Source organism: Panicum virgatum, chromosome 3K (assembly GCF_016808335.1).
Source record: "Panicum virgatum strain AP13 chromosome 3K, P.virgatum_v5, whole genome shotgun sequence".
Classification (NCBI taxonomy): Eukaryota; Viridiplantae; Streptophyta; class Magnoliopsida; order Poales; family Poaceae; genus Panicum; species Panicum virgatum.
In genome coordinates, this window is record NC_053138.1 from 16,185,882 (window position 1) to 16,325,741 (window position 139,860).

The 139,860-nt window shown below is 46.5% G+C and overlaps 11 protein-coding genes, 2 non-coding genes and 1 pseudogene across 22 annotated transcripts; 7 read left to right on the plus strand and 7 right to left on the minus strand.

Moving 5' to 3' along the window:
- Positions 1 to 9,190: 9,190 nt before the first annotated feature.
- Positions 9,191 to 15,803, plus strand: LOC120697887 (dynamin-related protein 5A). Its single transcript, XM_039981262.1, has 16 exons — positions 9,191 to 9,557; positions 10,013 to 10,076; positions 10,172 to 10,276; positions 10,606 to 10,707; positions 10,983 to 11,033; positions 11,127 to 11,188; positions 11,427 to 11,517; positions 12,042 to 12,106; positions 12,190 to 12,384; positions 12,466 to 12,585; positions 12,994 to 13,064; positions 13,663 to 13,888; positions 14,598 to 14,648; positions 14,799 to 15,027; positions 15,115 to 15,254; positions 15,417 to 15,803. The coding sequence occupies exons 1-16, from the start codon at positions 9,429 to 9,431 to the stop codon at positions 15,543 to 15,545; spliced, it is 1,830 nt and encodes a 609-aa protein (XP_039837196.1). The 5' UTR covers positions 9,191 to 9,428; the 3' UTR covers positions 15,546 to 15,803.
- A 286-nt stretch (positions 15,804 to 16,089) lies between these two features.
- Positions 16,090 to 31,108, minus strand: LOC120697888. The gene is made up of 16 exons (XM_039981263.1): positions 30,767 to 31,108; positions 30,611 to 30,649; positions 26,009 to 26,047; positions 25,831 to 25,880; positions 25,655 to 25,708; positions 25,154 to 25,206; positions 24,875 to 24,947; positions 24,733 to 24,794; positions 24,479 to 24,547; positions 23,817 to 23,925; positions 23,383 to 23,453; positions 17,299 to 17,399; positions 16,965 to 17,060; positions 16,756 to 16,823; positions 16,510 to 16,555; positions 16,090 to 16,424 (listed from the first exon to the last, which is right to left on the minus strand). The coding sequence occupies exons 1-16, from the start codon at positions 30,962 to 30,964 to the stop codon at positions 16,344 to 16,346; spliced, it is 1,209 nt and encodes a 402-aa protein (XP_039837197.1). The 5' UTR covers positions 30,965 to 31,108; the 3' UTR covers positions 16,090 to 16,343.
- LOC120697891 lies at positions 26,695 to 30,307 on the plus strand. 3 transcript variants are annotated; one of them, XM_039981272.1, is made up of 3 exons: positions 26,695 to 27,616; positions 29,782 to 29,974; positions 30,055 to 30,307. In XM_039981272.1, the coding sequence occupies exons 1-3, from the start codon at positions 26,935 to 26,937 to the stop codon at positions 30,155 to 30,157; spliced, it is 978 nt and encodes a 325-aa protein (XP_039837206.1). In that variant the 5' UTR covers positions 26,695 to 26,934; the 3' UTR covers positions 30,158 to 30,307. The 3 variants fall into 3 exon arrangements, with proteins under 3 accessions (XP_039837206.1, XP_039837208.1, XP_039837207.1); XM_039981274.1 differs by having other exon boundaries at positions 29,782 to 29,970; XM_039981273.1 differs by having other exon boundaries at positions 29,794 to 29,974.
- Positions 31,109 to 31,188: 80 nt separating the features above from the next.
- Positions 31,189 to 43,209, minus strand: LOC120697889. 8 transcript variants are annotated; one of them, XM_039981266.1, is made up of 15 exons: positions 42,999 to 43,208; positions 42,796 to 42,873; positions 42,636 to 42,685; positions 42,494 to 42,547; positions 41,535 to 41,587; positions 41,058 to 41,130; positions 35,747 to 35,808; positions 35,020 to 35,088; positions 34,321 to 34,429; positions 34,021 to 34,088; positions 33,641 to 33,741; positions 33,121 to 33,216; positions 32,244 to 32,340; positions 31,562 to 31,607; positions 31,189 to 31,458 (listed from the first exon to the last, which is right to left on the minus strand). In XM_039981266.1, the coding sequence occupies exons 1-15, from the start codon at positions 43,053 to 43,055 to the stop codon at positions 31,401 to 31,403; spliced, it is 1,071 nt and encodes a 356-aa protein (XP_039837200.1). In that variant the 5' UTR covers positions 43,056 to 43,208; the 3' UTR covers positions 31,189 to 31,400. The 8 variants fall into 8 exon arrangements, with proteins under 8 accessions (XP_039837200.1, XP_039837198.1, XP_039837202.1 ...); XM_039981264.1 differs by having other exon boundaries at positions 34,321 to 34,447; XM_039981267.1 differs by having other exon boundaries at positions 31,194 to 31,458; positions 32,244 to 32,311; positions 42,999 to 43,207.
- A 182-nt stretch (positions 43,210 to 43,391) lies between these two features.
- On the minus strand, positions 43,392 to 50,998 carry LOC120697893 (60S ribosomal protein L35a-1-like). The gene is made up of 4 exons (XM_039981276.1): positions 50,866 to 50,998; positions 50,513 to 50,777; positions 50,370 to 50,416; positions 43,392 to 43,581 (listed from the first exon to the last, which is right to left on the minus strand). The coding sequence occupies exons 1-3, from the start codon at positions 50,895 to 50,897 to the stop codon at positions 50,375 to 50,377; spliced, it is 339 nt and encodes a 112-aa protein (XP_039837210.1). The 5' UTR covers positions 50,898 to 50,998; the 3' UTR covers positions 43,392 to 43,581; positions 50,370 to 50,374.
- On the plus strand, positions 45,338 to 48,494 carry LOC120697892. Its single transcript, XM_039981275.1, has 3 exons — positions 45,338 to 46,358; positions 46,441 to 48,003; positions 48,077 to 48,494. The coding sequence occupies exons 2-3, from the start codon at positions 47,414 to 47,416 to the stop codon at positions 48,288 to 48,290; spliced, it is 804 nt and encodes a 267-aa protein (XP_039837209.1). The 5' UTR covers positions 45,338 to 46,358; positions 46,441 to 47,413; the 3' UTR covers positions 48,291 to 48,494.
- LOC120700646 lies at positions 45,721 to 47,301 on the plus strand. The gene is made up of 3 exons (XM_039984895.1): positions 45,721 to 46,113; positions 46,179 to 46,358; positions 46,441 to 47,301. The coding sequence occupies exons 1-3, from the start codon at positions 45,721 to 45,723 to the stop codon at positions 47,299 to 47,301; spliced, it is 1,434 nt and encodes a 477-aa protein (XP_039840829.1).
- Positions 50,999 to 52,917: 1,919 nt separating the features above from the next.
- Positions 52,918 to 53,869, minus strand: LOC120701255. Its single transcript, XM_039985379.1, has one exon. The coding sequence runs from the start codon at positions 53,811 to 53,813 to the stop codon at positions 53,298 to 53,300; it is 516 nt and encodes a 171-aa protein (XP_039841313.1). The 5' UTR covers positions 53,814 to 53,869; the 3' UTR covers positions 52,918 to 53,297.
- Positions 53,870 to 55,218: 1,349 nt separating this feature from the next.
- LOC120697894 (glutamate synthase 2 [NADH], chloroplastic-like) lies at positions 55,219 to 68,796 on the minus strand. Its single transcript, XM_039981277.1, has 23 exons — positions 68,620 to 68,796; positions 67,798 to 68,263; positions 67,567 to 67,686; positions 67,372 to 67,485; positions 67,130 to 67,282; positions 66,940 to 67,040; positions 66,531 to 66,627; positions 65,860 to 65,969; positions 65,634 to 65,737; positions 65,265 to 65,444; positions 64,827 to 65,167; positions 64,659 to 64,723; positions 64,123 to 64,592; positions 62,714 to 63,583; positions 61,297 to 61,451; positions 60,993 to 61,154; positions 59,157 to 60,725; positions 58,806 to 59,024; positions 57,973 to 58,247; positions 57,572 to 57,877; positions 57,118 to 57,385; positions 55,891 to 56,145; positions 55,219 to 55,794 (listed from the first exon to the last, which is right to left on the minus strand). The coding sequence occupies exons 2-23, from the start codon at positions 68,185 to 68,187 to the stop codon at positions 55,531 to 55,533; spliced, it is 6,588 nt and encodes a 2,195-aa protein (XP_039837211.1). The 5' UTR covers positions 68,188 to 68,263; positions 68,620 to 68,796; the 3' UTR covers positions 55,219 to 55,530.
- A 13,724-nt stretch (positions 68,797 to 82,520) lies between these two features.
- Positions 82,521 to 84,315, plus strand: LOC120697896 (photosynthetic NDH subunit of subcomplex B 3, chloroplastic-like). The gene is made up of 6 exons (XM_039981278.1): positions 82,521 to 82,819; positions 82,945 to 83,058; positions 83,167 to 83,220; positions 83,417 to 83,479; positions 83,681 to 83,743; positions 83,955 to 84,315. The coding sequence occupies exons 1-6, from the start codon at positions 82,604 to 82,606 to the stop codon at positions 83,988 to 83,990; spliced, it is 546 nt and encodes a 181-aa protein (XP_039837212.1). The 5' UTR covers positions 82,521 to 82,603; the 3' UTR covers positions 83,991 to 84,315.
- Positions 84,316 to 114,805: 30,490 nt separating this feature from the next.
- TRNAE-CUC lies at positions 114,806 to 114,879 on the plus strand. Its single transcript has one exon. It is a non-coding gene; the product is annotated as a tRNA-Glu (tRNA).
- Positions 114,880 to 115,000: 121 nt separating this feature from the next.
- On the minus strand, positions 115,001 to 118,019 carry LOC120697897 (serine/threonine protein phosphatase 2A 57 kDa regulatory subunit B' kappa isoform-like). The gene is made up of 2 exons (XM_039981279.1): positions 116,228 to 118,019; positions 115,001 to 115,646 (listed from the first exon to the last, which is right to left on the minus strand). Exons 1-2 carry the CDS (start codon positions 117,362 to 117,364, stop codon positions 115,278 to 115,280), a joined length of 1,506 nt encoding a protein of 501 aa, XP_039837213.1. The 5' UTR covers positions 117,365 to 118,019; the 3' UTR covers positions 115,001 to 115,277.
- Positions 118,020 to 120,955: 2,936 nt separating this feature from the next.
- TRNAD-GUC lies at positions 120,956 to 121,027 on the minus strand. The gene has a single exon. It is a non-coding gene; the product is annotated as a tRNA-Asp (tRNA).
- A 15,586-nt stretch (positions 121,028 to 136,613) lies between these two features.
- LOC120697898 lies at positions 136,614 to 138,540 on the plus strand (annotated as a pseudogene).
- The last annotated feature ends 1,320 nt before the right edge of the window (positions 138,541 to 139,860 follow it).

A 139,860-nucleotide genomic window follows, 5' to 3' on the forward strand; every position in this document is an offset into this window, starting at 1 on the left:
TCCCTCTCTTTTCTTTTTTCTAGAATTTTAGTGATGCAAATGAGGGGGGCAGCCAACTCTTAAATAGTGGAGGGGCAGCCGCCCGGGCGGCCTGGGGGCCGGCCGCCCCGCTACCGGGCGACCGGTCCTCCAGGGGCCTCAACGCAAATTCTCCGCGGAAATTTTTGCAGAAAAGGCCCTGCCGCCCCATAGCGGGGCGACCAGGTCCCGGCCGCCCGGCAGCGGGGCGACCGGGGTATATTTCTGTAAATTTCAAAAATGAAAATATATTTTTGTAAAAAATGAGAATGAAAAATATAAAAATAAAAAAATCGCGCTCGCGGTTCGCTTGCTTCTGGGCCGACCAACACATCCAACAGTGAAGTGAGACCCGACATTCCTGGCCGAGCCAGATGCAACTCTTTTGGGGTGTGTTTAGTTCCCACCAAATTTCCAAATTTTCCATCACATCCATCAAATCTCCTATCACATCGATACATTAAATATAGCAAATAACCCATGCATGGAGTACTAAATGTAGTTAAATAAAAAAACTAATTGCATAGTTTTAATGTACGTTGCGAGACGAATCTTTTAAGCCTAGTTAGGTCATGGTAGGACAATATTTACCACAAACAAACGAAAAGTGCTACAGTGTGCTACAGTGACTGATGCGATTTTTTCTCCCCCTTTTCACCTCATCTAAACACGGCCTGGGTGTCTTTCTCAAAAAAAAATAACGAACCAACACCGCTGCGGCGACACAGCACGCGCACACGAAAGTCAGGCCCCGTGCTACGGGCTTCCTGACTTGGCATGTGCTGGAACCAGCCAGAGAAGTAACTACTGTACGCTCCAAGGGGCATCATGGATCGATCCCATCAAACGGCTAGAAAGAAGCAAGCCGGTTTCAAATTTCAAACGCGGGGCAGCTGTGGTGGGTTGGGAGCGACCCCACGTCGAGTGGTCGACGGTGACCACCCACACATAGGGATGAAAACGGTCGGGAACAGTCGGGAAAACCCCTCAACTGTTCCCGCAACTGTATTTTTTGGTCGGGAACGGAAACGGGAACGGGAAAATTGGACGGGAAAACGAAATCGGTATTACGGGATATCGGAATGGAATCAATCGGTCGGGAGCATGCCGATTACGATCGGGAATCGATAACTCAAACGGAAAAATACATACAACCACTTCAAACATTTAACTCGATAAAATAATTATAACTATGCATAAATAACATGGAAACAAGATACGTATAACTAAGAAACACAGGTAAAGTGAATCACGAATTCACAATTCACGTTGGAACACATGCCAACAACAATTCACGTTTCCAACACAGGTAACACAGCCGACTACGACAAATACGGGAATTCCGCGGGAATTTTCCGGCTGAAAACGGGAACCGTGAAAACGGTCGGAAAAACACCCCAACCGTTCCCGTTCCCGTTCCCGCCCGTTTTTCCGTTTTGTTTTCCCATTTTTTTGCGGAAACGGTTTACGGTCGGTTTAAACGGTAAACGGAGCCGGTCGGGACGGGATTTTCCCGTCCCATTTTCAACCCTACCCACACACCCCCACCCGCGTCCCAACACCACACGCACCAGCAAACGGGCCGAGCACACGGTCCAGATCGATCTGCTGGGTCAGTCGGGACGCGGGGACGTGCGCTCCTTCACGTCCTGCTATTTCGGTTCCGGTGTTTCTTTTCCACCGCCGCCGTGACAGGCTGCGTTGGTCATCTCTGCCTTCGAAGTTCGAACAAGCGAATAGTGACTATGTGTTTGACTCGTAGCAGTTTATGGTAGAACAGGGTACTCATGACATTCACCCCGTTCGGCAGGTTGGAGCTGGAGGCTGGAGCTGGAGTTGTGTGAGAGAAAAACACTGTTGCCTAGCTGGTGGCTGGAGCTGGAGTTGTGTGAGAGGAAAATACTGTAGAGGCTGGAGGCTGTCCACCAGCTGAACAGGGTGATTTTTGAATCCTGAAGGTCTCGAGCAAGACGAGTTGGGCCAATCGCCAATATTAAGTTATGATAGATGTTTCCTACTATTTAGGCTGTGTTTAGTTCGCGAAAAAGTTTAAATTTTGGTGTTGTAGCACATTTCATTATTATTTGACAATTAATATCCAATCATGAACTAATTAGGCTTAAAAGATTCATCTCGTATGAAACAATTATACTGTGTAATTAATTATTTTTTCAACTATATTTAATGCTTCATGCATGTGTCTAAAGATTCAATGTGACGGATACTCCAGAATTTTTTTAGAACTAAACATGGCCTTAGCACTAAAGTAAACTTTTTCATACTATTTTTCCAATGGCAATTATTAAATATGGGTGGATAAACATAAAGTTCCAAAGCCTATGACTGAGTTTATTGACTTAGTATGAAAAATGTTTTCTGCTATTTCTAGTGCTAAGTAAACTTTTTTATACCAATGGAAAGTATATGACACCATCAACTATTTTTCAAACTTTGACGAATAAAATTTTCTAGTGATTTAGTTAAATATAGTAAAATGGGTACCACTGTGTGAATCATCAAAAGGTACTTAAGATTTAGCTAGTACTTTTATCTATCTGCATAAATATTTATAGAAAAAAGATGGATAGTCAAATGAATAAAAAGTCAATAAAATCATATATTATAAATATAGGCAGTACTAAAAAAAAGGGTGTCGGTACCCCAGAACTGGGGTACCCCCTCTTGCTGTGTCTAGGCAAGAGCCTTAGTAGTCATCCTTGACTACAACCAGACAGCCGGACCCCTGCGGTCCGAAGTCCTGTCCTCCCGACAATGGTCCGGACCCGTTCCACGGCCGGGGAAGGTCCGGGGAGAGACAGGCGCTCAAGCGCAAGCAGCCAGGGCTCCGGACCCCCCGAGGAGTCCGGACCCCCGCGGGTCCCGGACCCCTCATAGGGTCCCGGACCCCCAGCATAGCAATCGGACCCCCCTCCAAGGGAAGGTTTCGACGTCCCGCCTCAGGATGGTCCGGGGCCGACACGTGTATGAGGCCCTTGGTCTCCATATTGAGGTCCACCTACCTTCGCATTCATTGCGGTAGGTGGACGTCCGCATTGATATAGCAGAAGCCGAGGCGTTTGACTAGCCAGGGGACACTTGATCGCGTATTACCAAGGTAGTGGGGGCACTGGCGCCGCCCACGCCGCGTCTGCCAGGCTGCCGTAACAGATGGATACGACGGCTCGGCTTCGCCCTTTATGACGCTGCATAATAGCCTCAGCAGGCCACGCCGCAAGCTACGCTACTCCAACGGGCACCTAGCTGACGGGACAAGAGAAGACCTCCCCTGTGTCAGAGGAGCAGCAGTACGCATATCAGAGGAAAGATTCGCTACCACTGTAGCCACAGTCACGTTGGGCCCACCTGTCGGGGCATCAACGTTCTATGTATCCGCTCCCCTTGATCTATAAAAGGAGGGGGCGCCGCTAGAAAACCTCAGGCTGCGCAAGAGCCAAGGCCAGCAGAGGATAGGTTGATACACACCACCAAGAACAATACATCTCCCAGTGGACGTAGGGTATTACGCTCCGGCGGCCCGAACCACTCTAAATCGCGTGTTCTTGAGTCCTTGTCCCAGCATAGATCCAGCCCCATCGCCAAGTACTTCCCCGAGTACTCCCTCACTGGGAATAGGCGGGTGCGTTCCGCCACCCGGCTGTGGGTACCCCTAGAACCCCCACAACATTTTGGCGCCGTCCGGGGGGACGACAGGCGTTGGCTGGATCTTCGGGCTTCTGGGCCGTGTTCATCCTCTGCAACGACGAGCGAGAAGATGAAGGAAGGCAGGGCCACACTCACTCCACCTGTCTTGGCACCGGCGCGGCAACGCCCTCGGTGCGGCGGCGCACGACAGCGACGCCTGCTGTGTGTCGCCACTGCGACACCTCGGAGCCGGCATAGCGGCGCACAGCGGAGGCGCCGCTGGGCGCTGCTGCCCCTACGTCGACTCAAGGTTTTCTCTCAAGCAACGGCCACACCTCCTCTGCGGTGGCATGGTGTCGGCTCAAGGCTTCCTCTCAACATGGAGCCTGGAGCCGACGGCCATCCCGGAGGAAGTGGACCGTGTCGTCCTGCCGTCTCCAGCTCCGGAGATCCACCTCAGCGTTGCTCGGTGCTGCTGCAGACAGGACCCCGCCGCCTCGCGCGGGGGCCCCTGGCGCTAGCACCAAGGACAAGCCGGCGAACGACCGCACTTCTCCACGCGTCGCACCGGTCCATCTGCTGCGCAAGGGCTCTGGTTTCCATCGGCAACGGCGACGGCAGGGGGAGGGGGCCTCTTCCATTCAAAGCCAAAGAATTTGTCTCATGCCATGTAAGCATGTGACAGCTCTTTGGCAAGGAGGGGTCCCCCGAGCTCCCGAGGTGATGCTGGATGATGCGGTTCAGGCACGTCCAGGACGGCTTCACCTCCGAAGAAGAACACGCTGTATAGCATGCAGCCGTAGGTTACTCCTAAGAAAGGAATGAGAGATTTTCTCCTTTGTAATAGCGTGGCGTCTACGGTGTGTCCAGAGCGGTCAAGGTCCGACCTTGTAAACCCGACCTCTGGCCCTATCACACAAACAGGCAAAAGCGGTCCGGAGCGGTGGAGGTCCGACCTCGTAATCCCGACCTCCGATGTATACCGTGACAACCACAATAATAAAGGAGATTTTCTTTCTCAGTTTTACCTAGGCTCCACCCTGATTACATTTATTCGCTTTGGTTTAACTATTCTTTCCTCTTGACCGGAGTTTTTATTGCTAACAATCCAAGTTAAGTTGCTGACTTGTGGTCAGGCGAAGACACCCCTTCTAGCTGGAAGGCAGTCCGGACCCCTAAGGACCTACTCTGGAGAAGTGGTATTTGTATCCTGGGGTAGAGAAGCTCCGCGTGGCTTAGCCTGGTAATGTACCCTAAGTTTACGTACTTCACTACCCTGATACAAGTACTCTAGTATCCAGGACTGCTGTCTTTAGAGGTCCCGGGCTCTCTTCTAGTATAAGGCTTGGTTTCTTTGCACCTTACTATGAGGTCCGGTAACATGCTTCATCGGATTGTCAGCAACGGTCGCTCCAAGTCCACTCCGGTGGCCCGCTCCGGCGGAGACCGCTCGCCACGGTCGCTCCAAGTCCACTCCGGTGGCCCGCTCCGGCGGAGACCGCTCGCCACGGTCGCTCCAAGTCCACTCCGGTGGCCCGCTCCGGCGGAGACCGCTCGCCACGGTCGCTCCAAGTCCACTCCGGTGGCCCGCTCCGGCGGAGCCCGCTCGCCACGGTCGCTCCAAGTCCACTCCGGTGGCCCGCTCCGGCGGAGACCGCTCGCCACGGTCGACAAAAGCCGGGTCCGGGAAGTGGTGCTTGCTCCCTGAGCGATCCGAAGTCTGTGTAGCCGCTTAGCTTGGTTCCGTACCCTAAGCCTACACCTTCGTCGCCCCATGGAGAGCGCTCTAGTACCTAAACCTGGCAACAGGCATACCGGCCTCAGGGGTCCGGGATGCCCGCACTCTCCAAGAGCACACCAACGCAATCAAGTTGCGTAGGAACACATCACGGTGGTGGCCCCACCCGCGGGTTCGTACCTCTCCCGAGGTGGGCCCGGGGGCCACTGTCGGTACCCCAGAACTGGGGTACCCCCTCTTGCTGTGTCTAGGCAAGAGCCTTAGTAGTCATCCTTGACTACAACCAGACAGCCGGACCCCTGCGGTCCGAAGTCCTGTCCTCCCGACAATGGTCCGGACCCGTTCCACGGCCGGGGAAGGTCCGGGGAGAGACAGGCGCTCAAGCGCAAGCAGCCAGGGCTCCGGACCCCCCGAGGAGTCCGGACCCCCGCGGGGTCCCGGACCCCTCATAGGGTCCCGGACCCCCAGCATAGCAATCGGACCCCCCTCCAAGGGAAGGTTTCGACGTCCCGCCTCAGGATGGTCCGGGGCCGACACGTGTATGAGGCCCTTGGTCTCCATATTGAGGTCCACCTACCTTCGCATTCATTGCGGTAGGTGGACGTCCGCATTGATATAACTGAAGCCGAGGCGTTTGACTAGCCAGGGGACACTATTGATCGCGTATTACCAAGGTAGTGGGGGCACTGGCGCCGCCCACGCCGCGTCTGCCAGGCTGCCGTAACAGATGGATACGACGGCTCGGCTTCGCCCTTTATGACGCTGCATAATAGCCTCAGCAGGCCACGCCGCAAGCTACGCTACTCCAACGGGCACCTAGCTGACGGGACAAGAGAAGACCCCCCTGTGTCAGAGGAGCAGCAGTACGCATATCAGAGGAAAGATTCGCTACCACTGTAGCCACAGTCACGTTGGGCCCACCTGTCGGGGCATCAACGTTCTATGTATCCGCCCCCTTGATCTATAAAAGGAGGGGGCGCCGCTAGAAAACCTCAGGCTGCGCAAGAGCCAAGGCCAGCAGAGGATAGGTTGATACACACCACCAAGAACAATACATCTCCCAGTGGACGTAGGGTATTACGCTCCGGCGGCCCGAACCACTCTAAATCGCGTGTTCTTGAGTCCTTGTCCCAGCATAGATCCAGCCCCATCGCCTAGTACTTCCCCGAGTACTCCCTCACTGGGAATAGGCGGGTGCGTTCCGCCACCCGGCTGTGGGTACCCCTAGAACCCCCACAACAAAGGGCAAACTAAAATGAAATTAATGATGGTTTTCCATAGTAATGCCTTGAATCTATAAAACCTATATAGTTGATCCCCACTAAACATCATTAACTCTGATTTTCCGGCAACCACATGAAGCTACATCATCACTTAAATCTAAACCGTCAGATTTTTATCCTACGTGTTTTCCTATACATCCGATTGAGCCAACAGCCAAACTTTTCATTTATTAGTTGGACATCCACCATCTCACCCACTCACACAAGGCCCTGCATCTTCTTATCCCACCCCACCGCAAAAACTACCAGCAGGACCAAGGAGTTTGCTCATGCAAAATCAAGATTCATTTATATGGGTAGTTTATATTCTGCTTTCTTAATCCCTCAATTTTTTTGTCGCCAACCCCCTTCCGCCTGTCTTCCCCAACCATTACTCTATTTCTCTTCCCCAAATCGTCTGCATCCTTCCACTTCCTATGTTTTTTTCCAATCGAATGCCCCCTACACCAACGATTCTGATTTGGCACCTGCAGTCTACCAATTTCTCCTCCATCTACTGTGCCGAGGTAAGAGCTTATGATTCTTCCTGTGATTATTTATAATTGTGTTTTCATTCACTTGATTCTTCCCTTTGGAACTGCCCAGTACATAATTGAGGCCCTTATGAGGTGATTCTTCTCTTCTTCCTCCGTTCAGTCGCTCTTCGCATCTTCGCCGCTATGGCTGGGCGTTCGGGTTATCCGAACATTTCGGGTCGGGTTTTTCGGGCGTTTAAAATTTCGGGTTTTGAAAACTGGAACCCGAAATTTGCTGACAAAAACCAGAACCCGACATTTCGGGTACCCGAATTTTGGGTTCGGGTTCGGGTAAACCCGAACCCACCCGAATTGCCGACCCGCTCGCCCCGCGCCGCTTGGAGCAGGGGAGGCTTGCCCCACCCCACGCCCGCCGGCGCAGCTCCTCGGCCCGGCGCAGGTGAGGAGGGCCGCAGCGCTCCTCGCCCGCCGGCCTGGCGCAGATTCACCTGAGAGAGGGGCCGAGGAGAGAGGGGAGTTGGAGATGGCGTTGGCGGGCGGCCATTGGGAGACGAGGAGCTGGGCCGAGCCGAGGGGATAATATGGAGGGGGACGAAGGGCGCAGAGGGAGCCGGGTGACGGTGAGGGCGGCCGCCCCGGCGGCCACTGCGGTGAGGGCGAGATCCGGAGCTGCGCCGGCTCGCCTGCTCGCCGGGGAGGGAGAGGAAGGAGCGGGAGGCGCCGGATGCCTCCATGGATCCGGTCGGAGAAGAGGAGAGGGGGGCCGGCACTGGATCCGGCCGCTGGGGGTCGCCGCGAGCAAGGGGGTCGCCTCGAGCAGCACCGTCGGAGGAAGTAGGCCGTGGTCGCGTGCGGTGGCGCGGGGACGGCGGCCGGTGGGCGAAGGGCGGTGGCGCGGCGGCGGTCGGCGGGCGAGGGGCGCTGGTGGCCTTGGCGACTCGCGAATCACGACTCGGGTGTAGTGGCGGCGTGACTGACTGGGCCACTGGGGTGTGGGGTGGGCTGTGCGCCTGTGCGGCTGGGCTGGGCTTGCGTCTAGGTTAGGGTTAAGGGTTTCGTGGGCTGGGCTGCAAGTGCCATGAGTAAATATACATGGGCTGGATTGTATTTCGGGTATTTCGGGTAGTTCGGGTACCGTGGTCCAATACCCGAACTACCCGTAATATTTTCGGGTACCGTAGGTTAGAACCCGAAATAGGGTTCGGGTTTTTCGGGTTCGGTCTCGGGTTTTTCGGGCTCGGGTTTCGGGTATTTTGCCCACCCATGTTCGCCGCCGCCACCCCACAGAAGACGACGCCGTCACCGGATGTCGCAGTTGACCGCTTCCACAGTCCGCTAGCCGCCACCCCATGGGCGTCGGTGCATTTTTTTATTCTCTAACTAAAGAATAACTCAAAAATCTATTATTTTTCATCTAGGAGATTTCTCATATGGCCTTTTTTTATTAAAATCTATTATTTTTTGTTTTTTAGCAAACTCCATCTAAGTGTTTATTTGTCTTCCTACATGCTCACCATAGCATTTTATTCAAAGTATTATTCTTTTTTTTATCATAATGTATCGAAAAACTCTCTCAAATCCCGCAGCAACGCGCGGGGAATCACCTAGTTTCAGCAAAAAGAAGGACCTGTGTTTTCGTTTTGCTGTCCAAGATGTTCCATTTTGACATGTCACAACTTAGATGGCAAATAATTGCTTATTTAGTACACGTTCTACGCCAAACTTTGCCTAAACCTAGAATTAATTTGGTTCCCTCCACTATTCCAGGCCAATTTTTTGTACTAGTTTGCATACAAATATGGACCATACGGATTACGTGCACATACACCAAACAGTACTGGTTTGCATACAAATCTAGACCATATTTATGAACAGACCAACGACGAAGATATGATATCACATTCTCTCCGAGCCCGTGACAGTAAAATTGAATTAAAGCAGTAATTTCTGATGAACCCATGTAAAGAGGCCGAGCTGGATTTCCAAAAAAAAAAAGATCAGCTGGCGAACCCATTTCGCCGGCACGCCGGGCTCGTTTCTTCTCCACGAAGCCTTTTCAAAATCCAAATCAACTCCCCGCAGACGCCCCCAAACAACACCAAAGACCGCCGCTGCCTGCGCACCACCCAGGCCTCAGCTCGAGCCCAACGACCGGCGCCTAGACGCGGCTGGGCGGTCGGCCTCACCTCCCCTCCCCCGCGCCTCCCTCCTCCGCGTCTCGATCTCGCCTCCCGCCACCCGCCCAGATCTCGCCATCCCGGCGCTGCGGCCATGGAGAACCTGATCTCCCTCGTCAACAAGCTGCAGCGGGCCTGCACGGCCCTCGGCGACCACGGCGAGGAGAGCGCCCTCCCAACGCTCTGGGACTCGCTGCCGGCCATCGCCGTCGTTGGAGGCCAGGTGCTCGTCTTCCCTTCCCTTGCACGCGTTCTGGGTTGGTTCCTATCGGATCTGGTGCTGCCGCCACAGTTGCGCGGGGCGGATCTCGCGGGTTGCTGGTGGAACCGTGAGGATGAGCTGTGGGGTTGGTGCTCGGTGGATCTGCGATTGCTCCGAGATCAGGAAGCAGATTTCGGTCGCTTGCAAGTTTGAGTCTGGAGTAGTTTTGATGCGCACAGCCGCCCACCTGATTGCTTAGTTTTTTAGTTTCTGACTTCCCATTTATTAGGAAGCTAGTTAATAGTCAGATCAAGTAGGGTATACGACTATGCTATGCTCACATGCTGTGTCCATGTACTTAAATGATTTCCTATGAACTGGATTCGTGCCTTCACGAACATTTAAGCTCAGTTCACCATGCATAATTCAATTAATGTCACAATTTGACGTTTGAATGTTGCTGGTATGATTGACAGAGTTCTGGCAAATCTTCGGTGTTGGAGAGTGTGGTCGGGAAGGATTTCCTACCGAGGGGTTCAGGTATGGTTGTTACACTAAGACATATTGCTGTTGAATTCAGTGCTACCTTCTATTTTTTGATGTTTGGGAAGGTTAATGTTTTGGTTTGAATGCAGGCATTGTCACCCGGCGTCCGCTGGTGCTGCAGCTCCACAGAATTGATGGAGACAGGGAATATGCTGAGTTTATGCACCAACCCAGGAAGAGATATACAGATTTTGGTAATTCACCTGTTCTTTTCACTTTGGAGCTGCACAGTTTTGTGCATGACTTCTAAGATCTATTATATCGAACACGCGAAGTATACTGTCAGTTATGGTGTGGACTACTTGAAGTTCACAACGCGCATTTGACATCTGAAATGATACTGTATTTTTTATTCTCTTACCCTAATTTTTAACATGTTGAGCTTCCTAAACATGTACTAGAGCCCATTCTTTTGCTGGGAAAATGATATTTTGTGCTAAATTTGACTTATCTGTACTCTTATCTAGAATCGTAGTTTACCTGAATTGGTACTTGGTACATGATTACAACTGTACTTTTGCAGCTGCTGTGAGGAAGGAGATAGCTGATGAAACTGACAGAGAAACTGGTCGCTCAAAGCAAATATCACCTGTCCCTATCCATTTAAGCATCTATTCTCCAAATGGTAAGATACTGACTCTGGGGGAGTAGCAGTATAGTTGGGAACACTTGGTTCCGTTGCATCATAACGTTGGCATTGTTCTATTTCTAGAGTTATTTTTGAGGAAATAATTTCTAGAGATTGTTGTTTTGTTGGGATGGGGTTGTTGGTTTCCTGAAACTTTTATGAACTAAGTTCGGCAGCCGTACTGTATTTGAACCCTACTAAGTGATTTATCTGATTCCATTTCCATGCACCTTATGTTTCTTGCTTTGGCTAACAATTTTGTATTATTGCAGTTGTGAATCTGACTCTTGTTGATCTTCCTGGGCTTACTAAAGTAGCTGTTGGTAAGTGATTGTCAATTATGAGCAATTGTTCTTTGATTCTTCTTTAAGAGTTTTTATTTTTCCTAATTTTCTACTGGCTTTTACACTTTGCAGAGGGTCAACCAGACAGTATTGTTCAGGACATCGAAAACATGGTTCGATCATACATTGAAAAGGTATTGTTAACTACGACCTAGCTGCATTTTGCATGTCAACATTTACTGACTATGCTTGCTTCAACTGGATAAGATGGTCGTCTGTGCTCATGCTCAAAGATGCAATCACTTCTCCAGTTCCTATTTAGTTTTACATGCCTTTGTTTCTGGCCATGTTGTTGCACCTTTGAGCTATTGGTTTATGTTTTATGTGATGCTGCAAAATCTGATAGCAATAGCCTTTTCTGGTGCTTTTCAGCCAAATTGTATCATTTTGGCCGTTTCCCCAGCTAATCAGGATCTTGCAACTTCTGATGCAATCAAGATTTCACGAGAAGTTGATCCCAAAGGTATGCCTTTATTGCATCCAATTCAAATAAGTACATGATTACAATGGGGTTAATGGCATATACTTTCTTATATTAGCCTTATTGCCTTCCTTATTAAGCTGTGAAGATCAGTTATAAATCAGGGTGCAGGCATATAAATATGTAATGGAGTAATGCTGCTAGTATAGTCTGAAGGTTATAGGATGGAAATCAAATGCATTTCAGCTATTTGATTTCTTTCATGGATTGTTTTGATCCTCCTGAGCTGCCAAATTGCACACATGTATTTTAAAACTTACTTTTTTGATGTGCACTTTTTGGCATGTTAGGAAGCTACATCATGGATGGTCCTGTGATTTTCATACACTAATTTCTTTCTGTCCATCTTTATTGAAAATTAATTATACTACTCAGATACTTTTCTATTCTTTTTTGAATTAACTTTGTTGATAAAAGGAATTCAATAAGCTCACTTGAGTATTTTTTGGGTATATTTTTGAAGTATTTGCAAGTTTCATGAAAGTTAATTGCTATACCCTTGTCAGGTGAAAGAACCTTTGGTGTGCTTACGAAAATTGATCTGATGGACAAGGGTACTGATGCTGTTGATGTAAGTTTGTATTTTTTGTTGCTAAATACCTCATAGTCCCGCATAAGGCTAATGATTGCTTGAAATTGAATTCTCTTTTGCAGATACTAGAAGGAAGATCTTACCGCCTCCAACATCCATGGGTTGGTGTTGTTAATCGATCCCAGCAAGATATCAACAAAAATGTAGACATGATTGCTGCTAGGCGTAGAGAGCGTGAGTATTTTTCCAGTACACCTGAATATAAGCACCTTGCCCCTAGGATGGGTTCTGAATATTTGGCAAAGATGCTCTCAAAGGTATACCTTTCCGCTTCAGTGTAGATGCATGTATTGATAGTTGAATTTTTTTGACTTCATAGGGTTTTGGTTTCTATGCAGCATTTGGAACAAGTGATTAAATCAAGGATTCCGGGCATCCAATCTCTTATAACAAAGACAATTGCAGAGCTGGAGACTGAACTCAATCGACTTGGAAAGCCCATTGCTAATGATGCTGGGGTAAGATAACCTGTAGCCTGTACTCCCTCCTAATAGGTCAAAGACGAGTGCATATTCTTTTTTATATTTTGGATTATCCTCATTGGTGTTCCTTTGTAATGTTATTTATTATCTACTATTAAATATGTTTACCTTCAATTCTCGTGCATTCTGTTGACCAATCTATTCATACATGATGTGTGATGTTGCCCCTCCAACAGTGGTTGACATTTTTTTCTTTGTTGGTACTGTATGTCTTGTACTCTTGTTTACCTACTATCAATTCATACTAACATGCTTTGATGCTGGCGCATTCTGTCCTAGAATGAGGGTTCTCACACATCATTTTGCTCTCAATAAATCTTTTCACAGTGTAATCATACTGTTTACCCAAAAGTTAATTGACTGTATTTTTTTGGTAACTTGCAGGGCAAGTTGTACACAATTATGGAAATATGCCGTATGTTTGACAGTATTTACAAAGAGCATCTGGATGGAGTGTATGTTTCATCCCCCCCCCACCCCCCGCGTTGCTCCCTTCTCTTTAGAATGGAACATTTTGCTTGCTATGTCTGTCGTGCCTTTGTGGATCATCAATGATAGACTGTTTAACTTTTAACTTCCTAATCTATAAAGGCCTATAAACGTGCAGTAGCATTTAAGCTTTCCTCTAGCCAGGTTTGTCTGCAACTTGTGACGAATAAGGCTGATTAGGTTAGAGTGTAGATTTGCACTCTCATCTAGCTTCCTTTGACGAAACAAACCATCTATTAATTAAGCTTGTGGCATATGGAATGGACACTATGCTTGGCCTGGTACATTCAAGTTTGCCGCCATTGTAATCATCCTGTTCACCACATGATTCTGTGTACTAATATCTTGTGCACAAGAAGCTTAGATATGGAATTTCACTTCGGTTAGACTTGTATGGAATTTCACTTCGCTTAGACTTGTATATATGCACAGTGAAAAATTAACATGCATAATCCCCCAGTGCCAACACCTTCGATGCAGCATCCCTGGTTGTTTCTATTGAGAAACTCTCGTCAAGCAGTTTTATTTATGTTTCTGAATCCAATATTCTATTATGTTATCCAGGCGCCCTGGGGGTGAGAAAGTTTACCATGTCTTCGACAATCAATTTCCTGTAGCAATTAAACGGTTGCAGTTCGATAAACAACTCTCAATGGAAAATGTGAGAAAGCTTATTACAGAAGCTGATGGATACCAGCCTCACTTGATAGCTCCAGAGCAAGGATATCGACGCCTAATAGAATCTTGCCTTGTTAGTATCAGAGGTCCCGCTGAGGCAGCTGTTGACACGGTATGCGAATTTACTTATGCCTGCTCCAATTTCTAATTCAATATGATGGCCTCAGGACCTCAAATAATTTACTTGGAACTTTCTCATTGATGCGCTGCTGAATCCATTGTAGCCTTGATAGTTTTGGCTGTTCAGGTTTTCCCATCATTGCAAAGATTTCATTTAAATTTGCTTGTTCTAATTTGAACTGTGTATTCGTTGTTGGATGTTGGAATGCAGGCAATAGCATTTTTTTCTAACTTGGAACAGGGTGTCAACACATTTGGAAATGAGAAATGATGATTTTGCTTCATATCTTTCACTTTGGTTGTGTTGGTTGATTAGGCAGAAATATTTCATTACCCTGGCATGGCTGCCATATATCAAAACTATTCAACTTGGCATAAGTTAGTTAGGCGCTATTTTAATGGCTAAAATTGACCGATCACATGCGGCGTGTTACGCCAAGTAGACATTTTGTGGAGGCCAGTCTTTGCACCATTATTTTTCAGTAATTTTGTGTTTGAACCTCAAACTTAGCTACTCCATCACAAGTTTTCTTCATGGATGAAAATATCAAATATTGTACTGAAATGCTGTAACATGTGCCACCCTTGGCAAGTTGTAGTCATGGACTGAAGTGTGTCTTCCCTCGTTGGACTTCGTTATCTTATTTGGTAATACTACCTTTGTATATTTATAATACAGGCTAATTTTGTCACATTGGCAGGTCCATTCTATCCTGAAGGACCTTGTCCGCAAGGCTATGAGCGAAACACATGTAAGTATTTCTTGCTATTAGTATCATAATAAAACTATCTAGACCAATACCTTATATCAGGCATGCCTGCACTCTGCAGAATTTGTAAGCATGTTTGGAGTTTTTTGTTACTAAATATGCAAGCAGGTTACTAAACTGGTCTCTCTGCAGGAGCTGAAGCAGTTCCCCACTCTTCGCGTGGAAGTAGGCAATGCAGCTTTTGAGTCATTGGATAGAATGAGAGATGAAAGCAAGAAGAATACATTAAAGCTGGTTGATATGGAATGCAGCTACTTGACTGTGGATTTCTTCAGGAAGCTTCCTCAGGATGTTGAGAAGGGTGGAAATCCAAGCCACTCTATTTTTGACAGATATAATGACACTTATCTTAGACGAATTGGTAAGGCCTATTTGCATTTTTGCTTCATTGATTGTTTGGTTTTTGCTATTTACTGTCCAACATCTCACTTTACTAAACAATTATCAGGACAAACTGTTCTATCGTATGTCAATATGGTGTGCGCAACGTTGAGAAACTCCATACCAAAATCTATTGTTTATTGTCAAGTCCGTGAGGCAAAGCGCTCACTTCTCGACCACTTTTTCACTGAACTAGGAGCAAGAGAGGTGAGATACTTTCTTCATTTGGAAGGTGTATGGTCATGTTACTGTAGCCATAGCTGGTGCTTCCACTACTGTATAACATAGCGGGTTGTCTCTGTAGTTCTTACCACTCCTGAATGCCTCATGTTTGCCCTATCAAAATTTTCTAACATTTGTTATATGCAGATGAAGCAACTTTCCAAGCTTCTTGATGAAGACCCTGCAGTCATGGGACGAAGAACTAACCTCGCTAAAAGGCTGGAACTGTACCGGAGCGCCCAATCAGAAATCGATGCAGTTGCATGGTCCAAATAGTCTTGCTGGCCAACTTACCCTGTTCTTGCATGATCTCTACTCCTTGTTTGGTGATTCTCCCCAAGTCGGGGGTCATATATAGCTGTTTTTTTTCCTGTTGTAGGTCAAGTCATTTAAAGATCACCGCAGCTGTACGGTGTCATTTGGTTTGTGCTTTTGTTCCTTGTGCTTAAGGATCTAGGGGACACCAGGCTGCTGTACTTTTGTATCACGACAAGTTCATATATTGTGCTTCTATTACCGTATATTCTTTTATTACGTCCATGTGCAGCTATATAGCATGTTCTTGCCAGTGTAAAAAATAGGCACCAACAGCTGGGATACTGGTCTTCAGAAACCTTCAAATGCCACCGCCCATGACCAACTCCACAACAGCTGCTGCTCACCTGATCATTTCACATGTATTTATTACTTAAAATAAAATGCAAACGGAAATTTCCTTATCCGTGCAGAAGCAGTTTAAGCACAGATAAATTTCCTTGTGAGTGCAGAAACCGGTGAGAACTGGCAACTCCAAGCAAATGACATTTGTGCGCAATCGATCTAGATAGGCATCCAATCATTCACATTTTGTTCAAGATGCATGCAATTTTACCATTAATTACATCAGATCTCATTAGCGAGTTTGACTGGTTACATTATTGTGAGCTATGAGTCAGTCGAGTCTGCTTCTGCAGCTCAAAAATTCGCTCATTGGTTATGCCTGTATAGACTTTGGACCAAAGCTAAAAAGAATACACAAGAACACACTTTAATGGCATGAATATATATGCTGGAGCATTTTCTCGAGGTAATGCTTCACGGTGTTGCCTGGTAATACTTGTTCACTAGCCTTTCTGAGTACTCCCCGAAGGTAAGTGTTCCATTTGGTGGAATCAACTGATAGAAGTTAAAGCACAAACTTTAGCATTTGCAGATGGGAATTGTCAACTCTAGTAAATTCTGGTTAAGAGTCTAGACAAACCTCCTGGTGATAGGGAATTTCGCTTGGAAACTGAAGCTTCTCATCCCTGCCAAATATTTGGAAACGATAGATTAACATGAAATCTCAGAGGAAGCAGGATTTGAAGAACAATGACAAGCCAGCCAGGCGAAATCCCAGCCGAAAATAACAGTAAGAACTGCGCTGTAAGATTCTTTGGTCAGAGAAGAACAGTAAAACAAATGAGCTAACACGTTGACAAGACTATGATATGATGGTTGCACATACCAATCCGGTTGCATGAACAGTGCAAAAGTGGACCGATCAACATTAGAAGAATCTTCACTGCTGGGTGCCTAGAGACAACAGGAGCAAACATAATAACTTACAACTGTGGAAATTCAATTGCCTTTTGTACTGTATAAACAAGTACACTCTAATAATGTGTAAAATAGATGTTCAATTTATTAACATGGATATTGTCCTCGAGATAATACCTGCACGCAGTGTGGAGTTGCACATAGATAACCTCTTGATAGTATTTCAGTAGTTTCCCCAATTTGGTAAGCTAGCTGATCCTCGTCGAACACAACCTACAGTATCCAACCATAAGCAAGACAAGCACAAAGCAGATAGCTCCCCCTGGATAGAATGTATGATCATTACATGCAATTATTTAACTGACAGTGAGCAATAATGGTTTCAAGGGTGTACATGATTCCAGTGTAGCAGAATTGATGCCTAAAGCAGCAATGACCTCTCACAACTACTAGAACTTCACTGTTTATCACAAATAGTTGATTATAACTCTACAGCTTGCAGGAAAACTACCTTAACGACTTGATTATCACGAGTCCGGATGTATAGTCCAGCAGCATTATCAGGACAGGGTATCTCCACAGAATTTTTCGTAAACAAGCCACTTGTGAGCCCTGCATTTACAATCAGACTATTGAGTATTAATCATATATATAGATACTGTAGGAGAGAATAATGGCTTGTATTCCTCTAAACCATAGAAGGGTGGGATATATAGTTCCTATACATGGACCTTTAGATGAGCCTCTATACATGGGCTCACATATATACCAACACCCCCCCGCAGTCTGAACTATCGGCGCAGCGGTGTTCAAGACTGGACAACACGAAAGCCAACCCGCCCCCCTCGCAGTCTGAACTACTGTCGCAGCGGTGTTCAAGACTGGACAAGAAGAAAGTACAAAGGGCAAATACCCCCCGCAGCCACAACTAGCCACCTGCTACGTTGAGGCTGGAGCGAAACTCCGAGAATGTCGAGGAGGGTAGTCCCTTGGTGAAGATGTCGGCAAATTGGGAGGTGGTCAGGACATAGAGTACCCGAACATCGCCGACGGCGACCCTGTCGCGCACGAAGTGCAAGTCAATCTCCACGTGCTTCGTCCGCTGATGCTGAACGGGGTTGGTGGAGAAGTAAACGGCGCTGACGTTGTCGCAGTAGACGAGCGTGCTCTTGGCGAGTGGGCTGTGGAGCTCCGCCAAGAGCTGTCGGAGACAGGACGCCTCCGCCACGCCGTTAGCGACAGCCCGGTACTCCGCCTCAGCACTGGAGCGGGAGACAACCGGCTGCCGCTTGGACGACCAGGAGACAAGGTTGCCGCCCAGAAAGACCCTGGTTCTCTTGTGTATTTTGCCATTTTTGACGTTTGTAAAGTAAAATTTGAAATTCAAATTCATGGCATACATTAAGGGGGAGCTCTTATATGCTAGATGTTTATTGTTTTATGATTATCAAATGAGCTACATGTGGGTTGTCATCAATCACCAAAAAAGGGAGATTGAAAGTGATCTAGGCCCCTAAGTGGGTTTTGGTGGTTAATGACAAAACACATGTGCATTTAATCGTGTAATCGAGCATGTGTGCATGTGATGAATTTGTATAGGTGAATCAAGTAATGACGTATGACCCCTCAAATAGGAAATGAAAAGGCGATGTTCGAGCGCACTCAACAAATTAGATTTTATATTTGAAATTTGAGTATAGGAACACCGTACTATCAAGAGGGATTTGATTCAAAGGTGTTGACTTGAAACTAGTGCTCAAGAGAACCTAGACAAACACTTGTGAGCCACAAAATAATTCAAAAGAGCAAAAATCGAAGTTTTTCCCTGCCTAACCCGGATACTCTAGATCCCTTTGCCCGGAGCATCCGGGTGACTGTTCGCGGGCTGAAAATTAGGGTTGCCCGGAGTCTCTGGGCATATACCCGGAGTCTCTGGGTAACCTTTCGCCCAATGGCTATTTTCTGGGTCAGGGGTATAAATACCCCCTCATCTCCTTCAGCTGACCCTCTCTTGCCATTTTGACGAGCTGAACTTATTCCAAATTCAAAAAGAGCTCTCTCACTCCCCTCTCTCCATTATTGAGTGATTCCATTGAGGGATTTGAGTGAGAAACAAGCAAGAGCAAGGATTCGTGCTAGTGAGCTTCTTTTCCACCTCTTGAGCATTTGGTTTTGGTCAAGCCCGCGGATTCAAGTTTGTTACTCTTGGAGCATAGTGCTCCTAGACGACTAGGCGTGCTTGTGACTGCTCAATCAAGATTGTGAGCTGCACAAGAAGTTTGTAAGCTCCATTCCTCGCCGAGAAATCCATAGTAAGTGATCTTGGGCTAGAGAGGTGATCGCGCCTTTGGAAGAGGAGCATAGGGGTTCTTGAGCACCGTCTCTTAAATCCTTCCTCAACGGAGACGTAGCACCTACGTGTGTGAACTTCGAGAAACAAATACTTGTCTCTCTTGTGTTGTTTTACTTGATTTTGTCACCATTTTCTTGTGAGATCTTGTTTCTAGGGTTTGAGCTTGATCTACTCACTCACGCGTTTCTAATGAGTTTTGTTTGTTGGATATCAACTTTAAGGAACCCCTGGTACTCGTACTTTAGCTCGATTTACTTTTCATACATAGATTCTTGTAGTTTCTTTTCAGTTTGTTCATACCCGGAGACTCTGGTTATAGCTCCGGATACTCCGGACCAAAAAACCCGGAGTATCCGGGCTATATCCGGAGTATCCGGGCTGCGTCTGAATCTGACAAATTTTAAAGTGTTTTTGAGCTACAGATCGGCTATTCACCCCCGCTCTAGGCATCTTAAGGTCCTTTCAATTGGTATCAGAGCTTGGCTCTCTATTCAAAGGGCTTAACCATCCGGAGAGGTCAAGATGTCAAATGATGAGAAGGAACCCAAGAATCCGGTTGATGAAGTCGGAAAAGGCGATTCGGGTGATGAAAAAAGGAATGACAAGAATACAGGGACATCCAACAAGGATAAGAAAGAAAAGAACAAGAATAGTGGAGAAGAGAGTGAAGTAGAGACATCCGATGATGAGATGTCTTATAAGAAGTGGAAGGCTTGGAAGAAAAAGAAGGAGCAAAAGAAGAGGAAGTCTAGCTCCTGGATTATCATTGATTTAAGTGATGACTCCGACACCGACTCCAAGAGAAGAGCCTCACGCTCCTCTAACAAAGAAAGCTCATCAAGGTCTAAAGGACAAGGTGATTATCGAAGAGTTGCTTATGATTACACTTTTTCTCTACCTAGTGAGCATAATGCATTAATTCACATGGGCAAGCTATATTTCTTTGATGGCACCGGATATAATCAATAGAAGACAAAAATGTTCGGTTACATGAATGCAATCCACAAGGATCTTTGAAAAGTTGTGTAAGTCGGTGTGAAATTCCAGATGAAGATGAAACTCCAACACCGGTTCAAACATATGTGCTACAAATAAACTTTCAAGCTTTGAACATCCTACACGTATCCGTAACTTCCGAAGAGTTTGACAAGATAGAGGATGCACCAACTGCCAAAGATGCTTGGGACACTCTCCAAGTAAATCAACAAGGATCAAGGAAAGTTCGTGAATTAAGAATCAAGACATTAGAAGATGAATTGAGCCTATTCTCCATGAAGAAAGATGAAAGTGTCAAAGAAATGTACAACCGCATGAAGAAGATTACAAATCAAATCAAATCAATTGGTGGTGACAAGTAGGGTGACCGTGAGATCGTGAACAAGCTCTTAACCGTGTATATAGCTAGGGATGTTACTCTACCTAGTTTGATTAGAGCCGAAAGATGATTCAAGCACTTCACCGCCGAGAATGTCCTTGGAAGAATTGAGGCTCATCATGATCAATTGAAGAGAGTCAATATTAACCAAGATCTAGCCGAGCTTCAAGAACAAGCGGCCAAGAACAATGGGTTGGCACTTTAAGTTAAGTCAAAAGACAAAAAAAAGCAAACCAATCCTCAAAAAATGAAGGCACTAGTAGTGATGATGATGACGAGCTTGATGATGAGCAAATGAACTTCTTTATCAAGAACTTAACAAGAGTATTGAAGAAAAACAATTTTAGAAACTTTGGCAAAAACAAGAAGTATGAGCCAAGAAAAAGATCTAATAAGCCGTGCTTTGGGTGTAACAAAGTTGGGCATTTCATTGCGGATTGCCCGAAAGAGAAGAAGAAGAACAAAGACACCAAATAAAGTACCTCCAAGAGAGATAGATCAAGATACAAGAAGCAAGCCGGAGAAGCACATCTTGGTCAAGAATGAGATTCACAAGAAGAAAGTGAGTCCGAGAAAGAGTATGTTGCAACAATGGCATTCAAGGCATCATCACCACTTCCTACAAGCTTATTTGAAGATCTCACCGACGATGAGGATGAAGATCCCATCATGTGCTTCATGGCTAAAAATTCCAAGGTAACATCTCCAAACTCATCGGACGATGAAATAGATAATGAGGTAGTAGCTACCAAATTAGTTAAGAAATATGGAAAAGGAGCTGCAACTAAGATGATGGAGTTAATAATGAAACTAGATGACTTGGATGAGACTCTTGAATCTCAAGAAGAGTTGCTTAGACTTGATAGAGAAAAATCCAAGGCTCTTGAAAAGAACATCGCCGATGAAAGGAAGGAAAATAAGATACTCTTGGACTCAATCAAAGTCAAGGACGGCACACTTCTTGAGTTGAAAGAGTCACTCTCTAGTGAAAAAGAAAAAGTGGATGATTTGACTAGAAAATTTTCTTTTGTCAATGACACTAAAGCTTTTTTGAGAAAGGATAATGAGAAACTTCAAGAGGGCATAGCAAGTTTGCAAGCTAATCATACGGCACTTGAAGTTCAATTTAATACTCTTTGGGAAAGTGATTCTAAGACTAGAGAGTCATCTAATTCATCTAGTCCTTCAACAAGTAATGGTTGTGCACGATGCTATAACATTGATATTCAAACTTGTGCTACTAACCATGTTGAGATGAATGCAATAAAGAAAGAAATATCTAGACTCACTCATTTGTTGCAAGAAGAGGCTCCGTCACATGCAAGTCTTAAAGAAAAATCCCTCGATGAGGGTATGTGAGTTTGAGAAACATACCAAGAGATTTGGGTCAAGATACATGAGCAAGTTTGGTTTTGAAGAAGGTAAGAGACTTGGTATGATTGGGCAAGGTACTCCACACGCCATTCCGTTTATCAAGAACAAGAACAAGGCCGCCTTGGGTGCTCAAGGAGGTCTTGTGAACATGACCACTCCCATCCGCAAGACAAATGATGTGGCTCAAAAGAATAGTCATGTCAAATTTGTCAAGAGAGGTACAACATGTGATGAGGGTGCCAAGATTGTTGCATCCTCATCTAAGGAAGATAAGTTCAATATCTCTAATCCAACCAAAATCAAGGCACAAGAATCGTATCATGTATCTTTTTATGCCGATTATGTGTTGACAAGGAACCACCGTGGTAAAGTGGTTGCCAAATTTGTAGGACACCATACATGAAACACAAAAGTGAAAAGCCATATATGGGTGCCCAAAGTGCTTGTGACTAATATTAGAGGACCCAAATATTGTTGGGTACCTAAAAAAAATAGTAATTTTGTTTTGTAGGGGTACCCCTCCGGTGGCTCAACTTGAGTGATTGATAGTGGTTGCACAAATCATATGACCGGAGAAAGGAGTATGCTTGAAACAATTACCGCATCAAGTGGAGATCATTTCATTACCTTTGCGGGAAATCAAAAGGGAAAAGTGCTTGGTACCGGTAACATTAATCTAAACTCAAAGTTCACTCTCTCAGAAGTTCTTTTAGTTGAGTCACTTGGTTACAATTTGTTGTCCATCTCACAACTTTGTGATTCGGGTTTCAATTGTTTGTTCACTAACGAGGGTGTGACCGTCATTAGAAGAAGCGATAACTCCGTTGCTTTCAAAGGGGTGCTCAAAGAAAAGCTCTATCTTGTGGATTTCTCTCAACAAAGGGCTTAACTTTACGCTTGTTTGATAGCAAAGTCTAGCTTGGGTTGGTTATGGCATCGCCGACTAGCTCACGTTGGGATGAGGAATCTCAATAAGCTTCTAAAGGAGGGTCACATCCTAGGACTAACAAATAAGATCGTGTTTGTAGTGCATGCCAAGTCGGAAAGTAAGTTGGTGTTCCACATTCATCAAAGAGCATCGTTACCACCGTCAAGCCATTTGAACTTCTACATATTGATTTTTTTGGACCGGTGGCGTATATTAGCATTGGTGGTAACAAATATGGTCTTGTCATTGTTGATGATTATTCTCGTTTCACTTGTGTATTCTTTTTGCATGACAAAAGTGAAGTGTAAAAAACATTCAAGAGATTTGAAAAAGAGCTCAAAATGAATTTGAGCTCAAGATCAAGAAAATTAGAAGTGACAATGGCACCGAATTCAAGAACACCAACATAGAAGAATATTTTGATGAAGAAGTAATTGGTCACGAGTTCTCGGTTCCATATACTCCTCAACAAAATGGAATTGTTGAGAGAAAGAATAGAACTCTCATCTAAAAATGTCTGTGCATAAAACGATCTAAGTGTTTCAACTGTAGTAAATTGTGTCACCTGTTAATGACCCATGGTCAGTATGCCATCCACACCACGATGAAACAGACCCACCTTCTCCTGTCTGTTTGCTGACATAAGAGACAAGTATATCAATTCTCGAAGCTAAAACTGAAAATCTTGCATCTGAAATATATCTTTCATGTTATATTTGTCGAAAGAAGAAATCTTGATGCCACAACAAGGGAAAGAAAATGGCTCAATATTTTATCCAAACAGACATCACATCTAAAAATGTCTGTGCATATGCATTGATGGTAGAATTTTCTAATGCCACATTCCATAATATGTCTTGGCTGTTTAACAATAACAGTGAACCTATTTTTGTACACTCTAACACCAACACAACTGACGGATGTTTTAGCACCTTCAGAAATTTAATTCTTCATATATGCTTGTTTATTGAGGGCTTTATATATGCTTACAAAATGTACCTGAATTGTCGTGGAAAATAGTACAACAGACGACCCTTGTGACACCTTGAGTGTGCAATTGTTTTTTCAAGACTTTCACCGTCAGATGCTCCCAATCCTTGCCGCATTACTGAAAATCAGACAGGTTGATCCCTTTGACTAATTGACGAACAGAATATCACAACGGAACTAGAGATAGAATATTCTGCATGAAGGATATAGGTCATGCTTTCCTTGAAGAGACTTAGGAACACCATATGTGCAATCCATAGTTCATGCCCTCTCCAGTCAGAAATAAATGCCATTGCCATGTTAACGCATTTGAAAAAATAACTTTGACAACAAATTCCTAACATAAATATGTAGTATGTTTGCAAAACCTAATATTATGGTGATAGTATTTTTAACACAAATCTGTGCATATCATATCCACAAGATATTATAGATCAAATGCAGAATAGACTCTATGTATTCTATGATGACAGTTAGCATCAATGTGATTTTTGCACATACAGTACAATGTGATGGCTAATCATCTCATTAGATACCTACTAGATCAATTACTTCCACTTGGAAGTAATAAAATTCATGATAATGCTGAGCCTCGTTAGTTAATTTTCATTTTGCTTCTAGCAAAGTTGATGTTTTCAAGAGATATCATTGTGGGATACTGCAATACATACCATAGTGATCACAATGATGAGCCAACATCAAACCAACTTCCAGCATCAGCTTCCCAAGAGCTTTAAATGCTACAAAAAGGAGAAGGAATACCATCAACAAGGCTAGACGCTTAAGTATGAAGACATGAAGGAAAAAAAGATCAAACTATTTCCGCATATTTGAAACTTAGATATCTGATAATTAGCATCAGGGTTTACAAATTTAATAAACTGATAGAAGTCGCATTGAGGGCTTATCTAACATTCAGTCATACCTATTTCAAGTTCAGGAAGATGACCATTTGGCCATATATTTGGTCGGCAATATGATGGATACCTGCAGGTTAAAAATCATCAGAGGTTTAAGATGTTCGATCACAGTAATTAAGATGATCATTTAGGGTACAAACATTTTACCTACTTACAAGTACATTGTCAGTAGTAGGGACATCGAAAACGGGGTTTGCATAAAAGGAACCTTTGAATGTGTCTGCATGAAGTAATCAAGTCATATTAGGAACACGGTTCAGGTCATGACTCTCGAGTATAAAACTAAGGGAGCAGAGCAGAGCTCAACAGATAGTCCAAAAACTTAAGTTTCCTGTTCTTTCTTCCCCCCCTATCTTTTTCCCACTTTACAACAACCACTCGAGGATGCATGATTTGGCAGAAGTAACAGAATGAACAAGTGTTTACCAAGTTTTCCGGACTCAAGTTTCTCCTTCCCATGACTCCATCCAAAATTGTACCTGCAAATGGCATGTGCACATGATTCAGATAAGCTAGTGGTTGTTACACACAAGCATCAATTGCCAAAGGGTGCTTAGTCTAGCGGTTAAGACACTCAAGCGGCACTTCACAGGTCTTGAGTTCGAATCCCTATGTGAGCGAATTTCAGGCTGTGGTTAAAAAAATCCTCTCGCCGGTCCCGTGTGCCAAAGCACTGGTTTAGAGCCGGCCCAGGTCGGCCTGAGGACCGTGTATGGCTCAGTCAATTCCCATGGGTTACGGTTCCCAGTGTCAGGGCGGGGCTGGGGTTCGGGGATTTTCTCGGTCGGGGAAGCCGAGGCTTCTTCTTAGATTAATACCGGTGGGGCGGTCTTTCCCCACCCGGCCGAGTTTACACACAAGCATCAATTCAAATTAGGAGCTTTTAGGTGGGGCAATTCATGATGAAATTCTTGCTAAAAGCACCACCTGCTATCTGGGTCTTCAAGCTGTTTCTTCACATCTTCAGGAAGGCTTGCAATTCTGGTAAACAAGCAAGGGGCAAGTATTTCAGCACACAAATAACTAAAAATCCTGTCGCCGTGTGGAATGCATTCCCCACATCACTGAAACGCGAGGCAAAATATGACACGATAACGACATGCCTTGGTGCCAAGCGCAGCAGACTCTTCCTTAGCTCGGGAAAACCAGGCACCTGCGCGCACAAAGCAAGAGAGAGCCCCCGATAAATGCAGTTCACGAATGAACTCCATCGACCACTTCGATTTTTCTCCCGTAAGAAACGCATTGAGTTGCATAAAGCTGGTCCTACTCAGTACTCACACTGGCAATGGAGATGATGCCGAGCCCGCGGGGCCCGAGCATGGAAAAAAATTTCGACCGGTAAATCCGGTTTACCGGAAAATTTACCGTTACCGGTAGTGTCCGAGAAATGGATTTCGGTGATATTTCGCATTTACCGTTTTCAAATTTGAAAATTTCAAAAAAATTATATAAAATAGGGTAAAAATCTGATAAAAAACTAGACATTTTTATGAGCATTTTGGACTAATATTTTTTGTTGAAATGTAACCTCATATGTTGTGTAAAAAAAAAAGAAAATGAGCTTTTACTGTTGAACGACTCACCTTATCCATTCGCACGCCCCGAGCAGCCGTCCACCCTCCCCATTTCTCCTCCTCCAGTCCTCCGACACCCGAGCTGCTCCCTCCTTGGCTCCCGGCGATTTCCGACCGGATCCCACCGGTTTCCGCGCTCGTGGAGGCGGTTTCCGACCGGCAAGAAGAGGTTTCCGGGCGGGCGCGGGCGCCGGTGCCGCTGCCGGCCGCTCCCGTCATTTCCCGAGCGGAAATCGGGGTGTTTCGGCCGGATTTCGTCGCCGGTCGCGCGTAGGTTCCGCTTGCTCCGGGTTTTGCGGTTTTCGGCAGTTCCGGCCGGTAAATCTTTGATTCCGACCGGTTTTTCTCCCTACCGACCGGATCCGGCTGCTGTGGGTAAGGTTTTTTTTGTTTGAATTTTTTTATGGTAGCAAGTAGTGTAATATAAGTATTAGTAGAAGTATACAATGTTTTTATGGATTAGAAAACGAGAATGTGCATGTATTTGTTATTCATGTTTTGTTATGTATGTGTATGAGTACAAATGTGAAAATTAATATGCATGTGTTATGACAAATTGAGAATGTGCATGTTTTTTTGGTATGTGAATATGCATGTGCATGTGTATGAATGTTGCACCGTTGCAGGTAAATGGTTGACCCTGTTTGGGAGCATGGAGAAAAAAGGGGATCGGGTTTCAAGTGCAAGTATTGTGGCACATCAAAGAGCGGTGGAGGGGCAACACGGTTCAAGGACCACTTGGCACATAGAGGTCATGATGTTATTGATTGCCCTTCGGTTCCCCCCGCGGTGAAGAACTTTTTCATTAGTGAGTTGGACAAGATAAAGGCGAAGAAGTATGAAAGACAGCAAGATAGACGTAGGAGAGATGCTGCAGCTCGAAGTACTCAATATGTTGACTTTGAAGGTGAGGAAGAAGAAGAAGAAGAGCAGGATGATGAGTTGCAGCAAGCTTTGAGACATTCACGGGAAGAGTATGAGTTTAGGCAAAGGGCTGGTCCAAGGTATGAGAGGGGTGGTGGTTCTGGATCAGGCCAGGCACGGGATCCAGGTGGTGGCTCTAGACCAATTGGGAGGATGTTTTCTAGGAGTCGGTCACATATCCCCGAGCGGGCAAGGGACTATAACCTTGCTACTGCTTCCGGACCGAGGCAGCAGAGGATTGATACGGGGCCTTGGACGTCTAAGGGGAGGACTGCGAGAGAGTTGCTGGGTAGGGCGTGGTCAAAGGCTTGCCACTCCGTTGGTATTCCTGGACGGAAGGTAGATGACCCTTACTTTAGGGCGGCCATCATAGAGACACAGAAACAAGGTAAATAATCATTTATTATTGCATGCCAATTTGTATTGTACATCCCGGATCATATGTGATTATTGCATGCAGGTACTGGGGTCACGATCCCAACTGGGAGGGACATTGATGGAAAATATCTTTCAGAGAACGTGGAGGAGATAAAGAAGGAGATCAACAAGTGGAAGCAAGAGTTCCCTGAGTATGGTGCCACTATCATATGTGATTCATGGACCGGTATTTCTCGCAATAGCGTAATCAACTTCTTGGTATATTGCAATGGAATGATGTACTTCTGGAAGTCTATTGATGTAACTGGAAAAATACAAGATCATCATCTCATACTTAAGGTAATCATTTGTATTTTTCTAATGGATCATGACATTTGTAAGAATTTGTAGTTTTCTAATGGATTCCAACAACTTGCAGGAGATAACAATTGTTCTGAACGATATAGGGCCAGAAGATGTGATTCAGATAGTCACTGATAATGGCAGCAACTTTAAGAAGGCTTGCAAGCTGTTGGCAGAGGAGTACCCTCACATTGTGTGGCAGCCATGTCTTGCCCACACGATCAACCTCATTCTTAAAGATATTGGAAAGTGGGATGATCACAAGGCCATGATTCAGAGTGCCCAATATATTTGTCAATGGTTATACAATTCTAATAGTGTGCACTCCATGTTTAAGAGTGCCACTGGTGGGGAGCTAGTTAAATGGAATGCAACAAGATTTGGCACTAACTATATGTTTCTGGAGAGTTTTATGAAGAAGAAAGATCAATTTATGATATGGATGATGTCAACTGAATATAGATCATCACGCCACTACAAGACTGAAGCAGGCAAGTATGCATTCGAATGCATGACCTCTGTTCAATGGTGGGCAAACATGCAGTATGTTATTAATGATGTGGAGCCTCTCTATTCTTTTTTGCGATTTGCTGATCAAGACAAGACTCCAACTTTGGGTGAAGTTCTTATGGAGTACGGCAGCCTCAAGCGTACATATCATACCCGGTTCCATTCAGATATGGCAAGGTGTGACAGGATCATGGAAATTGTTGACAGAAGGTTGGCTAGTGTGTTCGAAGGTACGTATGCGCACACTGCTTGTGCCGTACACCCATATGCTTGTTATGCGTTTGGAATATCAGAAAATGTCTTTGGAGACCTTCGGAAAGGGCTGGAGAAACTTTTTGACATCGACAGAGCAGCACGTGCACTACAAGAGTATGAGCTCTTTCGTCGAAAACTTGGAGAATTCTCATCTGACCTTGCTGCGAGGATGGCAAAAGATAGAGGCACTTCTCCAGCTAGTTGGTGGGCTATGTTTGGTTCAGAAACACCACATCTTCAGATAGCAGCTAAGCGACTACTCTCTCAATGCGCATCATCAAGTGGATGTGAAAGGAATTGGAGTTCCTTTGCCTTTATTCACACAAAGCTTCGCAACAGGTTAAGCAGCATGAAGCTCCATAATTTGGTATATGTGCACTACAACCTTCGGCTTCGTATTCAGCGTGCAACAGCTACAGTTGAGGCAAGTGATTTCGATCCTGCTACTAGCTTCATGGATCTCTCATTGTATCGGCAGACCAGGCCAATTGAAGAATGGATGCAGCATGGTAGATCAAATAGAGCACCAACCTTAGATGAAGATTCTGATTTTGCCGACCCTCCTGTGCCTGCTCAGATCTTGACTGACCTCGCACGTAGGGTGGGTGAGCCAGTAAATGTTGATGATTGGGCCAGAGAGAATATTGGTGACACCCACCTAGGGAAAAGAAAGACCAAAATTCCTCCAAATCAGTCTAAACGAAAAAAACAAAGAAAGGGTGACGTTGAGGAGGAAAGCATTGGCACTGACGATACCACACCAGAGCCTAGTGATGATGGACATGGTGGTAGTGGTGGTGATGATGATGACGACGACGACGATGACGATGATGGTGATGGCAATGAGGGTGGTGATGACAATGACGATGATGATGGGGATGATCGTGGTGGTGCTTCTACTAGTGGTGCTCCAACTGGTGCTATGAGATTTACGGGAGAGACTGCCTTCACTCATGCCACACAAGATCAAGATCATGGAGCACCCAGCTCTCAACGTCGCACAAGAAGCAATACTCGTCCATTAGGCCCGTACGACGGTGAGGATGATGGTAGCTCTACCTCTGTCAGTTCCACCTACAGCTACCCGTCGGCACCCTCCTTTGTGTGGCCACCACAACCACATCCGATGGCTGTCCCTCCGCGTCCTCTATATGGATATCCCCATATGTACTATCAAGGATATCTCCCATATGGAAATCCTCACATGTACTATCAGGAATATCCCCCAGAGCAAGATCCCTCCGAATGAGTACCTAAGTATGTAGGTAACACATCTTATTTTCTCACTTGCATTCATTTCTTTTACATCTTCTCACCCATTTTATTTATTCCTTTTTATAGGATTCGACGTTACAATGGGAGTCATCAACAATTTCCGGTCGGTCGTAAGGTTTTCCTATGGGAAAACACCGAAATAAAAATTTTAGAGTATATTATGTGTTAACTATTTGAGACTTGTATTATTTGAACCTATATTTTATTTGAACCTATAAATTGTGTTAACAAGTTGAACCTATATTTTATTGCATTTGGATTGTGGTTTGTATTGATATACATATGTTTTACGTCAATTCTATTAATATTTGCTTTGTAAGAAAATCATTATGCATATTGAACTATTATATATAAGAATTAGATATAATTCTCTGAAAATATTACACTTCTCTTAACACAATTTGTTGTTTTCTACCGTGGTCAACATTTTTCGGTAATTATGCAGCCTATTCCACCGAAATTACAACGGAAACCGGTCGAAAAATACGAAATTCGGTGGTTTCAAATTTGAATTGGTTTACCGACCGGTAAATCCGGTAAACCGCCGGTTTTCGGTATTTTTCCGTTACCGGTGCGGTCCGGTAAATGACTTACCGCCGGTAAGTTTATCCTTGGGCCCGAGGCCTTCCTCGATCCTGTCGCCCAGGTCCTTGTCCCTCTTCTGCGGCCCGCCGCCGCCCCCAGCCAAGTCGCGAAACAACACGCCGTCAGATGAGCGCCAGGAGAACCCACGCGCCCAAGGCTTCTACGCTGCGCCGCACGCGTGGCTGTGGCTTACCTTGAGGTCGGCGAAGGGGATGGTGACCGTGCGGACGGTCGGCGGCCGCCGCTCCATCGCGCGGCAGCGGCACCGGACCGGGCGTGCCGCCGGAGCGGAGGCGACGGCGAAGGAGGCGGCTCGGCCTTGGCCCCGGGATCTCCTGCCTGGCGCGGCGGCTGGAGCCCAAGTGTGCTGTGTCCGCACGGCGCTGCCCATCTCCACCACGACGCTCGAGTGAGTACGAGTACTCGACCTTGACGTCGCCCTCTTGTTACGTTGGTGATTCGTTTGGGGCGACTTGTTTCTGACTTGTTAAGTCCGGAGATGACTGTGATGTGGCCATGTGGGACAGAGAGAGGTTGAGCCGTCACGTGCACGCTGCGCCGGGTGGATCAGATGCTCAGACTTCTATTTCCATCGCTCTCTTGCCTGCTCGCCTAAAAAAGAAGAGAAAACTCGCTGGCCTTCCACTTCGAATTACATCAGACGTCGCGGGTTTTCTGTTTTGTTGGTACATTGTTGTGAACTTGTGATCCAGTGATCCACTTGGCTTTTACATCAGAAGTGATACAGTGTCAAAATCTAAAAATTTTAACTAAACAAGGCTTTAATTGCTCTGCTCTGCCTCACGTTCTTGCCACGTAGTGCTTGTTCAGTATCCTCTCCGAGTACTCCCCGTACGCAAGCGTTTCGTTCGGTGGAATCGACAGCTGAGTCAGAAGTCAAAACAGAAAACCAGTCACACCAGGAGGAAACTTAACCGCGAGTGCTGAATGTTACTATGCTGATTAGGCTCTGTTTAGACAATAGTACCTCTTGGTGATAGGGGAATTCACTTGGAAACTTGATCTTCTCATCCCTGCCAAGTGTTTCAAGAAACGATTAATTAACTTTGGGAACCTGCATGCCAGACCTTGGAATATCAGGTGCGCTCGACTAAAACGGTTTTGACTAATAGTGAAGATCTACAAGAGTGAATCGGGGATAGAATTGAAAGCGAACTATAGATATCGTGGTAGTTGCTTGACACACCCCTATTTTGAAGTGTAATTGTGACTTTGCCCTCATTTTTAACTTTGTGATTTGGCCCTTTACTATTCACAAGTCAATACGATTTTACCCATAGTCAACAGTCAAAAAGGGGGGGCAAATATGCATAAACCAAAGGCGAAATTGCAATGACATGTGAAAAATAAAGGATAAAATCACAAAGTTAAAAAAATGAGGGTAAAACTACAATTACACTTCAAATCAGGGGCAAGAACACTAAAAAACCAAGATTTATTTATCCATGTTAATTTATTAGACTTGCTATTACTTAGTTGCACCTCATGCATGGCTCATCACAGTTGAGGTGATCAGGTGAAGAAGCCCTAATAACATATACTGCCGTATGATGACGTTAGAAAAAGATAGCAAAAATCTTTGGTACAGAAAAGAGCAACATCACAAGTGAGCAACAGATGGCATTTTGGAAAGACAAACCTATACTTACCAATTTGGCTGCACAAACAGCGCGAAAGTCGAGCGGTCAACAAGTGAAGCATCTTCACAGCTGGGCGCCTAGAAACATTAGCAGACATGAATGCTTGCTTGCATCCACAAATTAAGAGAACTATTCAGTGTAAATAAGTTGACGTTTTCAAGGTATGACTTTGATTATTATTTTGCTATATATTTATATAAACTAATATGCATATATGAGATTATGAGACTACTTTTTATGATAAGAGAAAGTACACTACAGAAGTAAGCTATATTATGGGTTGCCCACCTACCTTGGATCTGATCCATAAGTCAGTGAGTTTCGGCTCAATGGAGGCAAACTAAACGATGCAAGCATCTATGGACATGGACTGATCTAAAAGCCACCATAGTGTTTAGATACATGATGCTATGCTAAGATGGGACCCAGTCGACAGAAGCTTCCTGTGATAACAGTGCTCCCTCCCTCCCTCCCTCCCTCCCTCTCTCTCTCTCAGACGTGATTGGTTGTCTGCATCTAAGAGGATAGGCACACTGGACAATGGATCTCTGCGAGAGACATATGAAGGCAGAACCCTCTCTCTCTCTCTCTCTCTCTCTCTCTCTCTCTCTCTCTCTCTCTCACAGACGTGCTTGGTTGTCTGCATCTAAGAGGATAGGCACACTGGACAATGGATCTCTGCGAGAGACATATGAAGGCAGAATTCACATGCACTTGCGCAAGGAAACCATGAACGATCCACATACATCTAAAATTTGTGTTTCCCAAGCCAAATTCAATAGATGCTTTTGCACCCCTCAGGCCAGACCAGACCCAAGCGCTCACGGAGGTAACCAAACGCCCCTTATACATGCCATTATGAAGATGGATATTCTCTAGATTTTACCTTCACACAGTGTGGGGTTGCGCGTAGGTGACCTCTTGATAGTATTTCAGCAGTTTCCCCAGTCATGTAGGCCAATTCATCATCCTTAAATGTAACCTAAATTATCCAGTCAAAAACAAATAAGCATAGAACACCTAGCTCCCCTTGAGAAATAAATGTATACATGGTCCATGCAATCTTTTAACTAAAAATGAAAAATGATCAGCATGCCATTTTAACTAAAAATGAGTAATGTAGTGACAACCTGTGTAATTTACATCTTAGCATAGTCTCCCTCAGACCACAGATATAATCAATGGGACATATATATTGACAGGTTCCTAGCAGATGCAACTTTTACCACCAATTTCTATAAAATATATTATTTTAAAAGACAAATATGTCATGAAACTACTTTTCATGACGAATCTAGTAGCATCAAGCTTATGTTGCTAAACTATTTGTACTTTTAGCTATTTATGGTCAAAGCTAAACAAGCTTGCTGCTATTGGAATAGAATTCTAAATTCAAATGAAGTAACCTTAACAACTCGATTATCGTGAGATCGGATATGTAGCCCAGCTCCACTATCAGAACAAGGAATCTCCACAGATTTTCTCATGAACAAGCCACATGTAAGTCCTGCATGTACAGCCAAAGTATTGATCGTATGTTAGGTGTGAAAGACATTAGAAAAAAGTTACATACCAATTATTCCTGAAATACAATAAGATTGTGCGCTAACAATTTCAGCAATATATATGTCGCTTGTTTGATCACAAGTTCAATGTACACCTCTGTTGTTTACAGTTCATCGGTATATCGTGAAATTCTGTATATTGTGGCGAAAATGGCAGTGCTGCCTTCTCATTTAAATAGGTAGAAAAAGTTTACAGCAGCCAGAGGTGTCTCGTGGATCACCTGTCAAAGATGCATAGTCAGTATGCCATCCACACCAGGACGAAATAGATTGACCATCTTTCTGTTTGCTGCCATAGCAGACATTGGAAATTGATCAGAGGAGCATATTGGATGGTCACAAGGATAAGTTTTGATTCAGAGGCAGAGATGTAAAATGTTCATGCACAACAGTGCAGCGTATTAATGTTGTGATCCTATAAAACATATTGATGAACACGTGTAACTAAGGCGACTACCAAGAGCAAATTCTCCATGCATGTAATTTTTGAAATGCTGTATATATTTGCTTGCTGGATATACCTAAACTTTTGTGGAAAATAGTACAGCAGACGGCCCTTATGACACCTTGAGCGAGCAAGAGTCTGTTCAAGGCTTTCACCAACATATGGTCCCATTCCTTGCTTCATTACTGAAATGCACACAGATGCTGATTGATTTGACTAATTGTTAAACCAAAATGGTCAAATTAAAGATTAAAGTTCAGAGAAGAGACTCTGAACTAAGTATATGCATCATATTTTGTGTCAAAAATCATTTGAATACTATTTCTACACATCATATTTCGCATGCTGTTATTTTAGTGTTTTTTTTGCATATTCTGTTGCATTCTGTTCTCAGGCAGAATCTCATGCATGCTTACCACCTATTTGTTTCCACAAGATTCCTTTTTACAAAAAGGTTTATTAATTGCAACTAAGCTAATAAGATACAGATGGAGATCTGGCAAAGGGGTGTGTTTTGTCCTATGCGCAGCTTCAAAAGTAGTAGTGTGTATGTTTTCCTCACGCATAAAAATTAGGTACATGGTAAAAAACCCATCAGTTGGTCATTCCCTTCTAGAATTGTATGATTGGCTACTGTACACTATATGCTATATCATTTTCTTGTATGGAATAAAGCCAACTTTTGGTCATAAAAATTAACTTTTGTATCTACCAAGTTTGTTATGCTTTTAAGAGAAAACATACTGAGGTACAGTTAAATTTCCGTAGTACATACCATAGTGATCACAATGATGAGCCAACATCAAGCCAACTTCTAGCATCAACTTTCCAATGTCTTTGAATGCTACAGATGAATAAATTTCGTACACATGGGTTTGATTCCAGCAGAAAACAAGATCTTTATAGGTTAAAACCCAGCTAGAAACGACATTGGTAGCTAGCATAGAGATTTCATAATTTAAGAACCAGATAGATGATTGCATTGACAGATAAATGGTATTTCATAATTTAAGAACCAGATAGATGATTGTGTTGACAGATAAATGGTTGACATTAAGCTATAGATCACATTAGGTGATTATATCATCCCTTGATAAACCAAAAGAAATGAACAGTACAGGGTGTCAATGTAACTAAGTTTAATGCTTTGTGTGTATCTCCTTCAGATGCATGAATGGGAGATCAACAAGGTAATGTCCAACATCTTGTTTATGTTATGATAAACTTGATCCAAGCTGAAACGCAAAAACTGAAGAGCAAAGTACAAAGTTACACTAGTTTAATTTGAAATAGAAGCAATTTTCTCTCTATTTACAGTGACACACCATTATGTTATGATAAAGAGTAGTTTCCTGCTAAAGGTAAAACCTTGCAAGTAATTTACTGTGAAATTTAGTTAAAAATAATCACAGAAAGCATATGAAACATTAATATACTTATTTTTTAAGATTCTTTGAATAAATAGACATGTGAATATTTTATACAGCCTGCCATAGTTATACCTGTTTGAAGCTCGGGAAGATCATCATTTGGCCATATGTTTGGTCGGCAGTATGATGGGAATCTAAATGTAATTAATCGTTGTCAGATGTGATAAGAAAACAAACATGAATTAATAACTTATTATCAATATGAACATAAAAAATTGCAAGTAAATAGATGTTAAGCTTATTAAATATATATGTAACATCTTAAACCGAACATCTTGTCCGAAAAAATGGTATAAAACTGCTCATATTAAGTAACAAACATATCAGATCCTGAATGACAACCATCTTGAGCTGCAGCAAGATGGTGAAATTATAATGAAACAAAAGATGACTTCACTGCATATATTAGGATCGGAGCAATAATGAAATCAACTTTTTTGCAGTACTTCTTGTCATGTGGGGACTCGGCTATAGCCGGCGCAACAAGAGGCAACAGGCGGAGTCGGCGCAACAGGAGGCAATAGGTGGCCTGAAGATTTGATTCCTAGCTTGCTCCGGTGGCGACCAAGATCGCCGCGCTGCCGGAGAAGGTCGTCACGCTCCTGTCCGCCACCTTCGAGAACACGGAGCAAGTCCGTGCCCTCAACCTCGCCATCATCCGTGTGAAGTCGACACAGCGCGACGGCAAGGCGCCCGCTCAGGAGGACGCCGACGCCACGGACGGCTCCATCAACAACCAGCGGGACCATGTTCCCAAACCACCGTCGCGTCCTGAACCCACGTTCCGGCCACCCCCACACCCGGAACACACGTTCCGACCGCCGCTGCGGGACCGATTCCGCGAGGAGGATGACTACGTCGACTCCCACTTCCACCCGCGCGTCCGCCTCGATTTCCCCACGTTCGACGGCAAGGAGGACCCGCTTCCGTGGCTGAACCGATGCGAGACCTTCTTTCGAGGCCAGAACACGCCGGAACGCCGCCGGGTCTGGTACGTCGCCATGCACCTCACCGGCACGGCGCAGCTCTGGTACGCCCGTCTGGAACTCACAGGCGGGACTCCGTCGTGGCGCCGCTTCGCCCAGCTCGTTCAGCAGCGGTTTGGGCCGCCCATGACGAATAGTCCGGTGGGTGAACTGATGCTGCTACGCCGCACGGACTCCGTCGAGGACTACACCGACAAATTCCTCTCCTATGCCTGCCGCGACGCCGACCTCTCTGAACAGCAACTCGTTCAGATCTACACGGCGGGATTGGTGAACCCGCTGAAGACCGACGTCGCCCTACGCCGGCCGGAGAGCCTCCACGACGCCATCATGCTTGCTCGCGCCTACGAGCAGCGCATGCATCTGTCCTCGACAGATCCCCCGCAGACCCGTGGCGCCCGCTCGGCGCCCCACGTGTCGTCGAGCTCGACGGCGTCTAAAGTCGCTATGCCGGCCGCCGCCTCGGCTTCTTCTGCAGCACCTGGGTCGGGCAAGTCCTCGGCCTTGTCGGCGACACTCCCACGCCGTCGTCTCTCGCCCGCGGAGATGGCGCAATGTCGCGCCGACGGGCTATGCTACAACTGCGACGAGAAGTTCGTCTTGGGCCACCGCTGCAAGAAGTTGTTCGTCATCGAGGTGATCGAATTCGACGACGACGACGTGGTGGACGAGGAGATCGAGTGCCTGGCTCTCACGGGCACCCACGACCAGCCGGGCATCTCACTGCACGCCGCCACGGGCGTTCGCGCGCGGGGATGTCAAACCATGAAGGTCCACGTGCGCGTCGGCGATGCCGTCGCAGTCGCCCTTCTAGACTCCGGCTCGTCGCATAACTACATCGACGTCCAGATGGCGCAGCGGGCTGGCGTCCGCCTGACGGCACACACTGGCCTCTCGGTGGCCGTGGCAAACGGTGACCGCATCGTGTCCCCGGGGCGTGCCCTCGCCCAGAACGTGCGCATCGGCGGGGAGGCGTTCGACATCGACCTCTACGCCCTCCCCCTCGGCGAATACGACATGGTGCTCGGGGTTCAGTGGCTGGGCACCCTAGGGCCCATCCTGTGGGACTTCGCCAAACATACCACGGCGTTCAAACGGAGTGGCAAGCGCGTGCTGTGGCGCGGCATCGACACCACTCCGGGATTCTCCGCGGCGGCGCTCTCGGGACCGGGCGACAACCTCATGGACGCCCTCCTGGAGGAGTTCGCGGGACTGTTCGCGGAGCCACAGGGACTTCCACCGCGCCGCCACCTCAGCCACCACATTCGTCTCAAGCGGGGCGTCGGCGCCGTGGCTGTCCGGCCCTACCGCTACGCACACACGCAGAAAGACGAGTTGGAGCGGCAGTGCGACGAGATGCTGCGCCAGGGGGTCATCCGCCCCAGTTCGTCGGCCTTCTCCTCGCTGGCGCTCCTCATTCGTAAGCCGGACGGCACGTGGAGGTTCTGCGTCGACTACCGCGCCCTCAACGACGCCACGATCAAGGACAAGTTTCCCATCCCGGTGGTGGAGGAACTCCTGGACGAGCTGCGCGGCGCCGTGTTCTTCACCAAGCTCGACATGCGATCCGGCTACCATCAAGTGCTGATGTTCCCGGCGGATGTGGAGAAGACGGCGTTCCGGACTCATCAGGGGCTCTTTGAGTTCTTGGTGATGCCGTTCGGGCTCACCAACGCACTGGCGACGTTCCAAGCACTGATGAATGATGTGCTCCATCCCTTCCTAGGCCGGTTTGTCCTTGTGTTCTTCGACGACATATTAATCTACAGCTCATCGTGGATGGAGCATCTCCGCAACGTTCGCACGGTTTTGCGTACACTGCAGGACAACCAGCTCTTCCTCAAGAAGTCCAAGTGCGAGTTTGGACGGTCATCGGTGGCGTACCTTGGCCATGTCATCTCCGCCGAAGGTGTGGCCATGGATAAGCAGAAGGTGCAGGCGGTGCTGGAGTGGCCGCCTCCCAAGTCCCTGCGGGCCGTGCACGGCTTCCTTGGGCTGGCGGGGTACTACCGCCGTTTCATCCGCGACTTCGGCACTATAGCAGCGCCGTTATCCGCGCTGCTCAAGAAGGAGGGCTTCCGGTGGAACGAGGAGGCCGAGCGCGCGTTCCAGACACTCCAGCAAGCGCTCGCAACGGCGCCCGTGCTCCAGCTGCCGGCGTTCGACCGGGATTTCATCGTCGAGTGCGATGCGTCGGGGTCAGGCTTTGGCGCCGTGCTTCATCAAGGCGCTAGGCCGATCGCGTTCTTCAGCAGGCCCATCGCGCCGCGTCATGCCAAGCTCGCTGCCTACGAGCGCGAGTTGATCGGGCTCGTCCAGGCGGTTCGGCATTGGCGCCCGTACCTGTGGGGGCACCGTTTCGTGGTGCGCACGGATCACCGGAGTCTTCGCTCCCTCCTCGACCAGCGTCTCACAACGATTCCGCAGCACCAGTGGGCAAGCAAGTTGCTGGGGTTCGACTTCGTCGTGGAGTATAAGCCGAGCGCCATGAACGTGGTGGCCGACGCGTTGTCTCGCCGCGATGAGGAGCAGGGAGAGTGGCTGGCCCTGTCGGCTCCCCAATTCTCCCTCTTCGACGACATCCGGAAAGAAATCAATGGGGACAATGCCTTGTCCCAGCCACGGGATGCGATTCGGGGGGGGTGCCAAACCGGAGCCTTGGTCTGTGGTGGACGGCCTGATCCTGTTCAAGGGGAGAGTTTATGTGGCGGCAACGTCGTCCGCGCGCCAGGCCGTCCTGGAGCTCGTTCATGGCGCGGGGCATGAGGGCGTGCACAAGACGCTACACCAGCTGCGGGCTGATTTTCATCTGCCCAATGATCGTGTGGCGGTTCAGGACTTCGTTCGGGCATGCTCGGTGCGCCAGCGCAACAAGGGTGAGCATCTTCACCCTGGAGGTCTTCTTCAGCCGCTGGGGGTTCCTACGGCGGTCTGGTCTGATGTGGCCATGGACTTCGTTGAGGCTCTTCCCAAGGTGAACGGCAAGACGGTGATCTTGACAGTGGTGGATCGGTTCTCTAAGGCGGCTCATTTCATTCTGCTGGGCCATCCTTATACAGCGACAACGGTGGCTCGTGCGTTCTTTGCAGAGGTTGTTCGACTGCAAGGGATCCCCGCGTCCATAGTCAGTGATCGCGATCCGGTGTTTACAAGTGCGTTCTGGCGCGAGATTTTTCGCTTGGCGGGCGTGAAGCTGAAGATGACATCTGCTTTCCATCCACAGTCAGATGGCCAATCCGAGGTGACAAACAATATAATAGCAATGTACTTGAGGTGCTTAACTGGTGATCGTCCCCGTCAGTGGTTGGAGTGGCTGCCGTGGGCGGAGTTCTGCTACAATTCGTCATACCAGCAGTCCATCAAGACCTCACCCTTTGAGCTGGTGTATGGGCGTCCTCCCCCATCCATTCGCTCTTATGTTCCTGGAGATGCGCGGCTGCCTGCTGTTGAGAAAGCTATGAAAGACAGAGATGAATTCTTGTCTGAAGTTCGTGACCGTCTGGAACAAGCACAGCAGCAGCACAAGGTAGCTTATGATCGCCGTCACCGGGAGTTGCAGTTTTCTCCAGGCGAGTGGGTGTGGCTCCGGCTTCTTCATAGGCCGATGGCGTCGCTGCAGGTGAAAGGGAAGGGCAAGTTGGGGCCGAAGTTCTTTGGTCCTTTCAAGGTTGTCGAGCGTATAGGCGAGGTGGCGTACAGGCTTGAGTTGCCTGCTGGAGCGCGCTTACATAATGTCTTCCATGTGGGTTTGCTCAAGAAGTTCTATGGGGAGCCGCCATCTCAAACCCCTGAGTTGCCTTTGATCCATCATGGCCGCGTGCTAGTGGAGCCTGAGGAGGTGTTACGAGGCCGGTTGGCTCGTGGACAGCGTGAAGTTCTCGTTCGGTGGAAAGGTGCTCCGGCTGCTGAGACCTCTTGGGTGGCGCTGGATGATTTTCGTGAGCAGCTCCCTAGCTTCCAGCTCGAGGACGAGCTGCTTCTCCAGGGAGGGAGAGATGTCATGTGGGGACTCGGCTATAGCCGGCGCAACAAGAGGCAACAGGCGGAGTCGGCGCAACATGAGGCAACAGGCGGCCTGAAGATTTGATTCCTAGTTTGTTAGTTGGAGTTTGTTTAGGAGTCGGTTTGTGTATGGCATTATATAAGCCAAAGGTTTAGGGAGGGAGAGTCAGGCTTTAGATTACATCTTCTATCTGTAAGCCGCCGCCTGCCTCCTTGGTGCGACGTCGAGCCACCACGGCTCCGCCGCGCCGGCGAGGTCCAGGACCGCGTCCTGTTACTTCATTCAAGTACAATCTACGCCGTATTCCTCCCTCGAATCGTATCATCCGTGACACTTCTACAAATTAACAGCAAGTTTCACAGAAAAATAAACTATGATGCTTCAAGCATTATACCTAGTTAAAAGCACATTGTCGGTAGTAGGGACATCAAATAATGGGTTGGCAAAATACGAGCCTTTGAATGTGTCTGCATAAAATGGTCGAATAATGTTAACATACTAAGACATCACATTATTTACTTTTAAAAAAAAAACACATCACTGACTGTCAAACAAAGCATCACATTAGTTCTAAAACCACAGCTAGCAAAACCAAAAGAATAATTTGCATTGGATCGAGCTGTTGCTATAATGGACTGTTTTATTTTAGCAGTTGCTTTTACCTGCTAAATTATTTCTTTCACCAACATAGAGGTAATCCTTAAATCGACAGGCTTAGAGGATGAGAGCATGCATAGAGACTGATCTTGGGTTTGAAATCAGATATATGTCCCCCAAAGTTTAGTGGCCTTTTGCAATATTCATTTAGGAATATCTAGTGCTCCACATGCTAGGGCCCATGACTACATAGAACGAAAAAAATGTATTATACCAAATTTGCCAGACTCAAATTTCTGTTTCCCATGACTCCAACCGAAGTTATATCTGCGAAGCAAAGCAAATGTTTATGAAGCATAAAAGGAAGTGGCAAATATAGGTAATAGTCAAGAAAGTAGACGACAAAACATACGAGAAGTAATGGTATTTTTTTCAGGTTGGATATCTTCTTTCGCTTCAACTCACTAAAAGCACTTGCTTTCAAGCATATTTAATTGAGTTGTAAAGAAAAGAACAAATCAATTCCAACATGGACTGAAACTTTAGAGGACCCTCTAAGCCTTTATATAGAACGCCTAATTAGGGAAGTTGTACTAAAAAGAAACTCAAAGGTAGCACTAATAATACAGGCTGATAGGATGAGCTCGAAAAATACAATTAAAGATCACAATCAGGAGGACGCCCAACCTTATTAAGAAAGACAAAGTTCATACAAGAAAAAAGGAAATAAGGAAAGGAGGGGACACCTGCGACTTCTACATCTACCCACCCTAAGCTATCGATTGCAACATTGGAAACTAGATGAATATAATTGAAACACAATTGGGATGGATGTTTTCGCTTTTATCGGCCCCGTCTGGAACTTTGGAATTGAATTCCATTCTAATAATCATAATTTAGACACAAATCTTTTAAGCTAATATGATTATATATGGAATAAAATTCTATACTATTGTTGGCCATATGAGGGAGATACTTATGTGCTATATTTCTACTATAGAGGAGTGAGCCAAAGAGCGTGGTATAAGTTACGGAATAGAAACATAGCTTGGTGGTGTATAGAATCAATTTCTATCTCCCACCCTACGAATTTAGTATAGGCTTATGCCTAAACTTCGGAAAGTGGTGGAATGTCAAATTCTAAGTCAAATAACCTAGTTTATCAATAAGTAGATTTCAATTCCTTTAAAATGAGAGGATCCAAACGGCCCCTAAGAGAAAGTTAAATATGACCTGCTATTTGGGTCTTCCAGTCCTTTCTTCACTTCTTCAGGAAGGTTTGCAACCCTAACAAACAGCACGGAGTTTTTCAGTGTAGAAAAACAGCACGAAGAGCCCTGCTAATGAGGGCCTGAACAGACATAAGACAACATGCCTTGGCGCCAGACGCAGCAGCCTTTTCCTGAGCTCGGGATAACCAGGTACCTGCACGCACAAAGCAAGCATACACCGTCCGTGACTCGAAGCTTGCTGGGTATCGTCACGCGCCAGCCCCAAACAGCCCCAAACGCTGTGGTACTAGTACTGGTACTCACGTCGGCGATGGCGACGATGCCGAGCCCTTGGCGCCCGAAGCCATCCCCGATCTTGCCGCTCAGGTCCTTGCCCCTATCCTGCGCCCCCGCGCGCGCCATCAGAGCCACAGAAGTGCAGAAGAGACTGACCAAATGCTGCCGAGATCGCTACACCGAGTTGCCAGCGTGCCGCGTGGGTGCTTTGTGGGAGGTGAAGTTGTTACCTCGAGGTCGGCGAAGGGGATGGTGACGACGCGGACGGACGGCGGCGGCCGCTGCATCGCGAGGTCGGCCGGCTGGCAGGTCCCGGGTCGATCTGCCTCCGGCGGGCGGCGGCCGTGGCCCGAGGAGAGAGTGCTAGTGGCCTAGCGGGACGTCTCCCTCTGGCTCTCGCGGTTCCCAAGGTGGAGTTTGCGTGGCTCTAGTATTTTTTTTAAAAAAAAAGATCGGGTGGCTCTAGTTGATGGGTAAACGTTGATGCAGACTCATCACCTACGCTTCGAAAACAGATTTGTGAATTGTGATCGAGAGCCAAGTGGGCATCTACAAGTCAAATGAATCTCCAAGCGGGAGCATTTTGGCTTAATGGCAGGGGGGGCAGACGAAACGACACTCCAAACACCATTAACACGGCATAAAACTTTCACTTCAAGGCCAATGAGTTACAATTGACATAAGTTGTCTAGGTTGCGACTGACAACAGCCTGTTCAGTAAAAAAAGAAGAGCAAGCTAAACTACTCAAAATCGCCATGGAAGCTTTCCAGCAGAACCTCCTAAAAAGTACGAAGCTTGACCGAATATGGAACCTGCAAGTTGGAAATAGACAAATTCATGAGCATTAACTGTGATACAAAACTAAATGATGAGGGGAAATACAGAGTCTAGTGCCGTTCTGGAGATAAACAATTAACCATAGAACGAAATGATCAAGGAAGAGAGAACTAATGCCACCCAAACCTATGCACTAAGGGTCCGTTTGGTTGGGTGGCTTAGCCCCAACCAGGCTTGCCGGGGACACCCTGATGATGTTTGGTTGCCTGTCCAGCTCTCCTAGCCAGGCTTATCCAATGCAAAAGGTACCTCCTAGCCAGGCTTAGTGAGAACGAGGGAAATGTCCGTTCCCAGCAAGCCTGGCTTGCGCCAGCGCAAGGTGGCTCAACGAGTGAATCCTATCACCTCTGCCTGTCCTTCCTCTCACCTCCGTAAGTCGTATCCCCTTCGTCTCCGCCTCCGGCATTCACCATGCTGCCTCCAAACATGTTCCTTAGCCTCCACCGCGACAGGAAATGCGCTCCCCGCAGCTGGCGGCATCCCCCGCGCGGCCGCACGCCCGCGTCGCGGGCGGAGCTGGCCCGCGGCAGCTCGTGCGTCTGACTCCGAGAGCCCTCCGCGGGGCTCCTACAAGCGCCGCCAGGGGCTCTCCGCGGAGCTTGCCTGCTGCCGCCTCGCGCGGCTCCTACCCACGCCGCTGGAGGAGCTCTCCGCGGGGCTCCTACCAGCACTACTCGACGGAGGTGGCCGCGGCTGCTCCAGCACGTGGTTCTCGCCCGTGCCGCCGCGTGGAGCTTGCCCGCCGACGCCGCGCTCGCGGCTCCTGCACGCGCCGCCGGCCGGGGCTCACCCACTACCACCGCGCGCTTGCCCCCCGCCCCGCCCCCCCCCCGGCCGAGCTTGCCTGCGTTAATGGCTAAGCTTTGCTTTTCAGCAAGAGGGGTAACTCCACCTCTACGTGGTACAGGGTCTCATAGTCAACCAACCAAACGGAAGCTAAACTAGCAGAAGCCTATCTTTAGCAGACAACCAAACGGCAGCGATTGCACTGCTCAAACCAGGCTTAACCGAGCCTGGCTTAGATTTTAAGCTTGGCTAGCCTAGCACAAGCAACCAAACGGACCCTAAGATACAATTTCTAGATTATGGAGTTCCTGCAAACTAAGCTCCAAATATTCCGCAGTAAAGCACCTAGCTTTTCATCAAAACACAAGGAAACACAGACAGGGGAGCTGAGATTGATAAACAAGTTGTTGAAAGATATAACATTCGGGTATAAATTGGTGACCCTTAGGTGCACCTTCAATCCTCTTTGGGTTAAATATTTGTACTGCTTCTCCAAAATAAGGTCCTATTATAAAAAGGGTTAATTGGAATGATGCCATTACAATTCTGCGACTTCTCTGATGTACCATTACAATTCAGCTATTTGCAACCGTGCCATTACAATTCGCTCTCTACCCGACTCATGCCATTTTCTGCGGCCGCGGCGACGTTGGGCCCACCTGCAGGCCGGCGTACCCATACGATTCTTCCGTATGGACGCCTTTGCCCCTCCCCGACTCGGATAGAGCCCGTTGACTCCGTCGCTCTCACTCCTTGGCTCTCACTCACTCACCTCGCGTTCCCCCTCCCGACGAACCCTAACCCTAGAAGCTGAGGAGGCGACTGGCCGGCGGCGACGACCTGCAGGCGACGGCGGGAGAGGAAGTCACGAAGGGAGTGCCAATGAAGGGGGCCTGAAGCGGATGGTGAGTTCCCCTTCCATGGATCCCCCCCCCAAACGGGGCGGCGGCGATGGAGGTCGACGGCGTGGAGTCCAGGTACACCAAAATCTCCCCGCATCTGACTTGAGGACGTGTGGAATCGTAGGTCGTGTTGATTTGCTTCGTCTGTATAGGGTTGATTTGTTCTCGTTAGAGATTCTGGTGGAAGGGTTCCTCACAGTGGATCCGATGGGTAGGAAAGTTTACTCTAAGGGTCGGGTGATTAAGTGGGATGTGGAGATGGGCTTGTTTTCGCTTGAACTGTTGATGACAAGTCTGCAAAATGAAGTGAAATGGGCACCGACCCAGTCTGCCACAGTCTGGTTCTATCACAAGAGGTTGGGTGAGCACATTAGGTTAACTGAAGAATTTCAATTGCATGAGATGTTTGAGATGTACGAGTCAGAGATGTGTTGCCATGTGGTTGTAGCTATCCTAGATAATACCAAAATTTCAGAGATTGTGCTAACTGATGAGTTAGAGCCTTTGTGTGTGGTGCCACCTACTGATGAGGTGCCTGCTAACCCAACTGGAGTGTCTGCATCCAAAGTGGCAGATTCAGAAGAGCCTGCAGCTAAGGAGGCAGATGTTCTATTCACTGACTTATTTGATAATGAGGAGGAATATGTTGGTGCGGATGATGAGCACATCTATATGCCTGTGCCACCATCAACTGCAGCAGCATCAGAGCCTGAATCTCATGCACAACAAACTGAATCTCATGAAAATATCCCTGCTGCTGAAGGAGGTGAAGGAGGGAAAAGAGGTGAAGGAGGGGGAGGAGGACCAGTTGAGGTAGAGGTAAATGATGCAGATCCCCAGGAGTTCAATGTGATACATATCCTGACCACCCAAATATTGAGAAGGGTTCATTATTTCCTGATATTGTGACATTCAGAAAAGCAGTTAGGCATTATGCAGTGAAGAGGGGTTTTGAGTTCACTGACCTGAAGACAGATAAGACCAGGTTCATTGCCAAGTGTGCCCATACAAGATGTCCATGGAGAATACATGCTTCTAGAGTTAATGGTACCAAGACAATTGAGGTAAATATGCTTTGTTAAGACTGTTGCCCTTGGTTGTAGGGTTTGCTGATAATTGACTAACCCATTAACTAATGTTGTGCAGATAAAAGTCCTTCCTGCTGAGCACAATTGCCCTACTACCAAACTGAGGGAAAGCAAAATGACTACACAAGGGTGGGTTGCTGACAGACTGTCTGACTGGGTGAAGAAGAATCCTGGGAAGGGTGCAAAGGATGCCAAAGAAAAAGTAGAGGGGGATTATGGCATCAAGTTGAAGTATTCAAAGGCTTGGTCTGGTTTGAAACTTGCACTAGAGCAAGTTCATGGTAAATATGAAGAGAGTTTTCAGTTATTGTTCAATTGGAAAGCACAGATGGAGGTCAGTTCACCTGGTAGTCTGATTGAGATTGATTTAGAGAGAAAAAATAAGAAAATGCACTTCAAGAGGATTTTTGTAGCATTGAAGCCATGTGTAGATGGATTCTTAGCAGGGTGTAGACCATATATAGGTGTAGATGCTACAAAACTGAATGGTAAATACACAGGTCAGTTGGCATCAGCCACTGCTGTAGATGGGCACAACTGGTTGTATCACCTAGCATATGCTGTGTTTGATTCAGAGACTGAGGAGAATTGGACTTGGTTTATGGAGCAATTGCAGAGAGCTGTAGGGATACCAGAGGGCCTAGCCATTTGTACAGATGCATGTAAAGGTCTTGAGACAACAGTAGGTGCTGTTTTTCCAACTGCTGAGTACAGAGAGTGCATGAGGCATCTGTATGGCAACTTCATGAAGTCCTATCAAGGATATGTGTTTACAGAGCACTTGTATCCAGCTGCCAGAAGCTACACAGAGGGATTATTCAGGTGGCACATGAAGAAAATTTTTGAGGTTGCCCCAGATGCTATAGATTTTCTGGAGGAGCATCACAATAAGTTATGGTACAGAAGTGGATTCTCATAATCCTCGAAGTGATTATTTGACCAACAATGTTTCTGAGAGTTTCAATGCTCAGATAAGGCATTTGAAGGGTCTGTTGCTACATGAACTGGTTGATGGTTTGAGAGAGCTGATTATGGAGAAGAGGTATCTTAGGAAGAAGATAGCAAGACAGATGGAAGATGGAATTCTGCCAAATGTGATGAAGGAACTGAATGCAATCAGCATGAACCTGCAGGTTGTTAAGGTTGCCAGAAGTGATGAAGACATTGCAGAGGTGACCCTGATTGACAAGTGGAACAATACTAGGAGGCACTCTGTGGACTTGGCAAACCACAAGTGTTCATGTAGAGAGTGGCAACTAACTGGCAAACCATATAGACATGCCTTGGCATGGATTTTGTCCAACAGAGGGCTGAATATTGGGGACTATGTGCATCAGTATTATTCAGTTGCTAAGTTCAGGGCTGCATATGAAGGAAGAGTGGAAGCAATGCCTGATAGATCTCAATGGCCAACTGTGGATCTTGGCTTTAAAGTGTACCCTCCTCTATTGGGAAGATCAGCAGGAAGGCCAAGAAAACAGAGGATTAGGGGTTGTCTAGAGAAGAAGACAACAAAAAAGAAGGTCAGATGCAGCAGGTGCAAAGACTTTGGACACTTCGCCAAGACTTGCCAGATGCCTGTGGTTGGAGAAGATGGAGAAACAGCAACTCCAAAGAAGAGGTAGTAATATGTCCTTTTCAGTTTTATTTTGTTTCTGGGCCTATCACTCACATTGCAATTCTTTGGAATGTAGAAAAAGGCAACCTACTGAAGACACTACTGGACCATCACAGCAGCCACCCAAGAAGAAGAAGTCCCCAAAAAGGAAGAAGACACCAAAGAAGAAGACCCCCAAGAAGAAGAAGACCCCAGCCAAGAAAAAACAGAAGCAAGCTAAAGCTGCTCCAGCCCTAAGTGTTGTTAGGAGCCTGAAAGCTTGGTTGAACATGTCAGCTGGAGGATCTTGAATGTTTCATCTGTGCATCTGGCTTTTGTAAACTGTCTAGCTTTTGTAATGCTCCAGCTGTGAATCTGCTATGTAGCTTCAGTTGTGAAACCTGTCTTGTATGGTCAGCCTGATATGGCTGTTGAATCTGTCTTGTATGGTCAGTCTGATATGGCTGTTGAACCTGTCTTGTATGGTCAGCCTGATATGGCTATTGAACCTGTTATGTAGATCAGCCTGTTATGGCAGAATATTTCTGCCATGTTTCCATCCATCCATTTTATTTGAGCACCACAATAAGTTATGACAGAATTCAAATGTGCCATGACAGAATTCAGATAGGCAGATAAGTCATCCATTTCATTTCAGCACCACAATAAGTTATGACATTCAGCTTCACAAACTGTTATGGCATGTCACACATGTCCCAGCAAAGTGAGCAAAAGGAGGGCACACACTCAAACCTGCAAAATGAGGTGATTCACCGAGACACAACTACACTAAAACCTGACTAACTGCACTACCATCTAAGGCTGACTAACTACACTACCATCACTTCTAGCTAACAATGACAGTGGAATCACTTCCACAACATTGTCAGCACAAGCACAATGCCAACACAAACACATACAACAGGTACCACTAAAGCTTCCATGATGCTTGTCTTCAGTTCACCCATCTGCATCTGCAGCTTCGCAATCTCTCCCAGAGCACTGTCAATTTGAAGCTTCATCTGTTCAATCTGGGCCTTCACCTCGCCAGATTGACCATCTATCTCTTCACCATCTTTGCTCTCTTCAGCAGCAGCTGCAGCAGCCTCAACTTCACCACAATCACGCTTCCACCGTGCCCTTTGTGCATCCAGCTTGCGCAAGTAGATCTCGTACTGAAGCTCCGACCGTATGAATCCACAGGTTGTGGGATCCCCCTGCCATAGTACCCAAACCCTAGCATTCTCACGATCCACCAAAATCGGCACAGACGCAACAAAATCGAAGCAAACTAACCTTCACGTTGTTCGGGCACTTGTAGAACAGCTCGTTGTAGGTGTCCGGTTGCTTGCTCCGGATACAGATCAGGCGGCAACGGCAGAAAGGGCAATCTTCCAGGCGAACATGATTCCCCTGACTGACGACACCGGCCGAGGTCGACCCTGACGACGCCCTAATGGAGATCCCGTTGCCCCTCATCGATGGCTTCAAACCGACGCAGGAGGAGCACGTGGGGAGCTCGACGGCGACGGCGATGGCGATGGCGACGGCGGGGAAGAACAGGGGATGTGAGCTGGGTGTGGGGACGGGCGAGACACCCTCGGCTCGGCTCGGGCTCTATCCGGGTCGGGGAGGGGCAAAGGCGTCCATACGGAAGAATCGTATGGGTACGCCGGCCTGCAGGTGGGCCCGACGTCGCCGCGGCCACAGAAAATGGCATGAGGCAGGTAGAGAGCGAATTGTAATGGCACGGTTGCAAATAGCTAAATTGTAATGGTACATAAGAGAAGTCGCAGAATTGTAATGGCATCATTCCAATTAACCCTTATAAAAAAGTAGCACAGATATTTGAACTTAAGAGGGTTGGAGGTGCACCTAATGGTCACCAATTTGGGAATTATCTAAAGCTCCCTACCTACATGCTACACCTAAACAGATAGGTAATGTATGACTATACACGATAAATAACAGAATCATCTAAAGCTCCCAACATACATGCTACACTTCGCCAGACAACACAAATGCCAAGACACAAATAATGAATATTGTGGTCATTGGAGGCAAGGCTGTGAGGAACCGGTTGATGAGAGACTCATTAACCAAGTACAGCCTCGTACTATGAGACCACTGCATTTGCTCTAGGGCCCCAACTTCCGAGCACCCTGCAGAGAACCTGCAGGTATTTCGAAGCTACAAGCAGAGCTTCCCCCAATTGGCATGGGACCCTTACACACAAACAACACAAGAATAAAATGCAAGCTAAGATCACACCAATCGCATTTCGATTAGAAGTCTGATACATGCGACAATCAAGAGCTTGCATCATCGAACACTTAGCAAGGCCGCATAAGATATCGAATCATGAAAACAATTGAGGCAAGGCATTCTACCTTGATTAGATACTGCTGGGGTACATGAAGACGCGGACCTTCTTACCCTGCATCACCACCAAAAAAAACACCGACCAAAGCATCAGAAATGCACCAAGCAAAACGCTACCTGGAAGCACGAAATCCAGCGAACGGGAGATCACCATGGAGCTGGGCGGGAGGTTGGACCGGAACTTGGCGCGCACGACGCCGGAGTTGCCGTGCGGGCGCGTCACCTTGCCCCATATGCACCGGATGCTGGTGCCGTCGCTCTTGGTCTTAGCCTTGTAGACGTAGGCGATCCGCTTGCCGCCGTACCACGCCACATCCTCCTTGGTGCTGACGCCCTCGATCTGCAGCAGCGACGTGTTCTCGTACTGGTTCGACTTGGACCGCTTGTAGCCCAGGATCGTGCCCCGCACGTACATCCTGCGGAAAACCAAGGATCAGATCAGGTGATTCCCCGGCGGGAGGCGGAGAGAACAGGGGGGGTGCGTTCGGCGTCAATGCGGCCTACCTGACGCGCTGGCCTTGGCGTCCCTTCACCATACTTCGCCGCCGCCAGAGGCCTCGCCGACGAGGGTTTGAGAGGTTGGGGAGAGTGGAAAGAAGTGGCGGCGCAGCGAATGAACCTTAGTAGAGTAGGTCTGTGGTGGTGGGGATTTAAAAGTTTCCGGTGCTTGATTGGACGGCTGCGATTGCATCGAAGGGCGTCGGTCGTGTCAGTAAGATGGGCCTAGTCCACCTTAAGAAATTGTGGTCCAGCCTGGCAACCCTGTCCGGCCCACAAATTTTCCCGTGTGGCCGCGTCGAAATCAGCCCGTTAATCTGAGTTCTCAGGCTAAATGCAATTTCTAGTGGGCCGGCATGAGCTCTCTCTCCTCTTTCTTTTTTTTTTGCAAGTTTTTTTTTATAGTGCCAAATAAAAATTGTGCGTGCTTATGCGTTCTTGCAATGATTTTCGGTGTGGTGTGTGCTTCCACGCCGAGGCGATTTGCCAAAGTGGCAGAACTCCCCATGCAGCAGGCTAGGGCAGCTGCCCCACTTACTGCCGGAGTCGCACCACTAGGACTCTGTCTTTTTGTCTTTGGACGAGATAGCGGGCAATGGAGCGGTGATAATTATGCTCCACCTAAATTTTATTCGAGCTCCGCTATTACCAAGTGTCGACCAAGACCGGCAAGTGGCAAGCCATGCGGATCGAGATGTTCGGTTTTCCTATACCCCGTGACGCCATCGTCGTGACAAAACTAACTGGGCGGCACCTGTGTCTCAAATCACCAACGTGGACCTGAGAAGCTTGCTTTCAAGCTGACTTTGGGCAAAGAGGACTCCTGCAGCAAGCAAACCACTGGCAAATATTTTTTTTCTCGCTCCACCTCTCCGGAACTTGAATAAATTTCTCGATCCTTTTGAAGGACGGGAACCTTGTATGTTTTCAGGGACTTTTTAAAGTACATGTCACATTAAAAGGAATTTTACTATTTTAAATTATCAAACAAAGTTTGTTTATAAATTTTTTTGACAGTTGAGTGCTATTTTGCGAGACGAATCTAATGAGCTTAATTAATCTATAATTTGCTACAGGGATGCTACAGTAACCATCTGTTAATCATCGACTAATATACCTCATTAGATTCGACAGTGATGCTACAGTACCATTCGCTAATCAGGAATTATTTAAGCTCATTAGATTCGTCTCGCAGTTTAGCCGCAGGGTTCTGCAGTTAGTTTTATAATTAATCTTTATTTAATATGTTTAAATACTAAGATTCTTTTTAATGTGACATGAACTAAACTTTAGCCTCTGGAACCAAACATCCTCTGAGTTACTATCAATCTAATCTTAGAAATGGACAAGTTCGCTGGTGTGTGTGGATGGAATATGCTTCTGGATTTCTGAAACGCGCAGGGCGCAAACGGACAGTATCTGCGAAGTCGTTACAGTGCCTGTCCGTGCTGACCTCTGATTGGCTGCCTATTTTTCTATAGAACTAATCCTCCGACCCAATTTTTATCGAGCTAGCTCTTAGCTGATGATGAATGCACTGCAGCTGCAGCACGTCTGAACATGTCATGGATGGCGAACGTTTTGGCTGGTTCCTCCGACCCAGTTCGCCGTTGAAGAGGCCTGCATGCAGGTGGGGTGGTGCCGATAGGCGATAGCTGCGTCCGAATGGAAAATCGACGACGACCGGGAAACGGAGTAATCCAAGTCGCCCGACTGAGCTTGCCGTGGCTTTGGCGTTGTTCCCGTTCACTATCGGGGCAGGAGCAGTCAGAAGTAGTGTGCCTGATGGGCACGAAGGAAAATCTTGAGGAGAGACGCGAGGTGCTGGACGTTTTCCACACGGTTTGCAACGTTGCGCTGACGCCGTGCTCGTATGCGTTCTGTCATGCGTAGATCGTAATTGCAGAGGAAACGTTCTTTTTATCAGTGGCGATTGATTGACAGTTTTGTCATTGACCAAGCCAAAGTGCTACGTGTATGTATAATGGATTATATGTACTCCGTGTAAGAGCGAAAGGATGTGCGTATATTATCTTGTATTAAAGAGAAACTGCTGACTGAATTGATGAATGTCACAGTGAAGCCTTGCTTGCACCTTTCGATACATCCAGTACACATGCATGTTCCAAACACTAGCATATTTTTTTATGTACATCATATTGAGTAATGGTCCATAATAACAGAGCCCGGCCATCCAGAGCATAGATCTAATCTAACTAGCTACTAGTTGTCACCTCTTTGCATGCTCTGGACCATGGCAGGCTCCCCGCTCCCAAGATCGAAAGGAGTGAAAAAAGAAAAGTTAAAAGAAGCCAGACTGCTGACTGCTCCGAAGTGTACACAGCTGCTTGGCGAAGCGAACTACTGCTACTGGAAAACCAAATCATGCAGATCGATCATCGAGGTGACATGCTGCACAGCAGGACGACGCACTCTAGCTAGTAGTTCTCCGGTATGACGGAGAGCCGCGGCCTCCACGCGTCCCGGCACGGGCTCATCGTGACGCTGCCACCGCGGCCGCCATCGTTGCCGTCGCCGTCGCCGTCGCCACCGAGGACGGCGCTGAGCTCCGCCGCCATCACGGCGGCGTTCGCGTCCCTCTCCGCCGCGTCGCGCTGCTCCAGCCTGGCCACCAGCTCCGCGATGTCCTTCCTCCTCATCACGATCCTCACCCGCCGCACCCCGCCGTCCTCGCCGCCGCAGCATCCGGCCGGCTCCTCCACGCGGCACCCGGGCCGCCGCGCCTCCTTGACCGCCTCCCTCTTCTCCTCCTCCTCCTCCCCACCGTCGCCGCCGTCCGCGACCGGCACCACGAGCCCCGGCCGCACCACCTCCCTGACGTTCCTGCGGCAGGCCGGACGGCTCTCCTGCTTCCTTCTCTTCTTGGCGCCGCCGCCGGCGGCGCCTTCAGCCTCGAGGTGGCGCGCGCATGGCAGTGGCAGGCTGTTGCCCATGCCGTGCGTCGCCAAGGTGTCTGTGGCCAAGCGAGAGTGAGGAGGAGGTTGATGTCTCTGTGTGTTAAAGACTACTGGCATTTTGTGTACCAGTGATTATATATATAGCGAGGAGTGATCGAGTAATAAGCGACAGGGGATGATGGGAGGGGAGGAGACTTGGTCAGAAGAGGGCGTGTATGATGGGGTGTCGACTGACGAGAGGTGTTGCAGTTTGATCTTGAATCTACTACTCCCTTCGTTTCAAATTGTATGTCGTTTTAGCAAATTTAAATACATAGTTTTTGCTATACATCTAGATAAATATTATTATGTCTAGATACATGACAAAAATTATATATCTAGATTTGTCAAAATAATTGCAATTTGGAACGGAGGGAGTATGTGGTTATGGGGTACGACACGCTCATCATTAGGCATATGCGGGCGATTTGTGCTATATGTGGCCATTGGTCGACCGTCAAGCACGCACTAGGTTGTTTGTTTGCATGTTTAAGGTGGCTATGGCCCCTCTCCATTCTTGCTATGAAAATTACTCCCACGTTACTGAATTTTGTACCAGCATATTATTGGGAAAATGGGCCAAGTGTTCTTGGAAAAAAAAGAACTAGTTAAAAAGGAGATCCGATCCCTAGAAGAGGAGCAGCAGCACAGAGACAGAGCAAGTGTTCATAAGCGTTACTAGAAGCTAATTGAGGGTCTCAAGTAATTGTTAGTTTGTCAAACAGAACATAACTAAACTAAGCCCTATTTGGTCTGAGGTCTCACATGTTGCAGTTGTCTATAAGATATCGTAGAATGAAAAGCTGACGGGGCTCAATATTCTTCGTCGTTCAAGGGTCAGTCTGGCTACGTGTTGTTTATAAATTCCTCTCATCATTCGCCGAAATTTTCAGTCTGCGATGAACAGCTATGCATATAGCCTCGCAAGAAATAGCACTGGTCAAGCAGGAAGTGTAAACTCGATCAAGATTCAAGAATGGATGGTGCTATTGTTATTACGGTATTGCTAATTTAAAGGGTATTCCTGTCGAAATATTATCTGTCGTCAAAACAAGACTTGGACGCCAGAGCAGGCATTGCTATCTACTGATACCAGATGACAGCGACATCATCTCTAGACTAATGGTGCATGGCTTTGATCCAATCATACAAAGCACAAAAACAGTTAAGCAACACCCGACCATGTCATGCAGTGATGGTGTAATTTAGGAACACATCAAAGCATAGGTAGCAGTCTATCAAACATCATAAGACTAGGTTACACTTGCAGACCCAATAGACTATTTTTCATTGAACTGATCCACACACACCTCTCTTATCAATGATCACAAATTTCAAATACACTTATACACCACACTTTTTTCGTGTAGTGGTATCAGTTCTATACATGCACCCGTGAAGAGAAAATCAGAAACAAAGAGAGCTACAGTTCATAAACAATTGTTAACAGTTTTTGCATCAATAAGATATACATTGACCCTACACCTCAAACCCGGGATTTTTTCACAAGAAGAAACAGGAAAGAGCACATATGCACCCAAAAGAATTTCCTACTTCTGTCAACCTAATACCTAATACATAGCACACGGTCCTCGTTTCTCTATGCTAAACAAGCCCTTTCTTTATCGTTTTTACATCTAAAAACGCAATTTTTTTTCTCAGCACAGAAATGGAAACACATATCTACAGAAAGTTACAGAAACATCTTTTTTGCTTATGCCGTGACGGGTTGCACCAGACCTTCACTTGGACTTGGAGCAGCAACGTCCCCAGCAGCATTCGTTTTCTCTCTTGACAGGTACTTGTCAACAGCTGCAGCAGCTTCCCTCCCCTCTGAAATTGCCCAAACAACTAGTGATTGCCCACGCCTGCAGTCTCCAGCAGCAAACACGCCCTCCACATTTGTTGCAAAGTTTCCAAACTGAGCTTTGAAGTTTGATCGCTCGTCTTGCTCTAAACCCAGTTTCTTGGCAATATCCTGAAGAAAGATAGGCGCTATTTTGTTAGTTGATCCAAAATCAAATATCTGTTAGTATCGCACTAAACTTTTAGGGAAATAGGTTGGGAAACTAACCGCTTCAGGACCCAAGAAACCCATAGCTAAGAGGACAAGATCTGCCTCGATTATTTCTTGCGAACCTTCAATTTCCTTGAATTGAAATCTTCCATTCACTTTGCCCCATTCAACACGTACTACCTCAAGGGCTGTCACTTTTCCATTTTTGTCTCCGATAAAGCGTTTGGTGAGGATTTGGTAATTTCTTGGATCTTTTCCGAACTTGCTAGCTGCTTCTTGGTGCCCATAATCAATTCGGAAGATCCTCGGGTACTAAATGCAATCATAGAAGAACCATAATGAGAATGAATCGCAGCATAATCTTACTATTACTAATTGGAGGCTCCTTTTGAAGCCTCCAGGCGAAGCCACCAAGGATCCTAGGTAGACAGTCTAAAAAAAATAGAGAAATCCTACAAATTCCCACAAAAACCAGAAACATTTAGCTATCATTTCGGCAACTGTAATCATAATAGCCATTGGATCTATGATCTTTCTAATAAATTACCCATCTATGCCATTATGAAAATAAACTAAAGTAACCCCCTAAACATGTATCTAAATTACCCACCTCTGCCATTATAAAAAATAATATAAAGTAACCCCCTAATCTTTATATAAATTATCCACTTATGCTATTATAAAATAATATCAAATAACCCCCTAATTATATATATATATATATTATCCAATGATAACATAATAAAAATTTAAAATAAACCCAAAATCTGAATATTATTATAATAAAATCTTAAAGCGCGTCAATATAAAATTCTAAATTACTATTTCTATCATTATTAATATATTATTTATATTATTATTTATATAAAAATACTAACCATAATGTGTCACAATATATTCATGTATAAGAGAAAAGATAAGAATACTAATTCATGTTGTTCACATAGTTCAAATAAAGTGTTCAATTAAAAACATATCAAACATATATGGATGCGTGATGCAAAGTGAGAAAAAATTATTAGTAAATAAATCTATCATATTTATTATAATTACATAATGATAAATATGTATCTTTACAGTCCTTGATTAGAATATTTAATTGGTTAAAGAGAGCGTGAGATAGATAATTATTAATATCTCTAACTAGCCTGTGCGGTAGCACGGGTTGATAGACTAGTGATGCTAATGGGATTGAAGAAATGGCACAGTTGAAAACGGGTTGCTTGCAAGTCATACATTTGTGTAAATGAAGATGTTATCACTTTTCACGATTTGGGTACTAACCTGTGGCCACGGATTGTCAGGAGCCCTCTCTCTTGGTGGTTCTGGTAGAAGTTCAAGATTTACAAGGTTGCTGCAACGATGCCTAATGGATGTCCCAATACAATCTGTGCCTGTGTCTCCACCTCCAATTACAACCACCTTTCTCCCTCTAGCTGATATGTAGTTACCATCCTTTAAGTTGCTGTCAAGCAGACTTTTGGTATTGGCATGAAGAAAATCCATAGCAAAATGGATTCCTGACAGTTCACGTCCAGGAATAGGGAGATCTCTGCTCAAGGATAATTCTCTAGATATTAGCAAATTCTCAAATATGGAGTACACATATAAATTCAATAACTATAATTAAAAGATGTGACCAACATAACCACATAGTTTAGATTTTTTATTGGTGCTAGGGATGACTTCAGTCAAGTAAGTTTGAACTCCAGCATTTTATAAGTGCTTATTGAATCACCTTGGCCTTGTAGCTCCACAAGCCAAAATTACTGCATCACTTTCATATCGGAGCCGCTCAATAGAGTACCGAGGATCAGTTCCAACATGGGCATTAACAACGAATGTAATCCCCTCCTCAGACATTAAATTTACACGGCGCTGAACAATGCCAACTTTGTCAGCTTTCATGTTTGGAACCCCATACATCATCAGGCCTCCAATGCGGTCCGCACGTTCAAACACAGTTACAAGATGGCCCATCTTGTTCAATTGATCTGCAGCAGCTAAACCAGCTGGGCCGCTTCCAACAATAGCAACTCTCTTTCTGCAGATTAAATTAAATAGTTTCGATGTGACTTTATAACATGCTTTGAATCATGCAGTACCTAGATAGGCGAAAAGATGGAAGCAAAAGCATACCCTGTTCTCTGAAGTGGAGGGCGCGGTACCATCCACCCTTCTTTGAAGCCTTTGTCTATGATGGCACACTCTATGCTTTTTATAGATACTGGATTCTCTATAATACCAAGCACGCACGAGCCCTCACAAGGAGCAGGGCAAACTCGTCCAGTGAACTCAGGAAAGTTGTTGGTCTCAAGTAGGCGGTACAAGGCTTCATGCCATCTGTTCTGATAAACTAATTCATTGAATTCAGGAATCTTATTTCCAAGAGGACAGCCAGCGCCAAAATTTTCCTGCACAATTTTTAACCAATAAATAAATAGTATACAACAAAAGCTTAACATTTTTAAGAGGTGAGTTTCACTAGGGAGGGTAACTAGCAACTCCATTGCTATTTGAGGTATAGTAAATGTAGCACTTACTGGCAGTACACCGAATGGATCTCGACTGTTTGATGTCAATGATGACAAACTTGTGTAGATAAACTAAAAGAATATTACTGGCTCTTTTATATCAATGTAGATAATAAGAACATTAAGATCTTCATAATTTGACAACAAAGGGCGTGTATATAAAGATCTTCACAGCAATAATGAATAACTACCTGGCCTAAATACTGAAAAAGATGCCTGTTACAAATGATAACTTAGACATCACTCTTGTGATGTTGGTGTCATAATATTTCCATTTTTGCAAAAGATGTTGACAAACAGATTCTTACAAAACTTTTAGTTGTGGTTCATGCTATTCTGATATGATGTCAACAAAATCATGATAATAGATTTACATTCATATTTTTCAAAGCGGCAAATTTGATGAACTTAAACAGAGAGCAGAATTTTTTGTGGCACCTGATGACAGAAAGGAGTGCTACAGCTCATGCACCGAGCAGATTGTGTGTTTAGTAGTGGCCCAGGAACAAATTCATTTGTAACTTCATTCCAATCCTCAACACGCTTATTTACATCTCTATAAGAAATCCCCTCTCTCTCATATGTTACAAAACCTCGAGGCTTTTCAGCATTGGAAACTTGTGTTGGTCGGCTAGGTGACTTTTTGTCCTTCATTTTCTGCATACCAAAATGATCAGAAGTCACACCCAGAAAGCATTCACAAGGAAGAAAAATAATATTTTTGAGAAGGATAACATTAACTCGCAATATTTTAGATATTACAATAATTTCCATTTAAACCATATCTACCTTCGTAATTACTGAAATGCCATTTGGAGCCTTAATCACTTCACCTGCCTTCTTACCCAGCCCTGCTTTTCTCACCTTTTGCTCTGCTTCTTTGACAACCTTTTCAACCTTCATATTTTCCAAAACCCGCTTGTAATCTCTTGGAAATACCTTTACAAATTTTGGAAGAATATCCTCGAAATTAGAGAGTATATCTTTGGCCAAAACACTTCCTGTGTTGAGTCGATGCTGTTCTATCATCATCCTCAGTGTTATAATGTCATCCTCTTCGACTACACTATACAGGTCAACTAACTCATGATTGCAACGTGTACTGAACATCCCGTCCACATCATAAACATAAGCAATACCCCCACTCATGCCAGCAGCAAAGTTTCTACCAGTTTTTCCCAGAATAACAACAGTGCCTCCTGTCATGTACTCACATCCATGATCGCCGATTCCTTCAACTACTGCATGAGCACCTGAATTGCGGACACAAAACCTTTCTGCTGCCATACCATTAAAATATGCTTCTCCCTTGGTAGAACCATATAGAGCCACATTGCCAATCACAATATTTTCCTGTGGGATAAATTGACTGTTTCTGGGTGGGTACACAACAATCTTCCCGCCAGATAATCCTTTACCGACATAATCATTGCTGTCTCCTTCAAGCTCGAGAGTGATTCCAGGACAAAGAAAAGCACCAAAACTTTGGCCAGCACTCCCATTGAGTTTAACATGGATGGTATCTGGAGGCAGTCCAGCCATATGATACAGCTTTGTCACTTCATGGCTGAGCATGGTGCCAACAGCTCGATTAGTGTTTCTGACTGGTGTCTCAATGAAAACACGAAAGCCTTTTTCAAGGGCAGCTCTTGAGGATGCTATGAGTTTGTTATCTAATGCCATATCAAGGCCATGATCTTGTTTCTCAACGCAATACTGAACAGCCTCAGGGCTAATCTCAGCAGCTGGTTTCAAAATCAGTGAGAGATCAATGTTCTGAAGTTTCTCATTGCCTTTCAGTACATCTAAATCAACCTCAAGCATATCTGATCGCCCAACCATTTCATTGATGGTGCGGAAACCAAGCTGAGACATTATTTCTCGAACCTCCTCGGCAAGCATGAAGAAAAAGTTTATGATATGCTCTGGCTTTCCTGCAAACTTTTCTCTAAGCACTGGATCTTGTGTAGCAATACCAACAGGACAAGTGTTAGTATGACACTTCCTCATCATAATGCAACCAAGTACAATTAGTGGGGCTGTGCTAAATCCAAATTCCTCGGCCCCAAGTAAACATGCAATGACAACATCTCTACCAACTTTCAATTGTCCATCTGTCTGAAGAACAACTCGCCCACGAAGCCCATTTGCCACTAGAGTCTGATGTGTCTCAGCTAATCCAAGCTCCCAAGGAAGTCCAGCATTTTTAATTCCTGTCCATCTAGAAGCTCCTGTGCCTCCATCATGCCCAGAGATAAGAACATGCTCTGCATGTCCTTTCACAACACCACTAGCAACAACTCCTACACCAGCCTCAGAGACTAGTTTGACACTGATTCTGGCCCCTGGGTTTGAATTCTACAGAAGAATGGAGAACCATAACATAAGGAAGGAACATTTTTGAGGAAGAACATATGCTGCCAACTGCTATTTCAACTACAAATAGCAATCCATGAAGAAAATAATGCAGACATAGAAGACTGGATACTTATACTAACTTACTAAGTGGTATTAACAATATTCTCTTTAAGTGTTAATCATAAGCATATATAGCAGGACTACTGGAAAATCATCACGAGTCATAAGCATATATAGGACTACTGGAAAATCATCATGAGAGCATACCTTAAGGTCATAGATCAGCTGTGCAAGATCTTCAATGGAATATATATCATGATGAGGAGGTGGGCTAATGAGTCCCACCCCAGCTGTAGAATGTCTTGTAACTGCAATGTCACCGATAACCTTGTGACCTGGGAGTTCGCCACCTTCACCAGGTTTAGCACCCTGTACAATTAGAAGTGAAAGATATAAAACTATCAAACATGATGAATAGCTATAGTATTATGACGCAACGGATAGGGCATATATTGTAGGATCAAGTCAACATTGTACACATAATGTGTTGTACACTGATATAGCTATATACCTGAGCCATTTTTATCTGAATCTCAATAGAATTTGTCAGATAATAGATAGAAACTCCAAATCTTCCACTTGCAACCTGTTTGATTGCACTCATCATCGGATTCATCGAACCATCAGCAAGAGGTTTCATGCGAGATGGTTGTTCCCCTCCCTCGCCTTCATATATATACATCCCAGTTAGCATATGATATGGAACTAGTTAGTAACTACACTAGCAATTTTATAATTGAACCAAATAGCATTGACAAGCAAATCATAAATAAAATACAATATGCACAGTTGCAAGAATGAATTTAAATGTCATAAAATATAAGAATGCGATGAACAAAAGTCAAGAAAAACTTTGACATACATGCTGTGCTTCAAAGGGCATTTGTAAGGTGCGGTTTGACCTAGTGTGGTCTCCAATGCCACACTTTGGCCGTCAATATCTTTTTTTTTATTGGAAAACTCCAAGGGAAACCCCTGAAGCATAAAGGTGCGGCACTGAGGGTTCGAACCCTGAGCGGGAGCACTCTGGCCAATGGCCTTCGCCACTGCGCCGTGAGCCCCTTCGCGTGCGTCAATATCTTATATATTATAATATTCATGACTATGAAAATGATATCATATTAAGTGTTTTCAAATATGAATAAAAATGCAAAATTCGTATGGTATTACATATAGATTCTTAGACCAAGTGTTGATAAAACATTAAAGGATTTAAATCTTGGGTTCAGTGTACACCTTATAAAAAGACAAGGAAGGAGTATTACTCTAAATGTAACATATTTGGAAGTAATATAATAAATGAGAACTAGATGGGAACTAAAATGCAGCCCATTATATCAAATCTAGATGAGTCACACCACACAAGCATCAAAAGTCAACTATATTTTCTCTAGAGACCCCTGATTATTCTATTTTACTATTATGCCCCTGATATCTAGTGGTACTAAAGGGAATCCTCCTTAACCGAGACCACCCAAAGATGATTGTGCTACCAACAAAATTATAATTTTGGTTCTTCCAATCTAAACGTGTTCCTGCTTCTGCCTGATACGCACAGAATGGAACATGAATATTGAGCAGTATAGCTACTGTAAAATTTAGGACACTTGACTTCTTAGTTTCTTACTCTTGATTGGGACCCCATCAAAAAGTAATATTATTACCAGTTCTCAGGTGAAAACCGTTTGGAAACTATGTAAGCAAAGCTACATTGATCTCAGGTAAAGTGGGTTACAAGAATCAAACAGAGCGAGTTGTTTTTAGTAGTTGACATCAAAGGGGTAAGAATAATAGAACATAGGTCCAGAACTGAAGTAAGCAAATATGCAATACATAGTTCACTTGGTATTTAAGAAAATCAATTTTACCTAAAAATATATGGCATTCATAAAAATACTAAGGGTCTTCTCATCTATGGTGTGAAATACCTGTATTAGATTTTCCTCTCAGAATGTTCATAGCCTTGGCAAAGGTTGTGTGAGCTTCCCAGGAAATGGATCCATAACTCATTGCTCCAGTACAAAATCGCTTCACTATCTCACTTGCAGGTTCAACCTCGTCCAAGGGAATCCTGACTGGAATTTCCCTAAACTTCAGCATACCACGGAGAGTACAGGACTTATTCAGCTCCTGAGTACGTCTAGAATATTCTTTGTATGCTTCCCTGCTCTCAAGTCTAGCTGCTTCTTGTAATTTTGCAATGGAAAACGGATCGTTAAGGTGTACTTCTCCATCATTCTTCCAGTGGTAATCCCCAGGGTTGGGAACAGCATTTGTGTCTGCACTTCCAGGTGGAAAAGTTCGTGATGGGAACGCCAACTCATGGAGATCAAGTGCATCTTGTGCAAGCATTTCAAATGTCGCACCCTCCACTCTATTAGGGGTGCCTTCAAAACACTTGCCGGCCACTTCTGAAGCAAGACCAAGAGCCTCAAAAATCTGAGCACCTTTGTACGAGGCCAGGGTGGATATCCCCATCTTTGCAAGAACCTTCATTATTCCATAGTTAGAAGCGTTGAAATACTTGTTAATAAGTAGTTCTTGTGGATACGGCTGCCCATCATCTTTAAGAGCTATCTTCCCATCAATCTGTAACCGCCATATGGCTTCTATAGCCAAATAAGGGCATATGGCATCTGCACCAAACCCGATTAGGGTACAGAAATGGTGCACTTCACGAGGTTCAGCAGAATCAACAAGCAAACCTATGCGCGTCCTCTCAAGATTTGAGACAAGATGCTGATGAACAGCTCCAACTGCCAGTAGAGGACTGACAGGTACACGGTCCGGAGAGAAACCTGTATGGATTTTTTTTATTTGAAATTTGACATGTTAAACCTCCAAATGCTACAGAGTATGGAACAAGTAATTTTACAAAATCAAGATCAAAATGCATAGCACACATCATGTGAATTAAGTGCGTTGCAGGTCTAGGAAAGATGAAAGCAGACCATATAGATAGAGAAAAGTAGTTTTCTACTCGAATGGGGCAGTTCTGGTCCTTGATCCCAAAATGACATAGTAGAATTAAAATCAATTTAGTGTAAGGAACAAATTTAAAATGTTATCAGTTTTACATGCTGTGATGAAAAGTAACAGGAGAAAGTGAAATTTACTGATAAGCTTTTTTCCAAAAGATAAAATATTTAACAATATGCTATGCTACAGTTATGCAAATAAATAGATCTCTGAGCAGTTGCTATTAAGTATTAACATGCATGAACTATATGCCATTCATGGAAATATTGATGCCAACAAAGATAACTCTAGATCTCATGGGCCATTTAATTTATGCCTGCTGATTGGAGAGTGCTTCCGTATTATGAACTGCACTGACCTCTATCAGAGAGAACTAAAATAGTGTATCCCTCATGAATAGCTTCACGCGCTTGAGCACAAAGTTTATCCAAAGTCCGTTCTAAACCCTTCCTGCCATACTTTTTGGGATAAGTTATGTCAAGCACCTTGCTGCGCCAACCACGAAAGTTCATCTTTTTAATAGCCTCCATTTCACCGATATGCAGTAAAGGACCTTCAAGTTTCAGGCGATGGCACTGATGTTCTGTTGTTTCAGATAAGTCACCTTCTGGACCAATCATACACTCCATGGATGTGACAATTTTTTCTCTAATTGGGTCAATTGGTGGATTAGTAACCTGAGCAAACATCTGCTTGAAGTAGTCATAAGCCAGCTTCTCTCTATTTGACATCACGGCGAGGGGGGTGTCATTTCCCATAGATCCTAGAGCTTCTACTCCACTTTTGGCCATTGGGAGCAACAGCATTTCCAGGGTTTCTAATGTATACCTGAAGCCAATCAACTGGTTATTTGTTTAAAAAAATATAAAATATTAAGGTTGAAATTTTTCTTACCCAAAGGCTTTTAGTGGAGCCAAAATCCCATGGATGCCCACAGCTTCCTTGTTCTCACTCTTTTGCTGCACCAAAGCGTAGAAGTCATAAATTAGTTCATCTTGGTGTTTTTAGCAACAACTCCTAGCCTATAAAATACGTGAAAGATAGAAGAAATTATGGACTTACTGGAAGCACACCAATCCTAGGACCAATTCTCTCAGTTTCAGGTACAGAGTCTATTACATCCACAAGTTCTATCTTTTGTCTGTTCAGCCACTCCCCATACGGGTGTGCTCTGGAGTACTGTTTCTTCAGTGCATCATCATCCACGATGCAATGGTTCTCAAAATCAACTAAAAGCATCATACCAGGGTTTAGCCTGCCCTTTCTCATCACATCCTCATTTGGGATATCAACCACACCAACTTCGCTAGCCATGATCACGCGGCCACTGTATGTCACATAAAACCGGCAAGGCCTCAAGCCATTACGATCCAGGGTAGCACCAAGATAACGGCCATCAGTGACTGTGAGAAAACCAGGTCAACACAAATGAAGTCATCCATCAAAGCTCATAAGAAAAAAAATATTAAGGAGGGAGTTTAACGTTTTCATATTTTTTACATGATACTAGAGCTGGTCCATCCCAAGGCTCCATAAGGGCTGAAAAATATTCATACAAAGCTTTTCTCTCAGGGTCCATGTTTATATCATTGTGCCATGCCTCGGGGATCATCATCATCACAGCCTCTGGCAAGCTTCTTCCAGATCGTATGAGGAGCTCAAGAACATTATCAAATGCACCTGGATTCATAAGGACCATTCTTCACTCAACCAATGCCTTTAACAAGATAAACAGGATTTAATTTGCCAAGTAAAATGTCACTGTCATATACAGTACCACATACACACAGTTTGTCTCAGAAACACAGAACTAGTATCCTTGTACTTTCTACTTCTTTTCTCAATGGCATTTTAGCTCAAAAAAGGAACCTGAATCTGAAGAGGTAGCGTCCACTATAGGCAGAAGTTTTGACATTTCATCCCTTGATAGACCGAGTCCCTTGCACTTCAAAAGGCCTTCACGCGCTTTCATCCTATGAAACACGAAATATACCACATTGCAATCAAGAATAGTGAAATCCATTCCTCAATCATGTGGTAATCATTGCTTACAAGATGAGTAAATTAGGAAAAAAAAATGCTTTCGTAAGTTTACCAGTTCTTGTTCCCTCTAAGGGTATTGATCTCTCCGTTATGTCCCAAAACACGCATTGGCTGTGCACGATCCCAGCTGGGAAAGGTGTTCGTAGAGAATCTTGAGTGTACCTGTTTGCACACAAGACCTTTAAACAGTTCCTAGAAGGATTGTCAGCATTACCTAGAAGTATAATCTCAAATGGATTGTCAGCATTACCTAGAAGGAAATGCTAGTTCCTAAACAGTTCAAAGATCCCTAAGCTACTTCATATATAACGCAATTTCCTTACACAATTACACTACCCAATTTAAGGATATGTCCTGAAGAATCACAATGATTATTGGGTATCCAGTTATGCAGAATCTAGTAGTTCTGCGTGGAAGACAACATGAACCAGTACTGAGCCAGCAAGTGCATGGAAAAATGAAGAAAAAAAAAGGTGATTCAATGTGTGCAGGCTTGGAAACGTTTTTTGCTCTACCACTTTGTTACTGGCAGTTCCAAACTCCTGTCTGTGTTATGATTTTTTTTTCTTTTATTTGAATAAAAAAAAAGGTGCCTGAACCTTGAACTTATTTCTTTCGGGTTTCATCTCTAGCCTACCCCAACTTGCTTGGGAAAAAAGGCTATGTTGTTGTTGTTGTTGTTGTTGTTGTATTTGAATAAGATCAATGAGGTTATGTATTTACCAGAGCCATGTAACTTGTGAAGCTTCGGTGACCTAAGTCAGCAAAGAAGTACCCCTTCAGTTGAGTCGGCTTCAGCTGACCCTTGTAAACTACAGTCCTGAGAAGTAATCATCGATTTCAGAAAATAGTTGTTCATAGAAAAATGGAAGACGTGAAATAAACAGACTTGAGAGGAGCTCAGGTCAGAAAGAAAATCATTATTCATATGCCATCATCTAAAAATGTTTGAAACATGTTTGTTCTGATTCATATCATTGCTGAATGTCAAATACTACACAACAACGAAAGAAAATGGGATGTAACTGAAACCTTGATCATTTCAGTTTTTTTTCTAGAGAAAGGACCGAAGAAGATCGTTTCAGCTTTTAAACATGAAAATCCAAAACATGAATAGGGTGGTAAGAAGAACCTTGAAGATAGTGAGCACATATAGAAATCCTTTGGTCCTCCACGCTGGAGACCTAAAGCTTCACGGATGGACTTGATCGAGAGTCTACGTAGGATGTACATCTGCAGTTGCGATTGCAAAAGGAAGTTAGGGAACAATGTCTATGGTATTTGAAATCTATAGTTTAAAATTCGATAGCCCATCAAATGACCTGCTGCTCAAAATCAGCCTTGGAGTATGTGCTCTTGGATACAAACACTTGTTCAATCACTGGTTCAGTGTCGAGTGCTGATTTGCCCAAGTCCGAGTTGTCAGTGGGAACCTGACGCCACCCAAAAACATCATGTCCCAATGACTTTGCTATCTGCAATCCAAACATACAAGACAAAATGAGCATGGACTCTGCTGCAATCAGATTCTGTTTTATTCGTTCTGCTCTTTCATTAGACAAACCTCATGGAACACAAGCTTGCTCTTCTCACGGCGCTTCTCATCTGTGGGCATGAAGAACATCCCTACGGCATACTCACCTAGCGGTGGAAGCTCAAAACCGGCGTCCTTGGTTACCTGCAATAAGATCACACCTAAAGTGAATCCCACAACCACAGAAAGCTCTTCTCTCACGTTAACAGCTTCAACTAAGCTTGCCTCGCTGAAAAAGGCATGCGGCAGTGCAACAAGGATGCCGGCACCATCGCCGGTGTTCTTCTCGCAGCCGCATGCGCCACGGTGGGACATTCTCTCGAGCATCTCGATGGCATCGTCGATCTACAGTTCAAACAGGAGCCGTGACCAACAACTCAGACATGGACATCAGAAAACTTCGGCACGGAAGAATCAACGGCAAGCAGCGCGCGCTTAGTCGCGAAAAATACTCACGGTTTTGCGGCTCGGTTCGCTGGAGAGCTCGGCGATGAAGCCGACGCCGCAGGAGTCGCGCTCGAAGGACGGGTCGTAGAGCCCAATGCTGCTCTCCGGTATCTTCGACATCGACCTGACGCCCACCGCCGACGCCACAACCCTTTCACGGCGCCGCTCCGCTCGCTCAGCCCACGGCAAGGCCCGCGCGCGCTGCTGGGCCGCGGGGAGCGGCGCGTCGTGGAGAAACCGCTCGCCATCCAGCCACGTGCACCCGCCGGAGAGGCGGTGCTGCAGCGCCCCGCCATACGCCGCCGCCCTCACCGTCGTCCGGCCACGATGAGCCTTGCGACCCGTCGCCGCTGGCGGGGCCGCGCGCAGCTTGAGAGCGAGGCCCTGCGCCGCCGGCATTGCCCGGCTTTGTGGGAAGGGAGGAAGAGTGCCGCCCGGGCCGCCTCCTCGCAGCCGCGCAGGTGTGGGTACTTATCTGCGTGCAGCAACAGACGACGTTGCAGATTCCAAGGGCCCTCTAAACTATCTAAAAAAATCTTTAAAAATTGCTGGTGCCATGAGCTCGCAGAAAGCTCGGAGTAGGCTGCTTCCTCGCTTGCCATGGATAAAACCAACGAAAAATTCTTTTTAAAAAAATGGTAGAGAAATCAGAATTGAGTTTGCTGGATATAATCATATAAAGTAGTGGCAGAACACATCAGAACAACGAAAACGATGAGAGGAGCAACAACTGAGACCAAACGTGCCTACTGAAAAGTTAGCTCGGTGCTTTGATCAAGAGCAAATGATACCTCACTCTCTCTCTTTTTTTTTTTGAGATTAAAATGATACCTCACTCTTCGCTGGAGCTCGTGCTCTTCGCCAGAAACGTGTAGAAACTCTTCGCCAGAAACGTGTCGGGGCGCGGGGAGAAGGAACGGCGGCGGCGGCGGCGGATGGATAGGGACGCCCGCCGCTCTCTCGTCTCGGCGGCGCTCCGCTCTCGTTCGCTCCACTTCACCGGGCAGGATCACTCTGCTAGGTGAGCCGCGCAAGAATTTTATAGGAAAAATATACGTGGGGCCCATCGCTAAACCCGTATCTTTTAAAGTTTCTTTTTTTGGCGCATTTCCGTTTTCTTTTCGATTTTCCACCTCCGATTCTTCGCTTGTTGATCCTTATTAGCTGGCAGCTACGTTTTCTTCCATATCTTTTTGGTGTTTATTACACTAGCAGTTATGCAGATGAGCTCTAGCTCGGTGGTAGAGCATCTAGTAGGGACAGAGGCGGAGCTAGAGAAGAATTGAGAGGTGTGACACTTCATAGTATATCTATAATATTTAATGAAATATGGTGAAAATTTGAAGATGATAAGGGATTACAAATTTTTTCTGGATGCAGTCGCACCTAGAATTTACAACCTGGCTCCGCCTCTGAGTAGAGATGCCACCCACCGAGTACTCGAATCCTGAAGCTCCTCTTAATGAAATATTCCCTGCATATTGTAAAAGAAGTAATTTTGAGTTTATCTTAAGTCAAATATTTTGAACTTTGGCTATAAATAAATTCTTTTGAGTTGACTTTTAAAATATATAAAAATATATAAGTAGATTAATCTTGAAATGTAGTTATGCAAAAGTATATGTTGACTATATCTTATAAATTTTTTGTAGTATAAAAAGATAGTGGTCAATGTTGTTTTTGGAGACCGTAGCGATGTCCGAAACGACTTCCTTTACAATACGGAGGGAGTACGATGAGAACCTCTTCCCTCCTAGACCTCTTCCCTCCCGGTCGTATTTTTTAAATTGATAAGCTAACAATGAATTAGGTACGGTATAGAAAAAATGATTACATCCATAATACTAAAATGTATGTTACTCCCTCCGTTATAAATTATAAGACATTCCAACAATCTTGGAGAGACAACGTTTTTTTATGTTTGACCAAATTTATATAATAGAATAATGACATTTATTATATAAACTAAGTACCATTAGATTCTTTATTAGTTATATTTTCATAGTACATCAATTTGATATTATAAATCTTTATATTTCTCTCTATAATCTTGGTCAAACTTGAGATTGCTTTGACTCTCCAAGATTCTTGGGATGTCTTATAATTTGGAACGGAGGGAGTATTACTTTAATATGTTTACTTTTCCTTTTTACTAATTGCTAATACTTATACATGTGCCTCTTAAAAAGTCTATTTAAGCGAACATTTGTCCGTGGAAATTATGGGGAGACAAATGAAACCATGAGCAGGAACTAATCAAAATTCAAAATCAGCGTCTTTGAACAAGAAAAACCAAAATCAGCGGGCACCGGGCAATGGTACACAATTACTACATAATTTCCACATCTTGAAAGGGCCCACGGCGCAAAACTATCGAAACAGCCACGTAGGCAGCAAATCTTCCTCCGTATCAGCGGGTTCCGGGCCCACAGTCAGCGACGAGGACGACCCAGGACATTGGGAACGCCTAGCACGGAGGCGGGACCCGCCGCCGCCGTCGCATCCGGCGGCCGTGACGACGCGGGCGCCGCTGCCAATGCGGGGAGCCAAAGCCGCGCGCTCAAAATTAGGCGAGACCCGCTTGGAATCCTCTCCCCCATTATCGACTAGGGGTGTGTTTAGTTACGCGAAAAACTGGTAGAAAAAGTCACATCGGACACTGTAGCACACTATAATATTTTTCGTTTGTTTGTGGTAAATATTGTCCTACTATGATCTAACTAGGCTCAAAAAATTCGTCTCGCAACGTACATCAAAACTATGCAATTAGTTTTTTTATTTACCTATATTTAGTACTCTATGCATGTGTCATTTTCTATATTTAATGTTTCAATGTGATTTCGGTGTGATGGAAAATTTGGAAAATTTGAGTCAATTGAACACAGCCTAGGCAAACCTCCCATTCGTCGCTCCGTATGGGCACCTTCGGCGGCGGCGGCGGTCGCCATCCGCATGAGGCGCCGCCGCCCAGGCATGAAATGCAACAGCGTGCTCGGGTCACCGGCTCACAGCTGTCTGGTCGACCTGACCAGACTCGCGGCGTCCGGCCGCATCGTTTTCTCCGAGGATCTGCATGGCTGCTTCGGAGAGAAGCTTGTGGCAACTGATCATGACGAGAAAGTCTTCCAGGAAGAGATCCAGATCACACGACCAATTTGCGTGCTGGATACTACTCCCTCCATTTAGTTTTAATTCATATATTTTTATATGGCACTGATTCAGGACATCATAAATGTACTTATCAATCTACTAAATTAATGTAACAGCCTTTTTTTTGTTGGTCCTCCAATATTTTAACTGAGATCTCCTTATAACTAGTGTTATTATTATCACAACTCATACCAATAGTAAATATAGCTATTAATTTTGAACATTTAAGTTTTTAAAATATAATTATTAAAAGTGAATGGAAGGAGTAATTTTGAAGAATTGTAACCCATATCATGTACTGACACCAGTGCCAACCGGAAGATCGGTCGGTCGACGCAACCTGTGTTTATGATGAACTTTTTTTATGTGCCATTGGAGTTAATTGGTTTGCAGTCAATTACTCCGATCGCAAGCTGGGAGCTTCTGGTTAATTGGCTCTAAGCTAGCTGATCGATACTAATTGGTTAACAGCCTGCACAAGTCATCAATCAATCTGCTTTATTTGTTGTAATAAAACTTCTAGGAAGCTGACCAAGGTTTATCCAAGGTGCATGATCGCATCTTACATTCTTACCACCAAGAGTCTTTTTTTTTTTTGAGATTTCTAACCACCAAGGGTAGACAAAAAGTGACAGGGAGCATTCGTCGACCGTGTTGAGGCGTTGACACGCATGTTTGCCATTAAAAAACTTAACCAAATGAGAGCTGAGAGAACTCTGAAGTTCCATCGAGTATCACTTAATAAAAAATGATTTTTACGGGTAAAACATTATTTGTAGGGGTAGATGCGGTATCCGCTCCTACTTTCCATAGCTACACATAACTAAATATTTGTAGGAGGGATAACATATCCGTTCCTGTAAATTCATTTCTAGGGGCGGGCCACGCCGTCACCCACCCCTAGAATCATTTTGTAGAGGTTTTGATGAAATATGCACACCTGCATCGACCATATTCGAACGCTCACCTCCTCTCCACCACTCTAAAAGGTGTGTTATTCTTTTGTATTAACTCCAAAATCATTTTGCAAGAGCGTGTGGTTCCACCACGTGCCCTAGAAAATATTTTTCTATTTTATCTCAAAAATTCATTTAAATATTTAATAAATAGAGCAAAATAAATAAAATAAATTGAAACTTCTATAGTTATTATGAACTATAGATATAGAAAAAATATGACAATCATATTTTAGTGTGTATAATTGTTAAATTTGTAGAAATCTCAAGGTATAACTCTAATTGTATGAGATACTATATAGTCATAGCATGTGTAGGGCATAACTACTAAATGATCATGTGACTGTAAAAGGTCTTAAATGAATAATATGTAAATTATACAATTAGATATTACCACTACAACTTTGATATGGAGCTACTCTACAAATTTCTACATTTTAAAGTTATAGAAATTATAATAATTTTTGAACTATTAAATGACAATAAATTAAAAGTTTATCAAATTCAAAACTTTATGTCTCTTCAACCTCCACAATTATAATATAAAGTTTGACATCATCCAAGAGCATATTAAAAAATTATAAATTTATTTGTGTGGGATCATTTGTAGGGACGGATTATACCATCACCTGCCCTAGAAATACCCACCATTTTCAGGGGCGGGTGGTGGCGTCCCGATCCATAGAAATGTCAATTTTTCAGATGTGGGTGATGGCATCACCAGCATGTGAAAATGGTGACCATTTCTAGGGGCGGCGATCCACCCGCCTCTAAAAATACATTTCTAGTAACATGTCGGATGCTACAGAATCCCGCTCTATTGATAGGATTGGTCACCTTTTGGCCGCCTTAGAGAACCGGACGTTCCTAATATCGTTACAAATTATTTTTTAGTAGTGTATAGTAATAAATCATTGCAGTTCAAAGTTGATCCTGACATCTATGTGCTGCTCGTATATCCAGGTCAGCAGCTAATTAAGCAGAATAAGAATCGAATCAGATGACTAGCTACAAGGAATGTCAATCACTACGATGCAGCAGGGAGAACCTCTCAAATTAAACATCACTGAACGAAGTAGTTTAATTTCATATGACGGTTTTAGTGAAATCATGCCGTTCATGCTACATTACCAATCAAAGACACTGCCTGAGAAAACTAGGGCTCCTTGTTGTTTCGGAAGCCACATCAACTACAAGGAACCAATCGATACTATTTATCTCAACTGCATACTTAACATACGGACCATACTAAACATAATCTTCTATCTATTTCAATTAGTAATTAATGTTACATGTTAACTTTACTAGGCCAGTTGTGTATGGAGATTCCAATCAATTAGGTTTTGTTGTGGTGGAACCAACTTACCTAAATTCCTCAACTTGACACGGGCCGGGTTACCGTATTTTTCTAAATTTATTATGAAAATTAACGGCATCATTTTTAAGTGGTAGGTGATATACTCGTTGATAGTGAGCCGTCTGTGGAGTACTAATCAGTCTCTCGGATATGCTCATAGGAGCATGGTTGTAGCTAGTCCATGTCAATCTAAATAGGAAACAATTTACCATCTAAATATTCCACATCCACGAGGAAGACAACAAAATTAACACTGAAATGTTTTTTTTTTGCATAACCTAACCAGACATACAGAGTCAAATTAGCATATGAACATTTTTAGTCAGAAACTTTCTTGATCGTCATAGCTTCTTTTATAGTATAGAAAATAGAAAAAAATTTATAATTAAGTAGTTTGGAAAGAAAAAAATGGACGGTGGGTCAATTAAGTGATGTGTATGCTTTTGGATTGTTGTACAGTCAGTCAAAACAACTTTCGCTACTACCTACATCTGGTAATCTCATAATCAACGATACTTTGCTTTCTAGGTGGTGTCACTGGCATTTTGAAATGAGATGATTAATTTTACTGTCCTTAGAAATGTACAAAAAAAAAAGATGAAGTGGTGAACCAAGATTGCAACTTTGGGAGGCACCAACATTTAATACAGTAGCCATCGATAGAACATGTATACCATCGTACAGATTCCGTAGAAAATATATAATTGGATGCACACGCACACACAATAATGTTTTGCCTTTTTTTAAATAAAAATAGTTCATTTCTCACATGGTTCCGATCAATTAAAATTCTTAAATATGGCCTAGCAGTTATAGGAAGCACAAGAACAAATTTTACACCTAAAGTTGTCCGTACAATACATAAAGATCGACGAGCCCGTAGCTGATCAAACAATGAAACAACTCACCATTGTTGCCATCTATCCGTACCGTAATAGACAAACAAACCAACCAGCAGCAAAATAATTTAATTATTACCTAAACAAGACACTATATTGTGCACACTACCTAATCCTATATGTTTTCGATCTGATCGTCGTACACAATAGTTCATGCCAAATTACGCAAAGATTATCTGATGCTCGGCAGAAAGAGGATAGAGTTATCTTTCTTGAGAATGAGGTTTTTTTTTCAAGTTAAATATAAGTAAATCTTGCCGTTGTGACTTGTGATCTCCGATCCAGATCCCCTTCATCATCGTGCTTTCAAACCAAAGCTAAACCCCGCAAGCTAATTGGGGAGTCCGCCTACCGCAGGTACAATCTAATAAGCCAATGAATGTCCTTGGTTGTCGACGTGCGATGGATTATCGAAAGCATCTACGTAATCGCTTGCTTGGTGCCGCGTCTCTACAAAATCGCTTTCTTCGTTGTCGCTTGCATTGCTTTCTGTATGGTGAACCACATATTTTTTTCCCCCCGAAATTGACTTTTCTCTCCGAGAGGGTAGTAATTCGTCTTTCTCTGGATGTACATGGACAGCATCGGGAACGTTCATGCACGGGATTATCTGAGCCCGATCCTGTCAAAGCTAGCTGGTAGCATCCAGCGCGAACGTACTTCATGTCCTCGTCATCTGCTGCGCGCGGCGGTTGCATTTCCAGTAACCAGTAACCGTCCATGACTCCATGTTATCTCGTTATCCGCATTGGCTGTCTGGTCTGGATGATCCATATGCACTACTCCTATGCAGCAGCAAGCCAGCAACAAGTAGAAGAGAGGCAGAGAGCCCAAGAAGAAGAAGAAGGCCTGATGGCCGTATGCCATAGAGAAAAAAAAAGGATATCTGTGGTCCAGACTCCAGAGCGTCTGAAAAGTTGTATGTCAGTATGTGAATGAATAACCCAGAAAAGTTGGCCGTGTTCGCACGTGTGGGAATGTTTCTCTACTCTTTTTTTTTTCTTTCCTTGAACGAACGAGATGTTTATCTTCACATATACATGGGCACTGCTGGATGATAATTGGGTCAATCTTAGATATTGGAGTGGAATATCCAGCATTATATTCCACCACTCCAATATCTAGCACTTGCTGAAAAATATCTTCAGCACCCTCCGCAGTACTGTTTGTTTCATATGCTGAGGAATGTTGAGTACTCTATCCTGTTTGTGATGAGTGAATTGTCAACCGTGCGGTGTGATCGTGCGCTTGGTCTTTGGATTGCAGGTACACGGGCGTCAAGTGTCGACGGAGAGCTGCCGTGGAGGTGCTGTGGCCGATGGACCGTGCGGTGCACGGAGGTGAAGGGCAGCCGGGACCGGAGCTCATGCCGGGCGGTAGCGGTGGCGTCCACTCCTGGATCGAGGGCGCAAGCGACGACGGAAGGTGGGTTTCTTGGTTTGCGCCACAAAACCAAGCAGCCGGACGGCGGTAGAAGACACCAAGTCGTGGAGGCACGGGCGTCGGTCTCGGGACTGACAGAGGCGACGGGCGTCGACGGCGTCTAGGGCCTCGCTGCGGGCAAGGAGGTGACGGGCGTCGGGCGGCATCTAGGGCCGTCAGAAGGCCGAGGTGGGAACGACGTCTAGGGCCACGGCGTGGAGGCGGGAATCTTCCCGCGCGTGGAGTTTTGGCGGTTTTCTCAAAACCGGCCACCTACCCGGGTTTCGCGGACCCCCCCAAAACCGCGAACCGGATCTTCATCAACACGGCGGCATCGCGGAGAAGACCTCAACTCGAAAAAAGAACATCGACCGTCGGATGGGTCCTTGTATCTTTTTCCGGTTTTGCCCCTACGGGCCTTCTAGTGACTATTTGAGTCTAAGGGTAGTTTAGTCTTTTAGTCTAGAGTTAGTTTGTTAAAAACTCCCTCACCCTCTCTCTCTCCCTTTGGCTCTTGACCCTGGCGCAAGAACAGAGCTGCTGCTCCTCTCTCGTGCGCCACCTCCTCCTCCTTCCTAGTTCCTCCCTTCTCCTCTCTAGGGTAGGTTTTTAGCCATGGATTGTTGAGACTTTGTGCGTGAATTGACATGGGAAAGGAGGCCCTTCCCTCCTTGTGCCCTCGGGGGGTTTGATTTCGTTTCGATTCCGTACGTCTTGTGCTTTGTTTGTGACGATTCTTGGTTTTCGTTTGTGTGTTCATGAAGCACGGGATTGTAGTACTTCTTTGACCTCTTTGTGATGAAACCATCGCTCTATACTTAGTGCCAAACGCCTAGGATTCACGAGCTCTTTCGATTCGTAGTTTTTGCGTTCTTGAGAAAACCCCGCTCTTGCTCCGTGAGGACCTTCGTTGAAATCTTTTGGGGATGTGTTCTTGAAGTCATCATCTTCATCTCCTCAAAATTTGAGCTCCTTTGGACTTGAATTGATCGTCAAATCATCGAGATTTCCAAAGGTCGCGGGCTGGAAAATTTCGTTTCTGGCACAGTCAGATTTCTTCCTATCACCGGTTAAACCGATGCTTGTGAGATGTTGTGTCGGATCAACCGGTGAGTAGGTTTTTCAACTGTTAGGGTTTTTGTTATTTGGCCCATTGCACCGACGTATAGGAGTTTCGTAGCGTCGGTTTAACCGGCGCTCACAACGTCCATTTTGGGGTCTCTCTGGACAACTGCACCGGCGTTTAAATTTGAATTTATTGGATCATCTGGTGTTTAACGTCGGTTGAACCGACGCTTCTTAAAGCCTCTGCATCGGTTCAACCGGTGTTAGCTTTTGACTGTTGCAGGCTCTGCACATCGGTTAAACCGATGAGGTGCCCCCTAGTGCACATCGGTTCAACCGGTGTGTATACCGTGTGCTGTTTCTCGCGCTGCTTTTCGGTGTTTGCTTCCGCGTTGGATCTTGTTTGTTCTTAGGGCTTTCTTGTGTTGGTGTTGCTCCTCCATAGCTACTCCACACTGTGCCTAGGACTCTAGGGTTGGGTGTGTACTTCGGGACTAAGTCGATCTTTCCGATTGCAAGAAATTTAAATCGGCTCACATTCACCCCCCTCTGGTCACCCCTTCAGCCCCTCGTATGCATGTGCAGCCATCTTCCAAAGTGTCCAAAGAAAGAGTGCATGCAGAAAAGGGGGCCCGCCTCACCATCTCAAACGATTGTGGGTCAGACGGCTGAGGTTGAGGTTACACACAACTTGAGACAACCACAGGTGCATCATCATCAGCGGTTTCGAACTTTGGACAGATTATCTTGATGCTGAAAACGGCAGCTTCACTGTTCAGTGCAGCCGCGCGGCAGGTGAGCCTAGAGCTCTGAAGATCTTTTTTTTTGGGCATAGATGAGAGGAACACAAGAGCGATGAGAACGAGTTGCTTGTGGAGAATTGCTCGATGAATGGTTGGTTTTCCCTTGTGCGCGCGTGGGCAGTTTTTACCTGTTTTTATTTGCCAAATCTGACTGCGCATAGAGAGCTTTCCTGACATTGTTGTGCTTGGAAGCGTCGACAGTTGATACGCAGAGCTGCAGATCGGTGCTGAGCGATGGTTGAAGGGCCACGGCAGGATCAAAGAGCACGGGGGGTGGAACAAGGCGCGCGACGAGACAGCAACAATGGCTGCTGCAGTGAGCGGAGAGGCTAAACAACTCATCGCCATCGCCAAGGGACACGGTGGTCCCCATTGTTGCGTCCCAAGCTGCCAATTGGTTTCCGCTCGTCCTGAAGCTCCCATCACTCTCCGTCCCCCTTTCCGGCGAGAAGATCCTTGGCGTTTCAGTTCAGCGATGACCAGCCAGCCAGCTTTTTTGAGAAAAGGGTTGGACTTTATTGATATAGTACTTTTACATTCAAGCCCTGACCGGGTACTCCTTGAAGAAAGTAAAAGATACACATAAGTCCACAGGAGAAGTAGCCGGTGCTCTTCGCCGTCTCCGACCATCGCTGCTGCATCTTGGTTCTCCTCCATCTCCCTCCATGAAGGAGATCAAGAAAGACGCTTCCGGCCGACTTCCGATTCGACGAAAAGACTTCAAATTTCAAGCCCATCAGTAGCGCAATGCGCTGTTGGATTGTTGAACGCCCCGAGCAATCCCCATCAGTACCGGAAACAGACGCCAGACACATCTCCAGTAGTCTCCGGACACTAAACAGAAATCCCACAAAGGGGATCCAAAAACACCGACCCCCCAACCAAGAGCAGGTGGACTACTAACCTCACAAAGAACCTAATGGTGCAACCACCATAGCCGCCTTGGAGGGACAAAGGCTCTGGTGAATTCATCACCAGTACTCCAACCAAGCTTAACACCAGCAGATTTGTCGTGGGCTTCGAGATTGGCATCGCCGTTGGCAGCATGAGCATATTCAACAACACAATAAACAGCACAGAAGGTTCGAACATAAAGAAATTCCAAGAAAAATATCACCGGTGACGAACCTCCCGCAGAAGATGTTGTAATCATACACCACGCGGCCATCGATTACCTCCAAGTCCCATCCACCCTCAACATCCACCAGGCCAGATAAGCTTGGGATATCCAAAACCATAATCTACACAAAACTAAGCTAATAGGAGAGGGTATATACAACGGCCATTGATCCCACGTCTCCCGTCCACCTCCAGCGCCGAAGCGGCCACCGGAGGCGAGCAGGAGGCAACGGAATTGACGCCGGATTCTGAATCGCCCTCCTGACGCCCTTTTTACTGGAGTAGAAGGGAAGAAAGGTCGAGAAGAGGTGGCACCAGCCAGCCAGCTTTTTTTTTTTGAGGGGAAAGCCACCTTTTATTGATTGTTTATGGATACAGAAGCACAAATGCCTACAGGCGGTGAAAGAAACCAAACTTGTCTACCTAACTCACAATAAATAGAGCTTCTAGCTAGCTTATGCGCATCTGCGTTACAAGCCCTGCCTTCACGAACAAACTCCGACGAGACAAAAGATCCCGCTCTGGCCTTGATCTCCTGGGCGACATGCCCGTAGATGCCTTTGTCCTCGTCACCTCAGATGCTCTTCACAACGCTGATGTTGTCACTAGCAATCCTGACCTTCCTGAATGTGAGGTCGCTGGCAAGGGCAAGCCCCTCTCTGCAAGCGATCGCTTCCATCGATTCCGGGTCAGTAATCCCTTGGATGACAAGAACTGAAGCTCCCTGGAAAGCTCCCGTTCCATCCCTTGCTACTGCCGCAGCCGCAGCTCTCCCATGTTCTTAGATATTGCCGCATCCACATTAATCTTCATTGTGTCTGCTGGTGGAGGGATCCACTTGGGCACTCGCTACTGCCCCCCCCCCCCCTTGCTCCACTTCGTTCAGGTTTGATGAGATCAAGGTCAGCTATGTATCTGTTAATGAAGCAGTGCGTGGACATTGGGCTCTGGAATGAATTCTCATGGATCACCTTCCTCCGCACGAACTAGATCGCCCACAAGGTGACCGCAACCCTGATCAAATCAGCCTTCGACATCGTTGCCGCTGCTTCTGCCCACCATGCGTGAGCATCTGTCTCCTAAATGTTGTACAGAACATCAGTCAGATCGATACGCTCCAGCGCCCAAACACATCTGGCCAGGTTACACTCAGTCAAGGAGTGCTTCCAGGAATCCTGTGCTCCACAGATGCCGCATATGCTCTGTTGAGCCATGTTTCGACAAAAGAGGACGTCCCCCGATGGTAGGGAGTGCTGAGCAAGTCTCCATAGGAATACTCATATTTTGGACGGGACATCTAGATTCCATATCGCCAACCATTCCTTCTCCTCTGCTTTAGTGTCTGATCGACCAGCAATATTCTCAATGTATGATGTTGCGTGATGCTTATTGATCACCAGCATCCTATAGGCCGATCTCACTGAAAATACTCCTTTCTTTTCATGATGCCAAGCCCAAAAATCAGCTTGTCTTCTAGTACTTAGAGGGATGTTAATTATCGATTCCACATCGGCTAGTGTGAAAAAACTTTCCAACATTTGCATATCCCATGTCGCCGTCGTAGAGTCTATCAGCTGCTGACCAGTTGAGGAGCCATTGCAGCTGAAGATCTAATCGGCCTAAGTGATCCTTCTCTAGGAAGCCAATTCATGTTCCAAATTTCAGTAGTTTCGTCTGTCCCTATCCGGCGAATCAATCCTTGTACCAGTACTTCCCTCCCATCTAAGATGGAGCGCCAAACACGGGATGGCCGTGACCCCAATTGTGCTGCCAAGAAGTCACCTGAAGGAAATTACACAGCTCTCAAAATACGGGCACTCAGAGAACTGTCATTCTGTAGAATTCTCCATGCTTGTTTTGCCAAGAGAGCTAGATTGAAAAGCTCTATGTCTCTAAAACCAAGACCCCCAAAAAATTTTGGTTTCACCATGTCATCCCAAGAGACCCAGCAAGTTTTCCTCTTTCCTTCAGAGCTTCCCCACCAGAAATTCCAAAGCAGACTGTTGATATGATGACAAAGGCCTCTTGGTAATTTGAAGCAGGACATCGAGTAAGTTGGAATCGCCTGAGCAACTGATTTAATTAGCACCTCTTTACCTCCTGCTGATAAGCATTGTTCCATCCAACCCTGTACTCTCTTCCATACACAGTCTTTTAAATACTTGAAGGCACCATTGGTCGAGTTTCCAACATCCGAAGGCATACCCAAGTACTTCTCGCTGAGAGATTCATTGTGTACATCTAGGATATCTTTCATCTCTGCCCTTGTTACCTGTCGGCATCCCTTTGCGAAGTGGATCGAGGATTTATCTAGATTTATTTGTTGTCCCGATGCTCGACAGTAGAGTTGTAACACATCCTTGATCTCCAATGCATTCTCCCTATTCGCCTTGAAAAACTGCAGGCTGTCATCTGCGAAGAGTAGGTGACTAACCATCGGAGCTGATGGCGCCACCTTAATTCCTTTGAGGACCGATGACTGCATTCTCGTTTTCAAAAGGCACGAAAGGCCCTCTGCCGCCAAAACAAAGAGATAGGGAGAAATAAGATCACCTTGGCGAATGCCCCTAGATGGGTAAAAGGTTTCGAGGCACTCACCATTAAATAGCATCGCAAAAGAGACGGATGTAACCAGCCGCATGATCTTATCCACCCATAGCTGATGGAAACCTAACTTCAGCATGATCGCACGTAGATAACTCCACTCAACTCTGTCATAAGCTTTTTACATATCCAGCTTCAATGCACAGTACCGCTGATCACCGGGTCGTTTTTGCTTCATGAAGTGTAAACATTCATAGGATGCAATGATATTATCTGTAATTAAGCGGTTTGGGACAAATGCTGATTGCTCCTCTAAGACAATTTCCGGCAACAACATCTTCAGTCTATTAGCTAAGACTTTTGACGCAATCTTGTATATCACATTGCATAGATTGATCGGTCTGAATTGACCCAGCTCCTCCGGACAGTTGACCTTAGGAATCAGAACGATGAATGTATTGTTAATGCGTACCGGGTCATCTTCTCCACTTAAAAGCCTCAGCACGACTAAAGTCACCTCTTCACCACATAAATCCCAATGCCTCTGGAAAAAGTGCGTAGGGTAGCCATCCGGGCCCGGCGCTTTTGTGGGGAACATTTGAAAGAGGGCGTCTTTGACTTCGGACGCTTTGATATCTGCTAACAGATGGTTATTCATATTTGAGCTCACTTTGACAGGAACCGTGCTAAGGATTGCTTCCATATTCTCTATACCCTCAGAGGTGTACAAGGTTTTGTAGAAGCTGGTGGCCAGGCTTGCCATCTCCTGACCATCTTCAGTTATTTGCCTATCTGGCTTCTTTAGCCTTGTAATCATATTTTTGCTTCTCCTCCTAGTAGCACGTAAATGGAAAAATCGAGTATTCTTGTCACTGCTCGTAACCACTCGATTCTTGCTCTCTGTTTCCACGTAATCTCTTCTCTATGGCGCAATTCCAACAACTTCTCCACAATTTTCAGCTCTGCGTGTGAAGGACCTGACCGATTAGGCATGTTTCTCAACCGGTCCAACTCCCTCTCTAGCTTCTGTAACTCTCTGCGAACATGGCCGAAAGTGTGCTTCTCCCAGCCCACTAAAGATTCCGACAGGCTTTGTAATTTCTGCTGGAGGTCCAGCTGATTCGTGTGGGTTTACGTAAGGGCCCAAAGCAAAAGGTCCGAAACCAACAGGCTGCGCGTTACGGCCCGGCCCGGCCCAGTGTCGGTAACGAACAAAGGGAACGGGAAATTCGGGAGCGAGCCAGACACTTCCACCGAGACCGGGCAGCGGCCAGCCACCCGCGCCGTGTGTCCCCTGCGGGCGCGCGAGGCCTCGCCGAGGCTCCGAGCCGCCGACGGCCGGGCCCCACGCGCGCCGCGGCCGCGCGCCACCACACACCTCTTCGCGCGGACGATAAAAAACCAGCCGCGTTTCAAACGAAGCAGCCAGCCTACCACCAACGCCGACGCGGCCACGTCCCCACCCAAAGAAAAAAGAGCCCCGGCCAGAGCCTGAGAGCCATGGCGGCCACGAGCTCCGCCGCCGCGGCAGCAGCGCTCGCATCCCTCTCCTTCCCCGCCTCCGCCTCCTGCTCCCGCGTATCCGCCAGCGGCCACCGCGGCCCGAGGTCCATCAGGGGCGCCACCATCAGATGCTCCAGCGCGTCGCCGAACCTGTCCCAGGGCGCTCCGGCGCCGGCGCCGCCCAAGCCGCAGATCGAGCTCGAGTTCCTCGGGGTAAGCGTAAGCCCCTCCGTAATCAGCACTACGCAGCCAGATGTTTGTGCTGGGTGGCCTGTGGAGTCTGGTCCGGCGTTAATTTTCATTTTCGTGTTTGGTTCGGGCGTGTGATTACTGATTAGCCGAAGCCGGGTGCGGACGGCTCCTACCCGGTGGACCGGGCGGAGGCGGCGAGCGGCGAGAAGCTCCTCCGCACCATCATGAACGAGAACAAGATCGAGCTCTACGCTGCATACGTGGGTCTCCCTTGCTTTTCCCTCAGCTTTATTTCTCGTCAGATTCTTGTCGCCGCCGCAGCACCGATGGGTAACGACGTGACAGAGAGTGGTGTTGCTGTTTCGCAGGGTAAGGTGATGAACTGCGGCGGCGGTGGGAGCTGCGGCACTTGCATCGTGGAGGTACTTGCTCGATCTCCTCCCTAATCGGCGGCATGTGCTGCTGTTCTTGTTTCCCTGTCTTGCCACGGGTGGAGTGGAGTGGTGATTATGACCTTTGACCTGAAGTGACTCTCGGAAATGTTTGCAAATAACTGAGAATGGACATTGTGAGCTGCAACTGGATTAACCCAAAGGTTTGGGTATTGTGAATTTACAGATCCTTGACGGAAAGGAGCTCCTGAATGAAAGGACGAACACGGAGAACCGGTACCTGAAGAAGGTAGGCAGTGTTCAGTTCGCTCAATTGCGCACCAGTGCGTCTACTGTTTTTTCTGGTTCTGGAGTATACAGCTAGCTGCGTTGGTATTTACATGCAAATGAATTTGTCAGTTTTCTTAGGAAATGGAAATTGTTTCTGGCCCCTCTGGGACAAATGAGTTGTGAGTTAACCGTGCTCTTTTCGTTTCTCTGTATTTGACAGAAACCGGAGTCATGGAGGCTAGCTTGTCAGACTATTGTAGGCAACAAGGAGAACTCCGGCAAGGCATGTTTCATCAACCTCCCCTTTTTGCAGTTAACTCTGAACATGTTGTAGACACTGGACCTATTCCTTTTCCATCATACAACATAACTACTATGCCAAATAAAACTGGGTCTGCCTTACTCACCTTGTTTTTTTCTTTTCAAAAGTGCTATGCATAATGCACAATTTTTCTATGAACTACTTGATCATTTGCACTGCTATATGCCTTTAGGTTGTGGTCCAACGGCTGCCCCAGTGGAAGAAATGATTGTGCGGCATACTTGATCTGCACCACACTACTCGATGTACTGAGTCTGATAGCATGTGGTCATCGAGCTGTATCTGACTAAATGTCATGCACTGTGCAATCGAGAAGAGAAAGTATTGCCTCATCAATGTCGCTTGTAGTTGTAGTCAGTTCTCTTGAATGTACTCACACCATTCCAAAATGTAGGTTGTTTTGATTTTTGAGTTCTTTTAGGTTCATTGCTTTTTTGCTATGCACCTAAACATTGTTATATTTACTATATATGTACATGTAACAAACACTAAGAATCAAGAAAAGCCAAAACGATCTACATTTTGAAACTGAAGGAGTAGTTTGCAAGTTTGGCTTCATCCCACATAAGTATATATATGTCATGAAGATATGACTTTTTAACCTGTACGTGCATGTCACTACTAAATGTAGTAGGTGGTATTCTGTTCATTTACGCCGGGGACCTTAAAACTGAAGGGGGTTTGAATCCCAGTTCTGTGACGGAATTGCAAAATTAAAACTCTAATTAAGCGTAATGGCCGTCATTTGAACACCTCGGGCGCATTAGCTTAACGGCTTAATTTGGCGATCCCTTCCCAACCCACGGCCCGATCGAAACAACACCGGTAGTCCAACGCGAAGGTAGGCGCAGATAGTGCAAGCACGGCATAATACTTGAAAATATAAACTCCAAGAAGACGAAACAACAAGTTTTACAAACCGAGTTCAAATACATAGATAATTTACAAAACTTTACAATAGTTGTGACTGAAGTTCGAATATAAAAGATCCTACAACTACTTTAGCTTCCACCAGTTCTGATCCTACCCGACCGGTCGGACCGGTTCCACCATCCGGTCGGACCGGTCGACACTTCCTGCCGATGCCACCGGTCAGACCGGTCCGCACAAAACAGAGAGGCTGATCACTCAGCCCTCGAGTGTACAACCCGACAACGCCCTAACCGGAAGGGTCTCTCTCCTCGACCTGCCACCCCTCTGCATCCCGGCGGATGAACTTGACACAACAGGGGCAGAAGTCGACGTCCGGGTGTCCTGTAATAATAAATGTGGCAACAAACCTGTGGCGGAACCACCCAAAACTACTGGGCCCGGGTGCACTGATCTTCGTTGCTAAGCAACTCTGACCCAATCTGGCACTCACCGGCAGTTCCTCGAGTGAAGCCTCGATAAAAGCCACGCTATTCCAGGATCAGCAGACAACACTCACACGAATGTGAGCCCAGAGATTACAACACAAACCATTTCATACATCTCAGAGTGATTGCAGCGGAAAGAAAACTTATTACAAACCATGTTCAGACTAGCGAAGTACTACGGAGTTCCAACTCCTCAAATTATTCAAGTCTCAAAGTTCAGCGGAAGCATTAAAAGATAACTAACGAAATAACGTGACGCATCGGTAAAGCCCGTACGAATGCGTCACTCAGCGGGAGGGTGATTAGCACCAGCTGAAGGGCCATCCCACTCAACAGACCAACCCGGAGGCAGAGTACAAGGCCAAGTAAGACTCGCAAACAGGTCTTCAAAGTTAGTACCTGAAAAACAGTGCCACAAGCAAGGCTGAGTATACTAATACTCAGCAAGACTGACCCGTCTCCGGATATAACATAGTCCGATAACTAGACATGCAAGCTTTTTGGTTGGTAGGGTTTGTTTGCAAAAAAATGCCGCTAAGTGTTGATCCTTAATTTCAGGTTTTACTTAGCCAGATTCTAGTAGAATTAACCATTCTAAATTTGCAACTGACTCTACTCAAACATGGTAGAGCAACCATTTAATCAACCAACAGTATTTTCATCATTGGATTTCACTTGTTACTCTATGTGACCGAAAACATTAAGCAATCTCATGCCGTGAGAGGCGGACGATTCTGAATCGAATTTCAACCTGGCCAGGGGAACCTAGACCACACGCATGGGGATCGACTTCGCTCCCGCCCACGCTACTTTTCCCCTTTCTTTCCAGTCCGTAGATCCGGAACACCCTCCCCGACTACAGAGTCCGACCACTCTGCACCCGTACGTCGCGACATAAAAATAAACCCTACTTCTACCAGGAGGGTGCGAGATCGTTCCACTCGCCGGTCCAATCAGGTACTTAAGCTTACCGATTACCATATTTCTCGGTATGTGGCTAGTACTTTCAAACACTTAACGAAATGAGCCACACACCGCGACCTTAGCCATTTTTGACTATACCAGCGGGGTATCACAACTACACAACCCCGCCCGTTGTCCTTACATTTCAACAGGAATTAAAGTCAGTACAAATCCTATTTGCTCGCGAGAGGCAGGGAACCACTCGACTTCTACCGAACCTATTTAGCATGGCAACTAGTCGATAAAAAGATCCGGTATCAAACATAGGTTCCTATGGATCATGCATCTAGGGTTTTCGATCAACGCCTAGAGAACTTAATTGCAGAAAACCAACTATTACCATACATTAATAAATATATAGCAGAATGGTAATTCGGAAAAAATAGTGGGATTATGCTCCGGGGCTTGCCTTCTTGGGCACTGTCAGACAGAAAAGCTTCTGGGGCTTGGCCCAGGTCTTGAGACAAGTTAGTACAGTTCAGATTAACCTCCTGCTCCGCACGAGAGTCCGCGGGCACCAGTTCGTAGTCTCCGTCCGCGAGGTTAACCGTTTCTATATGCAATGCAAGATTTTGAGTTATTCAGGGATATAATTTCTTTCCTTCACGATAAAGTTGTAGTCCATGAAAGTTAATTTAGTGATGATTTCACATTTCATTGCATGGGCAACCGTTTATAGAGTAGCAAACATAACTACGGTTATTCATGAATGAGTGGGGTTTTGGGTTTTCATTTTTTTATTTCAACACATAGCATGCTTTCATTATTCCTTAACAACACCACTACTAAAGAGCTAGTGATGAAACACTAAAGTAACTCAGATTCAAACTTGAACATTAGGGTATAAATTTCAGCATCTACCATAGAGCAAGAACTATAACTATTCATGCAAAAGGATTACTCTAGTTACTTCATCTTTTTGTACAGAATGTTCAACATGGATTCTGGTGCTACAAATTTTATGCAAGCAACTTCAAAGCATAAACTCAGTACTGAAATTTTTCCAGATTTTATACACTTATATAGCAGAGGTGATAAAAAGATTAAAAACAGCAAGCCATTAACAAAGATTAAATCTACAGAAAGTTTTACTAAGGATTTGCTTCTCAAATTTTTACCAGAGACTGGTCCTGAGTTAAACATACTCCAGAAAATTTTTCAAGATTTAACTCACTATGATAAATTAGTTATTCAGTTAATTTAACATGAGTTTGCATGAATTTCTCAAGATGCATCCGACCAGTATTGCATCTGAACTTTTTATCACAGGTAGAACATACTCTAAACAAGATCATGCCCAAAAATGATGATCAGAAACATTGTAGATTACTCAGAACAAAAATAGTAAATCTAGCCCTAAGATGTTAAGCATGATTATTCACCAAGGCAAAACTCTGTAACTGCAGCTCAAAATTTTTAGACAGGAACATAGAGCTAAAAAGAGACTCCAGAAATAAATATAATTTTTCTGAGCATAAGAACTATATATGAGGAATTAAGTTGATTAAACAAGCATAAATCATGGTATATAGCAAATGAACTCTAATAAATTTGAATTTTAGATATTTGCAGGGATTCAGTGGCACAAGGCTGTAGTAAAATTTTCAGAGCAAGTTCATGTACACATTTTCCAGAATTAAATCGAGATTGCTAACAACAGATTAGAGAATCTTGATTGTTCTAACCCGATAACTGTTTTGGTTTGGTGTCATCTTTTTACTGTGATCTTAGCATCCCATTAGTTATAACATATCCAAAAATCAAAGTCATTTGATGAGCAGAACTTCATGAACATGCATAAGGTGATTTTCTTAATCTTTTCCCTAGATTAAATTCGGTTGAGTTTCTGCAAATGTGAATGTTACAAAATTTGTAGATTTTGTTACAAGGATTCCAGATCAGTTGAGTTTGCATTTTTCTGATTTTTCTGTTATTTGTTTCGCATTTTAGAAGTTCACTGGTATACACTGTAAAACTTGCAGAGACACCCTTGAACGAAAAAAAGAAATTACAACCGGGTCCTTCGCCGGCCTTCTCCGCCGTGGCATCTTGCCGGTGGTGTTCTGCGGTGCAGGGCTTACCGGGGCTGCCACGGGGAGGCGCGTGGGGGAGAAAGGATCGAGGAACACCTACCCTGGTCGACGTTCGAGCGTTTGGAGCACAGGTTCAAGCTCGTCGGCGTTGATGGCGGGTCGGTTGTTCGGCTCGCCGGCGCTGAAGGTGAAGGAGGGCTCGGGGTAGGGGAACAAGGCGCGCACGAGCACCGCGTGAGCTCGTGGATGCTTCTGGGGTAGCTGTCGGGCTCGGCCTTCCCCGGAGCTGGCCGGTCCGCGGTGAGCCTGAGCTCGCCGGCGGCGGCGCAAAAGGGGAACGGCTTCGGGAGGGGTTTTGGGTTCGATTCCACGCGCGTGGAGCGTAACTAGGAGGTGGAGAAGCTTCTGCGGTGGTCGGAGGGGGCAATGTGGGGCTGGGCTAGCCGGTCCGCGCAAGCTGGATCTCGGCGGCCATGGCGGAGCGGCGGGAGGAGGAAGAAGAGGAAGAAGGGGCGCGACCGTGGGTTTCTGGGGGTCTTTATAGGCCAAAGAGCTCCTGGGTGAGCAATGTAGTGACTGGGGGTGGTCGATTTGGCCCTGGGCAACTCGACGGCGAGCGGGCGGAGGAGGCAGCGGCGCTGCGCCGGCCGGGGTGTCGTGGCGGCTCGGGAGCGGCCTGGGACGCGTGTGCGCGCGAGGAGGTGCCAAGGGGCGGGCCAGGTGGCGTTAAACGGTTTCCCCGGGTCCATTTGGCCGTGGGCGCGCGGTGGACGAAGTCCACCGGCGGCGTACGGCGGGCGGCGGGCGAAACAGAGCCAGCCGGGAGAGAGAGATGGAGATGGGGGCTCTTTTGCGATTTCTGAAAATTTCAGGGACCTCTCGGTAAACAAAAATTATCTCCTACTTGGAGGGCTCAAATGGAAAAGTGTTGAATACCATTTTTGTATAACTTTTCAAGATCTACCACTTTTGTGTTATGCAAATTTTCGTTTGAAACTCACATTTTGAACTATTGGTACATTTACATATTTGCACAAAAGGACTTTAGTTTTAATCAGTTTTTGACTTGACTTTGGCTGAAGTTCAATTGAGCACATGTCAATTGAAATACTTCTCATGAGCCAACAAAAATTTTGTGCACATTTTTGAATTAAAATTTGAGTAGTTTTTCACTCCTTTCTCTTTTTCCTTTAATTTCTTTTGTATGATTTGTATTTTATTTGGTCCTTTCTCTTTGAATTAGTTTCCCAAATTTTTCTTTTAACTTTCCCTAATGTGTATTGATTGGATTTCAAAGTATTGACACCTGAGGTGTCACAACCTACCCCCCTTAAAAAGAATCTCGTCCCGAGATTGGATGATTGAATTGAGGCGGGGAAAAATGATATACCTGAGGTAGAGCTAAGGAAACCCGGATAGTGTCGATTAAGATAATCCTCCGTCTCCCAAGTGGCTTCTTCTTCAGTGTGATGAGACCACTAAATTTTATACATTTTTAACACCTTTCGACGAGTACCTCTCTCTTTTTGATCCAGAATTTTGAGTGGATATTCGGTATATGAGAGATCGGGCTCCACTAAAATTTCCTGTTGATCAATGATTTCCGTAGGAACTCGAACACATTTCTTGAGTTGGGATATGTGGAAAACATTATGGATGGCGGCAAGTCGTGAAGGAAGTCGCAAACGATAAGCCACGGGTCCACATTCTTCAATGATTTCATATGGCCCGACATAGCGAGGTGCGAGCTTACCCCTAACTCCGAAACGTTGAACGCCTCGAGTTGGGGACACTCGTAAATAGACGTGATTACCAACCATGAACTTCAAAGGATCCCTTCTTTTATCGAAATAACTCTTTTGCCGAGACTGGGCTGCTCGGAGATTTGCTTGTACTATTTTTACTTTCTCTTCAGCCTCGACCACTAATTCAGGTCCAAAGATTTGACGTTCTCCAGTCTGGGACCAACTCAAAGGAGTTCGACACCGTCGACCATACAAGGCCTCGAAGGGTGCCATCTTCAGACTGGCCTGATAGCTGTTGTTATAAGAAAACTCAGCCAAGGATAAACATTTGTCCCAGTTCTTGTCATAATGGATGACACATGCTCGAAGCATATCTTCAAGAATTTGATTAACCCTTTCGGTCTGTCCGTCAGTCTGTGGATGGTAAGCTGAGCTTCGAATTAATTTAGTTCCGAGAGCCTCTTGGAGTTGCTCCCAAAACCTTGCCACAAACTGAGGACCACGATCCGATATAATTGTTTTGGGTATACCGTGTAGGCAGACAATCCGATCAATATAGATCTCAGCATATTTCTTGGCTCGATATTCAGTATGCACTGGAATAAAATGAGCAGTCTTTGTGAGCCTATCAACTATGACCCAAATGGAATCATGGTGCTGAGAAGTATTTGGTAAGCCCACAATGAAATCCATGCTGATATCTTCCCATTTCCAAGATGGAATTGGTAGAGGTTGAAGAGTTCCAGCAACCTTCAAGTGACTAGCTTTCACTCTCTGGCAGGTGTCACATTCTGCGACATATTTGGCAATCTCTCTCTTCATGCGAGTCCACCAAAAATTTTGCCTGAGATCTTGGTACATCTTGGTGCTGCCCGGATGAATAGAGAATTTAGAGAGATGTGCTTCGTCCAGGATTTGTTTCCGCAGGTCAGGATTCTTGGGAACGACTAGGCGATCCTTGAACCACAAAATTCCTTTATGGTCCACTCGGAAACACTTATATTTATTTTCACCTTCTACTACTTGCTGCTTGATGATACCAACACTTTTGTCGTGTAATTGTGCCATGATGACCTGGTCATAGAGTGTCGGTTCCACCGAAATATGATTCAAAGAGCCCTGAGGAATAATTTCTAATTTCAGCCTTTGCATTTCAGCACACAATGTGTCATTATACGACTCCATTGAAAGGCAATTGCAGTGAACCTTGCGACTGAGCGCGTCGGCTACCACATTCGCCTTGCCCGGATGATAATGAACCTCCAGATCATAATCTTTAATTAATTCCAGCCATCTTCGTTGCCTCATATTCAGCTCACTTTGAGTGAAAATGTATTTGAGACTCTTATGGTCGGTATAGATATTGCAATGAGTGCCCATAAGATAATGTCTCCAAAGCTTGAGAGCATGAATAACGGCGGCTAGTTCCAGATCATGAGTGGGATAATTTAGCTCGTGTGGCCGTAGAGCTCGGGAAGCATAAGCTATCACCCGATTGTCTTGCATTAGAACACAACCAAGACCAGTGCCTGAAGCATCACAATAAACGTCGTATGGTTTATTGTTGTCAGGTTGAGCCAAGACTGGTGCAGTGGTTAGATGTGCTCTCAATGTATGGAATGCTTCATCACACTTCGTGTTCCATTTAAACTTGACATCTTTCCTTAGTAGTTCTGTCATGGGCTTAGCAATTCTGGAGAAGTCCGGAATAAATCTGCGGTAATACCCCGCCAAGCCGAGAAAACTGTGGATCTGATGAACTGAAGTAGGAGGTTTCCAGTCCATCACTTCTTGCACTTTGCTGGGATCAACTGAAATGCCTTCACTAGATATAGTGTGACCCAGAAATTTGACTGTGTCCAGCCAGAATTCACACTTGGAGAATTTTGCGTATAGCTTATGATCTCTGAGACGTTGAAGAACAATGCGCAGATGTTGCTCATGTTCTGCCTCATCTTTGGAATAGATCAGAATGTCGTCAATAAAGACCACGACAAACTTGTCAAGTTCCGGCATAAATACCGAGTTCATGAGGTACATGAAATAGGCCGGAGCATTGGTGAGACCGAAAGACATAACCAAGTACTCATAGAGACCATATCGGGTTGAGAAGGCGGTCTTGGGAATATCACAAGGCCGGATTTTAATTTGATGATAACCCGCACGAAGATCAATCTTGGAGAAAATCTTTGCTCCAGCCAATTGATCAAACAATACATCAATGCGGGGAAGTGGATATTTATTTTTGATGGTCACCGCATTGAGAGGCCGGTAATCAACACACAACCTCAGGCTATCATCTTTCTTCTTTACGAACAATGCTGGACAGCCCCAAGGTGAAGCACTTGGGCGAATAAAACCCTTGTCCAACAGTTCTTGTAGCTGGATTTTTAGTTCAGCCAATTCTTTAGGCGGCATTCGATATGGCCTTTTTGAAATAGGTGATGTACCAGGCTGAAGTTCAATGACAAATTCGATATCCCGGTCTGGCGGCATACCAGGTAAATCTTCCGGAAAAACATCTACATACTCACGGACTACCGGAATATCTTCGAGACGAATATCTTTCATGGCATAGGCACAAGAGTTGTGACATTGAGGATGTGGTAAATATAGAACCGAATGACCATGAGTTGGAGAATTTATTTCAACGGCTCGGGAAGAGATATCTAACATTACCCCATGTCTTTTCATCCAATCCATTCCTAGTATAATGTCCATACCTTCTAGTGGCAACAATATCAAGGTGGTAGGAACAGTTTTACTACCCAAACTAAGTGGCGCATTATGAACGATTTGGTTTGATGCGACTTTACCACCCGGGGTAGATATCATGAATGACCCTTTTGTGTGACAGAAATCTAACCCAACCCTTGCTCCAAATTTAGAACTAATGAAGCTATGAGATGCACCAGAATCGAATAAGATAACAGTGGGGTGTTGGTTTATAGAGAATGTACCCGACATGATTGGTGCTCCCTCAGGAAGGTCAGCAAGGTTGGTGAAGTTAAGTCGGCCCTGCCTGACTTGAATGGTTTGCCTCTTGCCCTTGTACTGATCATTTCTGCGAGAAGCCTGCCCTTGAGATTGTCCCGCCTGGGGGCACATCTTGGCAAAGTGATCCGGACTCCCGCATCTGAAACAGCGGTTATTATTATCGGGGCGAGCGGCTGGCTGAGCATTCGGCCTAGGGCCGTTCTGCTGCTGCTGAGGTGCAAATCGAGCTTGCTGGGGAAGCCCGAATCGAGTCGGCTGCTGCTGTTGAGGAGACCTAATAATCCAATGCCCTGGCTGAGGGGCCTTCTGAGAGGATGCGGGTGGGTTATTTTGCACAATACGATACCTCGGTGCAGAGGCACTCGAGGGTCCAGCAGGTGCCTTGCGCTTCTTTTCAGCGCGGTGTGCAGAAATCAGATCCTCCTGAGATATAGCCATATTCACCAATTCATTGAATGAGTCTGCTCGGACAAGATTTAGCCTCTCCTGTAATTTGGTACTAAGGCCTCGACGGAAGCGCTCACGCTTCTTAGCGTCGGTATCGGCATGATGTCCAGCATACTGACACAATTGATGGAATACTTGAGCATACTGCACCACGGTACGAGTGCCCTGAGTCAAGGCCAAGAACTCGTTGAGCTTACGGTCAAGAAGTCCAGCTGGAATATGATGATCTCGAAAAGCCAATTTGAATTCATTCCAATTCACCACATGATCAGCCGGTAGCATCCCGTGGTAATGATCCCACCACATACGAGCTGATCCGCAAAGCTGCTGTGCGGCATAGCGAGTCTTGTTCGCTTCGGAACAAGGAGTAGTCAATAGAGAAAACTTGGACTCGATCGTGCGAATCCAAGCGTCAGCGTCCAGAGGCTCATCCGCTTTATTGAACAGCGGAGGCTGAGTGCTGAGGAAATCTTGGTAGCTCGCCTCTTGTGCGTGATGAGCATGATGCCCACCCCGCGGTTGTTGCTGAGCTTGAACCAGCTGCCGCAAAATTTCCGTCTGGGCGGCAAGAACCTCAGCAATACCCACTGGTGGAGGAGGTGGAGGTGGATCGCCATTCCCTCCGGCTCCAAAACCACTAGGGGTGCCTCGAGTTGATCCAACCATCTGAAATGTGAGTACTTTTGCATTAGGCTCATCATTATCATCATTTCAAATGGAATATACAACTCAAAATGACATGGAAATACTGGAAATTGCTTAATCAGGTTGTGCAGCAAGACCAGCGATACGAAAACGCTCATAACTGGAGTTCGGTACATGATATGGACTTGAAATTTTTACAAGAGATAGGAAATTTCATGATCTACAACTTTGGTAGTCATCACAAAGTCAGATTTCGAGAGTAGGTTAGTCGAAAAATTCAATTACTCCTCCTCTGGTTTTTCTGCTTCACAGAAAATAGAGCTTCTGTAATTTGCGATTATCTCCTGCAATACCAATCTGTTTGGGCTGAAATTTTGCGAGCAGGTTCCTGATGAAATTTGGAACAACTTTGGTATTCAACTCAGGAGCTAAATCCGAAAGGAAAAGAGGATAAAAATTCGAACTAGCTGCTGCCTTCAGCTTTTTGCAGATCACTGATATTTAACACTAGTAGCATTAGGGGTTCATTACATCCATCGTTCTCTCATTTCTACTTGGTCACTCCTAACATCAGTACTAAGGGGGTTACTCAACTCTAAGTTAGCCTAGTAGCCATGATCCAAAAGTAGGCTACACTAAGAGGAGTCTACAAAAGCTAAGAAACAGCGCCTCGGTCTACATGTTGACCGATGCCTCACTCGCCGCGGGAGTGTGAACCTCAACCGGTGCGGGCTGCGGCGCCTGGTCCTCGGAGTCCATCTCTGAAACGCCCTCTATCTCCTGGGGCTCGTCCTCCTCGTCCACCTGCATCTCGTCGGGAGGTGCGTGAAGGGCATCTTGCGCGTGCTGTATCGCGTGGAGCTGCCCTTGAGCCTCGTCCAACTCAAGCTGCAGGTCGTGAAACTGGTCCTCCAGGAAGTTGATCGTAGCGTCACGATCCGACACAGTGTCCTGAAGCTCGTGAACCTGGCCGTGGAGCTGGGCGATAAGAGTAGCCCTGCTCTCGAGTTCGGTACTAGCCTCCTGAAGCTGCCCATCTCTCAGCTGGACCGCCAGGTGCAAGGCCTGAGCGTGGTCCACCAACTGAGCGACGGCGTAACTCTGGTAAGTGTGAAGTCTGTAAAGGCCGTCCAAGCACATCGCTGTCGTCCGAAGTGCCCCGACCGGGTCAAGGGTAGCGACCACGTCCACATGTGCCATCCGGTCGAGCCAAAGCGGGTCTGCCGGGTCAGGTGCAGGGAACAACCCGAACGCGGTCAGAACCACCTCCAGAGGGCGCAAAGAGCAAAAGGTGGTCATCGCCCTCATGGCGGTAAGCTCCCAGGTGTCCAGCAGGTAGTGACCGACCATCTGAGTCACGATCGGCTCCCACCCGTTGAGCGGGTGCTGCGGGATCACCATCGTCACACTGCAGCGACGAACTCCGTCCTCCACAAACTCGTGGCCGTCGTAAACCGGTGGCTGGAGGTAACCGGCTGCACTCAAAAGCTCCCAAAGACGGCGGGGAAACCCGTCCCAGTGCAGGCAAGCGGAGTGCACGTGCCCCTGCGCGTCAACGACCAGCAGCTCTTCCATCTGTCCCAACAAAAGACCGATGGATCAGCTGATGGTAACAAGAACTACTAACTCTGGAATAGTGAAAGAAATGGCCAAAACTGTAGAGAGCTTGCTTCAAAAATTCTCAAAAATTTACACAAGATCCCTCTGATGTTAAGGAACAATTCACCTAGTCATCACTAAGCTCAATTCGGATTCCATGGGGGTGATATGCTCAGGTATTCAGAGTGGTGTTAACCAGGAAAACTGAGTGTCCAGAGAGGGTGTATTTTGACTATAACTCTCAACCCAGTCGTCAAAAATTCTTCAAATGTTTATGGTAAGCTCATCACTTAGTTGTCTACAACTTTCATGTTGAACGATTTTTAGTTTGAGCAACTTATAAAGGTCGAAAAATTTCAGTTGTATAGACGGTTCAGAGTTAACAGTTTTACACAGGGTTGATCCAAAAATACAAATACCATGCTAGAAGGCTTCAAAAATTTTCAAATTTTTGCAGCAGCTTGATAACTTAGGAAACATCATTTAGTCTTACTACCCCAAGTCGATTTAAGTAACTTATCAGAAGGTTAAAATTCGTGGAAACCAGGTTGCAGACTTTCTGGATACTCCCTAGGATAGTGTTTTAACGGATTTGCTTGCGATTTCCCCAGAGATTTATTTGCTAATCTTTTTGAGAATGAATGCAGAGCCTACGTCCTCACCAAGGAGAAAAAATTGCCAAGTAACCTTGGTCTTACGCAATGACTTTGGTGGCATACATATTACGTCTCTCACTATATAGCTACTCGACATAGCTAGATAGCCTATAATTCGATTTCGAGTTAGCGTACCTGCAGAAGATTGACAGTATATAAAATGAACCTTTCGTGCCAGCACTCACGGAAGCGTCCCCATACATTACCGATTACTATAGAATCGGCATCCATACCATTACCGCCGTATGGACAACGTTAAGCATACGTTATCGAAACAACGTATTGACTGAGTACCGTCTTTGACGGGGAATTGAATTCCAATTTCGAACTATTACTCCCCATATACTCAACCGAAGTTGGTATATGGGCAGCAGCTCAAGTAGGCCACTGCTTGAGCTCCAGCGTTCGGCTTGCATCACCGACGGGAAGGTCAGACTCCCTCAGCTGACTGAGTAAGCATACCTTCGTGGCGATGATGTAGTTGCAGAATTTAAATTACAGGATTTAAATACTGAGAAGTAAGGTGCTGGAAGTTAGCCATACAAAATAAGCCGCCTGATTATACCCATAAGATTCCCTAGGGCTTTACGTCCTAGACTTGTCCTTGGAGATCCTAAACTATTTCAAAACTTTAGTAGCTTTGAAGTCAAGTTTTAAGTTGTTGTTGTGAAAACCGAGGTTGCCATCCCTGGTAGGCTGTCTGCGAGCTCTGATGCCAGCTGTGGCGGAACCACCCAAAACTACTGGGCCCGGGTGCACTGATCTTCGTTGCTAAGCAACTCTGACCCAATCTGGCACTCACCGGCAGTTCCTCGAGTGAAGCCTCGATAAAAGCCACGCTATTCCAGGATCAGCAGACAACACTCACACGAAGGTGAGCCCAGAGATTACAACACAAACAATTTCATACATCTCAGAGTGATTGCAGCGGAAAGAAAACTTATTACAAACCATGTTCAGACTAGCGAAGTACTACGGAGTTCCAACTCCTCAAATTATTCAAGTCTCAAAGTTCAGCGGAAGCATTAAAAGATAACTAACGAAATAACGTGACGCATCGGTAAAGCCCGTACGAATGCGTCACTCAGCGGGAGGGTGATTAGCACCAGCTGAAGGGCCATCCCACTCAACAGACCAACCTGGAGGCAGAGTACAAGGCCAAGTAAGACTCGCAAACAGGTCTTCAAAGTTAGTACCTGAAAAACAGTGCCACAAGCAAGGCTGAGTATACTAATACTCAGCAAGACTGACCCGTCTCCGGATATAACATAGTCCGATAACTAGACATGCAAGCTTTTTGGTTGGTAGGGTTTGTTTGCAAAAAAATGCCGCTAAGTGTTGATCCTTAATTTCAGGTTTTACTTAGCCAGATTCTAGTAGAATTAACCATTCTAAATTTGCAACTGACTCTACTCAAACATGGTAGAGCAACCATTTAATCAACCAACAGTATTTTCATCATTGGATTTCACTTGTTACTCTATGTGACCGAAAACATTAAGCAATCTCATGCCGTGAGAGGCGGACGATTCTGAATCGAATTTCAACCTGGCCAGGGGAACCTAGACCACACGCATGGGGATCGACTTCGCTCCCGCCCACGCTACTTTTCCCCTTTCTTTCCAGTCCGTGGATCCGGAACACCCTCCCCGACTACAGAGTCCGACCACTCTGCACCCGTACGTCGCGACATAAAAATAAACCCTACTTCTACCAGGAGGGTGCGAGATTGTTCCACTCGCCGGTCCAATCAGGTACTTAAGCTTACCGATTACCATATTTCTCGGTATGTGGCTAGTACTTTCAAACACTTAACGAAATGAGCCACACACCGCGACCTTAGCCATTTTTGACTATACCAGCGGGGTATCACAACTACACAACCCCGCCCGTTGTCCTTACATTTCAACAGGAATTAAAGTCAGTACAAATCCTATTTGCTCGCGAGAGGCAGGGAACCACTCGACTTCTACCGAACCTATTTAGCATGGCAACTAGTCGATAAAAAGATCCGGTATCAAACATAGGTTCCTATGGATCATGCATCTAGGGTTTTCGATCAACGCCTAGAGAACTTAATTGCAGAAAACCAACTATTACCATACATTAATAAATATATAGCAGAATGGTAATTCGGAAAAAATAGTGGGATTATGCTCCGGGGCTTGCCTTCTTGGGCACTGTCAGACAGAAAAGCTTCTGGGGCTTGGCCCAGGTCTTGAGACAAGTTAGTACAGTTCAGATTAACCTCCTGCTCCGCACGAGAGTCCGCGGGCACCAGTTCGTAGTCTCCGTCCGCGAGGTTAACCGTTTCTATATGCAATGCAAGATTTTGAGTTATTCAGGGATATAATTTCTTTCCTTCACGATAAAGTTGTAGTCCATGAAAGTTAATTTAGTGATGATTTCACATTTCATTGCATGGGCAACCGTTTATAGAGTAGCAAACATAACTACGGTTATTCATGAATGAGTGGGGTTTTGGGTTTTCATTTTTTTATTTCAACACATAGCATGCTTTCATTATTCCTTAACAACACCACTACTAAAGAGCTAGTGATGAAACACTAAAGTAACTCAGATTCAAACTTGAACATTAGGGTATAAATTTCAGCATCTACCATAGAGCAAGAACTATAACTATTCATGCAAAAGGATTACTCTAGTTACTTCATCTTTTTGTACAGAATGTTCAACATGGATTCTGGTGCTACAAATTTTATGCAAGCAACTTCAAAGCATAAACTCAGTACTGAAATTTTTCCAGATTTTATACACTTATATAGCAGAGGTGATAAAAAGATTAAAAACAGCAAGCCATTAACAAAGATTAAATCTACAGAAAGTTTTACTAAGGATTTGCTTCTCAAATTTTTACCAGAGACTGGTCCTGAGTTAAACATACTCCAGAAAATTTTTCAAGATTTAACTCACTATGATAAATTAGTTATTCAGTTAATTTAACATGAGTTTGCATGAATTTCTCAAGATGTATCCGACCAGTATTGCATCTGAACTTTTTATCACAGGTAGAACATACTCTAAACAAGATCATGCCCAAAAATAATGATCAGAAACATTGTAGATTACTCAGAACAAAAATAGTAAATCTAGCCCTAAGATGTTAAGCATGATTATTCACCAAGGCAAAACTCTGTAACTGCAGCTCAAAATTTTTAGACAGGAACATAGAGCTAAAAAGAGACTCCAGAAATAAATATAATTTTTCTGAGCATAAGAACTATATATGAGGAATTAAGTTGATTAAACAAGCATAAATCATGGTATATAGCAAATGAACTCTAATAAATTTGAATTTTAGAGATTTGCAGGGATTCAGTGGCACAAGGCTGTAGTAAAATTTTCAGAGCAAGTTCATGTACACATTTTCCAGAATTAAATCGAGATTGCTAACAACAGATTAGAGAATCTTGATTGTTCTAACCCGATAACTGTTTTGGTTTGGTGTCATCTTTTTACTGTGATCTTAGCATCCCATTAGTTATAACATATCCAAAAATCAAAGTCATTTGATGAGCAGAACTTCATGAACATGCATAAGGTGATTTTCTTAATCTTTTCCCTAGATTAAATTCGGTTGAGTTTCTGCAAATGTGAATGTTACAAAATTTGTAGATTTTGTTACAAGGATTCCAGATCAGTTGAGTTTGCATTTTTCTGATTTTTCTGTTATTTGTTTCACATTTTAGAAGTTCACTGGTATACACTGTAAAACTTGCAGAGACACCCTTGAACGAAAAAAAGAAATTACAACCGGGTCCTTCGCCGGCCTTCTCCGCCGTGGCATCTTGCCGGTGGTGTTCTGCGGTGCAGGGCTTACCGGGGCTGCCACGGGGAGGCGCGTGGGGGAGAAAGGATCGAGGAACACCTACCCTGGTCGACGTTCGAGCGTTTGGAGCACAGGTTCAAGCTCGTCGGCGTTGATGGCGGGTCGGTTGTTCGGCTCGCCGGCGCTGGAGGTGAAGGAGGGCTCGGGGTAGGGGAACAAGGCGCGCACGAGCACCGCGTGAGCTCGTGGATGCTTCTGGGGTAGCTGTCGGGCTCGGCCTTCCCCGGAGCTGGCCGGTCCGCGGTGAGCCTGAGCTCGCCGGCGGCGGCGCAAAAGGGGAACGGCTTCGGGAGGGGTTTTGGGTTCGATTCCGCGCGCGTGGAGCGTAACTAGGAGGTGGAGAAGCTTCTGCGGTGGTCGGAGGGGGCAATGTGGGGCTGGGCTAGCCGGTCCGCGCGAGCTGGATCTCGGCGGCCATGGCGGAGCGGCGGGAGGAGGAAGAAGAGGAAGAAGGGGCGCGACCGTGGGTTTCTGGGGGTCTTTATAGGCCAAAGAGCTCCTGGGTGAGCAATGTAGTGACTGGGGGTGGTCGATTTGGCCCTGGGCGACTCGACGGCGAGCGGGCGGAGGAGGCAGCGGCGCTGCGCCGGCCGGGGTGTCGTGGCGGCTCGGGAGCGGCCTGGGACGCGTGTGCGCGCGAGGAGGTGCCAAGGGGCGGGCCAAGTGGCGTTAAACGGTTTCCCCGGGTCCATTTGGCCGTGGGCGCGCGGTGGACGAAGTCCACCGGCGGCGTACGGCGGGCGGCGGGCGAAACAGAGCCAGCCGGGAGAGAGAGATGGAGATGGGGGCTCTTTTGCGATTTCTGAAAATTTCAGGGACCTCTCGGTAAACAAAAATTATCTCCTACTTGGAGGGCTCAAATGGAAAAGTGTTGAATACCATTTTTGTATAACTTTTCAAGATCTACCACTTTTGTGTTATGCAAATTTTCGTTTGAAACTCACATTTTGAACTATTGGTACATTTACATATTTGCACAAAAGGACTTTAGTTTTAATCAGTTTTTGACTTGACTTTGGCTGAAGTTCAATTGAGCACATGTCAATTGAAATACTTCTCATGAGCCAACAAAAATTTTGTGCACATTTTTGAATTAAAATTTGAGTAGTTTTTCACTCCATTCTCTTTTTCCTTTAATTTCTTTTGTATGATTTGTATTTTATTTGGTCCTTTCTCTTTGAATTAGTTTCCCAAATTTTTCTTTTAACTTTCCCTAATGTGTATTGTCGTGGTGCTGCAAACCACGGCCGGGTGGCGGAAGGCACCCGCCCTAGCCCAGAGGGTGTGTACTCAGGGGGTAGCTAGTCTTAGATCGATCTCCCTTCAGAACACAAGAAACACAGCAGGATTTAGAGTGGTTCGGGCCGCCGGAGCGTAATACCCTACATCCACTGTGTGTTGTATTGCCTTCCCACAAGCGTGAGGAGGTGCGAGAGCTTGAGTCTGTATTGTGGAGATGATGTGGTGCTGCAAACCACAGCCGGGTGGCGGAAGGCACCCGCCCTAGCCCAGAGGGTGTGTACTCGGGGGTTAGCTAGTCTTAGATCGATCTCACACAAGAACACGATGAACACAGCAGGATTTAGAGTGGTTCGGGCCGCCGGAGCGTAATACCCTACATCCACTGTGTGTTGTATTGCCTTCCCACAAGCGTGAGGAGGTGCGAGAGCTTGAGTCTGTATTGTGGAGATGATGTCTGAACCTCTCGTGTTCTAGCGGGCGTGCTCTCCCTTTTATATGTCCAAGGGGAGCACGTACACTGAGCGGGGCCCCGACATGTGGACCCGGCGATGTATTATAAACTACACTTTGGCCTTCAATGGCTCAGATCCGGAGATCTTGTCGTCGGCTTCTGTGCGTAGCTTCTGACCAGGGATGGTCTTGAGTTGTCCTGTCAGAGTAGAGTCTAGCCTTTGCAGTCGCGCGTCGAGGTCACGATGAAGCGCCGAACTACTGACTCAGCCTACTGTAGCAGCGTGCACTGTTGCTTCAGTCAGTAGCTGGTCATCATGACTCGTCGCTCATGCGCGCAGCGCTGAGTCTTTAATGCTTGTCTCGGTATCTGGCGATCCACAGTGTGGACTGACAAAAGCTGCCCCGTGCCCAGAGGCAGCAGATCCCACCTCAACCACTCGCACTTAATGCGGGTGGGTGAGGGAGCTTCCAGCGGAAGGCTGGCGCCCGCGCCCGCGTCTGCGTGACACGTGGCGGATCCGGACCCCACCCGAGCAGCTTGCTGAGCCGAGAGCTCACGGGGGTCCGGGTAGGCACGTGGAGGTCCCGGACCTGCCTGCGGGAGTCCGGATGGCACGTGGAGGTCCCGGACCCGCCTGCGGGTGTCCGGGTCCGCGGCCACAGGTGCTGAGCATTTCCACCTCTGGGACACGTGGTGACACCGGACCCGTCCCCAAACGGGAAGCGGGTCCGGCACCGTTGGTCCGGTGAGATGGAGTCGGAACCCAGGAGTCCGGCTGCTCAGCTCCTTAGGGCGTAGTTACGGATAACTACGCGAGTCTTGGCACAGTAGGAGTGGGTACCCCAGTTGTAGGGTACCGACAGTGGCCCCCGGGCCCGCCTCGGGAGAGGCAACGAACCCGCAGGTGGGGCCACTACTGTGAGCAACTTGGCTGCTTCTGGCACCCAGCGGTGCGCGCCGCAAGGGTCTTGCCCTGCATCGTCCATCCCTTGGGTCACCTGCTGCATCATCACGTTTGGACCTGCACATGACTCAAGGTAGATGCTTAGTAGCGTGCCCACGGGTCCCAAATCCTGTTGGCTGTAATCCTTTGAGATGGATAGCTAGGTTCAGTGAACGAAGCTCAAGGGGCCGGCCTTTAGGTTAAGAGAAAGTCCGGACCTCCAGGTTCCCAGTCCTAGGTACTACGGCACTCATTCACAGGAGGTGGTGCGTGCAGGCTTAGGGTACGGAACCAGGCTAAGCGGCTACACGGCTCCGGACCTCCCCGGAGAATGAGTGCGCTTCCCTGAACCTGCAGGTTCCCAGGGGTCCGAACCCCTCTCTTCCATGAGGGGTCTCGAGCTAAGTCACTAACTAGCCAACTCAATTCGGACCACAATCACCGCACAAGAGTAAGAAGCCACGTGGGGGTTAGCGCAACAGAATGCGTAAATTAAAATTGGAATGTAACATCCTTAGAGGCGAACTGAGAATAAACTTTTCCTTTATAACTAGATGTACATGAGATGTGCGATGTAAGCCAGAACACGGGTTTATGAGGCCGGAGCTGTCCGGACCTCCGGGCCCCCAGTCTTAGGTACTACGGTACTCGCCCTAGGGAGGTAGAGCATGCAGGCTTAGGGTACGGAACCAGGCTAAGCGGCTACACGGCTCCGGACCTCCCCGGAGGGTGAGTACGCTTCCCTGAACCTGGTTCGCAGAGGTCCGGACCCCTCCACGGGGGAGGCTCACCGGACTGGACCACACGGAAGTACTACCTAGTTACAAAGGAAAATGTTTTATTCCCTGCTGGGCCTCTAAGGGTAGGACTTACAGAGATGTAGAGTCGGGGGTGCGACCGGAGTCGGCTTTCCGCCGGAGAGAGCCACCAGAGTCGGCTTAGTGCGACCGGAGTCGGCTTTCCGCCGGAGCGGGCTTGGTGCGACCGGAGTCGGCTTTCCGCCGGAGCGGGCTTGGTGCGACCGGAGTCGGCTTTCCGCCGGAGCGGGCTTGGTGCGACCGGAGTCGGCTTTCCGCCGGAGCGGGCTTGGTGCGACCGGAGTCGGCTTTCCGCCGGAGCGGGCTTCCTCTCATGAGTGAGGTATGCTGCGAGCTGGGATTTGTCGCTCCGCCGCTCGCAGCTTGTGAGGGGGCCCTTGACGGTCGCCCTGACTCTTGCCGACGTGCAGCGCGCGCCGCTACCGACGGTGGCTGCTCCACGGGCACGGTTGCCCCTGGCGCAGGAAGGCGAGAGGCGTGTGGCGCGGATGACGCCACACCCTCCGTCATCTCCACGTCGTCGTGGTGGTGGGAGTGCTCAACCACCCGAGCCATGGAGATGGGCAAGAGATGAGCTAAAACTAGCTAAAGCCCCCCTACCTGGCGCGCCAAATGTCGTGGTGCTGCAAACCACGGCCGGGTGGCGGAAGGCACCCGCCCTAGCCCAGAGGGTGTGTACTCAGGGGGTAGCTAGTCTTAGATCGATCTCCCTTCAGAACACAAGAAACACAGCAGGATTTAGAGTGGTTCGGGCCGCCGGAGCGTAATACCCTACATCCACTGTGTGTTGTATTGCCTTCCCACAAGCGTGAGGAGGTGCGAGAGCTTGAGTCTGTATTGTGGAGATGATGTGGTGCTGCAAACCACAGCCGGGTGGCGGAAGGCACCCGCCCTAGCCCAGAGGGTGTGTACTCGGGGGTTAGCTAGTCTTAGATCGATCTCACACAAGAACACGATGAACACAGCAGGATTTAGAGTGGTTCGGGCCGCCGGAGCGTAATACCCTACATCCACTGTGTGTTGTATTGCCTTCCCACAAGCGTGAGGAGGTGCGAGAGCTTGAGTCTGTATTGTGGAGATGATGTCTGAACCTCTCGTGTTCTAGCGGGCGTGCTCTCCCTTTTATATGTCCAAGGGGAGCACGTACACTGAGCGGGGCCCCGACATGTGGACCCGGCGATGTATTATAAACTACACTTTGGCCTTCAATGGCTCAGATCCGGAGATCTTGTCGTCGGCTTCTGTGCGTAGCTTCTGACCAGGGATGGTCTTGAGTTGTCCTGTCAGAGTAGAGTCTAGCCTTTGCAGTCGCGCGTCGAGGTCACGATGAAGCGCCGAACTACTGACTCAGCCTACTGTAGCAGCGTGCACTGTTGCTTCAGTCAGTAGCTGGTCATCATGACTCGTCGCTCATGCGCGCAGCGCTGAGTCTTTAATGCTTGTCTCGGTATCTGGCGATCCACAGTGTGGACTGACAAAAGCTGCCCCGTGCCCAGAGGCAGCAGATCCCACCTCAACCACTCGCACTTAATGCGGGTGGGTGAGGGAGCTTCCAGCGGAAGGCTGGCGCCCGCGCCCGCGTCTGCGTGACACGTGGCGGATCCGGACCCCACCCGAGCAGCTTGCTGAGCCGAGAGCTCACGGGGGTCCGGGTAGGCACGTGGAGGTCCCGGACCTGCCTGCGGGAGTCCGGATGGCACGTGGAGGTCCCGGACCCGCCTGCGGGTGTCCGGGTCCGCGGCCACAGGTGCTGAGCATTTCCACCTCTGGGACACGTGGTGACACCGGACCCGTCCCCAAACGGGAAGCGGGTCCGGCACCGTTGGTCCGGTGAGATGGAGTCGGAACCCAGGAGTCCGGCTGCTCAGCTCCTTAGGGCGTAGTTACGGATAACTACGCGAGTCTTGGCACAGTAGGAGTGGGTACCCCAGTTGTAGGGTACCGACATGTATTGATTGGATTTCAAAGTATTGACACCTGAGGTGTCACAAAACCCTGAGTATTCTAATATTCAGCAAGGCTTACCCGACCAGTGGGTATAACATAGCCCACATACCTAGACATGCACGGCATTTGGCTGGTGGTTATTTTGCAGAAATAGCATCTAGAGGTATATCCTTACTTTCAATGTTTTAGCCGCATTTTATCAATAAAATTACTATTCATCTATGATTGGCGAAACTACAACAATCAAGGTGATCAAATAATTAATTGGATGTCATCAGCCCACATTTCATCACTTCTCATTCTACTCATTTTCCTTTCTACGATGTGACCAAGAGATCAAGGCTCTCATAACCGCGAGACACGGCGAATCGATCTGATTTAACCTTGCAAGGTAAAACTAACCAACACGGCACGCAAAGGCCCCGTCGGACCCCACACACCAACCTTTCCCCTCCCCGCCTCAAACTACAGGAACCAGCCCAACGACATATGGTCAGCCGAGCTTAACGTGAGACCACCAAAAGTAAACATATGCATCCCAATTCTCTGCGACTACTCGACTCGCCCCAGGAGTTGGGTGCGGGTTCCTGTACTTTCGAAGTAAAGCAGTACTCGGCTTACCGGTTTCGACTACCTTCTACTCCCGGTATGCGGTTAGTACAATTCAATCCCCGATCAGCACAGCTGACAACGGAACGGTCCTTAATCGACACGGATGAGGCTACTCCTTCCCACATCCGGTCTCCCATCCCATCTCTTTCCTCAGGAATACAGTACCTCTTAGAATGTAATATAGAAACAACCTATCTCTCGCGAGTGATAGCATTATCACTCGACTTCTATCGAGCCCTATTAAGCATAGCAGTGCTAGCGACCTATTCATACTAGTAAAAGGCCCAGGAAAACCTAGGGATCATGCAACTAAGGTTTCAAACAATTCATATACCTAATGCACAATTATTAGAGACATATATAGGAGACATAATGTAAAATAGTAGGATGTGCACCGGGGCTTGCCTTGCGTCTACTGCTCAACACTGGGGTGAGTTGGGCCTTGGGCCGACTCCCCGCGAACCTCTTGCTGCGGGGCTTGCCCCTGCGGCTCCTGTGGCTCCGCAACCACCTCGTATACGACATCCTCCGCCGTGGCCGCTACACATATTCACATGCATATGACATGAGAAATGCATGCATGATTTTATAAAAATTACAAGTAATCAATACCCAAATAAATTTCCAACTAATTGTATCCACAACCACCTATTTACCCCTGCTCAGCCCAGCTATACCGGTCAGACCGGTCCACCTGACCGGTCAAACCGGCCCCCTTAACCTGCCGTGATACCGGTCAGACCGGTCCCTCCGACCGGTCAGACCGGTCTCACCCAGAGTAAAACCTAGGAACCTTGGCGCGGCGAAAATCGCCCACCAACTCCAAATACCTTCTAGGAGCTAGTTCAGGGGTTCATGTGGATGCTTTGGACTAGAGGAAACCGCCTAAAACCTTCTAGAACAAGAGATCGATCCAACTCCTAAATTTACCTTGAATGGCTCCTTCCCCCACGAAGAACTCGCGAATCCCGCGTCACCCCATGGAGGAGAACTTGGAGGAGATGATCCTTGACCGATTTGAAGCTCTCCCCGCCCTTGGAATCCAATGGAGAGGATGGATTTGGGAGTGAGGGTTTGAGGGAGGGGGAGCTCGGGAGAGGGAGGAACAGGGCGCTGAGGGGATGAGTGAGTCGTTGGGAAAGAGAGGAGAGCGATTTAAATGCTGTGGGGGCCCAAAACTGCCAACTCGGGTTCGACCGGTCAGACCGATCCGGGCCAATCTGCCAGCAGAAGTTTTTGGTCTCGGTTTTGATCGTGCCAATTTACTCTAATGGTTGTGGTTTGTGTAAATTATGGTGATTAACACCTGGGTGTTACAGTCCTTCCCCCTAAAAGAAATCTCGTCCCGAGATTTAATGGAGTGCTAATTTGAAAAGATAGGAATTGGTGAGTACCTTGATAGGCTTGTAATAATTCCGGATATTTGAATTTGAGAAACTCTTCAGTTTCCCACGTGGCTTCAAAGGGTGCCATTTTGATACTCTCTTGATAGCTATTATTGTAAGATAATTCAGCGAGCGGCAAACACTCATCCCATTTCTTACTATATGAAAGTACACAGGCCCGCAGCATATCTTCCAGAATTTGATTAACTCTCTCAGTTTGACCGTCGGTCTGAGGATGATAAGCTGAACTGTGGATCAATCGTGTACCCAAAGCGGCATGGAATTGTTCCCAGAACCGTGCAATAAACTGTGCACCCCGATCCGAAATAATAGTTTTTGGAATTCCATGGAGACTCACAATACGATCCAGGTACAATTGAGCATATTGTCTCGCCGTATAAGAAGTCTTTACTGGAAGAAAATGGGCTACCTTCGTAAATCGAGCGACTATTACTCAAATGGAATCATACCCTTTTGAGGTGTTGGGTAAGCCGACAATGAAATCCATACTGACATCCTCCCATTTACCTGATGGAATACTCAAGGGTTGAAGTATCCCGGCGGGCTTCAGATGGCTTGCCTTAACCATTCTGCAGGTGTCACACTCGGACACATATTTAGCAATTTCTCGCTTCATCCTCGTCCACCAAAACCTCTGTTTCAAATCTTGGTACATTTTATTGTTGCCTGGATGGATTGAGTATCTAGAATTGTGGGCCTTATCAAGAATCTGCTTCCGAAGCTCCAAATTTTTAGGTACCACTAACCGATTCTTGAGCCATAGAACCCCCTCCTTATCTTGATGAAAACACTGAACTCTGGGATCATTTTCACTGAGCCTTTGTCTAATCTTACCCATGCCCACATCACTTTTCTGAGTAACAATAATCTGATCTCGAAGTGTAGGAATAAGGGTAACATTAGCAAGTGTGCCTTCAAATACAATAGCCAAATTCATCATCTCCATTTCTTGACACAAAATCTCTTGCAGAACTGTAGCTGAGACACAGCTGCAACTCGCCTTGCGACTCAGTGCATCGGCAACAATATTAGCCTTGCCGGGATGATAATGAATCTCCAGATCATAGCCCTTGATCAATTCTAACCACCGCCTCTGGCGCAAATTTAGCTCATTCTGGGTAAAGATATACTTGAGACTCTTGTGGTCTGAGTATATATGCACCGGATTGCCCAAAAGATAATGGCGCCAGATCTTTAATGCATGTACGACTGCTGCCAGCTCCAGATCATGGGTAGCATAATTCTCCTCATGTCGCCTGAGGGCTCTGGAAGCATAAGCAATCACTCGCTGATCCTGCATAAGGACGCAGCATAGGCCCGTACCTATTGCATTACAACATTTATTAATGGCCGAATATTATCTGGCGAAGACAAACAGGGATGAGACTGTAGCCAAGATCCGTACCTGATGCATCACAATACACATCAAAAGGCCGGGTAATATCTGGCTGAGCGAGGACAGGGGCAGACGTCAGAAGCCTTCTCAGAGTCTGAAAAGCCTGCTCACATTTATCGGCCCAATTAAATCTCACCCCTTTCTTGAGTAGTTCAGTCATGGGTCTAGCAATTTTTGAGAACTCCGGTACAAACCGGCGATAATAGCCTGCTAGCCCCAGGAAACTCCGGATCTCCGAAACAGACTCTGGAGTCTTCCAATTCAGAACATCCTGAATTTTGCTAGGATCAACAGAAATCCCCTTTTCTGAAATGATGTGGCCCAAGAACTAGACTTTCCTGAGCTAGAAATCACATTTACTGAATTTGGCGTACAGCTTGTGCTCCCGCAAGCGCTGAAGCACAATGCGGAGATGCTCTGCATATTCTTCTTCATTCTTAGAAAATATCAGAATGTCGTCAATGAAAATCACGACGAACTTGTCTGGCTCGGGCATGAACACCGAGTTCATGAGATACATGAAATGAGCAGGGGCATTCGTTAGCCCGAAAGACATGACCAGATATTCAAAAAGCCCGTATCTGGTGGGAAAAGCCGTCTTGGGAATATCCTCAGCTCTAATCTTTTTCTGATAGTAGCCAGAGCGGAGATCAATCTTGGAAAATACTTTGGCCCCGAATAACTGATCAAAAAGAATATCAATCCGGGGAAGGAGATATTTATTTTTGATTGTGACAGCGTTCAGAAGTCTATAGTCCACACACAATCTGAGGCTTTCATCTTTCTTTTTCACAAAGAGTGCAGGACAGCCCCAAGGTGATGTGCTAGGACGGATATAGCCCTTATCAAGCAATTCCTGCAATTGTTTCTTTAACTCTGCCAGTTCATTGGGTGGCATCCGGTAAGGCCTCCTAGAAATCGGTGCCGTACCCAGTTGTAATTCAATGGTAAATTCCACGTCACGATCAGGCGGTATTCCAGGCAGATCATCCGGAAAGACGTCCGGATATTCACACACCACTGGTATATCTGCTAGCTTTTTACCCTCAACCTGATTCACCGTAGGTGTCGAAGACATATGATCTTTCAAATATAAAGTCATACACCCATGAATGGAAGATTTGATGTGCACAGATTGTGAGGTCGTGTCCAGACTAACTCCCTGACCCTCCATCCAGTTCATACCCAATATAATATCTATCCTTTGGGTTGGTAACATTATCAGGGCCGTAGGAAAAAATTTCCTTGCAACTGTAGGGGTACTTGCTTGACAAATTGATTGGTGATTAACTTTCCCCCAGGTGAGTGAATATGGTACGGCTTGGGCATACTCTCTATCTTCAGCCCCAATCTAATAGCACACTCCTTGCTAATAAAAGTATGAGACGCCCCTGAATCAAATAACACTGTAACAGGTTGTTCATTTACTGAGAACGTACCCGCCATCACTGGAGCTCCCTCAGGAATACCCTCGAGGGTGGTGTAGTGCACCTGTCCTGGCTTGGAGTGAGCCACTTGCTACTTCTGACCCTACTGGCTCGATTGCTGGCTTTGCTTGGGTGGCATTGGGCAGTTCTGTGCAAAGTGACCAAGCTGTCCATAGTTGTAGCACGGAAACAATTTGGGGCGCATCCCCAGCTGCTGCACCCACAACTTCTGCTCACTCTGCTGAGGAACAGGAGGCATAACTGTCCCCTGTGGCTGAGTGTGCTGAGGGGGCCTGTATCCCCACTGCTGTTGTGGCTGGTGCTGAAAGGGGGCTCGCTGTGGGTCCGACTGCACCAGACAGAACCTCTGAGGGGCACTACTAGAAGATCCCGCTGCCGGCGCCTTTCTCTTTTTCTCCGCCTTGTGAGCTAGATGGGTGTCCTCCTGAATGATAGCCCCGTTGACTAGCTCACTGAAACTGTCGAACCTGACCATTGCCAAGCGATCCTGGAGCTTGCTACTGAGCCCCTGCCTGAAACAGGCCTGCTTCTTCTCATCGGTGTCCACATGGTACCCGGCATACTGTGATAGAGTGTTGAAGGCCTGGGAATATTGTAGCACACTGTTATTGCCCTGCTTCAGGGCCAAGAACTCGGTAAGCTTCCTGCGAATGACCCCTGCAGGAATATGATGCGCTCTGAAGGCGTTCTTGAACTCCGCCCAGGTGAACCGAGTGCCCGCAGGGAACATGGCCACATGATTGTCCCACCACGTGCATGCAGGACCCCTGAGCTGCTGGGATGCAAATCCCGTCTTGTCCCTATCCTGGTACGGGTGCAGGGTGAACTTGGACTCTATGGTCCGGAGCCAACTACCCGCCTCCAACGGCTCATTCGCTTTATGGAAGAGCGGTGGTTGAGTAGCCAGGAACTCTGGATATCCAGGAGCAGGCGGCTGGTGGTGATGTTCAGGCTGCGGCGCTCTGCCCTGCGCCACAAGCTCATGGAGGAGTGTCGTCTGCTCATCGCGCCCAGTGAGCATGGCCGCAATGGCCTGGGCCAACTCAGGAGGGTTTGGTGGCTCTCCCATTCTGCATTCAACCATGACTGGGTTAGTTACATTTTTCTGATTACTTAAGAAAAATCTTGACTGCAACTAACATCCTAATCATGGAAGAAATCGTCGAAAATCAATTGTTTGAACACAACTTAGGGGTCTCTGTCTGCGCTCAACCGGTCAGACCGGTGCAACAGACCGGTCAGACCGGTCTGCATGGGCTTGACGTAGATCAACCGGTCAGACCGGTAGCCAAGACCGGTCAGACCGGTCCCCAGCAGAAATAAAGTTCTAAGCCTAACTGTGCACCAACCCTTAAACCAAAATATTAATTGAAATTTGAAAACCATAATGCAATGATGCATGATACAATGCATGAACTCCTATGCCAAACTTTCATATGTAACCAAAAATTTAAATGCCATGATGCATGAAGTTCCAACGAAATTTTCTCAACCAAAACTAAACATCTATTACTACTCGAACACAGACTATATACATAGGGCTTAGTACGATCAACCCCCCTCTCATATTAGTATACCATCCGATCCTAAGTCAGGATTCCATTTTTTATTTGTAATCTCTGAAAATCAGTCATGCTCGTACCACCCCCAGTGCGTTTCGGCTCTGATACCAGCTGCGACGGAACCGCCAAATTAAAACTCTAATTAAGCGTAATGGCCGTCATTTGAACACCTCGGGCGCATTAGCTTAACGGCTTAATTTGGCGATCCCTTCCCAACCCACGGCCCGATCGAAACAGCATCGGTAGTCCCACGCGAAGGTGGGCGCAGATGGTGCAAGCACGGCATAATACTTGAAAATATAAACTCCAAGAAGACGAAAAAACAAGTTTTACAAACCGAGTTCAAATACATAGATAATTTACAAAACTTTACAATAGTTGTGACTGAAGTTCGAATATAAAAGATCCTACAACTACTTTAGCTTCCACCAGTTCTGATCCTACCCGACCGGTCGGACCGGTTCCACCATCCGGTCGGACCGGTCGGCACTTCCTGCCGACGCCACCGGTCAGACCGGTCCGCACAAAACAGAGAGGCTGATCACTCAGCCCTCGAGTGTACAACCCGACAACGCCCTAACCGGAAGGGTCTCTCTCCTCGACCTGCCACCCCTCTGCATCCCGGCGGATGAACTTGACACAACAGGAGCAGAAGTCGACGTACGGGTGTCCTGTAATAATAAATGTGGCAACAAACCCTGAGTATTTTAATACTCAGCAAGGCTTACCCGACTAGTGGGTATAACATAGCCCACATACCTAGACATGCACGGCATTTGGCTGGTGGTTATTTTGCAGAAATAGCATCTAGAGGTATATCCTTACTTTCAATGTTTTAGCCGCATTTTATCAATAGAATTACTATTCATCTATGATTGGCGAAACTACAACAATCAAGGTGATCAAATCATTAATTGGATGTCATCAGCCCACATTTCATCACTTCTCATTCTACTCATTTTCCTTTCTACGATGTGACCAAGAGATCAAGGCTCTCATAACCGTGAGACACGGCGAATCGATCCGATTTAACCTTGCAAGGTGAAACTAACCAACACGGCACGCAAAGGCCCCGTCGGACCCCATGCACCAACATTTCCCCTCCCCGCCTCAAACTACAGGAACCAGCCCAACGACATATGGTCAGCCGAGCTCAACGTGAGAATACCAAAAGTAAACATATGCATCACAATTCTCCGCGACTACTCGACTCGCCCCAGGAGTTGGGTGCGGGTTCCTGTACATTCGAAGTAAAGCAGTACTCGGCTTACCGGTTTCGACTACCCCCTACTCCCGGTATGCGGTTAGTACAATTCAATCCCCGATCAGCACAGCCGACAACGGAACGGTCCTTAATCGACACGGGTGAGGCTACTCCTTCCCACATCCGGTCTCCCATCACATCTCTTTCCTCAGGAATACAGTACCTCTTAGAATGTAATATTGAAACAACCTATCTCTCGCGAGTGATAGCATTATCACTCAACTTCTATCGAGCCCTATTAAGCATAGCAGTTCTAGCGACCTATTCATACTAGTAAAAGGCTCAGGAAAACCTAGGGATCATGCAACTAAGATTTCAAACAATTCCTATACCTAATGCACAATTATTAGAGACATATATAGGTGACAAAATGTAAAATAGTAGGATGTGCATCAGGGTTTGCCTTGCGTCTGCTGCTCAACACTGGGGTGAGTTGGGCCTTGGGCCGACTCCCCGCGAACCTCCTGCTGCGGGGCTTGCCCCTGCGGCTCCTGTGGCTCCGCAACCACCTCGTATACGACATCCTCCGCCGCGGCTGCTACACATATTCACATGCATATGACATGAGAAATGCATGCATGATTTTATAAAAATTATAAGTAATCAATACCCAAATAAATTTCCAACTAATTGTATCCACAACCACCTATTTACCCCTGCTCAGCCCAGCTATACCGGTCAGACCGGTCCACCTGACCCGTCAGACCGGCCCCCTTAACCTGCCGTGATACCGGTCAGACCGGTCCCTCCGACCGGTCAGACCGGTCTCACCCAGAGTAAAACCTAGGAACCTTGGCGCGGCGAAAATCGCCCACCAACTCCAAATACCTTCTAGGAGCTAGTTTAGGGGTTCGTGTGGATGCTTTGGACTAGAGGAAACCGCCTAAAACCTTCTAGAACAAGAGATCGATCCAACTCCTAAATTAACCTTGAATGGCTCCTTCCCCCGCGAAGAACTCGCGAATCCCGCGTCACCCCATGGAGGAGAACTTGGAGGAGATGATCCTTGACCGATTTGAAGCTCTCCCCACCCTTGGAATCCAATGGAGAGGATGGATTTGGGAGAGGGTTTGAGGGAGGGGGAACTCGGGAGAGGGAGGAACGGGGCGCTGAGGGGATGAGTGAGTCGTTGGGAGAGAGAGGAGAGCGATTTAAATACTGTGGGGCCCAAAACCGCCAACTCGGGTTCGACCGGTCAGACCGGTCCGGGCCAATCTGCCAGCATAAGTTTTTGGTCTCGGTTTTGATCGTGCCAATTTACTCTAATGGTCGTGGTTAGTGTAAATTATGGTGATTAACACCTGGGTGTTACAAGTTCAACCCATGCTAAAGCAATCTAAACCATGAGCATCAGTATTACAGTTGCTCAGACTGCTTCAGCAATACCAACTCTTTTCTATCCCCTTTGTCATGAGAAACAATGTAGCATTCTCAACAAAAGAAAAAGAGAAAGATATAAACAATGTGGCGATTCTGAAAATTGTCCCAAGGACAAACAGCACAGGGTGAGGGGTTTAGTGGGTGTGGCGCGTTTCTGTCGATCTGCAAAAGTGCTGGATGCCTGAATAATTGTTTGTCGTTGGTTTGCGAGATTGGTTTAAACGTTATATAAGCGAGCTATGAGGCCTACAATAACAATCCGTTGTAGTCTAGGTGGTTAGGATACTCGGCTCTCACCCGAGAGACCCGGGTTCAAGTCCCGGCAAAGGGAATTTTTTATTATTATCACCATTCCAACGTTTTCACTTAATTTTTTGAGCACCAGGCACGTCATCACCGTCCTAACATTTTTATTTGCAAGAATCCATTTTTATTGGCAAAATCAACCATATATGAGAGCTGAAAATGAAATTTAATTGTTGGACACTTGCTCATCCATAGGCAGGCAAGGATACATGTAAAGAGTGCCAGCACTCAGCAGTCTTACATTACAGGTATGCTTGCCTAGAGAGCATAAACATATGAAAATAGTTACAACTTACAACACTGATTACTCATACTGACAAATGGAACAATAAACAAGAACCAAATAGCAAACGCTACACTTGCTGCACTTCGCCAAAAGGGTGAAGGGCACCGTTGATTCTCCCCCGCATGCATAAGGCATAAGCTAGATCAGGGTGGCGATCATTTTTGCGGACAGCTGGTGTCCTACTAGGACGGCTGTATGGCCGGTCACTGGCTGGAAAGCTGCAGCTGACTCAAGCTTCTCCCAGGTCAGCTTCCGCTTCACTTCTAACGACGCTCGCTTTTCTTCGTCCTCCTTGTACTTATCCAGGCATGATGAGAAGAGATCCTCGTCCATCTCAGAGAACATCTTCTTTACATTCATTGTCAGATTCAGGACTGCTTGGTTCCAGTGATTCTGAATATTCTGTTCTAGTGCTGGAACAACGAGTGGCATTATCACTTGGCGGTTTTGCGCAATCAAGCTGATAATGTGATCATTGTTCCATACAAAGAGTGCTCTTTCAGCAACCTAAAACAATACAACTTGTTAAGGCAATGTCAAGTTGACAACAACAACAAACAAAGTCACCAACAAAGATTTGTTAAGGCAACAACCGGGATAAATAAAAGCAGCAAAAGAAAACCATAAAGACCAGGATAGCCAAACATGCTTTATATTGAGATCATTTCAGTGCTTAATGCTCGTCCAAATGTCTGATGTTTGCCATAAACATCATATGGGGGCCCCTATCTGCAGCATGATTAAGTGGTGACATGATTGCCCAACTTTAATGTCCAGGATTATTTCAGATCATCAGACAGATATTATTCATTTGGCATGTTGACAAGTTATATCCTACAAACGTTAGGCATGATGGGAGTAAATAACCTGGCTGACAGAATCGGGGATGACCAGCAAATGTATTTGTGATCATGAATCACCAACAATAAGATTAGGTTTCTCGTACAAGTGGTAGGAACTACCATAGTAAACACATAAATATCCAAATACAACAGCTAATCTAGAATGAACCTAATTTCATATGGCACTTGGGTTATTAAAATGCATATTGCAACAGGCAACTGAACATTTACATCCGGGTAAGTTACCTGGAAATGAGAACTGGTGATGCAATGAGCAATCCGCCGAAACAATGAAACCATACATTTCTGAAATTCTGCCTGGCTGGTAGACTCCAAGATCTCTTCGATCTCACTAAGAAACATCACTTCCTTCTGACAATTTGTTATTGGCCAATATCTTAACAAACCAATTATTACTGAGCTTGCAAGCTTCGGGTCCTTTTCTAGAAACTGTGTCACACAGTAGGTCAACTGCTGGAGATACAAACCAACTGATTTCGGTTTGTGTAAAGGAATCAAAACTCTCCAAAGAAAGATCTTGTGTTCTTCCTTCAAAGGCAATGCAAAGCCACTAATGACACTGCCAAATACCTCCAGCAGCTCAGCGATCCCATTATGCCGATCAGTCTCAAAGACAAACTGGTAGAATATATTGCTCACTGCTTTGCGGATGAAAGGACGGTGTACCATAAACTTCCCATATACCCTGTGCAGGATGGTCTTCAAACAATCCCTTTCTCTTGGATCCTCGGAATCGAGAAGATTAAGGAGCTTCACAATGAATGAATGATCAAAGTGCTTCTTCCCTACCTTCGCATCCAAGGATGAGGATCCAATAAATTTCAGCAGTAGCTCATACACAAGCTGCAGATGACACCATGCAGGATCAAACATCGGTTCGTCCTCATCACCCTCACCACCACCAGATGAACCAGACCTGTAATTTGGAGGGAATGCCCGGAACAGGTTGATGGCACACATCCTAGCACAGGCAGCAATCGCCGCCTCCGAGAAGCGAGCGCTGCTAGATTCAACAAACTCTATAAGATCCAACAATGCCTGCCTTTTGATATCCTTCTCCACCGAACTCTTGTTCGGGTCTGAGAAATCAAAGACGACACAGCACAGGCTCAACTTGCTCACAAACAGGTTCTGCTTCTCCGAGTTTGGGACATCCTTGAAGGAAACCAACGGCTCAATGCCAGCCACAACACTTGAGGGGAAGACGGCAGACGACATGCGCCTAATGGCGGAAGCCGGCCGGCCAGGCGGGATGCTTCCACAGCTGGTTGTGCGCTGTATCCCGGTGCCATTGCTGCACTGACCTGAGTCCCCGGAGGCCGGGGACTTCCGGGGCAGCTTGCTGAGAAATTGTTTCCACATCTTCGATAAAAATAAAACCCTTTTTTCACACCAACACCATGGCAACAGTAGAGCTCGTCGCCAATGTACCAAGATTAGCAGATGATGGAGCAAGAACCAGGGCTACTAACCAAAAAGATCTAACGCTACTCTAATGCGATAGCAAGACACTTCCGAGGAAACAAGCTTAGATTTTTGTCACGGAGGAGCACAATCCGGGGAATGCAGCTAAATCTGGACCATGCAGAGGCAAACTAAATCGAAGAAAAACCACGAACAACCTCAAATGCCACCAAAGATGGACAGACCGGCCTTGAAATCTCGAAGAAGAAGGGGAGGGGGGCAATGGCAGCTGCCAACCCCGAGCTAGAGCCGAGAGGCCGCCACGGAAAGCTCGTCTTCGCTCGGATCTGGGGCTTCTGGCCAGGCGCTCGCCGGATCCAGGCGCCGTTCCCTGGCCGCCGCGGCAGATGGAGAAGCGGAGGCGGGAGCTACAGGACGACGGGCCTGGGAGGCATTGGGAACGGATCGAAATCTGCAGCGCCGCGCTTTGTCCGCTTCTCGGGAAGGGGGAGACGGGAGAGTGAGGAGCAGGGGGGCCGAGGGAGAGGGGGAGCGGGATGAGAAGGGGAGTGGAAGGGAAGGGCCTGCTTGTTGTTTCGTGCGGGAAATTGGTTTGTTTATCACGGGGCATGTACGGACAAGACCATTTATGCCGCCATCGCGATGTACGGCTCACGAGGCCCGTGCTGATTAGTAGCAAATCACCCCAAATCCGGGGGCTTCCTTAAAGCCTGGATCCTGGCTTTACTTCGAAATCACACTTCATGTAACGAAATTGTGAGAAACTGCAGGGGCCGATTTGCATATGGGTAGGCTTTAATCGGCGTCCTTGTCCTTGGGCACGGGACCGAGCCGGCGGTCCAGCGCTTTAATTCGAAAGGCCCGTGGCTGGTCACGGGCCGGACGGGGAGATCCCGGCCGTCCGTCGGATCGGGGGAGGCGCGCGACCCCGCACGGACGGGGGGCAGATGGACGGCCGCGTCCCCGTCGTCGCCCGTGACCTCAGCACACGGCGGCGGGACACCGGCGGCGAAACAGGCGGTGACGGCACGGGCAGTCACCGGACCAGCCCGTACCGTCCGGCCTGTGCGGCTCCGTCGCTGCCTCGCCGCAGGGGTGCTGCCGGGCTGCAGCGGCGAGACCGTCCCGTCCGCGGGGCTCGGCGTCGGGAGGGAGAATGAAATGGGTGTCAGACGTGTCACCAGACACTCGGCATGTGCGGCGGCCTGAAGCATGGTCCGCTGCGGCAGGAGACGCATCTATCCGTGATGCGCCATTAAACACAGTGCTAGTACCTCTCTCTGTCTCCGAATTTTAGGGCGTGTGGTAAAAACAAGTGATGAAAAATATAAATGAATTACGGATGCAAAACCACCCAAAGAGGCCCAGACCAGGAGCGAAAGCAAGACAGCAGGGGTAGGCCGCGGATTGTGTCATACATGAGGCCGCTTAAAAAGAAACTCCGATGGAGTTTGATGGGATAGTTTAATGAGTAGCAGCCAAAGTTCAAACTCCAACTTCGGAATTTTCAAAATCCAAACTCCAAATATTTTTCAGTTCACATCATCTTGGCTTTGGCCCGGTCCTCCACCCACGCGGCTGTACCTCCATCGTACGTTCGTGCGCACAAAAAAGAGGGCACGATCCACGTTCGTACCAGCTGTGATGAGGAGGTGCCGAGGTGGGCGCAGGCTTAAAAAAACCCGACCGAAATTGGTCCGGAAACTGCGGTTGCCGGTCAACCGGTCCGCTCAACCGGTCCGGACCGGTTCCGGTCGGTTTCAAACCGGCCCGAATTTAAAATTTAAATTTAAATTCAAAAAAATAAAAATAAAACTCAAAAAATTCCTAAAAAACTTCAAGTTGCGACGAATCTAATGATGTTAAATTTTTTCAAATATTCGTTCATTTAGTATACTTTGTGGGCATTTGAATTTAAATAAAAAAACGTGCATACAAAAGTATACAAATACAATGTAAAACATGTTATACATTGTATTAATGTAAAAGTAGTACAAAAGATGATTGGAGGATTCATTTAGGCTAAAAACATGTTATACAAAAATTCAAATTTTGAACTAAAGTCGGTTTTTTTGTTCAACGGATCGGTTTCCACTCAAACCGAATCGGTTTACCGGTCAAATCGATCAGCTAACCGGTGGAAACCGCTTGAACTGGTATCTATAGTTTGAAATTTAAATTTGATAGGTTTATACCAGTTTTCGATTAAACCGGACCGGTAAACGGAACCGATCGACGGCTGTTTGACTTCACCGATCGGTAAAAAAAACCTCTGGGTGGGCGGCTACGGCCGCAGCGCACTATACAAAAAGGCAGGAAGGATACACACACTGCGTTCGGCTGGTCTCCAGCCCTCCAGCGCTACAGTTTTTCTCTCTCACATCGCTCTAGCTCCAGCCTCCAGCCACCAGCCAGGTAACAGTATTTTTCTCTCACACCACTCCAGTTCCGGCCTCCAGCTCCAGCCCGCCGAACGCAGTGACAGTTGTCCAAAAATGACCTGGCACCCCGGGGCACTGTTCTATCATCATACACATTAAATGCGTCCCGAACCCGAAGTAGAAGTAGGATTTTTGGCAATCTCACAGATCTGTGAAGAAGCAGATTGAGCGCGGAGACTTAGGTCTTGTTTAGATGCATAAAATTTTAGATGTAAAATACTGTAATATTTTTATTTGTATTTGATAATTATTGTCCCACTATGAGTTAACTAGGCTCAAAAAATTCGTCTCACAAATTATAAACAAACTGTATAATTAGTTATTTTGTTTAGCTACATTTAATACTTCATGCATGTGTTAAAACATTCGATGTGACGGGGAATCTTGTAAAGTTTTGGAATTTTGAGGGGAACTAAACAAGGCCTAAAATTGTTTCCCGGTGGTGATTTTAATTTCACAATTTCCTGAAAATTACGACGTCACTAGACATGTTGGGTCGGTGAATTATAGACTTATGTAGATAAGTAAATAAAACTTTATGCTTTATAATCTGAAATGGAGAGAGAGTATAGTTTAATTCCTGCATAGTATCGCGAAACCATTTATTAAGGGGAAGGGGGTTCATTTCCGTTTGCAGGGTATATGATGGACTGATTCAGTTACGCTGGGATTCATTTCATTTCTTATCAGCTTAACATATGTGATATATTATCTAATGAGATTGGAACTCTTATAAATGTCTAATTAACTACCTATTGGGATGCCCAGCAATTAGCAGCGGCCATTTTCTTATTTTACCAGACATGGTCAAACCCAAGCGACAGAGAGCAGAAATGTCATGGGGGCGTTCAGGTTAAACCATTTTAACAGAGTGCCTTTGCAACAACAACACAGAACATGGAAAAAGGAAAGGAACACGACGAGAAGAAAGTGTGGACGGTTGCGCAGTATTGTAGCCTACTATGCTTATCAAAAGCCAGCCCAGCCCATTCCGGTACGCTGTCCTCGGTTAGGCCCAATTAGTAGCACAGAAGCCTTTTCCAAATTGCACCAAATATAATAAAGGGTCAAAAAATACAAAAATTATCGCCGTTGCCGGGGATCGAACCCGGGTCACCCGCGTGACAGGCGGGAATACTCACCACTATACTACAACGACTTGGTTGATTGTTGTATCACATAATCGTTAAAGTTGTTTTCCAATCACCGAGTCGATAGATCATGTAATGTGCTGCTACCCACCGGCTTCCAGATGCCCAGATTGCCTGAAGCTCAATTGAGCGGCAATGCGACCATGCAACGGGCATGTTTCCCAGCGAATCGTGGTCTACTGCCGTCCATGACCGGTTAACGTGCCGGCAACGCCCGGCTAACCCGCAGCGGCCTCTCGCCGTACGAGACAGGCTCGCCCCGACCGGCGGCCGCGGACCACCGCCCGCGTGCCGGCCCCTCAACACTGCGACGACGCAGCGCAGCTGCGCAGGGCAGCCAGAACCGAGCAGGCTCCACGCCGCACGCGCGCGTCTGGTGTGGTGTGCGGTGTGCCGGCCCGCGCTGCGGCGGCAGGGGCACGGCACGGTCCCCGCCCCCGTCCGTCCCGTCCCGTCGCGCGGCGCACCTTAAAATAACGCCGCTGCGAGCGTGCGACCGTGAGGGGCGGCCAGCAGCATCTCGCGGATCACACGTCTTGTCCGCGCTGCCATGCCAGCCACTGACGCCCGCGTCCCATCCATGCCGGCTGCTGCTGCCGCTGCCTCAGGGGCGGTGCCCTCTGCCCTTTTCCTACGCTTTTTTAACGTACTCACGCACCGCAGTGTACGGCGCCCGCTTTTGGCAGCAAAGCATCACGGCAAGCGGCCAAGCGCCCAGGTTTACCCCGTCCGTTCCAAGCGCTGAACATTTGCCATTTGGGTGTACATATACTGCGTCGAGCTGAGCTGGAGTACCGAGTACCCGGTAAAATTTTAAAGCAAGGCGTGTGTCCCGTGTCCGTTCCGTGACCGTGAGGCAGCTTCGCTGGATCAAGTTGATCTTGATGAACGAAGTCCACGTTTCACGGACGCTGCGCCTGCTGGGGGCGCAGGTTGCTGGCGCGGCGGAGACGGCAGCCAGCCATCCGGCACCGGCACCGGCAGCTGCAGCCGCAGCCCGAGCCCTGCTGCGCATTTGCTCCGGCACCGGCACCGGCACCGGCACCGATCCAGCGATCCTTCCTGCTCCCGCATTGAAGCCCTGCCCTGCCCGTGTAAACCGTTGACTCTGCTCAGAGCTGCGCGCCATGCACGGCATGCACGCACGATCTTTCCGGCCGGGATACACTGTACAGTGCGCGCTCGGGGCAGAACCGCAGAACAGGGCCAGTCCGGCTAGCTTGCTACTAGTACGCACTTTGTCCCGGAAGCGGCGGCAAGGCCCGTACCTGGAGCGGGCGCAGTATTGGACTTGGACAGGACCAGACCATGCGGCGCCAGACGGCGGCAGAAACGATGTACCCTGCCAGCCTGCCAGCCACCAACGCACACCGTGCATGGAATGCTCTGCTTGATTCAGGCGTAGCAAATAGCAATTACTAGCAAATACTCTGTGTCAAGCTTCATAAACGAACCAAACAGTAGCCCTGTTTAGTTCCCAAAAATTTTTCTATAGTATCCGTCACATCGAATTTTTATATACATTCATGGATCATTAAATATAGTTGAAAAAATAACTAATTATACAGTCTAACTGATTAGCACGAGATGAATCTTTTAAGTCTAATTAGTTCATAATTAGATATTATTTGTCAAGTAACAACGAAATGTGATACAGAATCAAAATCCAAAATTTTCCGTGAACTAAACACAACTACATTGCTGGAGAAAAAGGAAATTCAAAACGAACCAAAGTGCAGAGAGAGAGAGAGAGCTGGAAGAAGCGAGGAGCATGGTGGAGCAGTATTCTTCAGGATCCGTCAGTCTCGTCAGCGCGCACCGTATCGGCGTCGCCACGCCAGGATACTGCCAAACAACACGCCTGCCCGCCCGTCGCCCTCCGTGGAGGATTGTCGGGTAGCGCCGTGCGAGCATATGTGACGCGCGGATCAGAGCACGAAGAAGAGCCTGCTGCCGCGGCAGGGGCGAGGCCGGGGACCCTACTGCGTGGCCGTCGCTCCGTGAGTTAGTGGTGTCAAGCGTCAGTCGTCCCCCTCCATCGCCGCGCATCGCTCGCATGTCGCCCCGGCCCAGCACTCCGCTGCCGGCCGGCCGCGCAAGGCGAGCGCCACGCCAATCATCCGTGAAGATGAGAGCAATCCCAAATTCCCAAATCCCAATCCATCCAACCAACGTTTCTCCTGGTCTCGAGGGTATCAACTTAGCTGCCAAGAGATAGGAGTTAGGTTTTTTTTTTTCTCTGTGAGCGCGGGCACGGGCACGGGCACAAGGCGAGGCGGCAGACACGGCGACAGGCCAGACAAGATAACAACACAGGACGAGCGGGAACGGCGGCTGCGGCTGCGGCTGCTGGCTGCTGCTTCCGTCCGTCGTCTCCAGTGCATCCGTCCCAGTCCCAGCCCGAGGCGAGGGGGCGAGGCCACCGGCACTGGTCCGGCAGGTCCAGCGGCGGCGACAGCGAGGCGGGCGTAGTGCTGTCACAGCGATTAAAAGCAAAAGCGTAAAGCGGCAGCGGCAGCGGCAGCAGGATGAGGGGGATCGGAGCACGGGCGTCGCATGCATGCATGGACGAGCAGGCAGGCAGGCAGGCCCGCCCCTACGCAGCCGCTGAATATTCCCTGAAGCAGCCATTAACCGCCAGGGTTCGGAGGAGGCGACGACAAAGCGCGGCGACGCAGCCACAGTAACCCAGGCACCCAGCGCTACTGCTCTGCTGCCCTAGAGCATGGCGCCGTCGCCGTCGCCGTCGCCTCAGAGCAAGTATTATAGCGACCGGCAAGCCGGCTGAATCCGTGCTGGCGGAGTGAGAAGAGGAGAGAGAATGCTCAGCGGGCGTGTGGCGAGACGCCGGCTGGAAGCCGGCGAACAGCGATCCTATTCGCTGCGGGCGCTGCAGAATTCCTTTCGATTGGTTGCATGTGCTGCTGCGCAGCTCCCGACGCAGCTCCGAGCCACGCTGGAGCTTTATTTCGCCGGCTAGCGGGCGGAATCATAAGCCATGCTCTCACCTCGCCACTTGCCTCCCCGGGCGCGCCGGGGCGGCCCCTGTCCTGCCTGCCGCCGCCTTGCCTAGCGTGGTCTGCTCTGCGCCGCTGCTGCCGAGGGCCCTGTTTCGATAGGAAGTATCGCAAATTTTGACCAAATGTATAGTCTGCGCATTTACGCGGCTAGTATTGAAAATTAAAAAATTTATATATCGTTGTATCCTTACTTAAAGGTTATACTATTATTTTTACCATGCATCATCCTGCTCATTATCGTAAATTATGTCTTATTGTTGATTAAAACAATTCAACTATGATCTACCTATAATAACAATTTAATTTGTTAAGCTTTAATAATATTATGCAGATAATTATTTTTATTTTTATTTTATTTTGATTGATTGTTGTTAGTTTTAGTTTTTATTAATAGTATATACTTGTAACTGATACATAGTTAAATGATATTTTATATTTAATTTTTCATAATGATATTAGTGGGTGATTTTTAATTAGGCACAGAGTTATGTTAGACTAATTTTTATCGTAATGACAGTGGTGGGTAATTTTTATTTTTTAATTTTTCTTCGATTAATGTGAAAATTTTTAGGTCTTGAGAGTGAACGTGGAGGCTCCGTTTGTTGGCAAAATAATAAGATAATATATAATTAGGGGTATTAAATAAAGGTAATTTACAAAACTAACTTCACAACCTTGCTCTACTTCGCGAGACGAATCTAATGAAGCCTTTGACGCATGATTAGAGGTTAGTTCTTGTAGCATGACTGTAGTCAATCATCGATTGATTACCGTCATTAGATTCATTGCAAAAAGTTACGCTTATCCGTGAATATTTTTTTGCAAATAAATTTTGTTTAATATTTTATACATACAAAATTCTCTTTTACGATAGGTGGAACCAAACAGGGCGAAGGTCTTGTCTAGGCCTGACCGCCTGAGGCCTCCATGGCATCAAGCATCGAAGGGAACACGGGAAGAGAAACAGAGGGGGAGGATGGACGCCGGACGCGCCGCGGTCGCCTTTGAATTGATGCATGCGCATCTGCGACCAGACGGATTGCCGCCGGTACACGCACTGCTTGCTGGAGTAGCACCGTAGCAGACTAGCAGTAGGCGCGCATCGATCGTAGGATTCAGAATCCTGAAAACTGCTCTGACGGCTTTGCTGCGGCTTTGGGCACAAGAGTAAAAATGAAGGGTTCTCCTTTTTTTTCGGTGGCTGAAATTGCAGGGACGCATTTGACATGGCCGACCAAGTTTTACCAGCAAAAGAAAGCAGGGAGCGGAACTGTTTTGCAACATACTGTGGCCTTCTTTTTGTCTATGTATTAATAATAGAGAAGGTGAAATACACAAAAACAACAACAATTGAGAACATGTAAAGCTTCTCGGAGTATGTGCACACCATTTCTTCGATACATAGAGAAAATGAAGCACGTTTCCGTCCAGAAGAGTGATAAAAGTGCTTCACTGCGTTTGCTTCTGAGTTTTTTTTTTCCAATTTACAGGGACAAAATAACCCAGTTCATTATGCATTGCAACAAGACCAACATTACACTCTCAGCGTTCAGGTTTCCAAAGCAAACAAAGTACAACATTGCTTCTGAGCTTTACCATGTGAAAAGAAATCTAGCAGACTCGAGAATCTAGCGCTTTTATACCCAACTACCCGCTGTATGTTCGGCACTTGCTTCTACTCCCGCATCTAATTCACAGACTGTTTGCATTGCAGGACCAAATAAAAAAACGCTTCTGAATATTGAATTCGAAAGAGATACCGACCAAGCGCACTGCGTTTTCCCGCTGATGTACTCGCATCAAGAGAGGAGACCAACATGTAGTATATACGAGTACCTGCTGGCATTTCCTGAAAGTTCCTACCAGCAGGGAACACAATGCAAAATCACAGAGACTACAAGGCATCACAAAATGCAGTCACTGCATTCCCAACTTGGCACTGCCTCTACCAATATTATTATTACATCGCTTTAGAGGACCATTGAGATCTCCTGGCATTGCAAGCACGCACCTAGCCAAGAACACCGCATCCTCTCAGAATAGCAGAAAGCAGAGCAGAGGAGAAGAGGGCAAAGAGAGAGAAAAAAAAAGAGGAGGGAAAAATGATGTAGCTAGGAAAGCTAGATTAGTAGTAGCTGCTAGTTAAGATACCTAGGAGATATATATATCTCGGACCATCAAGCCTCAATTCCCCACGAAGCTCACACCATCTGCGTCGTCTTCCTCCCCATGCTCAGCTCGCGGGTCGAGCGAGCACGAGGCCCAGCCGGCAGTGGGAGCCCAAGGCGCGCACCCTTCTCCCCTATCTGTGCGGCCTTCCGTCCGGCTCCTTCCCTCTGTCGCCGCACATTGGCCAGGTACTCCTTCTAGAGCTCGCCCTGAACTCCATTCCGACAAGGGGACGGCGAGGGGAAGCAAGAAGGGCTAGCTGCTGGCTGTGTCTTCCAGAGAGTGAGCTTTACTGGAAGGGAGGACTGGAGGCTTGGCGGCTTGCAGGAGAGAGAGAGAGATAGAGAGCAGGGCAAGGCAAGGGAAGGAAGCCAAGAGACTGAAGAACAGAGTGGTGCTTATATACAAAGGCCCCTCACATGGCTGATGGCTGCGAGGGCCGAGGGCTGGAGGGGAGAGAAAGCGATTGGTTTGACAATGGGCCGTGGCATCGTGGGAGCACAGAGAATGGGAAGCATGTTTGTGGGGAACGCCAAAACGCACTTGCACGCCTTTCGAGGCGTGTTGGAGGCGGTAAACAAGAGGGGGGGACCCACACACTAGTAAACTGAATCTGAACGGAGCGTGTTGTGTTGGTGATTTTTCTTTTCCCTTTTCTCTCCAATGTGCAGCGAGCAGCGTACTGATTACTGCCACTGAAGTGCTGGGCCACGAGGCATGTGTGCGCCTGTTGTTGGTGCAGGGAGAAATGGACCTTACATGGAGGGAGGAAAGGGGTGGAATGGGCTTTCTGTTGACTGCCTTGTCGAGCTGCCTGCTCTAGTCCTCCTCCTCCCTCTTCGCTTTTCTGGTGCTAAAGGGAAATATACTTTTGTGTCCTTGTGATCAAAATGATTGAAGAATGAGGAAACGGTATAATTGCGGCCAGAAAAGTCCCTATGATTATCGGGCAAACTTGGTCAAAGAATTGAACCGGCAGAATGCATGGACTGAATTTTATACATCGGAAAAGATGCATGGATACAACATGTATGTTTATTCTTACAGGTCACTGTCAGTGCAGTTCTGAGATCTCTAGCCGAAGAACACCAATACTGAACAGATCAAAATTAGCTGATTCATTGATGCACTCTTGAAGGTTCGTAATTTTGGTCGGTACTTTGGAATAGTTTGGATGAGTTTTTAGCTCACACATTTTTCTTTTCGACACTTCGGCACAACAAAAGTTGATAGCTACTTCTCTGGAAAGAAAAATCCATGCAGATGCAGATAAATGTGAGAGTTGCTTGTGGTCCACTACTTCTGTAAATGCTTCATGCTTGATATGTTACTTTATGGATGTGAATGGGTCACTCGACCTAATTAACAAGATGGCGAACTTACCTGCCGAGCTATAAGACTAGCTGCATGCATGAGTATGAAGCAAACAAATAAGTATCTCATGACGATTCACTTTCGTGCAGACAAGGATCACTTCATTAAAGGATAACCCATTGGCCTGTCAATGGTGCAGCTTCCATCTGTCGGAGTAGTAGGGTTTAGGGTTTGTTAAAGGGGGATTAGGCCTCAGCTTAACCGCACTTCTCATGTGCGCTGCACTTAGGACTAGCACCTCGCTTAATCGGCCATGGAAGGTTCACTCCCTTTCTCTCTCCTCTCACTGTCAGTACTCTACTCTCTCTCATTCTCTTTCTCTCTCTACCCATTCCCAGCATGCAAAGTAGAGGTAACATGCGTGTTAACGTTGTCAGAGGAATGGTCCCAGTCTTATGCAACTTTATAACCTTCCTTTGCTTTGTTAACGATTTTCCCCAAAAGCGGCCTGCTGGTGTAGAATAGGATTCTCCCCATGTTAGAAGAGAAGGGCGAGGCTTGTTTACAGGCAGTTTTGATGACTTTCATGCAATGGCGCCATGGACAGGAGACGCCTCAAATGGATGGTGAGTGTTGGTGCGTGTGGTAGTGCTTCTTCGCAGGTCTCGAGGGGCGAGAAAAACAATGGGCTCGCCGTGGACGAAGCCATGATCCACAGTTGCTGGCTTGCTTCCGAAACAAGACGAAGAAAGGTCTGATCAGGCCTCTGCGCTGCGGTGAGCTTCATCAAGGTGCTCATCATGTCCAATACAATACTGCTGCTGTTCGTCAGAAAGAAAATGAAAAGGACAACACACAATTGCATGTTTTTGTCAAAAAGAAAACAATAATCCCAACCGCTGCCGTTGTGAGTTTGAGAATCTATGCGCGCATCTCAGGCAGATCGACATGCAGTAATGCATGAACTGGTGGTAACAGTAAACGCGTCCTTTTGAACTACTCCTGGTTAAGCCGCATTCATAAACATGGACCATCACATATGGAGTTCTGCAGCAGTAGCAGGACCGAAGGAGCAGTCCCTATCAGACGACAGAAAAGCTTCTGCCGGTGGTCAAATACTCAAATTTGATAGATTCTCTTCTTTAAGTTAAAAAAAAAAAAGATTCTCTTCTCTCTCACAAACACAGTCTGATCTCTTTCGAGACTCTGAAGGCTGGCCGCTTGCATTGGCTGGTGCTAGTGCTGCCGGGCTGCTGGGCATTGCCGGCGGGCATGCACTGGCCCTTGTGAGGCTGCCAGCGTGTACATCTGTTCTCTGGTCATTCCGGGTTGGTGATCAACTTTAGGATGCATGCATGCATGCATGAGCATGGCTGCATGACACAGGAGGAGGAGGAGGAGGAGGGGAAAGGAAGCTTGATTTTTCAGCTGGCAACGAGCATAAAACGAAAGGGAAGGCTTCCTTTACCCAACACCCTTTTTTTCTCTTCGTTTGGTGGCCGGGAATGTGCACGCGAAGTGGTGCTGTGCGGCCGTGTAGCCCAGCAAAGCAAAGCAGAGCATCTCCCTCCTTTTGTTCGCTTGTGTCTGGTGTTCTCCTCTTGTTCTTTTGTTTTCTTCCCGGGAGAAGCGTGGCTGTAAAGGAAATGCTGTACCTCCGAGAGCAAAATGTGATTCATTCTGCCGGGTCTTTTTGTAACTAGGCCGGTACACACTGATGCGCGAGCAAAACAATTCAACGTTCACGTCCGCAAAGTGTCAACGAAGACTGAAAGGGGAAAAACAACAACTACTGTCTGTCACACGGAAGTCTTTGAATTGAAATGTGAAAAAACAACGGAGCGGATAAGGTAGAAAAATACGCAGCGCGATGACAGCAGTGTAGATTACTGAGTGCCTTTTTTTCAGCTCAACTCGTGATCGGCAAATCTGTTCACCGAAAGGAGCCCATCATACCTGTCTGCCACGCCCGCCCAACGCCTCCCGGCCATCACCAGGGCAGAGCTCGTCTCTGCATGCTAATTAAAGCGGCCAGCGCGCGCCGACGTGAAGCAAACGTTCGAAAAATCAACTCCCTGCCGCTTTTTTTTCGCGCCGGCGAACGTCGTCGACCGTTGCGGCGGCGAATGAGCGGCCAGCGCGTACGGGCGGGTGGGCGGGCGAGCGTGCATGCTCCTGTCGCTCACGCTCGACATACGTCAGGAGCACGTAACTGCCTTTTGCTTCGTTAATTCTCTCTTGGAAGCCAAGGAAAGATGGAAGGGAAATCTAGAGGCCGGCCCGGGGGGCCACGCGTGGCGACGGCGTGCTGGAATAGGATAGGATGGCCGGGGCGCGGCGCGGCGGAGGGATTCGGCGGCGCACCGGCGGAGTGGGAGGGGGAGAAGGCGGTGCTCGCGAGGTGAGCGGAGTAGAATAAGCCCAATCATTGGGCACTCAACCGCGGTCCACGTCCGCGGCCCCGCGCTGCCGGCCCGGCGCGCGACACGGCGAGCGGCGCGTGCGGCGTCGCGCGGGCGGGTCCCCCTCCCCTTCCGCCGCCCCGAGCGCGAGGGCGCACGCGCGCGCGTGGAGGGCACCGGGGCTTGGGTGTTGCTGGTGGTGGCCTACTGGCGTCGGGTGGCCGGGGTCCGGCCGGCTCTGGTGGGCGGTGGGTGCCCCGTGCCGCCCGGCCGTGATCCCGCCCGGTCCGGCCACAGGCCACTGTTGGTGGTGCGAGTGGTCCGTCCCCTCCCGCACGTTCCTTTGCCCGTGCCTGCCGAGCGCCAGGCGCACAAGCCGGCACGCCGCGGCGGCACCGGCCTTCGATGGGCCGAAGGATTCTGGCGAACGCATCGCTGGGATGGCCGGCCCAAAGGCAAGACGAGGGAACAAACTGACTCCTCGGTCGAATCCGCTGTTCTTCTCTACGCATGTTGTGTCCATGCCATCCACGGCGCCGCTGGCCTTGCAACTACCGAGAAGGCTGCTGGAGGCGGGAGGAAGATTGTCTACCAACTTGCTACTGAGAGATCGGGTTGGTCTTTAATTCCCACCTGTTTTGGTGGTTGAATTACCCTTTAGGTTGCGCTGTATTCCGGCGATTAGGAGCTCTTGGTGGATCTTGAGCCGCTAGGTCTGTGGCCTTCCAGCGTGGTGATGGCGGAGAGCCATCTTCAGCAAGGACGTTTCAACCTTTCTATGCTATGTCGACGTTCTTGATATACTAATCTTGGTGGCAATCAATAACTGTGATATTTCATCATCGGAAGGAGATCGGTTTTAAGCTGCAGGCTACTCCAATCGCCGGCGCGCGAGGATGACCGTGAATCACGTGCAAGGTGCAAGGACCGAGTTGTAATTTCCTTATTTTCAAAAGTGTCTTTGTAAGAATGTAAACTTCAAAGATTATACATGTAACTAGCATAGAAGCACGTGCTGCACGTGTTTTAAAAAAACTATTGATCACATGTGTTATATTTATAGAATCTTACTATTACTAATTGGATGCTCATTTTAAAGCCTCCAGTGAAGCCACCTAAGATCCCAGGTGGACAGTTTAAAAAAATAGAGAAATCCTACAAATTCTCACAAAAATCAGAAACATCTGGCCATCAATTCGGCAACTCTAATCATAATAACCATTGGATCTGTTATCTTTTTTAATAAATTACCCACCTTTGTCATTGTGAAAATAGACTAAAGTAACCCCCCTAAACATGTATCTAAATTACCCACCTCTACCATTATAAAAAATAATCTAAAATAACCCCCTAATCTTCATGTAAATTACCCACTTATGCCATTATAAAATAATATCAAATGGCTCCTAAATTTTCATATATATTATCCAATAAAAAGATAATAAAAGTTAAATCAACCCCAAATCTGAAACAAAGTTATGTTATTATAACAAAATCTTAAAGCGCATCAATATAAAATTCTAAATTACTATTCCTATCATTATAATATATTATTTATATTATTATTTATATAAATATAAATACTAACCATAAGGTGTTTGTCACCATATATTTATGTACACACTACTACAGAACATGCCTTTGATCCTCCTCATTTGTCCTGGCCGTCGTTGGACCCGGGACCAATGAATGCTTTAGTCCCGGGTCCAAATGGGTAGCCAAGCAGCAGGGGGTGCAAAATCTTTTTGTCCCGGTTGGTGGTTCCAACCGGGACAAAAGATTCCTCGGCTGAATGGTCCCGGTTGAAAATACTGCCGGGAGTAAAACGAGCACATTAGTTCCGGGCGGAATCAAGAACCGGGACTAAAGACTGGCATGCACATTTTTTTTCTTTTCCCGTCGCCTCCCATCCCATCTATACTTATCTATCTTCTCTCCATCGTCTCTCCCGTCCTCTCATTTCTCCCTTATCCTCTTTCCTCTTTCCTCTCCTCTCCCTCTCCCTCTAGCTCCTTTCTTCCTCTAATGCCTGATGTCTTTGTGTTGTGCTGGCCAGGAGCAGAGCAAGCGGCGGTGGCGGCGGCGCGGGGCCCGGCAAGCGGCGGCCGCTGCACTGGGAGGCGGCGGCGCGGGACCGCGGCGAGCGGCGCCCGCGGCACTGGGACGCGTTGGCGAGCAGCAGCCGCGGCACTGGGACGCGGTGGCACAGGGCCCGGCGGCAGCGGCAGCGGCGAGGGGCCGCGCCGAGCAGCGGCGCCGGCACTGGGCTGCAGCGAGCGGCGGGCTTTGAGATTTATTTGTTTGTTTTCTTTTCTTTTTCCTTCAACGATTCTGGGATTGAAATTATGTGAATGATTTGAGATAGATTACATGAATGATTTGTTTGTGTATTCCGATTGTGTTTGGTTTAGTGAATGATTTTGTGATTGAGAATAAAAGATTTGGAAAAGCGGGAGCCGGCGAATGTGGGCGAGCGGTGGGTGAGGTCAGACCTGCGGATGCTTTTTTTTATTTCAGAAAAATAACATTGGTCCCGGGTCGTGAGCTGCCGGGACAAATGGACAAACACATTAGCTCCGGATGCTCAATCCCGGTTGGAAAACCGGTACCAAAGGCTATTGGCAACCGGGACTAAAAGGCTGTTCTGTAGTAGTGACAAGAGAAGAGATAAGAATACCAATTTTCATGTTGTTCACGAAGCTCAAACAAAGTGTTCAATTAAACACATATCAAACATATATGGAGGTGTGACGCAAAGTGAGAAAATTATTAGTAACTAAACCTATCACATTTATTACAATTATATAATGATAAATATATATTTTTGCAGTACTGGATTAAAATATTTAATTGGTTAAAGAGAGCGTGAGATAGATAATTATTATATATCTCTAACTAGCCCGTGCGGGAGCATGGGTTAATAGACTAGTACATGTAATAGTATAAATTTTTTATTTGACATCTCTCCCACATAGTTTAATATATATTTTAATATCTCATTGTTTATAGCATTGCTAGGCATATACAAAGAAAAAAATAAGTAGAATAGTTTACCTCGGCCAAAAATGTCACCTTGATTAAAAAACATGCAAAAATATCTCATATCTTGTATACAAAAAAAGCATGCCCAAAAATCATATTTTCCTAAATTTGATAGTAGCTACCTCACAGGATTAGTAGCTATGAATAAAATTCGGCATGAGAAAAATACCTACCAACAGGTACGTATAGTTATAAATCCCGCACAACTTTTGTATAAATGCAAATGCTTAACAAACAGTACCTCACTACCGAGATAAGCAAATTGAAGCAACTGAAGCTCTATGCTAGATGAGTGTAAATTACTAAATTGTGATGCTAAATCTCTATCCACTCCACAACTAAGAACCCAATGAGAATCTCTATTTTTTTAAGCTATAAATCAACATCCACAAAGCAAGTAAATAAAAAACAATCTCATCATGGCTAAACCCTATTTCTAAAAAAAACTAACTCGGGGCCCACCGCAATAGACTGGGAGATGAGAGGAAGGCTAGCAGCAGCTGATGACGTGGGTTTAGGCCTCGTTTGGCATAGTTTTGCCAAGAGCTGCATAAACAGCTTCAGCCGAAGCTATCCAAACGCCCTTTTTTTTTTGCAACAGCTTCTTGCTGGAAGCTGACGGTGAAGCACCCTCCAAAATGAACTGGGGAGGTGAAGCTCGGAATCCTGGCTTCGACATGCTTCTCCGGCAGGCCCATGTGAGTAGGTGTTCGTTTGTCCTCCAACTATTTACGGCCAAACTGCCACTGTCTTATCTCTTCCTTGGGCACCCAGCGCCAAGCCCCGTCGGCTCTGTTCTTCTCCCTGTTTTTCCTCGCAAAACAAGCAGCGCCTAGAGATAAATCCCCTCCGGTGTCCACGCGCAGAGAGGCCAGTCCGGCTGGGGAAACCGGCGGATCCATCGTGGGCGAGCTCTACTTGGGAGTTGGGGGCAGCGGAGGCTCTCGGGCCGGATTGGCTATCCAGCGTGTTGACTGCAGCATCGGCTCCAGCGTCGACGGTGGCCGGGAACCAGAGAAGTGAGGCATGGGAGATGCAGGGAGAAGAAAGGGTGGCCGTTAGAGGAGCCCCTGTTCGCCGACGAGGGGGACGCGGTGGCCGCACGCCTAGGCCGGCGGCGACAGTTCCTGCTACCCCTGCAACCGTCGACATTGACCTTACCGAAACAAGGCAAGAAAAATCTCTCCTGCTACTAATTTGCTAAGTTCAAGTGTGTGTCGTATGATACATTATATATAATGTCAAAATAGAATGTGTACAATGTAAATGGAATGGCCAGTGTACTTGAGTTGGGATGGAATGTGTAGCTTTGTTTTGGTGCTTATAGTATTGATTTTGTTGGCAACAGAGATGCCGATTTCTAGACGATCATGAGCTTGTGTGCTTTGCTGTATGGTTTATGGCTTATTTTATAAAACTTACTCCACTAATATAACAAGGCACTAATTATTAGTTAACCAATATTTCTATTTATTTATTTATTTTACATGAACTAAAATTGTAAATTGAGTGCAAAGATACAATTCAGCTGAACAAACAAGTCATATAGCTAGGGGCATATAGGTCATTTGACGTCTTCAATCCATTCAAGAAAAATAGAAATAAGCTGTTTTGCCAGACACTTTTTAAAATAGCTTCAGCTTCACCAGCGAAGCTGCTTTAGAAGCTATTTCAGGAGAAGCTGAAGCTATGCCAAACGAGAGCCCTAGTACCACGCATCGAGGATTCTCGGTGGAGCCGGATAGACCCTCTGCCTATCTCAAAATTAGAGGGTTCAAAAAAAAATTGCACTCCAGCAGACTCCTTACTAGACTCTGGGGAGGCCACTAAATTCCATCCTCCACTGTTCATTCCTAGAGAGTCTCTAGGAAGCACTCCATTACAAATTAGAATTAAGGGTTGTTGCTGAAGTTGAAGCAAATTTGAAAACCAACCTCATTTAGTATTTGGAGGGTGTGATTTAGGGGCTACTAGTCTATGAACTAGTGCTCCCACACGGGTTAGTTAGAGATATCTAATAATTATCTATCTCAATTTTTTAACTAATTAAATATTCTAATTTAGTATTGTAAAAATACATATTTATCATTATGTAATTGTAATAAATGCGATAGGTTTAATTACTAATAATTTTTCTCACTTTGCATCACACCTCCACATATGTTATGTATTTAATTGAACATTTTGTTTGAGCTATTTGAACAACATAAAAATTGGTATTCTTATCTCTTCTGTTATATATGAATATATGGTGACACCCACATTATGGTTAGTATTTTTATATAGATAATAACATAAATAATATATTTAGAATTTAGAATTTTATATTGATGTACTTTAAAATTTTATTATAATAACTATGTAATTATGCATATGTGTTGCTACAAACAAAATAGTTATAAGTATCAGATACGTATTGGTGTCAGTGTGTTAATTTGTAGAGATCTACGTGCTAGAGTCGTGGACAAAGGGGGTTGTTCGATTCGCAAATATGATGGACTAAGACCCACCTGTCAATAACACAAGCGGACCATTAAAATATAGAGGCAGAGTCAACATGGCAATTGGGCCATGCCACGGTTGCTGGGCCGCTGTGGGCCGTGCGATGTCACAGCTTCCCATCCCCAATTCCTATACATCTTCCAGAAGAAATTTCTATATGTTAAAGCCCCACCCTTCCTCGGCACCTCATTCGTCCACGATAGCGAAAATTCTGTGCTCCGCGTGATGTGCATCCGGCGGTTCATGGCCCTTCTGCCGCCATCTCGTGAGGCTGGCGAAAAAATCTCGCTTCGTGAAGCATCCAGCGTCTCCTTTACTCGACCTCCTAGGCGAGGGTGATGGCAAAGCAAAGGCGGCGGCCTCCTTGGCGGGGTAGCTGCAGTGGCGGCGCCGGCATGCCTCGTGCTTGAGCCTTGAGGGAAAAAAAACACGCCTCCCCTGCTCGACCTCCTCCTCTTGGATGGCAAAGGTGAAGGCGGCGGCGGCCGTTGGTTCGTGGGGATTGTGGCGGCGGCGGCGACGACATGGCCGATACTGCCATCAGCACCTTCAATGGCCGCGAGTCCCACTGGCCTGCCGGCCGCGCAGGGCCGCCCGTCCCTTGCTCCTGCACGCGGCTGGGGCTCGGCGCTCCTCCGTCACGGTGGCTGCTCGTCTCCCGCTCGCCCTCCTTTAAGACCCTAGCCGCCCTCCCCAAAACCTAGCCCCTTTTGTTTTTCCCATCTCCATTGCCGCCGCCACAGCCTCCTCCCCCTCGCCGGCCGCCGTCGAAATTCGTTGCTTCCGATGAGCCTCACTTCTGCTACACCTTCGCCTTCCCCTCCACGGCTCGTATGAGCTTGAGCATTCACCCGCTCGATTTCTCTGCCGCAGAGGGCTCCCGGCGACTACCTCCGCCCGCCGCCGCCGCGCTCCGTCGGACCGTCTCTCGACTACTGCTCCACCCCGTCCCAAGGCGCAGCCGTCGGTGCGCCTCGCTGCCGCATCGCCTTCCTCGTGAGCGCGCCGGCCCTGCCCCCGCTTGCCTCCCTCGTCGGCCCACTACAGAGCCGTTGGACCAGCGGCGTTGGGGGCGGTTGTGATCTTGGCCGCCAGTTCCAGGCCTGGAACGACGCGGAGGGGAAATCCTGCACTAACACGTTCCCGGAGCTGAAGTCGCACAAGGAGCGCGCGGCGGCGGCGGCGACGGATCAGGCGCTGGGAACCTCGGGGATGACTCGGAGGGAGCTAAGGAAAGGATGGAGGCGGAGGTGGGGACGATAAGGATGATGACGACTAAGAGGCCCGCTGCTCGGTTTCGACGGCGGCGGCGTTGCGCTCCCGGGCGACATGGTGGAGGCGGCCAAGGACGGTGTCATCTGGGAAGTCCTGCTGTTCCGCTACTTCGATCTGCAGGTAGAATTGTTGGGAATATATATGATGGAAGGTGTGATCGTGGCCTTTTTTCTCATTCGTTCCGATATTGATCTGCGCAGTCTGTGTTGTGGCCGCTGGGTGCTGTGCCTTCTTGATGCTCCGCAACCGGATGCTTGCCGACCCGTCGTTCCTCTTCAAAGTTAGAACAGAGGTGGCTGCAATTGTTCAGTTATTTCCCAATCGTTCCGTGTATGAGAGGCTTCAGTTACGGTTCTGCAGTTGCTAATTTGAGTTTCGGTTTCGGTGCAGATTATAATTGACCCTTGCTACGCCACATTTGCAAAGGTACAGAAGAGAGGGAATGATTTCTGGGCAGATTTGAGTTGTACACTGCTTATCTTTTGGTCGGTGTGTCTGTAGATATTGCGCTTGTAGGGCTCTTGGCTGCTAATGTGAGATTCAGGATGCCGTCTGCTTCAACAGGACTCTTGGGAAGGTTCAACATGATGGCTGTGTCTTTACGAAGCAGGTGAAATTCTATTTCAGTTGTTTTTCTATTAGTAGCATCACCATGAGAATGGATCGAGGCTGAGAGTCTATTAATTTTGTATTGTGTAGTTCTCATGACCATCTCTTGATCGAAGAAACTGAAAGAGATGGTGTAGAATGGAAATGTTACTGAATCAGTAATGTACCTTGACTTCAAACATTCATTCCAGTATGACACTACAATTCTAAAATTGCTGTGTTTTTGAAGTTGAAAGACCTCGCTGCAGATTGTACAGCAAAGAGTTGGAATGTATTTCTACAAGGTAACCAACCTTACATTGGAAGGTCACTCTCAAGTCGGAGCCATAGTTGATGTTTAATTCTAATTGCTGTGCTGCTGCCATTGCCACTGGTCACTCCCCAAAAGCTTCAATGACTTCTGCATTTGGGTGAAAATCTACCAACATGTCAGCAAAATTTAAAACTTCACAGGGTCTGCTCTTGGTAGAAGGTTACAGTTCTGTGTCCCAACAGTTTTTTTCTATCTGGTCATCAAGCATTTAATTTTTAAAGTTAACATTTACAAAAAAAAAACTTCAGGTAAGCCACAAAATTTGTTACAGACTTAATGACAAATATGAACCAAATTGAGTATGCTTTTGATTCCCATAATTATACTATAGTTTTCCATTCACAAAGATTTTGCTTTGTCAATACGCAATGTGCATGCAGTACAGCAATAATGTAAATGAAAAGGTATATTTGAGGATCTCATCTGGTATCTTCATCATTTATGTAGGCTGTTTAGGAGAGAAGCAGGGTAGAGCAGATTCTGAGTGTTGTTCAAGTTCAGCTGCTACTTGGGCGCTATAGAATGCCAATGGATTGAACCAATTAATTATTTTTCTTTCTCCTTTTGATGTACAGTTAAAAAAGCTATCCACAGATCATGAAGTTCTGATGTGCACTACCAACTGGAATAATTATTTCATTCCCCATAAGGCCATGAACAGTTGCAGGCTCACTTAGTTTATTTACTACATTATGAAACATATATGCCTGTCCATGCTAAACTACCACCCACCTGTGAATAATCAATTTTAGGGTATCCAAAACAATGAACTTTGTAATAATATGGTGTGACGTGTATTACCATGACAGACACTACTCATCTACATGATTCTTCATCCAATCAAGATCCAAGTAATGTTTTTCAAAAAAAAAAAAGTTCCAAGTGAATTAAATAAATGCCTACAGAATTAGTATTCACTGTCTATCGTTTCTTATCAAATGCTAATTAGCCATAATTGTTTACAGTAGAGAAACATAATAACTCTTTAAAGATCCAATAAATACAGTTGCAGAAGCTTTCGAGCAAAACACCAAATGTAAAATTAAGTCCACTGTATTTCATAATCAATCAATATTTGTAATAAGCCTACGTGTCAACTACACTGATATTTTCTTCTCTTTTCACTAATATAGACCATCGGTCGTATTAAGTTCAGCTTAGTATACATTCTGATCTGAATATATAATAGCTACGCTTTGTCTTATTCAAATTCCAATAATTCGACCGCTGAGAAGTTAAATTATTATCTACTAAAATACTACAAGCTACCTAGCTATGATAAATCAGGATGACCTGTCATTTTTTTTACATTTCTATTCTTCTCATCTCTTCTATTCTTGTTATATGCTACTCTTCTTACTTATGCTCTACTATTCATTTCAATTCAATTGATTTAGTTACTGCAAATGCCAAATAGATTTTTTTACAAAAACTATACACCCTTAATTGCATGCCTCCTACTACCATATAACTATCTTCTTTAAAACACAAATCATTGTAGGAAACTCATGGTTATCGCCGCAACGATAGAGATGTACCTCGCGTCCTCGCCATGCATCACGCTGCACGTACCTTTTATCCACCAGTCACTGTCAGGAGACCCAAAACATATCTACCTACATCCATCATAGTTTGCATGTGCTCTACGCACTTATCATCCATGTTAGAATGTAAATAGTTTTCACAGTCCATGTCTAAATACCATTCATGTGTAAAATAATCTAATAATATGTTGCTATGTCCATCTTGTATCTATTTTTTTAATATATTCACATATATATGTTCCATTTTTATCTTATCCCAATGTAACTTTCCTTTAACTTATTTTCAACTAATGTGAAAAGTATGGGCGCGCCAAGGCACGCGCAAAGTACTCGTATAGTTATACATCCACCAATATTTAAGATTCGGGACACCTACTCCCAACTCCTTGGCCCACCACCTCCTCCAGTCTCCAACCAAGAGCGAAAAGGAAGCGGCCGTCGAGCGAGGTCCTTCCGCCGGCGAGGTGGCCGTTCCCTTATGCCTCCGAGGTCCTTGAGGGCCTCGGATGCGAAGGGAACGTGCTGGCCTCTGTCCGGCGGCATAAGGTAGGTCTCTTTAGATGTAGGGTTCGTCTTCCCGGCGGCGTCCGCAGGGTGGAGGCGGCGCGGCCATGGTGGAATAAAGTCCTTCGATCCTCTCTCTGCCTCGTC

Excerpts from the sequence above, each read along its gene's own strand:
- LOC120697889 (XM_039981264.1), bottom strand. The coding sequence starts at position 43,055 with ATGCAGCGGCCGCCGCCGTCCGTCCGCGTCGTCACCATCCCCTTCGCC. Across the intron at positions 33,217-33,640 it reads ACGATAATCGAGTTGTTAAG|GTTACATTTAAGGATGATGA; the intron begins GTTACTTCATTT and ends TGGATAATTTAG. Across the intron at positions 32,341-33,120 it reads CAACCCCACACTGTGTGAAG|CAAGCATTCATGTCTGCTAA; the intron begins GTAAAATCTAGA and ends TGTGGATGCAAG.
- LOC120697891 (XM_039981272.1), top strand. The coding sequence starts at position 26,935 with ATGGTTGACCCTGTTTGGGAGCATGGAGAAAAAAGGGGATCGGGTTTC. Across the intron at positions 27,617-29,781 it reads CATAGAGACACAGAAACAAG|TTCCACCTACAGCTACCCGT; the intron begins GTAAATAATCAT and ends TACCTCTGTCAG. Across the intron at positions 29,975-30,054 it reads CCGAATGAGTACCTAAGTAT|GATTCGACGTTACAATGGGA; the intron begins GTAGGTAACACA and ends TCCTTTTTATAG.
- LOC120701255 (XM_039985379.1), bottom strand. The coding sequence starts at position 53,813 with ATGGGCAACAGCCTGCCACTGCCATGCGCGCGCCACCTCGAGGCTGAA.
- LOC120697888 (XM_039981263.1), bottom strand. The coding sequence starts at position 30,964 with ATGGGCAGCGCCGTGCGGACACAGCACACTTGGGCTCCAGCCGCCGCG. Across the intron at positions 25,881-26,008 it reads GCATCATCTCCATTGCCAGT|GTGCCTGGTTTTCCCGAGCT; the intron begins GTGAGTACTGAG and ends TTGTGCGCGCAG. Across the intron at positions 16,425-16,509 it reads AAATTCCCTATCACCAGGAG|TTGATTCCACCAAATGGAAC; the intron begins GTTTGTCTAGAC and ends AACTTCTATCAG.
- LOC120697887 (XM_039981262.1), top strand. The coding sequence starts at position 9,429 with ATGGAGAACCTGATCTCCCTCGTCAACAAGCTGCAGCGGGCCTGCACG. Across the intron at positions 10,077-10,171 it reads TTTCCTACCGAGGGGTTCAG|GCATTGTCACCCGGCGTCCG; the intron begins GTATGGTTGTTA and ends GTTTGAATGCAG. Across the intron at positions 13,889-14,597 it reads CTGAGGCAGCTGTTGACACG|GTCCATTCTATCCTGAAGGA; the intron begins GTATGCGAATTT and ends TCACATTGGCAG.
- LOC120700646 (XM_039984895.1), top strand. The coding sequence starts at position 45,721 with ATGTGTTGCCATGTGGTTGTAGCTATCCTAGATAATACCAAAATTTCA. Across the intron at positions 46,114-46,178 it reads GAGGACCAGTTGAGGTAGAG|GGTTCATTATTTCCTGATAT; the intron begins GTAAATGATGCA and ends AATATTGAGAAG. Across the intron at positions 46,359-46,440 it reads ATGGTACCAAGACAATTGAG|ATAAAAGTCCTTCCTGCTGA; the intron begins GTAAATATGCTT and ends AATGTTGTGCAG.
- LOC120697896 (XM_039981278.1), top strand. The coding sequence starts at position 82,604 with ATGGCGGCCACGAGCTCCGCCGCCGCGGCAGCAGCGCTCGCATCCCTC. Across the intron at positions 83,221-83,416 it reads GCGGCACTTGCATCGTGGAG|ATCCTTGACGGAAAGGAGCT; the intron begins GTACTTGCTCGA and ends GTGAATTTACAG. Across the intron at positions 83,744-83,954 it reads ACAAGGAGAACTCCGGCAAG|GTTGTGGTCCAACGGCTGCC; the intron begins GCATGTTTCATC and ends ATATGCCTTTAG.
- LOC120697894 (XM_039981277.1), bottom strand. The coding sequence starts at position 68,187 with ATGCCGGCGGCGCAGGGCCTCGCTCTCAAGCTGCGCGCGGCCCCGCCA. Across the intron at positions 65,168-65,264 it reads TGGACCAGCTCTAGTATCAT|TCACTGATGGCCGTTATCTT; the intron begins GTAAAAAATATG and ends GTTTTCTCACAG. Across the intron at positions 59,025-59,156 it reads GCATTTCAGTAATTACGAAG|AAAATGAAGGACAAAAAGTC; the intron begins GTAGATATGGTT and ends TTTGGTATGCAG.
- LOC120697892 (XM_039981275.1), top strand. The coding sequence starts at position 47,414 with ATGGAGAAGAGGTATCTTAGGAAGAAGATAGCAAGACAGATGGAAGAT. Across the intron at positions 48,004-48,076 it reads ACAGCAACTCCAAAGAAGAG|AAAAAGGCAACCTACTGAAG; the intron begins GTAGTAATATGT and ends TTTGGAATGTAG.
- LOC120697893 (XM_039981276.1), bottom strand. The coding sequence starts at position 50,897 with ATGGTGAAGGGACGCCAAGGCCAGCGCGTCAG. Across the intron at positions 50,778-50,865 it reads CGCCAAGGCCAGCGCGTCAG|GATGTACGTGCGGGGCACGA; the intron begins GTAGGCCGCATT and ends GGTTTTCCGCAG. Across the intron at positions 50,417-50,512 it reads ACCTCCCGCCCAGCTCCATG|GGTAAGAAGGTCCGCGTCTT; the intron begins GTGATCTCCCGT and ends GTGGTGATGCAG.
- LOC120697897 (XM_039981279.1), bottom strand. The coding sequence starts at position 117,364 with ATGTGGAAACAATTTCTCAGCAAGCTGCCCCGGAAGTCCCCGGCCTCC. Across the intron at positions 115,647-116,227 it reads TCACCAGTTCTCATTTCCAG|GTTGCTGAAAGAGCACTCTT; the intron begins GTAACTTACCCG and ends GTATTGTTTTAG.